The sequence below is a fragment of the Choloepus didactylus genome, chromosome 15, assembly GCF_015220235.1.
Source record: "Choloepus didactylus isolate mChoDid1 chromosome 15, mChoDid1.pri, whole genome shotgun sequence".
Taxonomy (NCBI): Eukaryota; Metazoa; Chordata; class Mammalia; order Pilosa; family Megalonychidae; genus Choloepus; species Choloepus didactylus.
In genome coordinates, this window is record NC_051321.1 from 11,809,150 (window position 1) to 11,952,825 (window position 143,676).

The 143,676-nt window shown below is 44.8% G+C and overlaps 1 protein-coding gene across 12 annotated transcripts; it reads left to right on the forward strand.

The window, feature by feature from the left end:
- Positions 1–4,884: 4,884 nt before the first annotated feature.
- On the forward strand, positions 4,885–104,985 carry FGFR2 (fibroblast growth factor receptor 2). 12 transcript variants are annotated; one of them, XM_037805430.1, is made up of 18 exons: positions 4,885–5,304; positions 9,310–9,571; positions 31,007–31,273; positions 32,152–32,226; positions 42,472–42,641; positions 52,382–52,505; positions 67,417–67,607; positions 68,745–68,892; positions 72,242–72,438; positions 82,690–82,841; positions 85,623–85,744; positions 88,683–88,793; positions 90,199–90,389; positions 96,544–96,666; positions 97,218–97,288; positions 98,871–99,008; positions 100,213–100,318; positions 103,244–104,985. In XM_037805430.1, the coding sequence occupies exons 2-18, from the start codon at positions 9,406–9,408 to the stop codon at positions 103,406–103,408; spliced, it is 2,517 nt and encodes an 838-aa protein (XP_037661358.1). In that variant the 5' UTR covers positions 4,885–5,304; positions 9,310–9,405; the 3' UTR covers positions 103,409–104,985. The 12 variants fall into 12 exon arrangements, with proteins under 12 accessions (XP_037661358.1, XP_037661362.1, XP_037661356.1 ...); XM_037805428.1 differs by having other exon boundaries at positions 4,886–5,304; positions 72,242–72,444; XM_037805431.1 differs by lacking the exon at positions 68,745–68,892 and adding an exon at positions 70,079–70,223 and having other exon boundaries at positions 4,887–5,304.
- The last annotated feature ends 38,691 nt before the right edge of the window (positions 104,986–143,676 follow it).

Below are 143,676 nucleotides of genomic sequence, written 5' to 3' on the forward strand. Positions count from 1 at the left end.
ATTATATAATAATGTAGATTACAAGGGGTGACAGTGTGATTGTGAAGACCTTGTGGATCACACCCCCTTTATCTAGTGTATGGATGAGTGGAGGAATGGGGATAAAAACTAAAGGACAAACGAGGTGGGATGGGGGGATGATTTGGGTGTTCTTTTTTCACTTTTATTTTTTATTCTTGTTCTGGTTCTTTCTGAAGTAAGGAAAATGTTCAGAGATAGATTGTGGTGATGAACGCATAACTATGTTATCATACTGTGGACAGTGGATTGTATATCATGGATGATTGGTGTGTGAATGTATTTCAATAAAACTGAATTTAATAATAAAAAAACAAACAAACAAACAAAAAAAAAACAAATACCATACAATGGGTTGGTTTACCAACAGGAATCTATTAGCTAGAAGGTATTTTCGGGCTGGCTGGCAATCTTTGGGGTTCCTTGGCTTTTCCATCACATGGCAATGCACATGGTGATGTCTTTTCCTTTCTCCTCTAGGTTCTGTTGGTGCCTGGGCTCTGGCTGCTCCCTGTGGCTTCTCGGTTCCTTTGACTTCCACAGTTTAATGTAATCCACATTAAAGCTGAACCTGATTCAGTTGGGCCACACCTTAACTGAAGTAACATCCTGAAGAGATCTTATTTATGGGTCCACACACAGCCAAATGCAGACCAAGACCAAGGACGTGTCCAAACTGGGGTACACAATTCAAACCACCACAAACTCTAACATGAATTTCTCTTGGAGCAGCTGAAGAAACAAAAGTGGGCTGAACCGACGGTTAGGTCGGGAGTTATTTTCTGCAAATATTAATATTTTGGGAGGCAATGAATTCTACTCAAAATATCTCATTTTCACACTGAGCTGAAGCCAAAAGGGCCAAATCACTCGGCATGGGTGAGGGTAGTTGGCTTGCCATGGTGGCCCCTGGAACGAATCCCAGCTTGGTCAGCAGGCCAGACTTCTGGATCTCCTGCCACTAACCAGTGGGGCAGCCTGCGGCCCCTCACTTCTTCTCTGCTTTCTTCCCTGTAAAGGGTAGGGGTCAAATCAAATGGTCTCTTTAGGATTCAACACATCTTTCCTCATTTGCGTCTGGTCTCCTTCTGAAGGCCCACCTCTGTCACTCAGGTCACTTGGGAACCTGCTGAGCATCAGGACAGGGCAACGTGGCCTTTTATATTTAGATGTTCCTTGTAGATTTAAGGAAACTCTTCGGTTCTAACTGTGCTTACCAGTGTGAAAAGCTCTGTTCCCATCGCCAGCCCCGGGACTGCTCTGGGGAGCAGAGGGTACCAGCCATGCACCGCCTTCACCGCCTTCAGCCTAGCTGCGTGGACTTTTGGTGTCACCTACTTGAACAGCCATTTGGATGGCCCAGGATGCAACCCAGGTGGCCTCTTACTGTAGGATGCAGCAGTAAATGTGACTCACTCCAGGCTATGTGAAAACCAGGTGCATAATAACAACCAGGTATTGTGGCACTAACAGGTTCTAGGCTTTTCACTTAAGCTACTTCCTTTCATCCTTCCAATAGTTCTGGGAGGTGGGGCTAATAGTAATGAGTGCCAGGCTCTGTTCTAAGGGCTTGTCACCTCCTAACTCATTTAATCCTGTCAGCAACCCTACGAGTTAAGTACCATCATTGTCCTCATTTTACAGCAGAGAAAATGGAAGGCTCAGAGGACTAAAGATCCTTGCCCAAAGTCACTGAGCTCGAGTGAAGGGCGCTGTGTAGCGTCTCTCCTTGAGGAAGCCATGCTCTCTTTACCTCAAAGCCAGAAGGTATTCCCAGAAGAAGTTTCTCTCCAGGGAAGCTTTGGCTTTGAGATTGAGATACAGTTCTAAGTTTAGGCTCATTGATGATGTGCAGTGGTGGGATCATGTTTTTGCCTCAGTTAAAATGTCCCAGGCTCCCTGGAAACGCCCTGTGCTGTCTGGGATCTGGCTGCTCTCCTCTTCCTCAGAGATCTTACCATAGTCCTGACCCCTCTATATCCCTCCTCTGGGTGCATCTTCTATGCCCAGGATGTCACTGCCGATAGTTGAGAGGTAGCTGAAAGAATGCAATTCTTTGGATCCATCTGGAAGGGCTCATTTGCACGTCAATGTCAGTAGCTTTTACTCAGCTAACTTTCCTATAGGGTGCAGGGACAGCCACCCATTAACAAACAAATTATTAAAAGAAAAATTCCGTATCATTAAGGAAGAGAGGCCCGTGGCAGCAAAGTCCCTGCCCCCTTCTTTCTTTTCTCTTCCCTTCCCCAGAGGGCTAGAAGCACAATTGGCTTCTTGAAACGTATGGGGCATTGGAGTTCTGGTGTCCTCATTTTCCTTCCTTCCCATTGATGTATCATTACTAGGGTGATAAAAAGAAGGGCGTCTCGAAGGCTTTTGGGGGAAAAAAAAAGGGTGACTACTCAAGACGTTTTGTAAAGGGGGGAAAATGGTGAAGAAAAGGGGCCTCAGGAGGGGGTGGAGGGCTGGTGAATGTGGCCTTGTCTGGCGGTTCTTTCAGCTGAAACCTGGTGCTGGCGTTCGTAGTTCAGTTCAAACTGTCACCTTTAGTTCTCGATGGTTTTCTGCCCTCGCCCCTGAACCTCAACAGATTGGGGCTTATTTACCTATTCACACTCGGCCGTGCAAGCTCATTAATAGGCTTATTAGCAACACCATTCACGGGAGGCCATTGACAAAAGGGGTTCCAGCCACTTGAAGGGGGAAGAGAAAAAAAAAACTGTAAAGAGATTATTTTCTCATTCAGAAGCCTCACTGGTGTGAAAGCTTTCCTGGACCCTCTGAGGTCACTTGAAGCTGAAATATGATGACAGACTTGATTAAAAAAAAAATTCCAAACATGCTTTAGCTTCTCTCAGAACTGAAGAGTTTGCCATTGCGAGCTTCGCACACTTAAAAATGAACACTCTCGGGGGGAATAAAGGGCTTTTGATGGATTGGTGTCTTTTCATCCCTATAAAGAATAAATTCTGAAAACTGTGCCTGGACATTAAAGAAGGTGTCCTTATTTGTCATCTTCAGCGGAAGACTTCCTTTCCATTCAGCGTACATAAAGCTAGTGATGAATGGGGGATAGGGACTAGGGCTTCCTGGGCCATTAATTTATGTGAGAATGTGTTAACAGCATTTTCAATGGCTGATGGATGTGTTGCAGGATGGGAAAAGACTCTGTCCTGAGACACTCGAGTTTCCCATTGGTGGGGAATATAAAGATGTAAGTGCCAGTTTCCAGGAAGCAGATATTCAGCCCCATGTCTTCTGTGATCCCAGGCCTGAGAACTTGAAAATGCATTGGTATGTTCAGTGACACCTGGCTGCACGGTCTTGGTGATCAAAAGCTACTACGACGGATCCAGGACAGAGAATTTTACCTAAAACATACCCCGTTCCTCAAGCATGAGTCTCAGGCATGGTCATTTTGCTTGAGAGTCAGACTGTTATTTTTGCTGTCAGATTTCCAAAATATAATTTTGTCGCTCTTTGCCTGTAGTATCTAAATGGACTTGTTATTCCTGGCTTTTAAATAATTTATGTAAAAGTTTTCTAAGAGGTATTGTGAATAAAAATGGTATTTTAATAACATGGCTCCTTGAAAAAATAGTTCATAAACGTGAAGTATGCAACGTTAGTGGCTCATGGAAAACTGCATTTTTACATGCAGGAAAAGTCAATTTTCCAGGTCAGTTTGTATTATCTATCTTTAGGCCTCAAAAACATTCTAAAACACCTCTTGGTTTAATGACCTTTTCTAAAGGAAAATAATTGAGGTTTTTATCTATAGTACGTTGAACTTTATTTAGCTCGACTGCTTAGAAGCTGGATGAGTGAGGAGGGAGGGAAAGGATAACAAAAAGTGAATTATTCTTTAGACATTGCCTAATGAAAAAGGTAAATGGAAAATATGAACTTTAATGAGTTACTGCTTGGTATCTGTTTGAAGAATCGGATTTTGCAGTTGAATCTAAGAATAGAGAGGGCATAAATTTGCTCAAGGTCATACATACAACTATTTATGGTAGAGTCTTTAGAACTTTTTAAATTTCTTTTCACTAATCCAAATATATATTACTAACTAACAAATGTTTTGTTGCAGTTTTCCATTATTTTAAGAGAGCGGGATTCAAAGTCAGACTCTGCCTGCAACCAGCTGTGTGGCCCTAGGCAAATTACTTAACCTCTCTGATCCTCGGTTTCCTCATTAGAAACTGGGAATATTACTGTGCAGGGTGGGTTGTGTGGATTAAATAAGATAACCTACCAACCTACTATGCGCCTGGCACACAGTAGGATCTCCATAAACATTAGTTTTTTTGATTGTTTTTTAGGACAGAGGAAGGCAACGTCCTGCAAACACTTGCAAGTTGTTTCCTCGCCTCCCAAAGTTCCAGTTGCACTAAATTTCTGTCCCCTCCCCCCAATAGCATGCAGTCCCATTTTCAAGTCCATTTAGGGGTAGAGCAGGCATTGTGTCATCTGTTTCCTGACTTGGAACCAGCCCCCCAACAAACCGTTGGGGACTTGAACTCCCAATGGAAGGAAGGAAGAGATGGCGCGGGGTGCGGGAGCCAGGCCTTACTAATTGGGCATATTGTTAAAGCTCTCCGTCCAGCTTGCGGCCGCATCCGTCGCCTTCCCGGCCGGAGTCTGCGGGCCGCTCGCAGGCGTGGGGAGCAGCGCGGGGCGCAGGGCTACGGGCGGCCCGGGTGCGCGGCGCTGATTGGCAGAGCGGGCGCCGCCGTCCAGGAAACGGCTCGGGTTTCAGCGGGGGGCGTGAACCGCCGGAGGAGGCGGCGGCGGCGGCGGCGGCGGGCGGCGGTGGCAGCGGAGAGCGCCGTGGAGAGCCGAGCCGGGCGGGCGAGCGAGCGCGGCGGCCGCACAAAGCTCGGGGCGCCGGGGGCTTTGCAGGCGGCGTACCTGGCCAAACGCGGAGACTCCGTTTCTGGCTGGCGGGGAGCACACGCGAGCCGCGGGGACTCGAGACCGCAGCTTTCCTGCGCGCTCTGTCTGTTCGCGAGTGGCGAGCAAAGTTTGGTCGAGAGACGCCAAGCCCAAGTCCTTTCTTCCTCTCGCTCCCCAAATCCGAGCGCAGCCGCGGGCGTCATGCCCGCGCTCTTCCGCAGCCTGGGGTGCGCGTGAAGCCTCGGAGCTTTGACGCCGGCAAGGACCCAAGGAAGACTTTGTTTTTGGAGTTTCTCCTGAGGGATCCCCGAGCTCGTCGCTTGCTCCATCCCGACCCACTCCGGCCGCGGGGACTGAGCAGATCGCGGAGGAGCGTGGCCATTCAAGGTAATCGCCGAGCCGGGCGCCTCGGGCAGTCTCGCCAGCCGGGAGAGTGGGCGCCGTGGGAGCCCTGGACGTCGGGTGCTCTGTCCCCGGGGGGGAAGACGCGGGAGAACTGGCAGTGGGGACGGTCTTCCCTGTCCTTCCTCTTTTGCTGCTTAGGTGATGGGGAAGATGGGTGCGTGCTCACGGCCGGCGTTTGCGAACTTCTGCCTCCACCACCCCCATCCCGATGGGATGGGATCTGCCTCTGGCGTTGACATCCCCCCTCCCTGTCAAACTCCCGCCGGCCCGGCGGGTTCCTCCTAGTGAGGGCGCGCGGGTAGGCGGGCGGCGGGGCTGCCTCGCCGGGGGCACAGCCCTGCAGCCCAGGGGCCGGGAGGGCATCTTCGGGGTCTCTCATCCCCGGGCCTGGGGAGCGCCCTCCCCCGTCCCATCCAGATTGTGGCGAGGAACCCCTTCACCGGGAGGGAGGCGCTGGAGTGGGGTCGCTGCACCCCGGAGGTGATGGCGATGCCGGGAGTAAGGAGCACCTCTGGAGAAGGGGGAGGAGGGGCTGCTCCAGTTCCCCGATCTCAATACGGGGTTCCCCTCGCCCGCAGCCGCCGTCCGCGCTGGAGCCTGGGGCGGGAGGTGAAGGCTGGGAGGGAGCGCAGCGCGCCTGGGGCTAGGGGGCGGACTGGACCGACTTTTTCTAGTTCGCCGCCCTGCTCTGCAGCCGCTCGGAGATGTCGAAAGCGCAGGCGAGTTCTAACTTGCGCGCTCATTCTTTCAGCGACGGGGCCGCGCTGGGGAATCCTGCCGAGGGCTCCGCGAGGCGCGGGCGGGGCGCCCTGCGCAAAGGAGTGGGGCTGGCGACAGGGACCACGAGCCTTCGCCGCTCCCCTCGCAGCCGGCTCCCTAGCAAACTCTTTTCCCGGATCTTCCTTCCTCTGCCCCAGTTCTATAAAACCCGCCCTTAAAGCCAAACCTGCTTTCAAATCCGAAGCGCTCATTATGTGTATGGTGTGAAATGCTATCAACATTTAAAACCCCATTGTCCCCTCTGGTCCCAAATCCCTGTAAACCTTCCACCAGCCTCCACTCATTTTCATCTGAAAAGCCTGTTTAGTTTGAATAGAAAAGCAATCAGGTGCCCCTTTCGCTCTCCCTGGAATGTCAATTAAAATGCAGATTTCTCTGAGCTCTTTAGCTGCGGAGAAGGGGGAGAAAAAAAAAAAACAAAAAAAAAAAAACAAAAACAACCCAGGATATTCCAGGCAAACAAATGAAAGAAATGCTATCATGAAACGGGGGGTTGGTCGTGAGCACCCCGAAGCTGCCCGCCAGTCCTCATTGGCTTGCAGGGAGGAGCTTGTCATCCTGTAGCAGCCTGTATATTTTGTCTTTTGAGAGTTCAGTGCGTTGAGGAATTCCCTCTCCCTCTTCCCCCGCCGCAGATGTAACACCTACTCGAATCTGGAGGGAAGGGAGGGCTGTGCGGAGGCTTTGAGCCTTTGAGCGTGGGAGTGGGTCAACCTCTGGGGGAGCCGAGCCCCCAGCCTTGCGTAGCAGTGTTCACTTTCACGGTGGGAAGTCTACCCCGGTACAAAGCACCCAAGTTGCTCAGCACGGGGGAGCCAGCGAAGGACAGATAATCCAGCTGCCTTCGGCGGAAGCCCGGAGAAGGCCGGCCACTAGCACTGGCCTTCCTCTTTGGAGGGTGGGGAGGCTCGGGACTGGGAAGTTGGGACCGCTCCCCAGCCTGTTTCTCTCTGCAGGTCAGTTTGTCTGTCTCGGGGGCAGGCTTGTGCCGAGGTGAAAACGGCCTAGGGGAGCGGGTGGCCGTGATGAGCCATCCATCAGAGGGAGGGTGACAACTCCTCCCGCGCAGGCTGAGAAGAGAGTTCCCTTTCAAGGGGAAAAATAAACATGCTAGGGCTTTCACTGGGGCTCAGACTCCAGGAAGGATTACGGTATTGTAGGCAGGAAGCTGGGATTGTGGCCGCCAGCGGCATGCTGGGCCTGTGTTCCCAACACCAGGCCTCGGGACCTAATTATCCTGCCTAGGAGGTCGCTCTGTACTCCTGTCCACTCCGGTGAGGGGCTGCAGGGACCTGCTGCCTGCTTCGGGGCCCAGCCTTCCCGAGATGTGGGGAGGGGCCTGTGGTGGGGCCTGGACCTGGAAATGCTGCAATTCAGGTTTTGGGTAGAAGCTAGAGGGGCGAGTGGGTGGTAGCTTGAGGTTTGGCTCCGGGCACTGTCCACTATTTCCCACCTAGAACTAGGGGGCTCTTTTGGGAAGGCACAGATTAGGGTTAGGGTGGGTTGGGGGGCAGACTGGGGTGAAATCTCCAGTTAGGAGTTAAGACTGTTCATAAAGTTGTGTTCTAAGCAGAAGATTCTCATGCATTCTACAAATGTTCAGTAAATCAATGAGAATGTGTACTTTCCTCCCACACGTATGTAGAAATAGACGTGGAATTATCTTTTGAGGCTTTTAAGAGTAAAGAAAAGCGAGGGGGAAAAATCCTTCAAGGATCTGAAAACACAGGGTGTTCTTACACTTTTCTTCCTTTTCCCGTGAATCCCAGTTTCATACGTGCTTTCTTTGAAGCAGAAGTTGTCTACCCCTCACCCTCTTTGGAAATGCAGTTCCATCCTCTTTGCCCTCACCCTGTTTTAATCCCCAGTCAAGGCTAAGAGGAGCAGTTTCTATGGTGTCACTTCGGAAAATGCTCAGGCAGTGTTGAAATTCGGTGTCGTAACTTCAAGCATCAAGTTGGCATGCAACGTGGGGTAAGGCGTGAGGTTTAGTGATTTGATGATTTAGGAATTCTATATTAAAGGCCACCCCTACCCTGATCTTATAAAATGTGGTTAATTCATGTGATTCACAGAATCTGAAGACTGAGGTTATTGTACTCTTTCTTTGTGATTGTTTTAATCAGAGTCTCTAAAGTTCGTGCATTTCGACTATACACTTAGTAATTGAGGATATCAAACAAACCCAAAGTTACTTGGAATACTTTAAGCTTGCTTTGAAATTTCTCTTTGCCTTTTAAAAACTTGGATCAAATAGGTGAACAGAATAATAAGTTGAGCGCCCCCCTTGTAACTCTACTCCAAAATTTTAGCCAGTAGTTAGCATATTGATAGATAGTGGCCCAATCACATACCATGCCAATAATTCTGCATATCATCATCATCATTATTGATAAACTCTCCCATTATTCATCTGGAAACCAGAGTTTGTATCTGCTGTTTCTTAACCGTTTGCTAGGCCTTGGCTGCCATTTACTCCCAGTGGAAGGGGGATTCGGTCTTGGAATCCCATTTTGGATCAGCAGCTTTGAATGCATTGCACTTCCCTTCATTCTTTGTAAGCGGCTGTTTGGCGAGAGATGGAAATACACTTGTATTTGAAAATGAATCCTGACAAGTGTAAACTGGTGGGAATTTTTCTGCAGCCTTCCTTGGATGATTTTTCATTTGCTGGTCTGCTTTCCTCCTCAGCCCCACAGTGAGGGGGGGCAGACCTCTCAGATGCAGCCCGGGAGGAACACGGGTCTGTAGGCAGATGCTTTCCCGGTTCTGCTTTCTAAAGCCTAGTCAGAAGTGAACGAGGCCGCGTCTGCCAACCCCAGCAGTTTTAACGTGCTTTCATAGTTGACCTTGAAACTAAGGTCACGTTGCTTCTGCGTTTTGAGGGTGATAGAGGTGGTGGTGGACAGTGAAGGAGAGCACACTTTGCCTTACTGCAGTGGCTGCACGTACCTGTCCATATCCTCTTTTATCTCTGTGTTTCTTAAAAGGATGCTTTTTAAAAGACCAGCGTAACACATATTGCCCCCAGGTCTTACAGAAACACCTTGGGGAACCTGAAGCGAGGACGGAAGGTATTTGCAGATAAAGAAAAATGGCTCTGTTTTCACGTATTGGAGAGGCTGAAAACCTGCTTTATCCCATTTGGGTTTACGTGGATTGGCTCCGGGGAAGATTTCACTGACTCGCCAAATCTCTTTCCTCTAGTGGCCGCAGCTGCAGTGGCCGCCACTGCGTGGTTCCGGAGCCCACCGCAGGCTGAAGGCTTTGCTGGCTGTCCATGCTTGTCGGAGAAGTGTGCAGATGGGATTAACGTCCACATGGAGATATGGAAGAGGACCCGGGCTTGGCACTGGCACCATGGTCAGCTGGGGGCGCTTCATCTGCCTGGCTGTGGTCACCATGGCAACCGTTTCCCTGGCCCGGCCCTCCTTCAACTTAGTTGAGGATACCACCTTCGAGCCGGAAGGTCAGTTATTTAATTTCACCTGCAGGGTACCAAGTTTGTTTGGGGTTTTGTCTGTGGAAGTGGCATTTGTGCACGAAGGCCCGTTTTAGAATCAGCTGCCCTTACGTTGTAAATGAGTCATCTAAGAGCAATGGAGAGTGGCCTCTTTACCCCTCCCAACCCCACCACCCAAGTCATAGATGACCAGAGAAGGTTCCTTGCTGCAGCAGTGCAGGCAGAATGGTGTAGTTTGGTGGTTGCTTGGTGTGTGCATTTCTCTGTTCTGGGGGAGGGAGGCAGTGCCCAGGAGAGCTGTGGAGAAGGGACTTGTCTAGCGATGAATGCCATCTATGACTTCCTGCAGTAGCCCTTCTGCTCAGGGAGATCCTTGCTCACCATGTAAAGAATTGCTCTTTTCTCACAAAAGGAACCATTAAAGGAAATTGCCAACCTCTGAAATGCTGACATTTTATTTTCATTGTCTGGAGAAAAAGAGGCTTCAGAAGTTCAGCCTGGAGATGCTTGATATTATATTAGCTGTGTTTTTTTTTTAAGCCATTACAGTTCCTAATATTTAAGCAATGGGTCACAGAGCCTCAGATTCTATTTTAGGTAAATTGGAAAGTAAAGGTCGTAGGGTATCTCCCATATCCATTAGAACTTTCAGATCTCACAGGGCATGTGGTGGTGTCCCAGGTTTGGAAACTTCTTTTTCAAGCATGAGGCCCCAGTGTGACTGAATTGTTCAACTGGGCAGATTGGGAACCTCATTCTTAGGTCCTTCTGAGACTACATTAGCCAAGTCTCTTCTTGGTGCAGCATTGAAATCTGTCATCAGTTGGGAATATTGGTAGCTGAGTTATTTCTTGAGTGGTAATCCGAGAATAAAACGGCAGATCCCAGCACTCATCGCCACTTAATGAACCTGTTTGCTGAGAGCCCACCTGGTGCCCGCTTGGCTTTGGGAGCCCGACACGGTCCTGAGTGGTCTGGGGTCAGCTTGGCTGTTGTGGGAAAGCCCCCTGTGCAGGGGTGAGTGAGCAGCAGGCTGACCCGGGAGGGCCGGCTGGGAGAGGACAGAAGATGCAGCCTCCTTAGCCACAGCCAGGACAAAGCGGTAAGGAGGGCTGTGTTCCCACGGGGGCCGTGAGTTCTGAGAGATGGGCTCCCCCAATGAGACCCCCTTGCTTGAGACATTAAAGGATGAGGACAAATCTTTTTCTGCATGGAGATGCTCATCACCCAAAGCCATCGTATGGCTGAGACTGGTGCAGTTTTATTACACAGAGGCACGGAGGCTTTATAATGAACAGGTTCCGTGGCATCGCCGCGGCTTCCATGGCTCCGGGAAGGGAGGCTGGTAGGGGTTTGTCTGAGGCTTTTACAGGCTATAGCTGCAGACCGACTTACGGAACTGCCTCCTAGAGACATGTGCTATGACGACGATGAATGTAACTTGCGGTGGTGATGGGTTTTTCTAGGACTTAATGTGAATGAGAAGGTTCCCGGTTTCTGAAAGTCATGCCTGTACTTCTTTAATTTTGCTAATAATTAAAATGGATGTTTCCTTAATTGCTGGGTCTCCCCCTGAGTGCACGGCTCAGCACAAACGGCAGTAGCTGTGCTGGGATTTCTTACATTGTGGGCTTCAGGAACAGCCCAGGTTAGGAAAAAACTGTCATTTCTCATTAGAATTTTGGGGGCAGCATCGTTGTGAGTTTATTTCAACATAAAGCCTTGGAGGATTTCTTTTACCGTATTTAATTATTGGAGAGAGTTTAAAATGCATGTGTACACGCAGGAGGAGAGAGCGGAGGCAGAGAGAAAGAGCAGTGGGAAGGGATGAAGTCCCCCAGATGGTTCTTTGGGTAAAAATTTGCCTCCAACAATGTGTGAGCATTGACTTGGGGTCTGTGGGTGCACTTGATGGGGCAGGGGACATGATCTCCCTAAAATGCTGGGTAGTATTTTGCAAGTGTCCTTTTTTGTATTTTTCTGGACCCATAGTTTCCAGGAGATTTGCATCCATGGTTGTGAGATGTTAAAAAAAGAGTTGAGAGGAAGGAGCAACACCCTGCGAAGAGGAGGCTTTGGAAAAGCATATGAGCCCTGGACCTCAGTTTTCCTTTCTGTTATCTGAGGGTTTGGTGATGAGCTTTTAGAGGGTTCCTTCCAGCTGTGACATTAAATGAGCTTTAAAACCCTCAGAAGTCTTCTGACTACCTTCTGTAGAGAGTCTAGACTGGCATACAAAAGCAATTAGTACTTAGCACAGGACCTTGCCTCTAAGAAGCACCCAACACACATGATAAATATTATCACTGTTCCCAAGTGAGCTGGGAATATGGGCCTTACCAGTCCGATGGGCTTGCATGGTCTAGAAACATCCAGTCTTTTGGAAACAGTTTAAAAGAAAGTTGTTATCTGACTTGGAGCTTCCAAGCAGCTGTGTGTCCTCCTGTAGGGTCTGTACTTTCCTTGTTTGTTAGTCCAGAATTAGCAGCTGAAGCCCAGAGATGAGTTTTGCCTTGGAAGATAGGAGGTTATTGGGAAGGTAATCTCATTACAGATGAGAAAGGGGTTTTTAAGGACTGTAAAACTGCTGACTAGGGCCTCCAGATGAGGCTCAGGCCCTGGGACTTAGGGTGTGTGTGTGTGTGTGTGTGTGTGTTCCATGCCTATTGTAACTACAGCTTCAGTTACCAGCAAGTTCAACCTTGCCCTTCTATTACTTAAGGCTTCGTCTTGGAAGACTTTGTGATTTGCTAATTTGGAAGCTCAGTTTAAATCGATGCCCATTGGGCTGGACCAGAGGAAAATGTGTCCAGAAAAAAATGGGCTCTTTTTGGAGGATCTCTGTGTTCTGGCCCCTTAGGGAAGCTTGTGTCCAGGCGTCTTGGCTTTGTACCCTGTCAGATCGTGTCATTTGTCTTCTGGACACTTTTCTGAAGTGATAACACAGTGGAGTTGAGTCTCTTCAACAGACTTAAGAAAGCAAAGTGATAATCTCTAGAAGATTTTGTGAATATTTTCAATTAGTCGTTCATTATTTTAGGGATCAGTTGAAGGGTGTAAATAGAGTTTTTGACTCAAAGAGGGGCAGTCCTCAAGGACTGTTCTGTTGATTAATATTCTAATTATTTAAAGTATCGTCGAGCTTGATTGGGGGCATGGAAAGCAGGGAAGAGAGCAACTTTTACTTTCAAATTCTTCCTGACATTGTCACCTACTCTGGTTAATTAAGTCATTGTTGACACTAACAGCATCTTTGTTTACACCAGCCCAGTAGGAGCTAAAATAAAAGGGCTCTTCCAACCCCACACCCGTAATTACTTTCCCACCCTCCACAAAGTGTGATTCAGAATCACACTGAAAAGCAGCAACCTGGGGATAAAGTAGTTTGTGTGCTACCACCCCACCCCACCCCAGTTAAAAAAAATTATTTAGGTAACGTTACTTCTCAGAGATGATTCTGTCCTGGACCAACGCGTGTTGGTCCCAAGTCAAACAGTAGAGAAGATGAGTGTGGGATCTGCATGGAGACCTCCTAAGTCAGATTTTTCCATTGTGCTTTAGTTCTTTGTTGGAAGTACTATAAAGGCCCAAATAGCAGCCATACGTATTTAATTGCAAGTTAAAAGAAAAAAGAATATGTCCGCATACCAAGAGTGAAGGACTTAAAATAATCTTCTGTTTTGTATTATCTGCATCTTTGTTTCTCAATATGAGTGTTAATATTTAAGAGTTGACTGTAACTTGATAGTTAGCTTAGGAACAAGGACTTATTCTTGGTCAATTAAACCAAATGCAGGCTTATGCAGTTAAATACACAATGAAGCACACATTCTTTATTAGTGTATAGAGCATTTCACAATTCATAGACAAAGAGCTGTGTTTAATATTACTTCTAAGAGCAAAAATCTGGCAAGCCCAGAGAATTGGCATTTGTATAATTTCTACACTGGCCCGCTCTCATCCGAATTGGAATTTTGCCTGTTTATTTTAACCGGTTTAAACATTGAGCACCTACTATGCAAAAAGTCTCCCACTAGGCGATAGTGAAAGACTCGTTCTTGCTTTCAAGTCTTTCCAACTCAGTTGAGGGTAAGAATTCAAACAACCAGAGCAATCCAATACGAGAAGTTTCCAATATCAGACTTAGTGAATAATTACATGGCCATGAAATAACTGGGGTAGTGTTTAAACAGGACAAGTTTTGTTTAATGTTCACATTCTCAATAAAATGTCTCTGGTAGCCCTTCAGCTTGCAGACTGTTATTTGTTTGGGTGTTGACTTAGCAAGGGTAATTGTTAAAAGGCTACCAACCCCCTTTAATCAGAGTCTAGCTTAATTTTATTTCCTTAGAAGTGGACTAATTGCTGTCCTTAAAGGAAAATGTAGGGAACTGATTTTGGGGTGCCGGTTTGTTAAACCAGTTAGGAAAGAACAGCTTGTGTTTTACTCTCCACTTTCATTATTTGCTTCTTAGCAGGATGACTTTCTTTGGTAGTCAACTCAGAAATTATTTATTTTTTGAAAGTTTCTCAGGCTACCCCAGAAATGATCTGATCCAGTGGATTTTCTGTGATTATGCAAAACTAAAAATGTCCAGAGTCTTCTTTTTTCTTCCTTTGAGGGATGACTGTAGCTCTGGGTTCTGTTTATCCTTTTGCAACATCTCAGGCGAGATTTAGAGATGGCCTTTCATTTTTTTTTTTCCTAAGCTTTCCTGCATTAAAATGCTTGGGTTTGCTAACCTTGCCATACCCTGGCAGCTGCCTTCTTCCTGACTTGCTTTCTTGGTGTAGTTTCTTTTAACTGATGGTGACCCTTGTTGGATGCTGCGTGTGGCTGAACAGTGAGCCAGATGTAAGGGGCTGAAAGATTGGCATTAGCTGAGGGGGTAGTTTCTGAAAAACTATGCTTCAGAATCATTATGTCCGAGATGATTTTGTCGAAGAGGAACAAAACCTTCAGAACTCAGATTTGGCTTGTTATGGGCTTTTGAAACTGAGTTTGTTTTTTTGTTAAAGCTATGTATAACTTGGGTTCCATTTTGGGGAGATGTTTATCTTTGTGGGATCTGGCAGCCTTACTATCTTCCCCACCTGGTCACTTGTTCCTGCTTACCCAGGTAGACCTGGAGTGACGTCCCAGCCAGGTGGCACTCCTGGCCTTCTTGCACTGGGGACTCTGAAGAGGAAAGGAAGAGGGCTGAGTTCTTTGAAGGAGAAGTCTGGACTCTTCACTGTGATGGACTTTCGTTAGTTTTGGAGATGTCTGTAATGAACAAAGATCACACTTTTTAAAGTTTCTTTTCCCTCTCTCGGATCCGTTACTATCCCTTTTTAGGGCATGATAGAAAATCCAAAATGGTAGAAAGGTATACTGTGATGGCAGCCTTTCCCTGGTCTCCATTTATTCCAGACTTTTACCATTTATTTATTCATTTTAACAGGGTCTTGAACCATTGGGACAAATTATGGTCATGCTTGCTTGAAAGGTGTCAAGGAAAATGGGCATAGTTTCGGTTGTCAGTAATTTTGGTTTTGGAAAACTTGCACCATGGTGGAGTTATAAGATGGATATGAGCTGTTGTCATTTATTCCATTTTGGAATATCTTAAGTAATTACACCCCATTCTGGACTAAATTGTCACATCATGCAAATATTAAAACTTCTTGATTCTTTTTGACGGTACTGAGCCAGGAGGCGAAACTGTGTCATGCTCTTTCCAACCTCCTGACAATTAAAAGTGGTAAATTCAAAGTCATTCCTGAATGGAGTACACATATATAGAATTTCAGGTTATGGTGACATGTTTTACGTGTTGGCTAAAAATAGCTTATAAGGAAAACACTTACAGATGGCAGGAATGAGGTGAAGGGATGAATTTATTTATGTAATTTATATAGCACCTTTCCTTGAAAGAACTTAATTCTGAGCTCTAACATTAGTAAATTCTATAAGTTGTCATGATTATTTTCTAACATTACTGTATGTGACCTCCTTTTATACACAATAATTTACTGTTAAGTTTTTCCATGCGTGGTCATTTAAAAGTGTCCGACTGGAAAGGCCAACTTTGTGGGTGGGTGGGTGGGTGGGGGAGGGTGTTATAAAATGAATATAAAGATTTTTGCAGTAGGCAAGTTTAGAGTTTAAACTCTGAATGCCCTTAAGCTTCAGATTAGAAGTTGATGGTGGGATTGCCCCAAAGGAGTGTGGCTGCCTTGGAGGTGCTCCTTCCCGTGCTGCTAAGCCTCCTGGATTTCCACCAAAGTCTGCTATATTCCTAGTTGACCCTGCTTGGTACACAATTGAATATATATCCTAGATGTTATAAATGTTGCAAATTTAAAATCACAGAAATATTGACAAGATCAAGAATCCCTTATATATTTAACCTGAATGCTCTGTCTGACATTTTGTACCAGAAATAGACAGGTCTTTTTGAATGCCATAGGATGCACTTTTTGGAGACTTAAACTCAGAAGGAACGTGGCCTTTGGAGTTAGGCAAGATGCCCTTGGATCTCTCCCCGTATCTACTGGTGCTGTGACCTTGGGGAAGTTAGTTAACTTCTCTGAGCCTTCGTTTCCTAATCTATCTTGAAGGTAATTGCAAAGATAAAAAGCACAGGGGATGTAAAGCTCATTGCAGTTATTGGCATATCTAGGTGCTCATTAAATGCTAGTTTCCTCCCTATCCCACCCCATTTCCTTGTCAAAACAAAAAACCTGATAGAGAGTTTAAAACCAATTCATGGAACAATAGAATGTTTACCCTACAATATAAAGTGATAAATCTTTTGAGGAGAGGCATGTACATTAATTAAAATACAAAGTGAGCCGGAGTTTCTGGATTTGTGCAATCCTTTTTATCATCTTGGCTTTTGCAAGTCCATGGACCTTAGAAATGTGATCACCTCTCTGTTTGCAGTCCAAATGGATCTGGGCTGACAATTCCCACCCCCCCCCATTGCAAAAGTCAGTTCCAAGCTCTGCAATAACAGTGGGACACATACTTCATGAGGAGCAAAGTATTTTGGCAAGAAAAGAGCTTTTGGTTTGAGGCTTCCCAAGGATTGTCATTCGGCCTTGTGAAGAATGATGGGGTGCAGAGAATGAAGGGGTTGGGGTGTGGGTAGCAAGCTCTACCCTCTTGGGGTGGGGGAGGGAGCTCCATAGCATGTTGGATCCTCACTCCGTCTTTTCCTGAGTGGCTTCCCCTGGTGTTCCTGAGGGGCCCAGGGGGCTGGGCTCCAGTCTGCTCAATAGGGAGCTCAAGGAAGTGGTTTGGGGTCCCCCAGTCCGGAAGGGGGAGGAGCTGAGCAATCATTTGCAGGTTAAACTCCCATGGGGGTTATATGAGTGTGTGATTACAGAGGGTGGGGGCGGGGTATTCATATTCCCATTTTATGGATGAGGTAACTGAGAGTCTTGGAGATGAAGTGATTCCTTCAAGACCCCACAGTTGGCTTGGACCCAGAACTTTGGTTGAGTTTGTTGGTGTAAGACAGTTAAATCCTTCTCTTTCCTGAGCAGGAATATTGTGTGTGTATGTGTTTGGGGGGTGGGGGGATGAGGGCTGTCATTTTTTCTGAAATCTGTCATTTGACCATTAAGGCTGGCGAGGAAACTGCTGGTATCTTCTGTTTCTTCCCCACATATCCACACTTCTTCCCCTCACCCACTGGAAGACAAATCTCAAGCAATAACCACATTCCAATATGTACCACTTTTTGATTCCTCTTGAATGGCCCCTGATGCAGTGTGGCGTCCAGGTGAGAAGCCACCCCTCTCTGCTGCCGGAGGAGCCTGGAGGGAGACAGCCGTAAATCCCAGTTAGAGACCCAGGCTAAGTCACTGCGGTTGAGCATAAGAAGGGCTGGCCTGGTTTTCTCAGGGACTCTCGATTCTTAATTCATTCTCCCATGTTGCCACTTCAACAGAGTAGGCCCTTCCCTAATTTTTTCCTCTCCTAAATGCCTCTGGCAGTTTGCCCTGGGTCCTGCTAAGCATTAGCCTTTCTGATCATCACTTTGATATTAGGTCAAGTTTTTCTTCCCAGCATTTCTGATTTGTGATTGGGTGGGAAATCAAGGTCCACCTGCACCGACCCTTGCACCTGGGAATCTTGCAACCTGTGGTCATGGAAACAACAAACTCCACGGCCTGTTTGGTCCTTGGAAGTGTCCCTTCCCTGCAGAGAATAGGAAAGGGGGAAAAAGTTCCAAGAATGAAAAGGCACAAATAGCAACACCTACTCTTCCTCCAGCCTTGGCCAGGAAGGGCATCCGGAGGGGAATAATGAGGTGGAGTATGGAGCCCGTTTGTTAAGCAAGCAAAGTTCGGTTTGGTGGTTTAAAAAAATAGTAAGTGAAATCTGGCTCCAGCTAGACTTGGAAGTGAATCAGGGCTCATTCGGTCGGCTGGACGTTGCACTGGTCACTTGCACAGTGGATGCACAGACACCCAGGAGTGGGGGTTCAGTCTGGCAGAGAAGCTGGAGACTCCTAACTGGAAAGAGACACAACAGCTTTCCATCAGTTGCAGTCCTGGGTGTAATAAAAACTTGCAGAGTTTATCAAAGATGAAGTCGTGTGGAAAGACATGCCCTTCAGATTGAGCAGTAATGGCTGTGGCTTCTTTGAATTTGTTCATTTATTGCCCAGATACTTTTTTGAGACCCTACTATGTGCTGGATTCTGTGGGAATAGATGGGAATAGATGGGTGAGAAAAAACCAGTGTTAAGTCTTGTTGAGTGTGGGAGAGAGGCATTCGTCATATAATCACAAAAATGAGTGTGCTCCCCCCCCCCCCGCAAGCTGAAGAAACTGAAGGAAAAATCATGGCATGTCTCAAAGGAATTTGGGGAACCCAAAGGAGGCATTGTGGCCAGAGGGTAGAGAGCAAACGGCAGAGGGGATGAGATGGACTGGGGGAGAAGGCCAGGGTTGGGCCGTGTCAGGGGGTGTGTGCCAAGGATAGGGTTTTCTGGGTGCTCAGCTCTGCAGCTTCCAGGGGGCTGGTCTTCGGAAAGAGGTGAGCACCACCTTGATTCTTCACAAACCCACCTGCCTTGGGCTCAGTCAGGACCAGCCAGCCTTACCTGCTGGGCTTGCTGTTGACTGGAACAGGGTCCAGGTCATTGTCCAGGGCCTGGCCTCTGTTGTCCACTGTCAGGTTTCACCTTTTGATGGAGGTGGGGCAGAAGCAGCTGGGTGGACGGGGGAGTTGGGTGCTCAGAGGCTGCCCACCTCCGTCCCTAAAGGGTGTCTGCCCTTAAAGATTATGGCAAGTACTGAGGTTGGGCAAGGGCATCTCCAGCAGCTCCCAGGCTGCACTTGAGCCAGTCATTTCAGCCTGCTCCTTGACCACCTCTTTTCTGGAACTGCCTCCAGTTGGCAGAGTTTCTTGCCGGTCCATCATGTAGACAGGGAGGTGGCTGGAGGGTAGGGCACCGGACGGGCATTCTGTTCACCACCCGTGCGCTTTGCCCTGCCTGGGGTCCTGGAGATTCAGGAGGACCTCCCCTTTCTCCCTCGATGGTGCACAGCCCTGTTTGAAAAGATACAGGAAGTGCTTTCTATGGGAAAGTTCTGGAGCTGTGCACAGCCCTTCCAAGGCTCACGTGCTTCTGAGGGCTTGGAAAGGGGCTCTGCAGAGAGGTAGGGACTCTTCAAAGTTTGTTTGTTTTTGTTTCACCTCTATGCAAATATGCGGCTTAGAGCAGGGGAAAAAGGTTAACCGTGGTGGCTCTGGATCTTAATTTGGAATTTCCTGAATTGACATGGGTTTCAGGTCTCCGACGCAGGATGCCGGAGGGGGGATTTTTCTTTTCTCAGAAAAACACCAGAGAAAAGTGATCCCCGTGGCACAGACCTGCCTTTCTGGTGTCCGGCGGTGCCAAACCAGCTGGGAATGTGTTCTCCCCTGGGAGCCCCCTGCCCCCTCTGCCTGAAAAGTGATTTAGGGGACCCTCTCTGAGAGGTCACGCCAATCTAGCTGCTCGCTAAAGGCTCCTCGGGCCACAAGTCCGGCCTCCAGTCTGCACACGGATTTCAGATTGCAGCCCCGGCCCGGGTTTGCTGAGCGCCGGCAGCCAGATCAAACCCATTCAAATGAGGACAGCCATCTGCCTCCCAGCCTCCAGCTGCCACCTCTTCACTTGCAGATGGCTGGGATGCTGCTGGGGACCCCTGTCCCGGACACATCTGCATCCATGGATGCGAGTTAGAACCGGGGTCCTGCTGAGAGAAGAAAGGCCGAGTCCTTTATATAAATTTGGTGAACAATATGCCCAAAAGGTCCTGAGTTGAAAAACCAGGAGGCAGCCTTGCCCTCGTGGAATAACTCTTACCCTTTGTTTTTTTCCCCCTTTTTTCCTTTTTTTTTAATAGCTGGGGGCCACTTTAAAGTATTCATTTATTCAGAAAGTAGTTACCAAGGGAGGGTCTGTTCTCCAGGCTTAGGGAAAATGTCAAATAGGATTTGGCTATCGATCTGATCTTTAAGGAACTTTGAGGGCAAATGTATCCACTTGAGTATGCACCATTTATTGGATCTTTATATCAGTATCGGGGAGGTACAATCATTTCTGCAGCAGCTTCCAGGAGCTACAGGTAGCACCAGGCATGGAAAGGTCCCTAAAAACATGCTTCTTGGAATATAGTCAAACTGCTGGCTTTGGGGACATATTCTGTGAAATGCAGCCCAGCTTGCTGGATGAGTTGTGTGGGGGCAGCTCTGTCCTAGGCCCTTTTCCCCCGGGTTTGGTATTTGTAGGGTTATTCTCCTGTGCACTGGAGTCAGGATAAGTCATTCAACCCCTGAGTCCTGCTGGGAACCTCTGCTCTAGGAGTTCTGGGGGTGTTACTGTACCCCACAGATAAGCATCAGGTACTGACAGATTTGTTGGATGGGTGACTAGTAGGTGGTATTTTGAGAAACCACAGGCCTCTTCCCTTATTAAAATAATCAAATGGGTGTTTTCCTTGGGTATTGATAGAGATGAATCTCACAAGATCCCTGGATGTTTAGTTCCTTTTGAGAACATTCCAGAAATCCCTGCATAGTCCCTTTGATATATATCTGGTATGACTGATTGGTGCATTTGAAAGAACACCCTGCTTTGAGGTCAGTGAAAAGCAAATTAAAGTTCCCATGGGGCTGGGGAAAACCACCTGCAGATCCGATAGTTTCAGACAGTGACAACCCACAAACCAGAACCCAGGCCCTCCTGGCTGGCGCTGAGCTGCAGGCAGGAGGCCCGATGAGGCGAGACTGTGCCCTGCACTCTAGAGTATACAGAGGCCTTCCCAGGCATCTTCTCCTTTTGCCCTTGTGGTGACCTTGTCTGGCAGCAGGCGGGGCTCAGGCTCAGGGATATGAAGGGGCTGCCCATGTGAACACAGGTTGGGTCTGGCAGAAATGTGTGTTCTTGGGCACTAGGCTAGAACTCCTTACAGTGTGGTCCTTGGAGCAGCAAATTCCACATCCCCTGGGAACCTGTGGGAAATACAGAACCTCAGACCCCATCTCAGGGCAATGGACCCAGCGTCTTCAGAAGTAGGGCCCAGGAGCTGTGCTTTAACAAACTCCAGGTGGTCTTCATGTACTGTCTCCATCCCCCCGCCCCCAGAAGCTCTCCATGGTGGTGGCAGGGTAGGGAAGGCAGATGCATATTTGGCTGTGAGTACACCAGCTGGATGGACAGAGGGCTGTGGTGTCTTGGAGATGTGACCCGTGCATTTTGTTTTATTGGGAATCAGAGGACCATTCAAGAAAGCAAGTGAATTTTTGAGGTGGGCTATGAAGGCTGAATAGGAGCTCCGCAGCGGAGAAGCAGGGAGGGGATAGCAAGCAGAGGGAGCAGGCAAGCCTAGGGTGTGGAGAGGGTTGAGAAGAACTGCAGCCCAGAGTAACCAAGGAGCAGCCAAGGCTTTGGTGTGGGCTCTGTCTTTGGGCTTTGCCCTGTCAGAAATGGGGAGTGGGCTCTACCTTTTTTTTTTTTAAAAAAAAAAAAAGCATTTCAGAAGATCATTCTGGTGGCCATGGGTGGATACATGGAGGCAGGACATGTTGATGATGGTTGGTGGGATAGGGGGCATTGCAGAGGGCTTTTGGAAAGATTCAAGAGGCCTGCAGTAGAGATCTTGTCGCTGCTTTCTTTTCAGAGCTGAATTCAGAGATAGGATTAATAGGCGAGGAACAAGAGGCAAGAGGGAGAAGAGGGCCTTTGAGAGCTGACTTGGATCCTGGGTGGCTGTTCCGAGCTTACTTCATTGCACAGGAGGCCAGTGGAGGAGGAGCAGGTTGAAGGCCACTTGCTTGCTTTGGATAGGACCTCAGTAGATGCCTGGGTAAGGTGCTTCTTTGGGCAGGCGGAAATGTGAGCCTGCAGGCAGGGACTTGTGTGCTGTCACTGACCTGGAAGGGGTGGGAAGAGCCACAGGGACGGAGGAGAGCAGAATGGAGGGAAAGAACTAGAAGAGTAGGGGTGCAATGCTGAGCAGGGTTCCGGTGTGGGTGGAGGGGAGTGGGAGGAGAAACTTCTGAAATGGCAGGAAGCTCCCCAGACAGGTTGCTGTTCTTAGAAAGCTTCTTCTCTACGAGGATGCTCGGCTGTCACACACGTGTACACACACACACACCAGAAAACAAGAATGATACTTTAGATAAGTAAGCACGAAACTCTGTATTAGGGGATCTAGAAATGTAGTGGAAGTTTTCCTGTCCTCTCTTCTCTAACATCCCAACCTTTTACATTGCAAAGACCTAGATAAGTGGCTTTACTTTCTTCATACTTAACTTACTTCATACTGCAGCCAAGTGGTAATGATTTCAGTTAAAAGATCTTTTTTATGGCAGATAGAGTTTGGGTTCTTACATGTGCCAGCCGTTGTGCTAGGTGCTGTCTTTGTGCTTTCCTGTTTATTATTGTTCCTGGTTTGCTGGTGAAGAGGTGAAGGATTAGAAGAACTAGGCCCTAGTCTTAACTCCCAGAGACCATGAAGGCGTGGGAACTGAAGGACACCTGACAGGGACGATGATTACCACTTTACAAGATGAAGACTATCTCAGTGCTGACATCAGGACTTGACAGGACTGAAATATTTTGGGAGTAGAGGATTAGGCTTTTGAAACCATAGATGACACATGTTCATTTTACAGGACAACACGCCTGCAAGGCTACTCTTGATCTTAAAGATTGTGTAGATAAAGTCAACGCAATCCTCCTCATTCCATCACTATTTTGCGCGTCCCAGTTGCCCTTACCGAGGAGAGAGAAACCTAGTTCCTTTCCTCTGAGAAAAAGAGAGATTTCCCTGGGGTCTTTGGGTGGCAGGGTTAGCTTTTTGATGACGTGGTTTTCCCTAAAACATTGTGACCTAAGGAACTCTCAAGTTTGGACCTGAAGATTTTAACAAGCGCCAGCTTGCTCTGCCATGGCTGGGAAGTTTTTCCCGAAGGCAGGGGCCCTGGGGCCACCAGATGTGCGGCATAGACCAACCTGACCCAGACACAGGGTCCTCATTGTATGTCCGAGCCAGAGGAGTGCAAGGTACTCGGACGTGACTTGGTGCAAGTTTCTACTTCCTGGGCATCATATAATCTAATGGCCTGTCTCTTTGTGAAATGCTTTGTGAACAAAGGGCTCAGTTTTGAAGTTCTTGCTCAAGCAAAGCTGCCAGCATCTAGGGATTTTGTATAAAGAGCACCGATTCAATTCCGGCATCCTAGCAGTCCAGCGGAAATTTTGCTCTGGCGTCTATTAGAATTTGTAAGTATTGTGGCCAGAGGGAAAACTTTTCCGCTTGTGCCTTTCCCTTTTGGAGACCGTTAATCAATAGCCTGTAATACTAGGATCAGAAGGTGAGAGGGGATGCTAATGAAATGGGGAATGAATATTTCCACTTTGGTCCAAATATTGGGGAATAATGGTGGCTGTCTCTTAAGCAAGTCCATTCGTAGGCACTTTTCTCTCTCTTCATTTTTATTTTCTCATGGGGAACAACATAATTTCTTTTTAAACTTGGAAAGCTGTTCACCCTGTTTCTCAAAGGCAGACCTAAATTATAGGAGGGGTGTGCCTAAATGTATAATTTTTAATGGTTACCACATTGGAAACATCAGCCGTCCTCCCATCAGATCACGAAGCATGTGAGCCAGTCTCGGAGCTTCTGGAACAGTTGAGCTACTGTGGCCGAGGTAGCTATTAGTGGTTGTTACCGGCCCCTGTGATACTGACAAGGAACATTTAGAGCCCTAACTTGTGTCTACAAGACTCTCCGACAATTGGTCGGAAAGAGAAAAGTGCAGCCTTTCAGCCTGTTGACTTATTTATTTTTCCTTGCTTTGACTTCTTTGGGGCCCTGTTTTCATGTTGCAGTATTTCCTGGGGTAGAGAACTTTCATCTCTATGCTGTGCAGAGTATTTGGCCTTCCTCCCCCCACCCCTTTAAAGAACAACTAGTACCTATGCCTTATAAGGCCTCCGTTTGATGTCCGGGTTTTTGTCTTCCTACAAGCCCGTTCTTGTAAAGAGGAAGCTTTACAGGTCTTTGAGGATGTCTGAGCTGAAACAGACCAGCCTGCCCGACGCCGTCCTCATCATATACACAGCCCCTCGTGGTGAGGCAGGCACGGGTGGCCATATTCTGACTTCATTTGGGGAACCCTGATGACTTTATATCTCGGTGTTGATCCATTCTGATACCAGCTAGACTAAGCTGGTGCCATCGGCAGTTGGAAGCTGCCTTCTTCCAAAGTCCCTCTGCTGTAGGAAGTGCTGGGAGCTACCAAAAGGTTGTGCTCTCGATGCCCAGTGTCCCGGATGCCCACGAATGGAGCTTGTAAAAAATACTTCCAGAGCGCTGTGTATAGGAAGGCTTGGCGTTCTTTCCTAAGGACAGGAAGTTGGGTATTGGCCAGTTAAAACTTCTTGCCAGCATGATGGCGTGGCCACTGCAGGACCATCGTAAAGACCACAAGGACCAGCAGAACCGAATGGGATGGGCAGAACTGGCCACTGCCTAACTGTCATGGGTTTCATATACTGGGACGTTGTGGTGACATTTGGAGCTCAGTGCTGTGCGTTTCTTCTGTCAAGATGCTCGGGAGTCCCACACCAGTGATGTTTGGTGTCCTTGTTCGAGGTGCCTGAGCGTCTGCGTGGGCACCAGGTAGCCACGACCATGTGACCACGCTCGCCCCAAACGCTCGTGCCCTGGTTCCCGTGGGAGCCGGAACCAAGCCAAGATGTTTAAGTTCACCCTTGCACCCACCCTGCCCTACAGCACATGTCCACTGGCTCCATCTGTGTGGACCTGCCCCTTCTATGCCCAGCCCCCCCATCTCTCTCCCTTCTCTCCCCACCCCCTTCTTTCCTCCTCCCCCCTGTTCTGTTCTCTTTTTCTTCTTTCTCCCCCTCCCTGCTTTTTCTCCCTTCCTTCTTTCCTCTCCCTCCTCCTCTTTCTTCCTTCCTCTTTCTCACCTCCCCCTCTTCCCTCTCTTCTCCTGTTCTTTCTCCCCTCCCTCTCTTCCAGAGAATCTGATTAGGGATTTCTCTCTCCATCTTTCCTCCTTTCTTCTCCTTTCCAGAGAAACCAGTTGAGGGATCGGACACTCCATACTTTCTGAGATGCACTCGATGGGTGACCCGCTGGATTCTTGAAACTGCAGCTCCTGTTTCAGAGCTGTGATGATGTACACATTTGAAAAGACGCCATCCTGTGGAAAACCCAGAAAAGACTGAATTTGTGAAATGTGACATAGTTAGGTGTCCCATTGGCATAAACTGCCTTTTTCTTTTAACAGTTTAAAAAATCTGTCGTCCATTCTCCACGAAACGATTGGCCAGGACAAGACTCGGGTTTCCCATATGTTCTCTGTTTGCATTTGGGCGCCATTTCAGAAACCACATGGGAAAAGTTTATAGGCAAACATTACAAAAAGTGACAGTCTGAAGTGCTGCTATCGCTGGTTTGGCAACACAAAGTGTTACCTGAAATAGCTCACTGTTTCCAAAGTCTCTTTAGCTAGCTCAGCTGCCTCAAGACAAGCCTCCCGAGGGCCTTGGTGAAGAATTCAGCTAGACGTGTACGATGAAGTCACATCTCTTTCTGACTTGTACAGGATTTCCCCTCCTCCTAGGCTTATATCCACACTCGAGGACTTTTCCCCTTTGTTTATTTACTGGAAGGTAAATGCATTTTGCAGCTCCGTCCTTGCCCACAGCAGTGTGATGTCACATTGAGAGGTCGTGACCTTTATCCAAATCTGCTGAGGGACTTACCAGTCAGGTAGCCCTGCCTCAGTTTCCTTCTCTCCCTCCGTTCTAAATGCCTCTTGGCTCCAAGGAATAAATGTGTGAGGAGTTTCTTAGGGCAGGGATTATACCCAAGGAATTGCTTGACTATTCATAGCCTTTGTTTTGGGACTAGCTGTGGACATACCCATCTCTTTCTTTTTTAAAGATCAGAGTAGTCAATTTATTGAAAAGAAGCTACGTGCTAACATGCTTCTGGCACTTCTCGTGTGTTTGAAACTTCTGGGAGAAGACTCAAATTGATGCTACTAGAGCTTTCCACATAGGTGTGTGGTCCCAGCAGGTTGAAACAAGCATGTCCAGCCCTCCCAGAAACTAAATGCATTACCGTGTTTGTTTAGCAATTTTAGGGAACAGTGACAAAGAATGTTCAACACCAGTGTGTTTGTTTCAGCTTGCTTGCTTTTTTTTTCAAATGTTAATTTATATTACAAAAACTATGTGGAAGCAGGTTTGCTGTCTGTGGACGCCTTCTGAAAGAGCAGTTGGTGTATAGCAAAGCAGCTTCTGGAACCCTCCCTGCTTTGTGTTTTGGCAAGAACAGCCGAGGGAAATGTTGGCCTGTGCACGCCACATGGATTCTGCATGCTTGCCCCTGCCCAGAAAGACCCCGGAAAAAAAGAAATGCAGGAAATGCTAATCTTACTATAAAAGGTATTGTTTAAATTTCCCAGGAACACTTTGCCCCTCGTCAGCTGTTGTATTTTACAGAGCAAGCCGTGCGGTGTGGCGGAGGCGGAGGGAGGGGCTGGCCCGTGTCGGCGGCAGGTGACCGGTTAGGAGGGCACGTTTGGGTAGTGCAGATGCGGCCTCGGTGATGTCAGAGAATCAGGAAATTGTGTTGGCTCCCAGCAGAACAATGTGAGGTAAATACAACTGTGGGGAGTGAATGTTTACAAGGAGTGGGCAGGAGATCCGTAAGCAGGATGGGGGATGGTCTCGAGGTGGGGGGGGGGGCAGGACAGGGTGGTCCCCACTGAGCCAGCCCTTTGGATTTGAGGCCAGGCGTGTTCTTGGCCCCCCAAGGTGCGCCGTGTGCAGGAATCTCCATGCCCGCCCAGCAGCACGGCCGGGTGGCATGGGCGGGCACCAGTTTGGCCTTCTGCCCTCCCCGCCGTGTGCCCCCACCTGCCCTCTGCTCTCTGCCTTCCTTCTCTTCTTAGTATTTTCCTCCCTGACCTCTCCCTGCCTTTCTTTCCTTTCTGTTGGTTGGTTATAGAATTCCGTTCTCCCTTCTCCCTGAGATGGGCTTGAAGTCTTTATGGGGTACCCAGCGATGTTGCTGTATTCTTCTGGGTTTACCAAAGACACTACTGACCCCCCAAGATGGGCCTTTGGTGAAATAATCACTTTGGAGAGGAGGGAGGGAGAGCACATGCTTTTTGAGGTTGGGATGTCTTAATTTTATGGCTGTGTGTCATTATCTTCTAGATGTAGTTTGGGGAGTTACTTTACTGTCCTTGAAGCTTATCATCCAACTGGAAAACTGGGAGACTGATTAGTCTTGGTTTTATTGGAAATAAAAGCTGTTTTTAGTACATTGAGTCATCTCAATTGTCCATTGAGATGAGAACCCATCACTAACATCATTTGGTATCTGGAGATGCAAATCCAAGTGCTCTCTGATTATCCTCTGAAAATAGTGGTACCCAAGGTCATAGATGAGCGTCTTTGGCCTTGAAAAGGCACAGCGACGGCAACGGGCATCAGCCCAGCACGGTCCAGTTGGAAGATCAGGTTCACGTTTGTTGGCTCATTGGGTCCCCACAAATAATACCTGTTATCTGGATACTCTTGCTTTTCCAGAGTCGAGGTTGAGAAGTGAAGCAGCAAAGGAGTGGGGTTGGGACTCAGGGCTCTCCCCTTCCAGGGCAGCATTTGTCGACCGTCTCCTGCGTAGCCAGCCCTGCACCCCCTGCACCGAGCTCCTCCCTAAACCGGGCAGCTTGGTGTTTTTCTGGTGATGTTGGGCCAGCATCGCCCCCTCAGTTCGGCAAGACTTTGTGATTTGTCTATTTCAGGTGAATAAAAGGATTCTCTGTGAAAATGGTTTCCTTTAAGAAAGGAGGAATCTTAACTCTACCTTTGGCAAGAGAGAGATTCTTCTGCATCACAATTGCAAATGCCTCATTATTTTTAAAAAGTAGTTTTAGAGCATCCCACTGTATCCATTAAATAGGGGCACGGTCTTCTTATCTGAGGGGCAGGAGAGAAGTAGGTTAGCTGGGAGGTTCCCAGGCTTTCCTTGCAGGGAGGGAAGCTTTGTGGTTTGTGCTCTGCTGCTTCCCTGCACAGTGACTTCCTGATGACCAATTCTGGCTCATAGGAGAGCAAATTCCACACCATTCTTGGTGACTTGCTGATGATGAAATGTGGCCTTAATAAATATTGATTATTTTATGACCCAGCCCAATCCCAGGTAAATTCGTTCTCACATGTGGGTGCTGTTTTGGTGATTAGTTGTTGGAGGCGTGGGAGACGGAGGACAGCTGGATCTTGGTCTCACCAGCTGAGAGGGTCGGCTCGGGTGGCCTTGGGGGCCATTGGTTCTGATGTATGAATCTGTGACTCTAGGACCCTGGAAGTGGGAGATGGGCAGAAATTTGGGGCCAAACTGAATTTCTTTTTCTTCTCCCTCTTCCTTTGCCTCTTTGCCGTATTTCTCTTTTGCTCCCTTTTCTGCTCAGGATCCAGAGTCCAAAATATTAGTAATTCCATTCAGCTGCATTTTGGCTTTAAATAGCCCTTGGAGGGCTTGGAGGCCTGACCTAAGGACCTTCCTACCAAACTCCCAGCAGTTTCTTTCGAGTATCATTCTGTTCTTCATCCACCGCTTAAATGCTTTTCTTCAGAGAGGCCTTTCCTGATCATGCTGTAGAACAGGGGTCGGCAGACTGTAAAGAGCCAGATTTTCAATATTTTAGGCCATACGATCTCTTATCACAAACTGCTCACTTCTGATGTTGCATCACAAAAGCAGCCGCAGACAGTCAGGAGAGGAAAAAGCTTGGCTGTGTTCCATTAAAACTTATGTGTGCAAAAATCAGGCAGTGGCTGGATGTGGCCCGAGGGCCACAGTTTGCCAACTCCTGCTGTGAAATGGGTGCTTGTCCTCCCTCCCTGTGTCCTGCTGTCTTGCTGTCTCCTTCATGGTGCCTCAGACACTTTGTATTTTTTGTGGCCATGCTCATGTTGTTGTCCCCACTGTAGTGGGAGTCCCACGGGTGTGGGGTCTCCGTCTTCTCCTTTTTGCTTCCCACAGCCTCCAGAGCAAAGCTCGGCCATAGTGGGTATTCAGTAGACACTTGCCGAATGAAAAAACCAAACCTGACCCCAAACCTGCCTGTTGGTTGGGGCTGTCTACCCTTGCTTTGGGGGTGTTCATCTTTGTTAGATTTGGCTTCGATTTCCTTCCTCTTGTTGTGGTTTTCTCTTTGGGTTTGTGTCTGGAGTCCTCAGCTCGTTGGAAGGCATTTCCATGCCAGGGCCCATCGCGGCCTGTTGGCCTTTGCAGGCGTCTCCTTTAGGAAGCCCTGGCCCTCCTGTGCCTTTCTATAAAGTTGGCTGCTCACAGTGGGGACGAGGACATCCCAGACCGGCCCCATGCGACCCTTGCTGTTCCTTTAACGGTGGGACCGACTCACGCAGGGACTTTGGTTCAGTCCTTTGTGGGACATTCGTCCTTGCGAGAGTGGGCTGGCAAAAACAATTGCCTTGTGATGCTGCCCGGATTTGGCGCCATCCCAGAGCTGGGAAGCTTTGTCTTTTCTGGGCTGGGGACTCTGGGTACCATTCACAGTTCTCACTGCGGGATAAAAGCCCATTTCATGGACCCTCGTGGTTGCTGGCTCGCAGCTCTGGATGCTGTCCGAGAAGGCGAGCCGTTCCGGCTCACCTCTGCCCAGATATTGCCATGGGTCAGTCCTCTTGGACTCTGTCTTGTCCTGCCCGCCAGGAGACCCTGTGATCATGTGAAATATGTGTATGTCAGGCTAGGCCCTGGGGAGGGTCGCGGAGAGCCCAGAGACTGAGCCCCTGCCCACTAGACTCTTGGTGCTTGCTGTCTCAAACGTGGGTATGTCCCAAGGAGCTGTGGACGGAGGGAGACAGGCCAGTTCCCTTCTGGCCAGGACAACTAATGTAAGGCTCATTGAGGAGGTGCTGTTTGATTTGGGCCTTGAAAGATGAATTGGATTTAACAGGGAGGAGAAGGGTAAAAGGGGTACCCCAAAGAAGACAGAGGCACACGAGGCTGAGGATCCCAGGAAGTGTAGTGGTGGGGTCTGACGAGCGTGAAGGGATCCAGCTTTGTGGGATGGAGCGAGGGGTACCCAGTGCTCAGCAGCTTCTCTGCAGCATCCGTCCAGCGCAGTGGAGACCCATACTCAGTGCTTGGTGGCTTTCCCCTCTCTTTGCTTTTGGTGTTAAAGCCTCTGGGCTGTTATCATGCTAAGAAATACAGTGTGTCCCACCAGCTCCCCCGGCACTGAATGAAGTCTCCAGCAAAATGCTGACCTGCGCCTGAGAGCTCAGGAGGCCATAGTTTTGTAGAGGGATCTGTTGATTTCCTTGAGTTTGAGACCTTTCGTTCTAAGAAGCTTGGCTCTGTGACAACAGGCAAAGTCTGGCACAACTAAATAGATCCTCAAGTATGTGTGTGTGCGTGCGTGCATATGTGCATTAGACACAGTTGTGCTGAATGAAAAAATTGTGAAATGTAATGTCCCTTGCAAAGGCAAAAAAGCCACAATAGTAGATTGTGTTACAGTACAGGCAGGCTTTGGACTGGCAATCGACTTAAAAGTTTTCAAGTAGCATATCCTTCCACGCTGGGTTTTTGGGTTTGTTTTTAAAGCTATGCAGTATGTGGAAACTGAGGCGGGGCAGCTTTTGCTTGGTGCTTCCTCTGGGTTGATGTTTTCAGATACTCAGCCTTCCTCTGCACAAGGGCTGCTTCCTGGCTTCGTGGGGTGCGGGGAGCGCGGGATGTCTGCGGGGGCCATATGCAAAAACGGGCAGCCTCTCCTGGGAATCGACGGGCCTCCACTGACTTTTGTTGGACTTTCTCTCCTTTTCCTCCTTCCCATCTGTCTCCGTCTTCTCTCCCACCTCTCTGCAGAGCCACCAACCAAATACCAAATCTCTCAACCAGAAGTTTACGTGGCCGCACCAGGGGAGTCGCTAGAATTGCGCTGCCTGTTGAAAGATGCCGCCACGATCAGTTGGACTAAGGATGGGGTACATTTGGGGCCCAACAATAGGACAGTGCTTATTGGGGAGTACTTGCAGATAAAAGGCACCACGTCTAGAGACTCCGGCCTCTATACTTGTACTGCTGCTAGGACTGTAGACAGTGAGACTTTGTACTTCATAGTCAATGTCACAGGTGAGTTGACCGGAGGGCCCTCTGCTCTCTCTTCTCTGTAGCCATTTTCTGGGTAAAAGTTTATTGCACAAGTGAATTATAGTGGGATCTGCTAATTGGCCACCAGGCACACAGCTTCAAGGTTTATTATTGATCAGCCTTTGACGTTCTTCCATGAGAAACCAGTGCGTGAGAGAGGATGGCCATTAAAAAGGACAGAATCCTCTGGCACCAGATAGCATTTTTCTTTTTTAAGACAGCGTGCTTTCCTGTGAATGAAAACACACCTTTTTCTTCCCCATGCCACCGGCATCCTTAGCATTTAGAATATAGGACTGAAATCTGGATGCTCCAGCTTTCTGATTCCTTTTTATTAAAATTTGAATTTCTCTCCTTGATTTTTTTTCCTCCACACAGTGAGGGTGAATGCGCAGGCCCCCTTCGTGGCCAAGTTTAAAGTTTTGCTTTGGGAATGTTAGTAAATGGTTGGAAGGCCACCCGGGGGACTAAGTTTTCTTAGGGACTAATTCCTTTGTGGAACGGGACCCCGAAAGCTGAAAGGTTGTGTTGGAAAGAATCTTTGGACATTACACAATCAGTCAATTTGTTGGGGACTTGGGTACTGTTTGAAGCTTAAAATCCAGTTTCAGTATATCCAATTTTATAGCCTGTTTAAATTATAGGGAAGCAGAAAACATTGAGAATCATAATCTAGACCAGCTGTCATTATGGAGAGAAAATTTAAGCCATTGAAACCATCTTAACTAAACACGGCCTCAGACTTTTTGCACGGGTTCCTGGGTTGTTGAATCCACATGATACAGAGGGTCCAAGTTGTAGTGTGTTGTGACTGTTTGCTTTGCAGAAATGCATCCATGAATGTGTTCTTTTGAATACAGATGCCATCTCCTCTGGGGACGATGAGGATGACACGGAAGGCACTGAGGAGTTTGTCAGTGAGAACAGTAACAAGAGTAAGTAACCGCAGTCTGCGACGGTCCCCGAGAGAGGACGGCCTGGCGGGACCCTGCCTCTTTCCTGTCTTCTTGTGGACTCTCCAGCTCGCCGCTGTGTCCTGCTGCCCTGCCAGCCCCCTGTTATGTCTCCTGACTTTCAAACTTGAGAATAAACCAGTGTCACTGTCCACCCTTCTCTATCATTTGTCCTTTCTTCTTGTGTCAGTGTCACTCTTTTTTTCAGGCACTTACCACTTTTCTCTCTCTGGCTTTCCTTTCCCCCTTTTGGTTTCTCACTATTTGGAGACATAAAACCAGCAGAACCATAGACTATCTTGGTTTTCTTTATAACAATTGATGGTGCCTGGGTGTGACAGTGTGTTCCCATCTCCTGGGGACATCTGGCAGTGTTTGCTTATCACAATAGGGAAAGACGGTGCTAGTGGCATTTAGTGGATGGAGACCAGGGATGCTGCTGATAAACATCCTATGACTTACAGGACAGCCCTCATAACAGAGAATTATCTGGTCCAAAATGTCAGTGGTGATGAAGTTGAGAAACCCTGGCCTTCTAAAGCATGTGCTGTGTGCTGGGTGGAAAGAAGGGATGTTGGCCTTACTTTGGAGATGGCAGCAGAAAGTAGAGCCAGTGGGTGGTGTTTGCTTATTTAAAGGCAGTTGACCTTGAGCACTAACACTTGAGAGGCAGGCAGATAAGAACCGTTTCTTAGAGCCAGGTGGCCTGGGTTCGAATGCTGTTCTACCATCTTCGAGCCCAGCAACCTTGGGCAAGCCATTTAACCTCTGTGCCTCAGTTTCTTCAACTGTACAGTGGGAATAATAATATTTTATGGGGTTGTGATGAGGATTAAATGAGTTAATATTTGAACAGTGCTCAGAAGAGTGAGTGCTGGCAAGTGTTTGTTCAGTAATGAAAACAAAATATAGAATTAGTTGCATTTTTCACTGACATGGCTGGACTTCTCCCACGGATTTGGTACTCTGGTCATTGGGATGCTATAGTTTATGTTTTCTCAAAAGGATTTTAGTCAACTTATTATATTTAAACAGGGCCTAAAATAAGATAATTAGCTATTAAAATAGGCCTGGGGCTTCTTAAAGGGAGAAGAGAAAATAGATGTTGTCAAGCACCTAGGCTAAATGTATTGCTCAAGTGGGAAGCTGGATTTGTCCCTGAATCTTCTAGCAGCGTGGGCAAGAAGGGAAATATTTTGGTTTACCTTGTTTTCACTTTTTGGCAAGAGAAAGCTCAGGGCAGTGGCTCTCCAAGTGAGGTCTCTGGCTCAGCAGCAGCATTGTCACCCGGGAACTTAGTAGAAATGACATTGTGGTCCTGCTTGGATCTAGCTTGTGCTCCTCCTGGCTCAGTCGGTGCCCCCAACACAGCCCTGTGAGGTGGGGAGAGCTGCTATCTCTATTTTACTATTTGGAGAGTGGAGACCCGGTGAGCAAAAGGCAGAGCTGTGAGTCCTTCACGGAAATCACAGTCCCCCTCTGCCAGTTTCCGGAGTCACGGTGGGGGCGGTGTGGGAAAGTCTATGCAGTTGCTTACAGCTCTAAAGTGGTACCCACATATGGGGTGCCATCGCTATTGATGGGGATGTTAGAATCCATCACGCCTGGAAACTGCACCCTGCCTAAGAGCATGTTACCCTGAATACACGTGTAGTGATAAAATACAACAGCAAGATACAGGTTACGTAACAACTAGGCTCAGTGAACTGAAGCTCTCTCTGATGATTCAGAACGATTACCTACCAAGGCCTCTGGGTTATCCTTGTGAAGACTAGTCCCAGCCACCCAGTACCTGAGTAAAACGGCCGGGTAGTGGAGGGTGGAGGTGCACTATTTGATCGAATGCCAGCTGACAGTGGGCTTGCCATGCCTTCACTACACAAACAGGGGTCTTGGTAATGAGCTCTCAAATGACAATTGACTCGGCTCTGAAGTGGGTGCTCTGCAGTGATTAAGGTCTGGTGTTAGCTGTCCCAGGGAGACGCTGCTGTCGGGCACTGCCTCTGTTTGGTGCCTGTGAAACATTAGACGCTATTTCAAGTGATAGCAGTTCTTAGCTGACTACTTGGCTGCTGCCATCTGTTAGTGTGATTAGGCTGGTCTGATTCACAGGTGCGGCCCCGGGCAGCTGAGCTTAAGCAGCTGTGGCCTGTGCGGACAGAGGAATGCCATGGCCAGAGTAATTGGCAAGACAGGAGAGGGGATGTTGCCATTAAAACAATTTTTTTGCCACCTCAAGTGTCAAATGCCTGACCTGATTAATAGGGAAAATTGCAGAAGGACTGAATTCTTTGCATTTTTAGCCACCTGGAAAACACCCGTGTTTCCAAATGGATTCCTTCAGTGCCCCTTGATTGACTGGAAATGCCACTGGGGTGTGTTTGAATGTTCCCCTTCAGTGAAGTTGACAAACGATGCTCCAGTGACCCTGTGCTGTCAGTGACATTTTGTGGCTTTTCTGAGAACGTTTTTTTTCTCTTTTTGGACTGAGACATTGAACATTTAGTTCTATGTCTTCTGGCTTGAAAAATATATTTAGTCCTCTCTGTTGATAGGCCAGATTATTGTTTCTCTGATTTTGATGGTTAAATATAAGCAGGCAAGCTCATCTTCCTGGTAGAGTTCTATTTAGATTCTGTACAAAACACAAAAAGCATGGCTACTAAATACAATGATAAATATAACAATAAAAGACTAAGGCAGGGCTGTTGAATTTTGGCCATGAAACTGGCATCCACTGATATCAAGGTGTTTCTTGATGTCTATAGGAATGTTCTGCAGTAGTTAGGTTGATTTTAACTTTTACTGATTATTTCAAACCCAGCTCAAAAGTGGGCTCCTCTGTAGAGGATTTCCTCATTCCCACATGCAGACTGAGTGGTTCATTTTGGGTGTTCTTGTATTCTGTTTTTATTGCATATCACATAGTATCTCAAGCCTGCTTTTCCCTGTAGACTGTTTGCTTCTGCAAAGCAAGGACCGGCCTAGATGTTGACTGATTATCTTGTTGAATTACAGTCCTCACATGTGTCTTTTATGGAACAGAGTTAGTGTTTATGGCTCTCATAGCAAACAGATCAATGTTCAGGTTTGGTCTATAAATGAAGAAACTAAGCTGGTGTTTCCCAAAGCATATTCCTTGGAACCTTCCTAGTCCAGGTAGTTCCCTGCCGAAAGTGTGTTGTGTTTTGAAATAACTTTGGAAAATGCTGCCTGCCATGGCCCTTTCTGGAGACTTTCAGTTTCCACCGACATAATAAAAGCTCTAGAAGTTCTGTCATAAAACATCTGCTTAATTTTGTCTTTACCCAGAGATTTCCACGCTTACTGACCATAGGACCCTTTTAAAATCATATCATCTGTTAATATCCTGTTGCAAATACATTGAAAAACCCTGCAATGGGCTGATTTGATTGATCTGACCAGATCAACAGCCCCCCACCCCACCCCCCTTTTAAATCAAGTTCTTCAATCACATATGTGAAGAGTATTTTCTGGTCTTATTTTAGCAGCTGATTAGCTGATGACCTCACACCTTACCAGCGTGCTAGATGTTTCCCTAGCGGACAGTCCTGTGATGTCATTACAAGTCCAGCTGCCAGGAAATAATGTTGCTACATATGCCCTCCCGTGAAACACATTTTCTCCGGCAGAAAGTCGCAATTGCAAATGCTAATTTTTGAAATGCATCCAGCTTGAGGGTTTTGAAAGGTTCACAATTTATGCCTTAGCATAGGAAAGTGTAATTTTAACTAGTCCTTGCCTTTCTTAGGTCCCTAGGTATCTTAATGTACTGTCTGGCAGCAGATACATACACATTTATGCCCGTTTGTTCAAGTAATTTTTATGACCTCCAGTTTTGTGTGTAAGTGAGGGCTACAGGCTTAGTTCTTGGGAATATCATGATTGACAAAAATTCAAGTCTGGTTGCTTCACTAGAGGGAATTGATAGCAAGGGAGCTGTGTCGAGATTACTGTTGCTGAAGTGGTTCTTTCTGTTGAGTGAGGATGGAGACAAGGTAATGTTCTGTTTTGGTTTCATTCCCATTGAGATCTGCAGATATCCACAGTATGTGCCATGGAGAAGGGCTAATTTTTTTTGGAAGTAACTATGGAAAACCCAGGCACTTGGCCTGAGATTCCAAACTCATCTCATTGATCAGCTTGCTGATAATGGTTCATTAGTCCCCTTTGCTCGAATTGGGATTTTTCCTTGTAGAAATAGTGTCAAAGTCAGTAGCTTTGGGTTTCTTAGTTGTGTTGAAGTTTGCAAGAATTGGGAGAAAAGAAAGCACACGGGCTTCTTAAATTTTTTGAAATTCCTTTGCAGTGAAAACCTCATCATAAGGTGGTTAGGGCGTTTTATCACAGAGGCCGACAATGGTGTTTTCATGAAGTGAGCTGGATTTCACAGCTTTTCCTTCTCAACTTTCCCACCGATCAGACAGCACAGCTGATAACTGGAGGGTTCTCCTTTGGGGGCAGATAAAGGGAACTCACATGGGCAAATTGGTGTCTCAGTGAACTCAGTCATTGCGTGTGTGGGTAACTTGCCAGGTTTGTTGCAATGTATTTTTCATTGGATGTCTCGCTGGTCAACAAATTGGTGTTTTAATGAGGTTTCTCAAATGACAGCATCCTTCTCCCCCCACCCCATACTCACACACTCACTCACATCTCCACGTTTCGTTAGATTTCTTTTCTCTTATTTACACAAAACCGAAAACAGATGAACTGCAGTCTATTGCAAGGATATGGGTTAACTCTGAGACTTTTTCCCCCCCCAGCCAAGGGTCAAAGCATTCAAATGCCATGATTAGTGATATTTTTAAAAGCCCTAATTATAGACTTAAGACTGAGGCCTTAGTGGAGCTTTAGGGAGTTTGCAAGACTTAATCTAGGAGCTGAAACGGGCTGTTTTTTTTTTTATTTTTGCATCAATAAAAATACAGTTGGCAGTCATCAGCGTCCATAGCTCACATAAATCTTGAACTTCTGACTTAATTACCATGGGAGAGTTCAAAGGGCACCCTGGAGTGGTTGAAAGAGCAGTGTTCAGGGAGCCAGGGACTTGGTCTAGCCTTGGCTGACCTCTGGCTGTGTGAGCTTGAGCAGATCACTTAACCTTTTGGGTGACATTGATCACATCAGCCGTTGGGCCAGATGGTTGCCCAGGTCTCTCGATGCTGATGTAATATGAGCCACGTTTTCCCTTTAAGCGATTGGGCCATGTTCTTTCTGTTTGGTTCCAGAGGGAAATAGGCCATAAACCTTAGATGTCAGTATTGGGATATGTAAGGTTTTTGCTTCTTGTCAAGTTCAAATTGCAGGGCCAAGAGAAACCCTATAATCCTACCAATTGTTGACACAAGCAATACTTGCCTAAAACCCAGATGCCTGAAAAGAATGTTAGACTGGGATGGACCTTATCAGACCATTCAGTTCAGCTCCTTCGTTTTATAGCTAAAACTTTCACCTGTCATCCACCCATCCATCCATCCATCCATCTATACATCCATCCATCTGCCCATCTGTCCATCCGTCCGTCCATCCATCCATCCATCCATCCATCCATCCATCTGCCCATCCGTCCATCCATCCATCCATCCATCCATCCATCCATCCATCTGCCCATCCGTCCATCCATCCAACTATCCAATAAATACTCCGGCACCTAATCCATAAGCTTGAAGATCACTTATTGATCAGCAGACATTGAAAGGAATATATTTCAGTACAAGGACACCCATGTTGATTGGAATACACGTGAATAACCCAGAGAAGGAATACTGAATCCTCATGTGGGATGAGGAAAAGTTTGTGTGGCAGTATTTTGAGGTTACAAATCTCATTTAACCAGCCATGTCTTAAGAGACTTCTGTATGAAAATAAAATTATAGTTCTTTCAGATGATCACTAATATACAATAACTGGTTCAGTGTGAAAGTGTTACTGAGCAGATTGTATACCACGATGATGGACTTTTGTTTTTTTTTATTATTTATTTTGGCTGGGTCTTACTGTTTCTTTAACCTGTTCATTATTAGTATTTAATGATTAAGAAAGCATCGTTCTTTTGATACATACTAAGTCAGAAGATTCAAAGGTGTCAGAGCAGAAGGGCCCGTGCCTTTATCATCTAAGTCAACTCACTTTACAGATAGAATTCGTTTTCCAGGCCATTGGAGGTTTATACTACGATCCCCCCTCCATCAATTAAATGACTTTAAACCCACTCTTCATAAGGTTATGCCAGGGCAGGTAAATAAACCTCACTAGCTTCCTTTAAAACAGTCTGTTGTATTCTTGGCATGCAGATTCATTTTAAATAAAAGTGTTGAGTAAATACCTGTATTGAGGACCAACTGTGTGCAAGGATCATCTCTGATTTCAAAATCATGAGTTTGTTAAACGAATTCCTTGTAATGAAAGTTGTGAATGGTTTCATGACTCTTGGTATGAAAGAGGCCCCTTGTGGTAGAGGGGCTAGTTCAAGGAGCTTCTTGCAAGTTTCTCTCTGGCTGCAGTTTGGTACTTTGGGGTCCTGGGATTTCCATGTGCCCAGACTGCAAAAATGGCAGTAAATATTAAAGAAGAGTGTACAGAGGACATGAGGCTGCTGCAGAAGGAGATGGTGCAGGGCTAATCTTAAAGTGGAATTATTTTTCTAGACTTTATAGACCTTCAGGCTTCACATAAAACTGGTTTATTTCAGGAAGAGCCATTGTAATACAATAAAAAAGTTCCTCTCCTTCAGCATCCAGCCTATTAAAAAGTTTTGTAACCTTGACATCTAAAAGGAGACCTTGTCCCAGACGAATGCCATTTGGTGCAGTGGGATTGGGCAGGCAGACGGGATCTGGGGCAGGGGGTTGGGGTAGTCAATCCCTGCCACACAGGGAACCCAAATAACTCGGCTCGATGGCTTTTTTCTTTTGAGTGACTGATTTCCAGTTACTCAGAGAAAGGGGATGTGAAATTCGGGTTTCAAGCTGTAGCCGTGAAGGTGATCTGGTTCTGCTATGTGGATTGTATTTTGTGGTGCTTGCGTTCACCTTGGGTTTCTGAGATTTTCGATGAGATGCATCACGCCCATATGCTGCATGGCTGTGTGTTTTGTGCAAGCAGATTTTATAGATGCAAGTTGTAGGATTGAGATGTTGCCCCAGGGAAGTGGCTACTTGCCAGAAATTCCAACAAAATTCTTGCACCCTAGCCCTTAAATCATTCCTTCGGCGCCAGAACGGTACTGGTTGCCATTGTGCTGTTGCCTCAGATCAGGCAGAACAAGCTGGTGTGTCTGAGGTGACTCGTGTGTTGGTTGCACTCTCACTGGTATCTTAGCCCAGTGACAGAGGAATGGAACGCCATTCCTAATCCCTTAAGCAAAATCCTATTTCCTGACGTTTTAGGGAACATAAAAATCGTTCCTAATGGTCTTTAAGCACATTTCTGTTGGTTTCTTTTATGTGAAAAAGAAAAGACATTCCTAAGGATTAGCTCAGCTATAATCGATGCTATCTGAAAGAGTTACCACATTAATATTTAGCTAATTCATGTGAATAGGCTATTGTGTTTACTTAAACAAATGACACGAGGAAAGACACCTGACAACATGAGGTATGCTTTTCATTTAGGTCAGATTTGTAAAAGGCTTTGTTTAGCGACAAAGATCATTATTTATTTTTGCTTTCAATGGTTTCTTTTTATTGGCTCTGGATGTAGATGGATTTTTCTAAGTAGAAGCTCTTAAAATGAAAGATTACCGAGATTGTTTCAGCATATTCCAGGTCCCGGGAGTCTTGTGATAAATAGGAATCCAGTACTCCCTGGGGAACACTCACAAGAAGAAGTAGGTTTACCAGCATTGGAGGCCAAAGTCGGACAGGCACGCAAGCTGCCCGCTCATTGCAAATGCAACAAGAATCACAGGAGAAAGTGCAGCCCACTGCTCTTGTCCCTCCGTCCCCCGTCCCTCCTGCTTGCCGTTCTCTCTCTCTCTGGAGTACATAATGACCCACAATGGTTTTGCCTTTCTGTTCTCGTATCACATAGGCACTACCTGTACCCACCACCTTGACCCCTAAAGTCACACAAGGATCAAGAAGACACAGCGTGCCCTTGTCAAGTAGTCCCAGCTCCTCCTTTCATAGTGAGTTTCAAGAGCAAGGGTGAGGCAGGTAGGGGAAGGAGCTTAGGAGGCAGTTATTCCCCTTCCTGATGGAATGTACCATGAAGGTCTGGCTACTAAGCTAAGGGGATCGTTACCACCTGAGAGCAAACCGGCCAGAAACTGGGGAAGGAGACTTCGAACTCTCCATCAGAGACAGATCCTCTCTCCAGGGACATTTGCCTCTGGCTTGAGAGTGTATGCGTGCTGTTGGTTAGTCTATGCGTGCTGTTGGTTAGTCTAACCCGCATCAGAAGCCAGCACCGTTAGGAGTCTGCCTTCTGGGATGCTCAAGGCCCCGTTGATGGGATTTTGGTTACCGGTTTGGTAAGATGGAAACACTTGAAAGGTTCGATTACTGTGCACAATGTCTGTGGAAGTTCTAGATGGGAATAGAGGACAGGCAGTGTGACTTTGGCCCAGGCTGGCTGTCCTGGACTCTAGTCTTGAATGCAAATCGTTGATGGAGGCCATCAAGAGCTATTGGAGAGATGGATTGCAATCCTCTGGAGAAGCTGCTTCCTGCTAGCAGTGGAGAGGAGGAGGGGTGAAGACGGTGGGCTCTGGGATCAAACAGCCTTAGTTCAAATCCTGGCTGTACCTCTTCCCAGCTGTGTGGCTTTGGATAGATTACTTAACTTCTCTGTTCTCCAGATTCCCCATCAGTAAAATAGGAATTATAATAGTACCTTTCTCATCAGATTGTTGTGACAACTACTGTGTGAGGCATTATGTAAAAGCTTTTAGAACAGTGCTTGGCAAAGTAGCTCTCAGTAAATAGAAAGCTATTTGCCATGATCAGCAGTGCTCTGGTTTGATGTTGTGGGTCTTACTTAGATAAAATGTCCTTCACTTGATGATTTAAAAGCTTAACTCTTTTCTTGAATAAAAAAAAAAAATCACTTGTGTTTATGGCTTTGTATTCTTTAGAGGAGGCAACTTTTAGCATTTAATTGGCAGCCTCCTGTTAAGTTTTCAGCTTAGGCCTGGTGGTAGAATTACAGTGTTTACAATTACCAATGGAGAGAAAAAAATGTTTCTTCTTTCTTTTCATTTTAAAAATTGCACAAAATTAAGAAAATTAATTCATACAGAGTTTCAGATTGGGATGATGGAAAAGTTTTGGTGATGGATGGTGGTGATGGTAGCACAACATTGTGAATGTAATTAACACCACCAAATTACATATTTGAATGTGACTAAAAGGGGGAATTTTAGATTTTCTATATGTTGCTAGAATAAAAATTTAAAAACAAACAACATAGGGTTGTATAATACAAACAGCTAACCCTAATGGAAACTATGGACTGCAGTTAATAGCACAATTATAATAATATTCTTTCATCAATTGTAACAAAGATACCACACTAATGCAAAGTGTTAATAATGGGGCTAGGTATATGGGAGCCCTGTATTTTCTGCATGATTTTTCTGTAAACCTACAACTTCTCTAATAAAAGAATTATAAAAAAATAAAGAATTTAAGTATATTTAGTGATGAGGTATTTTGGTTTGTCTTTAAAGTATTGGGAAATTTATGATGCTCCCCTAGGATTATTTTATCATATTTTGATGATAATTTATACTGTTGGTTGTCATTTAAAGTAAAGCTCCAATGGGTAAGTGATGTGGTTGTTGAGGGTAACTTATTTTGACTGGTGCATATGTGATCACTGAGTAAGTGTGATGATCTAAAACACTTTGTTTTGGTGTGTGTTGTTACTGTGTGTATAAAATAGTATTTTAAAACATGCTTCAACATGAAAGTATTTTCTGGCACTGAGTGCAAGAGAGAATGCCTCAAAATCTTTTCCCCCTTAATTGACATAACCCAATAAGCAGCCCACATCTAGGGATTTTCTGCCAGGACAGCTGGATTAGACTTTCGAAAATATTTTCCTAATGTAGATATAACCTAATGGTCTTTCATTTAAAAAAAGAGTTTGTAAATATCAGATCCTTTACACACACAATAAAATGATCTTACCTGTGTGAAATGTGATAATAGAGGCGAAGATATCCATCTATGTAAATTTTAATGTCGATTTCCAAAACAGGAGCGCCATACTGGACCAACACAGAAAAGATGGAGAAGCGACTGCATGCTGTCCCTGCGGCCAATACTGTGAAGTTTCGTTGTCCTGCTGGGGGACATCCAACACCAACTATGAGGTGGCTGAAAAACGGAAAGGAATTCAAGCAGGAGCATCGCATCGGAGGCTATAAGGTAGAGCTGAGCTTTGAAATTATTATTTCCTAAATTTTTATTCATTCATTTTTTGAAGTACCCTGAAGTTAGCAGCATCTAGAAGGAATTTTTTTCATTATCATAATTGATCATTTCAGGGTTTGATGTTTTTTTTAAAAATTACCCTGGACTTACATGTAATTTTAAAGTACGATCCCCACTTGCATTGTTCTTTACATGGGGAGAGTTTAATAACGGAAGGGTCAAAAGTTGAGAGTCTGTTTTCTATATGCTTTATAGTCTGTAAAACTTAAAACTGGAGCAGAATTTGAGAAGTGTAAGTACAATTGCCCTGCTTGAGCCGGATTGTGTTAACAGGGAATGGGCTTGGATTTAGAGTCTGGAGTATGAAATGTTTTTTATTAAAAAAGAGGGCTTTTGAAATGACAGAGGCAGTGCCCCAGTCCTCTATCTTCAGGGATTCTGAAGAACTATCACAGAGTGTCCCGAGATACAGTCTCATGGCTCACTGGGGAGGTTGAGTCAGAAATCCCCTCCCTGAAGATGCTGCCATGGAGATCAGATGCTCTTTCATGCCTGTGTTTGTCCATTCAGCCAATGCTGATTGGGTACCCTCTGTGGCAGGCACCATTCTAGGCTCTGGGGAAAGAAAAGACGGTAAGGCACATCCCAGCTCGGGGCTCCTGTGAGCCGGGCAGGCAGGTAAGAAAGCCTGCAACTGGGGGACACTGCGACGTGTGTGTTGATTCCTATGGACGCCCAAAGAGAGGGGGGCTGGCTCTTTGGAAGGGTGAAGGAGTATAGAGAAGGCTGTGGGGTTGAGCTTGAAGCAAAGTGTCCCAGAAAGAGAGATGTAATTTTCCAATTATTTGGTATGGATGGAAAGGACTTTAAGAATTTAGTGTATGGGTGGGACTTAAGGAAACCTCACTATGAAATTCTTTGGTGCGTTTGGAACATGAATGGGTGTGTTAGTTATCTATTGCAGGATAACTATTTACCCCCAAAAGTAGTGGCTTCAAATGACAACGTGTATTATCTCACAGTTTGTGTTGTTGGGGAGCCCAGATGAGGCTTGGCTCGGTTCTCTGTCTCAGGGTTTCTCACAGAGCTGCTGTTCAGGATTTAGCTGAGACTGTGCAGGGTAGGAGCCACTTCCAGACTCACTTGTGGTCGTTGTCAGGATTCACGTCGTCGCATGTTGGACTGAGAGCCTCAGGTTCTCATGGCTGTCAGCTGTCTGCCGCCCTGTGAGGAGGAAAGAAGTGAAGGTCATTTGAAGTGTAGTTATGGAAGTGACATCCATTCCTTTTGCCGTGTTCCATTGTCAGGAGCAAGCCGCTAGTCCAGCCCACGCTCAAGGGGAGGAAATGACCCAAGGGCCCGAATACCAGGGCGCCATCTTGGAAACCTGCTCTTCCACCTCTGACCCCAGCAGTGTCCCCAGATGGCAGCAGTGGAATTCCCGGAAGGGCTTTCCTCAGGGGCCCTCCCCTGCGTTTAGAGGGCTGGCAAGCCCCCCCCCCCCGACCCTTCATCTCTGTGGTTAAGTGAGCTTTCTCTGAAACACTATACACAATAATTCATCTTTAAAGGATTATTTGCTTCTGGAAAAAAAAAAAAAAGACTTATTTGCTTAATTTAAAAATTAACATCTAGAAGCCAAAACTCAGAGGAAACTAGGTCTGGCCTATGAGTCAGTTTCTAAGAGCATTTGTGGGACGGTTTACGTGTGAAACAGTTGAGAGGCACATTTGCTGGAAGGTGAGTGCCTTCGAAGCTGTGGATGTAGAAATCCTTCAGCTGTCCCCCACGGCTCAGGCTCCTTGGGTGAAGGAGGAGGGTGATGGTAGTGATTTGTCTCTGTTCTTTTAGGTACAATGGAATTGGAAGGTTGGCCTTTTTTTTTTTTTTTTAAATAATGACTAGCAAAGATTTCGTTAGGTGGTGCTGGTTGGAAGGAAAGAGTTAAACCACTAAAATTGTGGCCCCTGGGATTGTTCTAACCACCAGATGCTCTCTGAAAACTCAAATAATTGATACAGTTCCAATGATTTATGTAAATACAATTTAAGTAGAAGAATGGTGATCAGAATCCTGGTGGTTAACTAATTTCGTCAATGAAGACAGGCCTGTAAATAAGCGCAAAGAGTTGATGAGCCTCCTGGGACTCTTGGTGGCACATACATGGAACTAACATCATCATCCTGGGTGAGGAGCTTTCTGCAAGTCTGAATCGGTGATTACAAACCTGCTGGAAAACTGAGATGCCTAATGAGAAAATACAGCCTGATTTTTAACAGGTGCAGTTCAGTTTTAATTATTTATGACAACATCTGGCTAAATGAAGAACACCTATGTTCCTAAAGCAAAACAGTAGCCCTCGGCAGAATGCCCTTAGCCTGTCCCTGCTGAGGCACTAGCTAATTTGAGTGTGTGAGAACAAAAACCTAAGATGTATTTTGCTTAGGAAAAAAAAAAAGGCAAAATGGGGAGGGGCTCTGGAATGCGGTGTGCTGGCCCTGGCCAGGGGCTTGTCCCTTGCTCTGCTGGTCTGGAGGAGAAAGAGGATCCTTGCAGGGCTGTGACCCCAGGCAGGGTGGCCTGAGGGGGTGGCCTGTTGAAGTGCAGAGGTGGTCAGACTGGATTGAGCAAGGGGTTTTCGCAACAGTGGTGGCATTTGACGTCTGTTTTGGGGACACTGGGAACTCTTAGAAATTCTGTGGACCCCTGTGGGCTTCTGGAAGTTTAAAAGGAGAGAAAGACCGCTCATCTCATGGGATGACTTAGTTACCTACAGATTAATCCTCCCTAACGAGGTGTTAAAGAAACCCCAGGTACCGAGGTCATGAAGTCATTGGTGGTCAGAGAGCAGTGCCCGACTGCTGCACCAAGCTCCCCGGCTGGCGTGGCCCTGCCCGCTTCAACCCCTCGGGTCGCTTGTCAGAGCTGAGCAGGGCAGAGCTTGGAGAGCAGGGGCACTGACAGCATGTTTTCCCTTGGTTATTTTCTTTGTTACTTATATACACTCTTAGAGACATGTGCCTCCAAACATTTGGCCTGAGGGAACTGTCTTGGACAATTTGTAGTTTTCATTCCTCAGCACTTCCTCAAAAGGAAGAGGCCTAATTTAAACGCAGAAGGCCTAATGTCTAAATTGCCCTCACCCCTGACTTGCTTTTCTTTTCAACTCGCTTGTCTTTGCCACTTCATTTAATGAAGGATGTCCCCCCCCCCCCAGAAAGCAAAGACTGAAAAGTTCCTGCAAACATTTGTTATTTCTGCAATTTTTTTCCCCCATAAATGATGCTGAACTCTGATGACCCATCTGTCCAGCTCCTTTTACCTGTTCACAGGTTGGTCGGACACCTTGACCTTCACCTCCTGCTTTACAGCTCATTTTGAAATGGTACACATGTTTAGCCAGGGAAGGGACAAGGAAAGAGAATTAGGAAATGGGACAGAAAGCTCATTTTAATTAAAATGACCGGCAGAACTATTTGGTATTCTGTGGTTTAGTCTTATTTATCAAAGAATTCCCACTGAGCCATTCTTAAGTGATTAAGAGTCAAATTATTATTTTTTCTCAGTATGTGGGCAAAGGCTGGGTGGGTATTATTTATTTGTAATAGTAAAGTTTGATTTAAAGTATAACTCTGTCTCCCTAATTGTACTTATGCCCCAGATTCTTGCATCAGTCTGAATGCTGGGCAAGTTGTTTAAGCCCTCTTGTTGCTCAGACCTTAAAATGAGAAGATTGAAATAGATGATCTTAAAGGTCTGATGTCTTCCAGCTCTAAGAACTGTGATTTAATAGCATAACTATAATACAGCAGCAGCCATTTTTTTCATCCTAAACAACAGCACAGGATTTTTGTTTTATTTTTTTAAAGAGGTTGTCTTTCTGGCTAGATAACTCATAGGGCTCTGAACAGTTATTGCAATTTAATGCCAAAACCCAGAAGATGATTGAAGTAATTAATAGACCACCTCAATTTAGGCATAGAGAAGAGGATTCTTAAAAACAGTCTTTCGTGCTGCTTGCTAATGACACAAGAACAAAGACCAAGAGAAATCACAGAATAAAGCATCCCCCTCAGCACCAGCCATCCTAGGGGTTAAAATTCCTACGGAGCACTCAGCAGAGAAGGAAGCATTATATAGAGGAGGACTGATATTTTCCACGTATGTTTCAGATCCAAGAAAGGGCAATGGAAAAAAATTTTTTTCTTATAATTGTTACTAAACTGGTTGTTTTGGTGGTAGATTGGAGTTACGTCTTCTCGTTTACTTAGATGTCATTCTAAAGACTTTCCATGTAATTTTATGCTTAATCCTAAAGTGTATTTAGGGTGAGACTCTGTCCTAATGTCCTTATTAAAGCAGTTATACTTTGTGGCAATTATTCTCAGCCCAGACATTTCGGCTTTAATCCCAGACCCAGCAGCTTGCAATGCGGAAGCAGGTGTGTTTTATCAGTCAACCTTTACTGACCACTTACCTGCCACCTGCCAACCACTGATCATGTCACTTAGTCCCCTCTGCAGCTTGAAGATGGTGGCCCTGCTACTTCCCTCCTTCTACAGAGGAAGGCTAGTCACATGACAGAGCCCCGGCAGTTTTGTCCCAAAGTTCATGCTCTTTCCAAACTTTAATTCAAATGTGATTTGTAAAAACACTGCTTCCAGCAGATGAAACATGATGAAAGTAATGGCTTCCCCAAACCATGTAAATATCAGGGTATGCTACTGAGAGCAACGCTGTAGAGTTTGATGCTGTTCTTCGAACTTAAAATAGTGCCCTGTGGCTCCAAACCAGGTGGGTGTCCTGTTGGCAGCTGTGCCCCAGGGCCTTGGTGAGCGCCTTCTGGGGCTCAACTGAGAGGACAGCTTTGCCTTTGTAAATCACTTTTCACCCCCCACTGCAGAGAACCATTGGTTGTTTACTGAGTGGAGGCAAGGGTGTCTGCCACTGGTCCTGGAGACAGAGATCCCCCAGCCCTGTTCTCTGGACGCCTCTGGCAAAGCAAACTTCTTGTGTGGACATAGGAGTTTAAGCATTAACAGGTGTTTGCTTCCACATCTGGTGATAACAGTAGCAAGTGCCAGGGCCCTTGACACATGTGAGGCCTGGTTGTGCAAACACATCCAAAGGGGTGGTTCTGAGTCCTCCAGGAACCTGCTGGAAAGTGGGGGTTGGGGTTTATGTATCTTCATGACAACTGCTCTGTGTTGAATCGTCCTTCCTTGGGAGTCTTTATGAAGGTCAGGGGCAAAGGGGATTACTGTTCTTCCCGGAAAGTCGGGCCCTGAGCCTGGTGAAAGGAAGTGTCGGGAGTGTCCATTATCACACAGACACAGCATTTCACGGACTTGGCACAAAGTAAAACTTTCCATCCAGCTTCTGGGTGTTTATTCCTCTTGTTCTCGAACACTCGGGTATTTGGAAATGTCTGGACTATTTTGCAATGTGGAAACCAAACATCCAGGTGACACCCTGAGTCTTTGACCTTTCACCTTTCACCTAGGTGTTTTGGTATCATGCAGGCTACAGACTAATCTGCATTCCCACTTGTCACCCGAAGGTAACTGGGGATTTAACACGTCTCTTGGGAGATTTAATGTCAGGCAACAGAGGAATTCTGAAAAAACCTGTCTGGGCTACCTTTTGTCTTTGCACTGACAGGGAGTGGAATGTTTGTGGAATCCACTGTTTGTGCTACAAGTAGGAGAATTTAGGCCATTAGCTTCAAGGGGCTTTGTTTCAGTATTCAAATGTTATTTTAAAAAGCTTTAGTGAGCATCATTTTGAAGCCCCATCTCTCTAATTTTGTTACTTGGCTGATGAAAAATAATGATGAATTCCACAAGGATTTGGCCAGGGAAAGGAATGAAAGTAAAGAACTGTGCCTGTGTTGGTTCATGCAGGATTTCTCCTTGCTCTGGCTTTCATGCTTGGTCTGCCAGAGAATAATGAATGCAGTGGCTCTGCTGCAGGACACTCACTACCGATGGATGACTATGCAGCTGTTTCACTTTACTTTTTTTGTCATGTGTATGAATTCTGTTTAGATTTGAAAAGTGAAAATGAGAAAAAAGTAAGCAACGTTGATAATCCCACTTCTTGCACATTGTTAACAGTTTGGCACATTTTTATTTCAGCTATGTTTATACAGTCACTTGTATAGATCCAGGTGTACATGCATCTATAGGGACACGTGTGTGTATTTTTTACAAAATGGAATCATATGTGTGTGTGTGTATATATATATATATATATATATATGTCTTTAAATATTTTTTTTTCCAAGCAATAACTATTTAATGATATCAGGTCTGAACATAAGAATCTATCCCATTGTTTTTAATGACTTTATACCATTCTGTTGTAAGGGCAAACTATCCATGATCAATGGTTTTCTTCATGATGGATTCTGTTTTTTTACTGTTACTCAGGTAGTGCTTGAAACAACCCTGATCTTGTGTCTTAAAGTAATGGTGCTCTTTCCTTTGGGCTGAATTTCTTGAAGTGAAATTGACTGGCTCAATAAAAATATGGGTGTTGTTCATTTTAATAGGTCCCACCAAATTATTTTACAAAAAGGTTTATCTCAATTTACGTTCCCGTCCTCAATTTGAGCCTCTATTTCTCTACACTCTCAGGGCGGACTGAATGTCATTGATCTTTTTGATTTTTGTTAATCAGCCGGTGAAAACAATGTCTCATGATTGTTTGCATTTGCATTTCCCTGAAGTTAATGAGGTTAAGTGTCTTTTCATATGTTTATTGGATATTTGCATTCCCTCTCCTCTGAAAGCAAAAGTGATTTGGGTACATTGGTCCTAAAATGCTCAGGAATTTAGAAAAACATGCTGAAGGTGCATCTTACATTTTTATTGGATGAATGGTTTCTTTGGCTATCTACTGAATCTTGGTATGAAAATAGGTTCATTAAAAAAAAAAATACTTGTGGAGTTGTTCCCCATCTTTGTAGAGTTCCTGTTTATAGTCTCTTAGCTAGCCATTAAGCAATCACCAAAGGGTAAGATATCCCCTACAAGAGTGTCAAACAAGCCCACTCTTGGTGGCTTCTGAGGACATCCATTTGGAAAATGCCACAGCTCAGCAAATTTGGGATTGGTCGTATGTCAAGGAATCAAATACTGGAGCAATGGTGTAAGAAAATAAATATTAACAGCACTGCATGGGGCAGTATTGATTGAGAACCAAGGTCTCTCGAAGGACAATAACATCCTGTTGGCTAAATGTGCTTCGCATTATAAAAGCATATTATAAATGTTAACTTATTAATATTTGTCATGCATCTCCAGGAAGTAAATATTTGGAGAGCATGTGCCCTCTAAGAGAGGGGTCTTGCTTGGAACGCAGTAGCCCCAACTCAAGCTGACCATATGCCATGGGGTTAAACAAAGGTGGCGGCATGCTGAGCTGCATATGCCAAAATTTAATATCTTGGGTCGAGGCAGCCGATGTCCTCTCCATGTGCAGTTCAGGTTCAGCTCCATTTGGAATATGCCATGTGCCAAATCTGGATCCAGGCGCAAGAAAGACATTGACAGTTTGGACGGGGTCCAGAGACAAGCAGTGGCCATGCTTAAGGGCTTACGGGCATGACATTTGAGCGGGGGCTCAAAAGAACTGAGTATTTACAGCAGGGCTAAATGCTGGATTACATGGCTGGGTGACGTCGGGGCCAGTGGCTTCATCACTAAGTTACCTTCCATGTGACTGGTTCCCCCAAGGCCGGGAGAGTCCCAGGTGAGGGACGGGAATCCTGGCCCTGTGCCCCATTTCAGAAAGCCCTGGGAGCTTGGGGTGGGATCGGGGAGTCTCTGTGTGGACCCATCTGCCTCAACTTAAATCGAGGAGCCAGGACCTTCCTCTCCTGCATTCTTAGCACACAGCTCCACTGTGGCACCCACAGGCCAGGACTTAGATAGGGACTTCTCTTTGTGCTGGAAAATTTAGCTTGTAGTTCAAAGTACCCCTCTGTGCATTCTACACGGAAAGTACATATCTCTTAAGAGGCAACTTGGCCTCTTGTTTGGTTCTCCTACAGGTCCGTGGCCAAGCCAAGAGTAAAGAGTAAGTCTCCTCCGACGTAGACTACATACTCTTTCCATTGTAGATGTGATACCTTCAGGTTCACTTTTCTGCCAGACACTTCGCCTCTAACAGTGAGAATCAGTTTCTCATCACCAGCTTTGGGATGTTAAGACTGAAAACCACCTCATGGTTGTTGAGGAGAGCTGGAGACAGGCAGCAGCTGACGCGATGACTGCCTGCCCCAAACCCAGACCCCCTGCACACGCTCTGTTGAGAAGAGATGGGAAACCCTCTCTGTGCATCGACCTGGTGGGCTCACACGGCAATTGTTGTGCGTGTAGCATGCTCCTCTGTTCTAGTACCTCTGTTGGCAGAGGAATCACTGACGCTGCTTTTCCAAGCAGACAGCTGCCCTTGCCTCTTTTTATAATGGTGTATTCATGACACGGTTTTCACTATTCTTTAATTTGGTTCCTTGAATCCCTCATGTGCTTGCTAAGGCTCTGTGTGTATTATCGGTTTTTATGTGATTAAGGCAGAAAACGTGTAATGCTCCGGACGTCATTCAGAAGGTCAGTTGAAATTTCTGAAATGATAGTTAAGATTAGTGGGTCCCGGCTTCTTTTTTATTTTTTCTTTCAAATTTTCCATGGCGCCTCACCCAGAGTGCCTTTAAAGAATGATTTGGATTCCAATGGAAACCTGAAAGCCTTGAACCCTAAAGATGAACTTTGCGTTTTGTCCTAGTAAGGAAAAAAAAGTCACGCCTGTTGGAAAATTTGAGTCCACTGAGAGATTTTAAAAACAAAGTGGGGAAGATAGAATCTAGTCTGCTTGCATATTGGCAGGACTCTGGGTAGGCAGCAAAGTAACTTGTTTTCACGTGTGCTGCTTATCTTCAAACCATCTCAAGGAGTTTGTCAACAGAGTGATATACAACTTAAGCTTCATAAAGATTCATTTCTCCCATATTTGGAATTCTGAGTGTATCTCTCAAGGATATGTAGCATCTATTCAGTCACCACGGGGATGGGAGGAGTAGATGTACTTTCCCGGAGGAAACTTCTTGAGAGTTGTAGATGGCATCTGAAAGAAAATTTGGGGGGTGGGGGTGGGGAGAAGAAACCAAAGGCTCTCGAGGTGGAAGGCTCCAAGAACAATAACAACACCTACCTCCGGGGCTTCTTGGGAGGATTCAGTTAGCTAAGACTGGAAGGAGGGGTCAGAACTGTACCTGGCAGGTAATAAGACTCCACTGCTGTTTGCTCTGGATGGTCCCGGGAGGAAGGGTGGAAAACGGGGGGCTTGGTTCTGTGGGGACTGAGGGTTCCCAGTGCATGAGCGACCTGTGGACGATGCTCACCTGCCAGAGCATCAGCCTTGTGCCAGGCTGGCATTGAGGCTCTCTGTCGCTGGACCTCTCCTGGACAAACCCCCAACTCCATCACAGTGACAGGCACCCCTGCATCTGAACATGTCAGTATCTGAATTGCTAGGCATTCACCATGGTGATAATCATTGTTCTAATTTGTCACCATTCTGAGTACTTATTAGGAGGGAAATTTAGAATTCAAGTGATTCTTCTCTACCTTTCTCCCCTCTCTCCAACTTCTTTTTAAATCAAGAAAGCAAAGTACTTCCTGTTCTGTGCTAAGATTGAGAAATAACCACCTTTACTTTGATCTTGTCAGGTACGAAATCAGCATTGGAGCCTTATTATGGAGAGTGTGGTCCCATCAGACAAAGGAAATTATACGTGCGTGGTGGAGAATGAGTACGGCTCCATCAATCACACCTACCACCTTGATGTTGTCGGTGAGTTTGCTTCTCCCGGTGTGGTAGCCATCAACCCGCCGGTTCTAGCTTGACTCATCTGAGATTGTGAAAGCGAGCCTTGTTTTTCCCAAAAGTTCAAGGATAGGTGGTTCGTTTTCATTCTTTCTAAACACAAGCTGTCATTCGAGAAAGTTGTCTTCTGTCATTTGACAGCGTTCGGTTTCTTGATCAGCAAGGCTTTATGTGTTTTGCATGACCCTCTTGGCCCCCGAGCACCATCTCTATAAGGTGAACATGGAATGAAATGGGCTGGCTTTCTGGAAGCTGAGATTACTCTGCCAAATGCTAGCAGGTGCAGGGAAAGGGTAGAGATGTGCTGTAGGACAGTTTTGTTTTTAAAAGAGAGGCAACATTGTTGAAAGAACAGGAACTAGATAATGCGGGCTGCAGAGTAAAGGAACAGGGGTGACAATGACCCAGCCCAGAGCTGGCTGGAGAAAGGTTAATGCCAAGGGGCTCTGTACTTCCACCAGAAGCAAGTCATTAAGTGCTAAAAGTTTAGTGTCTGTTCCTGTAGGCTGTTTCCTGTGTGAAAAGGGAACTGTGCATATAAGCTCACAAACACACCTTTTATCAGAGTGCGCAGACAAGTAGGCTATTTTAATGAAGCATCTTAAGACCACATAGTCTACTGGCCTGGAAACTCAAATTTTTCTCCAAGCCTTGTCTGTCATGATGAGGAAAGGGATTTTCTCTGAATGTTGGATTGGTGACAGATGGAGCTACACCCAGGAAATGTCTAGCTGCAGATCATCTTATTTTTGCAGGGATGGTGGGTCAAGACCTGTTTCTATGTAGGAACCATCTTTTCTCCCTCTTACCATGCTTCATGATTCCCAACCTCACTACATGCCCTTGAGCCCGTGCTTCCAGATAACCCAATCAGTTTGCCCTTCTCTACATTCAGTTTGTTGACTCCTGCTTAAGACTCAACTCAAAGCTCACCCTGATTCCTTTGCCTTAATGTGACGATTTGGAATGTGACCCACCCATCATGCATCTGTAAGCCATGTCTCTCCCACGTCATTCCATGTGTGTGTGTCCCTAATAGTGTTACACATGTCGATGTTTCTTCTCTCCCAAATAAAACAGAAACTCTTTGGAGAGATCCCGTAGATACTTGAATTGCCCAAAGAGCCATTATTTTAAATAATGGCTTTCCACAAGTTTAATTAACCAAACTGCCTGATGTGGTTAATTAAAATTTTAGGTTAACTGAAAATTAAGCAGAAAACCATTTTGGTTTTCTATCAAGTTAAATTATATTAAGTCCCTCAATGTGGTGCAGTCTTTACTTAGTTGTATGTAAGTACTCATTGAAAAAACTGCTACTGTTATGTGTAGCATTTTATTTTTGTTATTCAGAAGCCTTAATGTGAAATATGATAGGTCTTTGTATACTAGCGCAGTACAATGGATATTCATAAAAGAGCAAGTGTTAAAACCTATTTGTTCATAGAGTTATTTGTGGTATGTTTCTTAGTGAGAATTCCTATGTACAGATAGTTTACAAAACACAAAGGGAACTAACACCCAAATATGAGAACTAAAGAGTTGACATTTATTTTGACCTTGATGCGCTCACTGTAAATCCGTTGATTGCCGAGCACGTGACCTGGATTTCACTTTGGGCCTCATGTATGCTGAATTTGCCATGAAAGTGTTTCTATTTAAAGAAAGAAAGTTGTGTCTTTGGCCAGAATGCTAAAAACCTAATTTTGAAATTAAATAATTTATTGCAGGAATAAAGTAATTGTGCTGTAGCAGTCTTCTGGGATTTTGGCTTCTCATAGGTCTACCGATAAGTTTATTAAGGTTGTTTGGGATCATTCCAAGGAACCACCAAATCACAGTTCTGCCACTTCAGCCATCAGCTATTGCTTACAGCAGGTTTTAGGTTGAGTGGTTATGTAAAACATTCAGAAAACCCTCACTCCACCTCCCCTTTCAGCTTTCTGGCAGCTCAACTCGGCGAAGCCCTGAAATCTCTGTTAGAGTTTAGGGTTGGGATTTGAATTGGGCTGCTGAATAATGGAATTGTGCTGTCTAATGTTAATCCCCTGGCAATCAGTATTGTTGAAAAGAGTGTATGATTCAGTGGTGTACGAAGAGGGAGCTTGGCGTGTATGGAGTAAAGCAGAGAAAGGTCTGATTATGTCACAAATTTGGGAGATCGCCCAGCTAAACATGGGCCAATAATGACACAATGCTGTTTGGGAATATCCATTAAAGCTCAACTCCAATAATTTTCCAAGCCTTGAGCCTTCCTTATAAATAGAAGGCAAAAATCAGTGGAGTATAAGACATTTTCAGTAAAGATGGAGGTGTGAAATACTCTCGTCTTTGCTCAAAACTCGAGTAAATGCTTTGAGAAGGACTAATGAAATAAGAATTGAGTCAGCTCAAAAATCTCCTGTAGACTTGCAGTGTTGGCAGATGATCCTTCTGAACATGTCAGCAAGTGGAAACAGAAAGGATTCAGGCTTAAACAAGAAATTTCTGGTGGTCCTCAGGTCCAAACTTACTATCTTCCTGTGTGATACCGGCATCTCTCCATTTCACAGAAAATCAGAAACTCTTTCCCAGTGAAAATGCAGTCCTACTGTCATTCACATTCTCTGAGATTTATTTGTGTTGCTATGATACATAGATCTGTGGTTCAGATATTAGGAAGCATCAAAATGGATGAGATCTTTTTATTGAAATTCTTCCTTGGAAAGGCATTCCCAGAAGCACTTTAACGTAAAGGCCGTGTAATTTAAGTGGCATCCTTGTGTTCTGGAATTAAGCAGCAAGCCTTTGTCGTGTGTGTGAGGAAAACACTTTCATTTATGAGAGCCCTTTAGGAGGCTTACTTGATCCTTATGAAAATTGACACCATTACTTTTCAGCTATTTACTCATAATGGAAAATTAGTGTGAAGCTCCATGTTTCGGTAATTGAGGCAATAATAAAATGGGCTCCCCTACAATCGCTGGCTCAGTGATGAGTCTTTCCCATGGTTCGTCATGAATGGGACTGAAACACTGGGCCGACTGGGGTCCTGCCTCCAACAAACTACAACCTAGGATGAGTCATTTAACTTTTTGTTCTGCTTTCCTTGTGTCTGAAAATGAAGGAGCGGAGACACACGAGGGTGAGAAGAAGGCAGCCTGGAATTGTGGAGAAAGTAGCTGGTCTCTCAGTTGACAAACCTGGATCTCAAGTGAATTTGGGCAAGTGACATTCTATGATGGCTGTCGTTGCTTCCTCAGGCGGCCATAATGAATTAAGATAAACTGGGTGGCTTCAAACAACGGAGATATATTCTGTTACAGTTCTAGAAGCTAGAAGTCTGGAATCAAGGCATTGGCAGGATAGATTGGGTCCTTCTGGGGACTCTGGGAGAGAATCTGTTCTGAGCCTATCTTGTAGCTGTCGGTGATCCTCGGTGTTCCTTGGCTTGTAGGCGCATCACTCCAGTTTTACAGTTGAGGGAATTCGGGCTCAGGAGGGATAAGTGATTTTCATGCAGACTTGGAGAAAGAACTCCAGAGCTGAAGCCCCTGTGTGGGTCTTCTGAACTCCTAGTTTAGCACTCCTTGCACCGTACGCTTATGTCTTCCATTCTATGTTTACTGCTGTGTAAACAGCAGGGTCTGCAGCAACAAGACTCTGAAGAGTCAACATTCAGCAATTTGGTGCTCCCCCTGCCCCCCCCCCCAAAAAAAAAAAAACGAGAGAGAGAGAGAGATCAAAGCATTCAAAGGATAAATTGCTCTGCCCCATTCTTCTAGACACTTTGGCTTTAAAATTGTGAGCTTTTCCTCCTTTGGAGTGTTCACTTCTGCATTCCCAGAGACCACCAGGTGATTTTTGAGCTTTTCACCTGGCATTTGATATTTGAGGGAGCGAAGTGTGATGGAGGTGAAAACGGTGCCTCTGGATTTGCAGAGGCTAGCCATGCCTGTTCCTGGATCCCTTTAACTTTCCAGAAATCCGTCCTCCCCTGGAGCGAGAGCTGCAAGCAGCAGGTATTGTCAGCGCGGCTTCACCTCTGGCTGGGCGGAGACCACTCAGGCGTCACCACCAGCCCTGACTTGCTCGGCAACGGACCAGAACGGCGTTGTCGACTTGGCCTTGACATAAACACGCTCTAGGTCTACGTGCTTCCCTGCGCACTGAGGGCCCCTGACATGATGGGACATGGCCCGAGAGCACGAAGGAATCCGACCCGGCGCGCACTCACCCTCAGGTGTGCGTTCTGGGAGCAATGAAGAGTTTTTTATTCCAAGCACTGACTGATAAGCCTGACTGTGGAGTTGACACCTGGCCCTGAGCTTTTGGCAGCCCGTCCCCAGTGGGAGAAGGAGAAATTGCGTAAATTGTTTACTGCTTGGGGCAGCCGCTGTTCTGGGAAGACAAAGGCTCCAGTGTGATCGAGGCGCAGGGGGCGAGCGCAGGGGCTGGAGCAAGTCAGAGCCCCTCGAACTAGACTTTCTGAGTGTGACTTTTGGACCTCTTTTTGGGATTGGGACAAAGTAGCATTAGGTAAACGGAGAGACGGTGGTCTAGTTAATTTATTAAGCAGCTAGTTTACTGTCAAGATTAGGCGCATTCCTGCTCACTTGCTCCTGGTGGGAAACCAGATCTCCGTCCTAGATTTCCTCATTCCACGGCCTCTGGACAGAACTTCTGTTTTTTGGGGTAATGCTGCCTATGATAGGGGTTTCGGTAATGGTAGCGTTTGAGCTCCCCAGTACCACCCTGCAGAGGTCGGAACACATTGAACCCTTGACTCGTGCACTCGAGATTGCAGTACTTGTGCATTTCCCCAGTGCTCATGGGGTCCCAGTGGGGTTCTGAACTTGAAGCATCTCTGATCTAGAGGCTCCCTGACCAGGTCTCATTTGTGTTTTCCATATTCATGTTCTTGCTGCCAACTTACTCTATTCCATTTTCTTTTTTTTTTTTTTTTTTGCTCTGAGTTTAAGACTTGGTGTTTATGCTGATTCTGGTTCTATGTGCCAGCTCTGGAATTGTGAAATCTAGCAGGAGGAGGCAGAAAATCCCTTTATTGAGAATGGATTGTGGGGAGGTATGGCTGGTGATAGGTCTCAGTGAATGCCAGGGGCTTGCCTAGTTGACATAGAATCGCGGAAGTGGGGCAGAAATTGAGTAGGAAGTAAATTCCTTATTTTTCTTTTGCTGCTCCGGGAATCATTCCTTTTTCTTCCAAAATATCCGTGCCTCAGTCAACCCTAAGGATGTCTACTTCGTGCTGGATAGTGCCTCTGGAGGGTCTGGTGGGAATTGCGTGTGGGTGGGGGCGGAATTCAAATTTTGTTTCCTTTTTAGCTAGCTCTATGGCCTTGGAAAAGTCATGGAACTTCTGAGCACCAGTTTCCTTGTCTGTAAAATGGAGACAATGACCTGCTTTCCTCATAGCACCATTGTGAGGGTGGGGTGGTAGGAGGGGCAGTGCTTTTTTTAAGAAATGGTACCATGTGGATGTTAGTTGCTAATGTTAGGTGGTCATATAGCCCCTCTGCTACCTCCAGGCCAAGACAAGCACTCAGCCCACCCCTGATTAAAGGGATGGTCAGTTCCCTCCTTTCTTCCAGAACAGAGATTTCATAACTTCCTTGGGTAGCTACTGGTTAATGAGCTTTGGTTTGCCGTGGAGGAAGGTAGCTTTGCATGTCTGTTTCACAAGGGGGATTCCAGGGAGCAAACGCTGGTCCTTGGGCAGCCATGTCGCCCCAAATGTGCCTGACCGGCAAATAAATACGTTGCTGCAGCCCTGAAAGTTGCTCCTTCCAGGCACCAGGAGCAGCTGGTATCTGAGTGGGTTGGGGCAGGCACAAGCCAGCATGGATGGGGCACGGTAGAACTTTGCGACATCAGCGCTTTTGTCGTGTTGTCTGCAAGCCATCAGTTGCTCTTTGCCCCCACAGTTAAGGGATGTTTCGATTCTGGCAGGGAGCCTGGCCAAGGTGGCAGGGAAGAGGGCAAATATTTGATCTCTTGTCTCATCTTTGGCATTGAATCTACCCTGTGCGCAAAGAGGATATAGAAGTGAGACAGCCGAGTTAATATCTTACAGCTTTTTGTAAGGTGAGGGTCTCCTTCCTATACCTGGAGATGACTGAGCTGGGGAGCAGGGGACAGTGAGAAGCTGCTGCTACCAGAGAGTAGGCGAGCAAGCTTGGCACGAAGATGTAAATTCAGTGGTGGTAGTCGGAGTGCCCAGTAATGTGCTGGGACTTAGTAAGATTTCTATCAGTATGTGCTGAGTTTAATGAGTTGCACTATTTGGAGTTTTGTGGTTCTTAATGTACTGCAAGTTCTGAAGCAAGATATCTGCAGCGTCTCTGTCTAAACTTAGTCACACAGTTTCAGTAATGGTTGTGTTTACAAACAAAGACCCCGTTTGGGAAGGATAATGCTGTGACTGGTTAAGATGTGAGTATAAAATGCCAATGTTGTCTTCCCCTTTTAAATGATACACCCACTGGTTTGCCTCTGTCCATCCCCCATCCCCTAGAACACCCTGCTGTCGTCATCACTGTCTTCCTGTTCAGTTTATTTTCAGTCAAGGAGAAGGTTGGGCAGAAACAACCTCACATTGTCACAGGGATGTGCTCCCAACTTGGAGAGCAGGTTTGATTTGGAACAGTGGCTTTGGGAGATACTCTCACCACTTTCTCCACCTTGAGGTCAAATGCAGGTGGGACGTGGGTTCGGGATAGCTGAGGTTGTTGTGTCACTATGGGGTGTTTTTTCCCATTTCTCCTCCCGAGAAGAGAGAGATGGGGCAGGCGGTGAGGTTCTTGGCCTCGGTCTGGGTGGAGAAGACGGGAGGCAGGACAGTCTGCATTTGTTGTTCTGTATTGACAGAACCTCTGTCCCCTGAGGACATAAAATGTCAGGGTAGCCTGTATAGGCCGACAGGGTGAGGTTCAGGCTTTGTCCCCTTGGGATTTTCAGGGCAAAATAACCCCCATTCCACAGAGCAAAAAACTACAGTCTGCCATGGTGAGTAGATAATGAGTGGGGATAGAGAATCTTAGCTTCTGATGGAAGTTTAACCTCTTCTTTCTCCCAGAACCTCCCCACGTGTAGGATTCTCTCAAACAGGCCTGTAGGAGCTCTGTCCACCCCAAATAAGCTTACAGATCAGCGGGTCAGACTGGCCCCAGGAAGAAAGTGCTCTTTTAAGAGACAAGCATTCAATTGTATTCTGAAACGATCTCTTGGAAGTTGTGCTTTATTTAAATGAAATCCTTGTTTTACTGGGTTGAGTATACATTCTGGCTTGGGACTGAATGGTGAGAGATATTAGTTCTTTAAATTTACATTCTGGTCCAGAGGAAGGAAACCGTCCTGTATGTGGGAACATCAGTGAACACTCAGTAGGGAGGGAGGTGGGGCTGGCTCGAGGCGTCCCATCCCTCTTGGGCAGTGGGGAGGGAGGTAGGGTGCCGAGTGAAGCCTTTTGGGATCTGGCTGATTATTTTGAAGCTTCTCTTTTTTAGGTGATGTTTATACCTAGGAGTATCCAGGACCCACTTATTTTCAGTGTCTGAGTTTTGTGTCTGAGAAGACAGGGTTTATTGTTCAGGTTCCCATCTTGCTTGTACCAAAGGGAGGAGGTATTTCTTGTTTGTCAGATGGGCTGAAAGCTTTTACTTCTGCTTGAACTATCCCAGGAGCAAAACAAGTCATCTGGGAGATTAGCGTGACAGATTTTTCTAGACTTCTTCAGAAGAAAGACTTTTGAAATGGTGCAAGTTGATGAAACCTGTCAATGTTATGACCACGGACATCCTTCTATGTCAGTGCATATCGATCTGTTTCCTTCTTGTTAGCAGCTTACGCTGTTCTGTCATGGATATAGGGTAATTTATTTAATCATTCCCCTTTTGGTGGGCAGTTAGGTTGTGTGCATCTTTTTTTTTTTTTTTTTTTTTTTTACCCAGTTGCATAAAAGTGCTACGATGTCAAGCTCTGGACACACTACTTATTGGGCAGATGCGTAAATGTTTTTCTAGGACAGGTTTCTTGAAAAGCACTTGCTGAATCCCTGTTGATAGACATCAGCAGAAACATTTTAAACCTAGAAACTTCCTTAAGAGTTGTGCTGTCTATAACCGGGGCCTGGTTTTTAGCTTTGTCTTTTAAAAAAAAATCATTTGAGAGAAAAGACTTTCTAATTCAGCCCTCAGCCTTTATAATGAGGTTATGTTTAATTTCTAGACTTTAAAAAAAGAAAAAAAAACATTTTTCCATGATGGGAGTCTAGCTGGGCAGACACCAGCTGATAATCTTACATTCCTAAAAAAAAATGTTGCATCCCTTTAGCAAATCCTGGGCCCTGTGATGTAGCTCCCCGTTGTGATTGCTCTCAGCTGTGTTTACCTCATCTCCTCGGGAGGGAACCTGGGGGACTGACGTCTGACTTTTACATCAGCGTCAAAACCGAAGCATAAAGTGGGGAGGGACATTGGGCAAAGCCTTTGTGTTAGGACAGAGAAAAGCTCTCATTTAGTAAACTGGACAAAATAAATATACTCAGCGGATTGAGAAGGTAGGTTTTCTGTGACCCTAGAAAGACATCTTTACCTGTGCACCCGTGATACAGTGACCTCTGCAATGTCTTCTTTTAACAAAAGAAAAGGCATTTTGAAACCTAAATTGGGCATAACTTTGTGGTCACTCAAGAGTCCTCAGTTCCGGTTTAGCTTTTTGAAGGCTCAGCGCTCAGGGCATCTTCCACGTTTGGGGTGTAAATGACACACAGCTCCCCTCCTGTAATTCTCCCAAGAAGACCCAAATTGACACCCAGCTGGTGGAAACCTCTCAGCCCCAAGCCAAATAATACAGTCTGTGACATTAATTAGGGAAGGCACTTCGCCTCCACCTGCTTTGGTCTTTCAAGGCCCCTGAGCTTGAGCCGGCTCTTTACTCTGCTCGTCCACATCATTGAGCAAGCACAAGGGAATTAGTGGTGTTTTGCTTCTAGCATTTCACATGGTGCAGCCTCCATAAGTCATTTTGTGACTTCGGTGCTGGAGGGAAGACGCTTCAGCTTTCCCAAAACAAGCTTGCTCCTCAGAACTTGCTGTCTCTGCAAATAAACTGGTATGCTTTTTGGAGGAAGATGGAATCCCACCCCAATTTGGTAAGACTTTCCGGAGTCAAATTTCCAGGCAGAAGGTGCCGACACCTGGGTGACCACACAGCACAGGGAAAAGAACAAAGTCAGGAGAGGTGAATGAGGCTAAGTTTAATGGGAGAAAAGGCAGCGAACCAGTCACCTTCTACCAAAAGGCGATTTTTATTTTTAATCTGAATAGGGGAATTGATTCATAGTTGAAGATTCAATTAAAAATATGTAATGCCATGAGAAAGGCACTTTGATGGGGGGTGGGTTAGGTTTTAAAAAAATACAACTCTATTGTGGCAACATACATTTTTATATATATATCTGTACACACACAAATTCCCATTTTTAAATGTACAATTAATTGGCATTGATTACATTTACAGTGTTGTACAGTCATTGTCGTCAGCTACTTTCAAAACTTTTTGATCACTCCGGACAGAAACTCACCCTCTAGCAGCGGGTACCCTCTTAATTTACTTTGTCTCTATGAACTTCCTTATTCTAGGTATTTCATGTAAGTGAAATCATACAGTATTTGACCTTTTGCATCTGGTTTCTTTCACTTAGCATGATGTCTTCAAGGTTCATCCATGTTGTCTCAGCTATCAGCTCTTCATTCCTTTTTACGGCCAAATCACATTGCATTGTATGAATATCCCACATTTTGTTTATCCATTCATCTGTCATTGGACACTTGAGTTGTTTCGCCTTTAGGCTATTTGGATAATGTTGCTATGGACGTGGGTGTACAAGTATCTGAATTCCTATGATTTTTAAAAAATGGTAATTCCCCACTGCCTGGCATCCCAGGCCATCGATCTGTCCATTCTAGAAGATTCCAAGCCAGGGCACCATGACACTTTCTGAAAGAGTAGTCCTCCTTCCCAGCCCAACTGTACCTTTTTCACTGATCATTTTTTGTTCTGACCCTATTTGGTGCCAATCTCCAGGGTCTAAGGAAAGCTTAGGGGAAAACAAAACAAAATTCAGAACTCAACTTGATTTAGCCTGTCTGGTTTGAACGCATTAGGCAGAGCCTTGGCCAGGCAGTGAACTCATTCTACTAATTGTAATTAGCGTGAGGTCTTTAGCTGGTTATTGGGCTCCTCAAACTTCAGAGGGCTCTGATCGTCCTTCTAATAACCATGCCTCATGCTAACTGGTTTAGTATGTTTTTTAGGCAACAAAAGCAACCACCGCCTACTCTTTAGAAAAGAGCTGGGCTCGGCTTTAGAAAAAAGAATTCTTAGTTGTTCTCACTTGTCCTCCAAATCTCAGAATGTTCTTTCCCTATTCAGCCTCTTGGAGTTGCTAAGAAACTGCCATTTTAGACGAAGGGTAATTAAATTTTGATTTTAATTTAAAGACAGAGCAGGCAGGGTTATCCACGCTCCTTAAATGAACGGGTGCCTGAGAGCTGGAGGCTTGCTGTTTTCCGATCACTACTGGGAAACGCAACGTTCTTCTAGTCTCTTGGTATTTTGCTGTCAGAGAGAGCGGCTTTTGAAATGGTTCTTTGTGGCAAGTGCTGCTTAACTTTTGGGGGGAGAAATTCTTAGGAGAGCAGTGTGTGCTGGGAAACCGGCGACTCAGGCTTGACTAATTTATAGGTGTAATTTAAGAACCTGGTTCTCCTCTGATCCCCGAGATGCGTGTTTACGGAGCCTGTGGTCATGAGGCTGCGCTGCTCGGTGGATGTTTTTTATGGCCTTTGCGATATCAGAGCAAGAGGTGTAGATCTGTTATTGAGCAAACATATTATTAGGTCCAGAAGAGGACTGGCATGTTACCAAGTTTCAGTGGTCAATTAGCAGAGATTTATTCTTTGTCACTCAGGTATTTTCTTGCGCGCAGTAATCACCTCTTGGAATGAAGCAGGCTGTGTTTTCCTCCTGCTGTTTGTAGTGGGGCCATGACACTTAGCTACAGATCAAGCCAGCCCTGAGAAAGCAAGGCCCAGCATTTAGACTCTCAGCAGCTGGGCCTTCTGCTTTAGTAACATGGACTCACTTGGAGCATTGAAAAAAAGGGGGGACACAAGCAAGAGTGCATGAGAGAAGATGAGAGGGAGAGAATGGGTTTTTTAAGCACTCCAGTCTGTGTTGACTACACATTTATTTGGTGGAATCTCATTCCGGCTGTGCAGCCAAGTGTCCCTTCAGTAACAGCTCACCCTTTTGGGCTACTTTCCCTTCCGTATTACTTCGGAATTCACAAAGGGGACCTTTAGGATCACCATTTTAAAGATGCGCGTCCCATTTCATGCAGCATGTACTGTACATTTGCAACCTGCTGAACCCCAGATGTATAGTTTTAAAAATGGCATTTAAAACACAGGGGTGAGCTGCATGTCAGCTCTCCTGTTTTCTACATATTTATTTCACACCCTGTGTAAAAATCTGTTTTATTTAATATCTGAGAGTTAAATATGCTATATGAGAGCCTAGCCTAAAGCTGTAAATCCTTCCTGGTGGAGAAGATGTGATTTTTGTTATCACATAGAAGAACAGGAGATGAGCCAACGCTGGACTTCATTCTTTCATCCAGAGATAATCCACTGACTAGTTCTCTTTCTATCAGTTCACTGCCAAGAAGTTACAAACCCGAGTGGATTGGTTTGCCCGCAGCCTGGTGGAAGGTTCTGGAGAGTGCGTGTTAGCCACTTGGCGCTGTGGGTTCCCTCCACTCCTGCCCTCCTGGGCACTGCCCTCTGGGCCCAGCCACAGAGAGGTTGCCTGCCCTGCCCGGCTCCCCAGGAGCTGCTGCCCTGGCTCTTGGCTCAGCAGCATCTCCGTCTGCTTTCATCTGGTTTCTTCAGAAGTTAGGACAGGAGTCGAAGCCTACCGTCCACATACTGGTCACCTCCTGGTCACTGTTCTTAAGGGGAGGTGGATCCCTGCAGGCTGTGAGCTGGGGGGCATGCTACCCCACAGGTGCTGGCATCCCAGGACCTTTCCAAGATGTTTCGGGCCTCGCTCTCCGACGTGTTTAAAGGCAGAGAATAAGGTTGCGAAGGAAATCAAAGCCTCATGTGGAGAAACGAAACATGAGGCCTACTGACTTTTTAAAAACATTTTAAATAACATTCTCTAAGGCTTCCTTTTATACTGAAGGCAGCTGTAATAAGTTTTGGAAGATGGTGTAAGGTTTCTATTACGAGGAGATCCTGCTTGCAGTTTCTGTACCAGAAGTGAGAAAGAAATGAGGGGGAAGGGTGCTGGCAGCAAAGAGGTTGTTTTGTATATAAGGTGAGAAATTTTGAAAAGATGAATTCAAGACTGTAACCGGGTAGCATTTGGTATGCTGTAATTTGCAAATGTAATAACGTTAAACTGTTGCAAAGGTTTTGGGTTTTTTTTTTAAAACAGTCTGGATTGCAGTGGAATCACTTAATAACTCGAGCTCAGCCGTACTTTGACCACAAGTAAGACAAGACTGCAGCTCTGTAGCGGGCCTGCCAGGGTTGCCCCAGTGACTAAATTCCCCGTCGAAGGCTGGCGCGGGCCAGAGATGTTGGGCTGTATGAAAGCACTCATTGTTCACAGGCTGTCATTATTTGGTATTACACGCACAGTGTTTGCTTGTGAAGCAATTTATGAGAAACAAGTATGTTTAAGAAAGAGGACTTGGTTTGAAATTCAGTTGATCTGGCTTATGACATTTAAGATTTTATAGTACCTTTGTTTCCAAGAATAAATATTTAGGTCCACTGTAAATACTTATCTTAAAACATACACACACACACGCACCCACACACACACGTGCGTGCCGAACAGGAAAACTGAGCCAGGGAATGAACTGATACCTAAAGTTCACTTCTCTGTGGAAAGGAGTAGAACAATATTTGATAGATATAAACTAGCATATTTTGTGAGCAGGGCTGGCAGTCTGTAGTCTTGGGGGCAGGTTCCCTCTGCAAGCTTCACTCGATTAAATCTCTGGTGAGGAGGGAGGAGGACTAGTATTTGTGGACTTAGGTAACTCTTCCCACATGGATGAGGCCAGTGGGGTCAAAACAGACCTGGCCACTCCTAGCTGCAAGCAATGCCCGTGACATGTGGCTGGTCCATCCCTAGGATGACGGCACATGAGCTAAAGAGTGAGGATTTCGGATGATATTTGAAAGGGAATCACAGCCTCTGGGTTCTTTGCTCAGCCTACGTGGGTGATATTGGACCAAATGAATTACCTCTTTGGGGCTCTGAAATCCTTATCTTTATAATGTGAAAATGTAGGCGTTTGTGAACTGATGGGAGATTCTGGAATGAAATGTGCTAAGGGTAACCACTGCCACTTTTTTCTTTCTGTTTAAGGATTTTAAAGGCCAGCAACAGGCTTATGCAGTAAAATCAATTTGCACATGGTCTGGCTCTTGTCCAACAAATTCCGCTAAATGACATTTTAATCTGAAAGGCCCAAATATGGAAAGGCTTAGATATCTTTCATTCTAGTGATAGATATCTGTCTCCAGCGCTGTATATGCAGACACTCAGGTGCAGTGTGGGGACGGACGGGCTATGTTGGGATGGTGAGGTTCTCATATCCCTCAGGCAGTGGCACCCACAGTGTGGGGAGGGAGATGGGAAGAGTGGCTGGTGTGTGCAAACATGTGGGGACAGAGGAGTTCTGTTTGTGAAGGGACCCCCATGGTTGGGTTTTGTGTGGCTCTTGACAGAGTTGCCATGTAGGAAGGTTCTGGCAAGTTTGTAACTGTGGTGCCATTGTGTGCAGGATGACACGTAGGCTGGTCCGTTACTTAATTCTTTAAGGAACTTGGCGTGTACTTGCTAGCACACCTTGACTCAGTTGCTTCTACAGGGTTTTCTGCAGAGACTGTCACCTTTTATTTGTAGAGGAGCCTTTTCAGACGTGAGATGAGGGACGTCCTTTTTTGGGAACTTTCTCCCTGCAGTGGGAGGCAAGACAAGTGGGAGCTGGGGAGTAATCTCTAGAATGTGGTCCATGGGGCCTCCTTTAAGACTGACCAGGACATCTCCAGGGTTTAGGAACTGCTGTTTCCCTATGTTTCTTTCAGGGCTATATCCGAATACGCTAAGGAACGTCTGTCTCTGTATCTAGTAGCTGGTGTACAGTGGCACTTAATAAATACCAAATAAATGAATGGATGAGTAAAAAGTGAATGAGTGCAGTAAATCACACAGTAAAGAGATGAATCCAGTTGTTCGTTTGATCCATTCATAACTTTGGTCTTTAGCTTTTAGTCTATTTACTTACTTAAACAAGGGACAGAAGTCTTCTCAGAGCATCTTAAACACGTATCAATCAATAAGCACTGTGATTGCAGGAGTCATTTTTGTTATTCAGGGTGAGCTTAGTTAGTTGTGTCAGATTCCCAGGTGTTAAGCTTAAGATCAAGAAGAGTTTTCATTATCATCCTAAATGGAATCAGTTAAGAATCCCACCCTCCACCCCCCCACCTCGACTATTTGTCTTTTAGATTGTCAAAATGAAATCTTTTCCCTTATTCATTAGGTGGCCATGGACAGCCAATAACTTGGGAAATAGTAAGTTCTTTTCTCAATTTTCTAAATAAATCCTTTTACAAGTGTCGTACTCCAGTGGTCTCCTTTGAAGTCATCTTTGTTATGCGGTGGGCTGCAGTGTTATTTCAAAGGAGTCGGCCAGCAGAATCCTTTTTGGCTTGAGTTCACTGACAGCCTTCTGGACAACTCAATTTGCTTATCCTCTCACCTCCCCCCGCCCCTTCCCTCTCTCCTCCAGAGCGATCCCCACACCGGCCCATCCTCCAGGCGGGACTGCCCGCGAATGCCTCCACGGTGGTGGGAGGCGACGTGGAGTTTGTCTGCAAGGTTTACAGCGATGCGCAGCCCCACATCCAGTGGATCAAGCACATAGAAAAGAATGGAAGCAAATACGGTCCAGATGGGCTGCCTTACCTCAAGGTCCTAAAGGTGAGGACTTTCTGAACCTGAAGGGATCAGTGGTTGGGGTCTCCCGAATGGGCTTGGCCACAGGTTCTTTGATTTCCCGTTGAGTTGGAGAGGGGCTTCTCCTATTTGACCAGTAGAGAGTATGGTGAAGAATTTGCAGGTTACTGTGATTGGTGATAAAATTTATTTCAGAAGGGAATTACTGGGGGGTAAGGGAAGGAGCATTACTTGCTGTCAGAGTAGTTCAGCTATGTATCAGCCCCGAGATCGTAGGTGAGCCATGTAAGCTTAGCTGCACATCTGTGAAAGCAAGGAAAGAGATAATATCTTCCTTACAGGGCAGTTATGTGGAATAAATAGGAAAGAGTACATGAAAGAGCTTTGCCAACTCGAGATATTCTACGAGTGTTTATTGTTGCTTCCATGTTGTTTTTCCGTTAAAATGACATTAGGTTTAGATTTTAGTAGCCAGCCCTTTAGAAACTATTTAGATTTTCCTTTTTACAAAAAATCCCTTAACCTTTGAAATGGATTCACACTAGATTTAAATGTTAAAATTCACACTTGAATAAACTTTAGAAATGGTTTCTGTGCTAGTGAAGTTTAGAACAAGGACATTTTCTTTCTCTTTGTATTTCTTGTTTGGTTTCTTGGAAGCCCCATTTTAATTAGCACCAGTCTCTTTGTTTTTCAGATCTGTCTTGTTCTTCAAGATGGTGACATCAGGCAGAAGCTAAGTCTATACAGCTAGTTTTTTTAACCCATTGCCCATCTGTCTCCCACATTTAATTGCACGAAGAGAAAATTCTTAGAAAGAACACTCTTCCAGTAGAACCATAAGTAGCTCAACTAAGAACTCCAACCAGTGAGGTGTTCTCTCCAGCTAACAATACCATAGACCAAAAGAGCTGGGAAAAGCTGCACCAACATGGGAAGTCTAGCCCATTCTGCTAGGAACCGATACCCCTTTCAGCCTCCTCCACCGGTCACATCCATCTCCCACCAGTTTCCTGTTTTGTTCTTTCTAAACCCACAACCTTTTAATGCTGCTGTTTAGATGTAATAGAGGTTTTCTTACGGTGTGTTGGTGGTGGGGCCATAGGCAGTGCGAAGACCTTCCTGGTTGGCCGTTATATTGTTCTCCTGTGTCTGTTCTAGCACTCGGGGATAAATAGTTCCAATGCAGAAGTGCTGGCTCTATTCAATGTGACTGAGGCGGACGCTGGGGAGTATATATGTAAGGTCTCCAATTATATAGGGCAGGCCAACCAGTCTGCCTGGCTCACTGTCCTGCCCAAACAGCAAGGTAACAATGCTTTTGTTTTTGTTTTTGTTTTTGTTTTTTGTTTTTTAAAGAAAGCTGGATAATAGAAGCTGAAAAGACTTGGTGCTTTGGGAGACTGCAGGCAGCTTGTAGGATAACTCTGGTGGCCTTGATATATTTATAATAATCTTTCTTTGGTGATGCAGCTGGTATGATGCCAGCAGCCATGGAAAAATGCCCACAATGTTCAAAGTGCTTGCTCTAATCTTTCCTAAAGATTTTCCTTCACCCACGCCCGGTTTGGAAGTCATTCCTTCTGGTTCATCTTGTTGGGACTGCACATTTCGCATCATTACTGCACAAAAACACCTCCATGCCTATTGAATTCGTTGTGTTTGCATATCACCATAGTTCAAACCAGCTTGTACCCCCAAATTTTTAGAGAAATACCGGCATAATGTAAAATGTCGAACAAAGTATCATTTCCTTGTTAATGTAACCGATACGGATGAGATGCTGTCCTTGACCGTGGCTATTCCAAATCGGAGGGCAGTTCATCTGAAATGAATGAATGAACTGCTGGATGCTGTTGAAAGCAGAAGGTTGACTTTCTTAGTTTGTCATGACCCACATTCAAATGTTTATAGGTAAAAAAAAAAAAAGCCTGGTTGCATTGCTGCCAACATCATGCTTGCTTCCATTTTCCTTTGATGCGGTGTAGTTCAAGATGGTTATGCAGAAGTAGAAATAACCAGAGCCTGGTGAGCCAAACCTTTTCCATCTTGGTTGGGTCTTGCCAACCTTATCTTCAGTGTTTTGTTTTATAACAAAACAATTTAAGGAACTGCCCTTTTCTCAAGGTGGGAATCTGCAGCCAACAGGACCGGAACCCAACAAAGCCTCTTGGGCTCTACACTTTCGGAAAACCACCCCAAATCCAAAATAAAGAAAGAACAAAGAAAACGGATGTCTGTGGGCTGATTTTTCCATGCACTTGATTGTGTGCATGTCTAGGCGGTGACGTCGGTGTGGTGGCGGGTCTGTGGACGTGCGCTGGTCACTGTCGGTCCATGTCTCTTGGTTGTGGGCTTTGTGGATGGGCTGCAGTCGGAATCTCCGGGTGGCCCAGGACCTGCCGAAGCCCCTGGTGCGACGCCTCGTGGTTCCCTGGCCCCCTCCACAACCACTCCTGTGTCTAGCCTTTTCTCTTGCTTCCCTTGTTTTCTAGGCCGCCGGTGTTAATACCACGGACAAAGAGATTGAGGTTCTCTATATTCGGAATGTAACTTTTGAGGATGCTGGGGAATATACGTGCTTGGCGGGTAATTCTATTGGGATATCCTTTCACTCTGCATGGTTGACAGTTCTGCCAGGTATATACTACTCTTTCCGTGGTTTTTTCCCTTTTCTTGGTTGATTGCTATGACATTAACACAGCTTCTGTTCTTAAAATGGCCCTTTTATCCCTGCATAATGATAAGAAAATGTTTAAAATGATCCCCCAGGAGTAAGAAAGCTGCCTTGGGACTTCAGTGACAGTGAGATCCCACACACACAGTTGGAGTAAAATTTCACCCTTAAAACCTAAAGGGATCTTCTTGTATTTCCAAGTGAGTCACTGAGTCAGTGCGCAAATTAGCACATACCCTTTCTCTTAAGGAAGAAGTTGAAATTACTTTGTAAAATTCAAAGTAATTTTGTTCTCAGTTCCTCCACTTTGCTAAAATTTTAAGCCCTCACCTGTGTTTATTACTTCCATTCTACTTTCTATCTTTAACAGGAAGTAAATAGATGACAGATGTTGAGGTGCCTGGTGAGAAGTACCTCTGAACACAGGGTATACAGAAGCAGTGTGTGACTTACCTTGGGAATAAGTGGCTTGTTGCATGTTGCAATAGAATGGCCTGCAATTTGCTTTTACTGCAAAGCATGCTCCTGCCGTCTTGGGCTTGATGTTATTTCTGTCCTACAGAGAAATCAACATCACTGATACTCTGTTGCCTAAACATTGCTACTGTCTAATCTTTAATTGATATCTCTGTCCCAGGCAAACTTTCTTATTAATCACTGTCTACTCTAATGCATCTGCTTCTTCGTCATTTCCTTTGTGAAACTGCATAGACTATGGTTTGTTAGCTCACGATGTTCCACTCCAGTTATTAATTCCTTGTTTATAGACTACAGTGCCTACCTGCATGCTTATTTTTTATATCTAGTAAAAATTGAGCATTTTATTTTGTGCTGTGCTGCTGAGAGTTTTGACTATCTTGCAAATATTTTTCTGATTAAAATGTATAAGCTTGAAGTAATTCCATTGCATCCATTTTTCCTTTTGTCGTGAATTTGCGCTGTGAATATTTGCATTGAAACAACTAGATGCCTTTTAGGTGAAATTTGCTTTTACTTGCAGTACTGCATTTGCTGAGTGCCTAATTGGCCCTTCTTAACCAATTTGCCTGACAGTACTGGCATGTTAACTAAGAATGCAATCTGAGAAAACTATTACTTTAGAAATACGCTGCTGGTAGACTGACCACTGAAGGGTAAGGAGAGAGGGAACATTCTCCAGAGTTTATGTAGGAACACACTGAATTAATTAATCATGTATATACACATATGCAATACCATTTACATTTTTTTCCTTGAAAAGTTACAATGGCATGTCAGTATAGCCAGATACACAAAAATTTAAGCAATCATTGATTAAGGAACCTTATAAAATTTTTATATTATGGACATAATGATTCTATATTCTTAGCAATTCAGTTTTTAAATTGAATGCATTTGTTTAGTTGAATAATATGCTGGATTCTATTAAGGAATTCAAAATGTTTTTGGTCAGCCTGCTAGATGATTATTTATTTCATTTCATATGGAACTGTGTTCATCTGGGGTACATGTCATATTTTCCATGAGAAAAGCCTGTCCAGATAAGACAGAAGCATTGCCCCTGTGTCTTCAGAATTAAAAATGGGCATTGTTTATATTTAAATGCTTTAAATTTGGTTTGCATCTTAGACACCCACGAAAGGGAATTGCTTTGCTGTGGGTGCAGCTGGTTGCGCTGTGGTGCCCATATTCCTGGCAGGATCTGGCCTTGTAGCCTGCCGTTTGTTAGCTGATGGTAGATGTCACTGGTTTGCAGAGGCCTGCTGACGCTAGATATAGTGACGACCTGGGCCCTGTTGGTAAAGTGAGAACTGCTAGGTTAGTCACCTGCATTTGGTAGAGACCCTTGGCAGGCTACCGGCCCAGGCCACTCTGCATTGCACTGAGTTATTTGGGAACGGTTGTCTTCTTTTGACTCCTTTAGTTGCAGTATGATACATCAGCCTGATGTCTAACTCTGTGGCCTGCTTATCTATTCCTCTCCCTGTGATCTGCAATCTAGCTCCCATAAGAGAAAAGGAGATCACAGCTTCCCCAGACTACCTGGAGATAGCCATTTACTGCATAGGGGTCTTCTTAATCGCCTGTATGGTGGTGACAGTCATCCTGTGCCGTATGAAGACCACGACCAAGAAGCCGGACTTTGGCAGCCAGCCAGCTGTACACAAGCTGACCAAGCGCATCCCCCTGCGGAGACAGGTAACAGAAAGTAGATAAAGAGTTTGAAGAAATTTATCCCTCCCTCATGACCCAGCCAGATCTTGGATCTTTCCCTCTGCTTTGATTTGATCTCCTTCTTTGAGCGCTGATATGCACGTGGTTCTAACAAGCCGCTTGGTGGCAGTCCAGTTTGCATTGGAGGGGTGCAGACTCAAGTCGCCAGGCATCGCTGTCACCTACCGGAGTCCCATCCCAATGGCAAGAAAGGACAGGGGTGTGCAAGTCAGAGTTAATCGGCAGGAATGGAAACAACACTGGGGGAGGAAGTGCCCTCTGAGCACGTTTGATGACACTTAACTCTTTGTGGCATAGGCCACTTTTGTCCCCTGAGATCTAGTGCTTTTTTTTGAGACGGGCATGAATATTCACATGGAGCTCTTGCCACTATTTGGGAAGGGGCTATGGTTCTCTCTGACTGACTTTTTAAAATCAAGGTCAGAAACCTATGCCGCAGAGACAAATCCGAATTACTGCTTAATTTAAATTAGCCCTTGGTGAATTTTGGCTCAACCTCTAATTCTTGGAATAGAATTTTATACATATATTAAGTAGTTGTTAGTGTTTCACAGGTGTGGCTGTTGATGGTGGTGGGGAGTAGAAAGAATTTTATATGAAACTGGCAATAGATTGTTTCTAACCTCATGCTTGGTCTTCGGTGGTTGATTTTTGCTTGGATGTGGCTCCTGATGGGTTTAGTTTTCCTTTGGGGAGATGAGGCAAGATAGAGCTCTGGCCTCTGCCTTTAACCAAAGCCCTGCCCAGGTGGCTTGGAGAGGAAATGCTTTGAGTCTTTCCTCTTCAGAAGGGCTTTCAGAGCAGTGGCATGGGAAGGTAAATGAGGGCCAAGCTACAAAAGCAGTTGGAACTTAGTTCCCATAAAAGCATTTTTTTGTTTCGTTTTTGAAACAGCCAGTAAAATGCCTAATTTGCTGGTTCTATTTCAGTTGTGTATTTAGGTAGAATTTACTAGGTGCTTGTTCAAGTTGTAGTTTCCTTAGTCCTAATCCCAGTGACTTGGGTTCTGTGGGTGGGGTCAGGAATCTGCATTTTAAACAAGTCTCTGGTTGATTCTAAAAGGCACTTTGAGAAACACTGGGTTAATCCCAGGGCCTCGGGTGGCCAGCATTTTCTGGACCGGGCGTTAGGAAGGCTCGGGAGCCAGGTGGTCAGCGGTGGTTTTGGCGTGGAACTGGCTCTTCTCAATCCAGCTCCAAGCCTCGGTCTGAATGGGTCCTTGTTACTTTCTTTGAGGCCATGTTTCAAGCAGGTCTTTTTTCATGAATGGTGAGGATAGAATTTGGAGTGTATGTCAAGGGCAGGCCGTTGACCAAATGGTGCCGAGAGCAAGGAAAAATAGGGGCCCATTGGGTCACTCCTGCCACTGGGAATGCTGTTGTCTTGTAAAATGACCCCACTATCATCCCTGGAGCCAGAGAAGCAGAAGCCGAGTACAGTCGATCAGATTGAAATTCTTCGAGCCAGCTGCTGCTGTGACTTTGAGCTGGCATTGCCCCCCTCCCTCCACACCTTTCTTACCAGTTGCTTCTGGGGAGCATTCTTAGAGCCCCCATCCCTGTGAATCTTGCCTTTGGGGGCTGAAAAAAGGAATGGCATTCCATCGCTATTATTTTTTTCTAGGAGGGGAAAATCCTCCTCTTGGAGCAAACCTGTAATTTGACTTGGCCAAGCCGTTGTCCCTTTATCATTTTGTCATCTTTTTTTATCTGCAACATTAACACTGTTCTTTTTCCTCTTCTTTTTCCTAATACAAAAGAGGCAGCACCCTTAAAATTCCCTTGACTTGACCGTGGTCATTTGTGCTTTCTTTTCTCTCTGCCCACTGGCCTTTCTTCATCATCGTAGGTGGTTATTCCTTCTAAACTCACCTGTACCTGAAGGAGGCATTGGGGACCCTGCTCCTTTCCTTCCTCCCTCTCTCCCTTCCTCCTCCTTTTCATCATCAGAATTGGCTGACTCCTTGGTCTGAGCCAGGTTCCATGTAAGACATGACCTGTCACATTCTCCAGTGACACCAGGGTTATTGGGGGCCTTTATTTGAAATATAATTGCTTTAGATTTCTTGTGGGTCAAGAGTATAAGAGAGAAGCAGAGGAGGATTGACAGTCCCAGTCGCTCAGGAAAAATAAATCTCTGGAAGATGAATGTAGTTGGGGGAAGGGTGGGCCACCTCCGCTTGTCATGTGTGTCAAAATGGGAGATGCACTATTTGTTCTTCACGAAGAGCGCTGCACCAGTAAGCCTGGCTCCTTTGATGGAGAAGGGGATGCCTATTGGACACCTGGATAAAAGAGGTTTAGTGGCCTGTGGCTGGAATGAAAAGCCCTAGAAAGGCCTGCAGATATGCTGATGACAGAGAAAATACCATAGGGAGGCCAAGCTGCCTTTACCTGGCGACAGGTGAACCTGTAATCAGCCGTCTCAAGGATGGGTTGTTCCTAGGCATTTGTGAGGCCACTTGTCATTCTGCATTGGCCCAATCTCCTAAATCCCATGGGTCGAAACTCAAGTGTCTTCAGGATGAAGCCTGAATTTTATCTTCTTGTCCCCGCCCCTAACCCTCCCTGCCTCCCCCCCCAAGGACCTCACTCACTCACTCAAGTCAACCATTGTTCTCTTTTTAGAATGAGAAAAGCTGTTTTTTGATCCTGTTGTGCGTTTTTCTTCCCTGACATTTACCAACCTGCATTGGATTTACTGTTGTAAGACGAGCATTTCTGTTTATAGATATATTTTAATCAAATAGTTTATTATAATCAAGTCAACATAATCATAATATGTGTGTATATTCTTTATCCTTATATATTTTTTGCTTTTTCTTTTTTTTAAAAATTGAGGTAAAATTCACAGAACATAAAATTACCCATTTTAAAGTGTACAATTCAGTGACATTTAGTACATTCACAGTGTTGTACAACTTTGGTATTTCATTTTTTGAAACAAAAATATTTTTCTCCAGTACCAAAGAAGAAATTTGTTGTGAACATTTCCCAATAACCATAAATTATTTTAGGCTTTGTATGTGCTTTGATGCTTGGGGAAAGAGAAACGCCTTTTTGGTCGGGAGAGACAGGGGGTGCTTGGTGTGTCTGTCTCTCCTTTGACATGGTTCTTTCCATGTCAGATACATGCGAGGCGTTTGCTCACCTTCTCTTACTCCTTTGGCACCCGTGTGAAATGGGACCATAGCAGCCAACCCAGAGAGAAGGTTCTTAGTGCGTGTATTAGTTCTTGTACAAATCTCCAGGGCTGCGGCTGGACAGCCAGTGGTCACTGTTGAACAGCCTTTGCACATCTGTGAGTTTAAAAGAGGGCTTAACTTTCTGTGTTTCCCACACATCAATTATTGGGGGGTCAGGGGGAGGGAAAGAAAACGGAGGATGTGTGTCAAGGAGGCATGTAGTGTTGCTGGGTTTACTGAATGGGCTTTTCAATGAGCATGTCAAGTTCTTTGAAGCTTCCCTAGGCCAGCTGGAGAGTTCAACTGTCTCATGTGTTGCGTGGGAGACCCCCACGTGCACACACGCTCACACTCTCACCTTCTCCCACCCCCATCAACGTCTCAGAAGGTGTTGCAGAGTGTTTCCCTTCCCCATGCCGACCGCTGATGCAGGTAGATGAAAACCCAGAGAAAAATCAAGGGAGACCAAGGTCGTCTATTATAACAGTAGCCTTTGAGGTAAAAGACATGTTTTTGAGGACTTTATGAGCAGGACAAAGATGAGGGGCTCTTGTGTGACTCACGAGCCAGGCCTTGGGGCTTTTGTATTAATGATCATTAAACACAGTGAATTCCAGGAAAGGAAGTTCCACTTTCTAGAAGCTCATTTACTACCCAGCAGCTGAACATCATGATCTCGGAACATTCTCTTTATTTTGGTCAATCAGATGGTGTAACGAAACCCACTGATTCCAGAAAATAACTGGGTAATTAGTGTGGTCACGGATGGCTGAGCTGGAATCTGCCCTCCGTGGGGTGCCCCACCTCCTCCCCTGCTCCCATTTGCTCTCCTCTCCTCCCAGCCTCTGACAGACTCACCAGTTCGACTAAGATCTGACCTGGATTTGGGCGGACATGATCTAACTAAAGCCAGCCTGCCCAGGGCTGGTCTGTCCTTGCTCTAACAGTTTTATTCCTGGAGTCCTAGGAGGGGTTTAGGGAAGGCTAAGGGAGAACAGGAGTGTCTGATCAACCTTCTTGCCTAATTATCTGAATTTTGTTGTGGAGCCAAAAACACCCCGAAACCCAAACTCAGAAACCTCTTGAACCTCAGTCACCCGCCTGAAGGTGGGGAAAGCATTTTGTCTGCCCATGGGAGTGTGGGCAGTGCTTGGGCAGAAGGATGGTTAACTCCAGAGCCTTCTTTTCTGGTTGGGACTGGGAATGTGGCTCCAAGGCTTCCGAGACAAACGGTTTCTCTGGTAGACTGTGGCCCGAGACCATGTACCAGTCCTCGGGAATGAACCCAAATCCTCACTCCTCTCCCAGGACATCTTTGTGTCTGTCTGCTCTGTTCTCTGCAAGGCTGCCTCTAGCTGTTCAATCTAATCTCTTCTAAAGAGAGACCACTATTTCTTGGTGGCCCTTTAAAAAGGAAAGAAAAAAAACCACTTCCTTGCTTAATCTCCCATATGTACTGTGAAAGAGACGAAAAGCACATTTAGTTAAAAGCTTGATTTATGGCACATGGTAAAGAGATTCCGGAAAGTGAGGAAGCTGAATTAGAGATTGAAATAAATGCGAAAAGAAAAAAAAAACTGCCAGGATTTGGGAATGGAAAAACAGTTGAATAGAGAGTTAGCTTTTATTATTTTTAAAAATGTATCACTAGCAATAAAATATTTTGATATTAGTTAAAAACAGAAACCAAGACTTTGCAGAACGATATCTGATAGGGAAGCTTATGGCTGCGCAAAAGGAAAAAAAGGAGGCAGGGGGATAATCTAACATTGCCAGAGAAGTAGGATTTGAGAGATGGGCAGCGGGAATTACTTGAAAATTGAGTTGAAACATGGCATTCCATGGAGGAATTGCCTGCAAGAGATCGAGCAAAGCCCTTTAAACATGTTAGCTCTCTGAGTAAAACGGTGAAGGGAAAGCCAGTCGTATTTTACAGCCCCAGAGGGGATTTAAAAAGCATAGTAAAAATGCATGGAGGTAAAATTAAGATATACCTCACTAGATAGAGAGAGAGAATTCTGTAGTTTCTTATACTTTTGGCATTTTCTTACCTTTTTTCCCTTTGTGTTTTTACAAAAGTATTTTTCAGATTGCTGCATTTCATCTGAGCCTATTTAATAGTAACAACATTTCCATAATTCTTTCTGTAAATGCTTTTTTTTTTTTTTTTTTTGTAAATAATAATCACAGCAACAACAAAGTTTGCAAAGGTTTTCAATTTTCAAAGCTTTCCCATTGAAACCTTGTTGAGACTTTCTGGCTGAGGGAAGGTGTGTTCATGTGAACTTTTGCCAGGGATTTGTGGCTGAAGATTCCTTTTGGGTCAGAGGTTAGCTGCAGAGCAGTTAACTTCAGACTGGATATTAAGTTTTTCTGTTCCTAAACAGCCCCTAAGCCACGCTCATTGTTAGGAATGGCTATCTCCCGCTTTCTTCCTGGATTTTAATTTCTTGGGCAAAGCAGTTTGCTCTCTGGCTCTCTGGAGCCTCAGCCCCTCCTGGGTGTGAGCAGAGGGCCTCATCTTCCAAATCAAATGCTACCCATTAAGGCATATCCTAAACAAAGACATTTCCCTCGGAGAGAAGTCCACAGTCAGTCCCGAACATCCGCAGGTTTCCTTTCTTCCCAGTTTTACACAGTATGCCAGTTTCTTAGGCTCGGAATAGCTCCAGGCTCCAAACCCTCCAAGGTTACCCACATGGTCCCTTGGTCTGGGCAGCAGATGATTGTAAAGCCGCTAAAACGATACCATCGTGTTGGTAGCAAATATTAACTGAGCTTTTACCATGTACCAGGTATATATATAGCACCACCGCTTTCTGGGTGTCACTTCATCTCACCCTCCCATTACTCTGAGGCGGGAACCGTTCCTGTCTCTTTCTTACAGAGAAGGAAACGCAGCCTCAGGAGGTTAAGTGATTTCCTGAAGCTCAAGCCATTAGTCAGCGTTGGAGCTGGGATGTGGCCCCAGGTGGTCTTACCACACAGCCCCACGTGGCTGCAGCTGGTCAGGGTACAGCCTGTCCACTAGAGGGTCTGACCGGGACACCTGCATCGAATGATGCCGAGATGCCACCAGACCCAGGCTGGCAGCAGAAGGAGGGGAGGAAGCAACACTTGTCATTTTTAACTCATTTTAGAAGTTAGTGTATTTCACTTCCAGTAAGACTCAAGTGTATGTCCTCTGTTTTCTTTTCCCTCTAAGATCCTTATTTCAAAAAATATTTTTAGTATTTAAGAAAGTACTTTTTAAAAAAACATTAAAGGAATACATAGACATGGTAATAAAATTCAAATGGCCTAGAAAGTTGTGATATAAATATTTTCTAACCCTTTCCCCAACTCCTAAACTCCCTCCCCAAAGGTAACCACTGCTAAGTCCTTTAAGTATCCTTCCAGAAACTTTAAAAAAAAGAAAGCATGTTTTCACTCCTGACTGTGGGAAGGCTTCTTTCCCACATCACACTCTGTAAGTTTCAGTGATGAGAGCAGAGGATTTGCAGAGACAACACACAGAAGCTCAGGCATGCCTCTGCTTTCCAATTGTTAACTTCACCCCAAGCTGTCTCCCACAGTGATTTTCCAGTTCGGTTCCCCTCATCTCCATTGAGCACAGTATACTGTGCACGCAGAGTGCAATTCTGTGACTCTCCGGGTCCAGTGGTTACGGTCTACACTGCTGGCCAGACGGAGGGTGTTCTCGGCTGTGTCATCTGCCCGACCTCAGCTGTTGGAGGCCTGAATTGTCTCACCTCACTGCTAAGTCTGTTTTTCCTAGTGTGGTTGGATCTTCTTGCTTGTGATCTTCAAGCACAAGTTCTCACCACAGTGAGTGGTGATTTTTTGCCTGGACACATGGAAGAACTTTCCAGAAGACCTTTTTTCTTTGAAAACACCAGCCTCCCAGTGTCCTTTTGTGTCCACGGCACATGGCCTTGATGCAGAATGAGTTAGGTGTGCCTTAGGATTTGGGGAAGTTCTTTGGCCAAGTCCATTTCCTGTGGAAATCTTGATGATGCTTCTGAAAGTTCCTGGAGCTGATGTGTCCTGAGGATGAGGTTGGCTGTCTGCTGTGAGGTTCGATACCATGGGAGTCTGTGGTCACCTCGAATAGAGAGTTGGAGAAAATGGATCAGCCAGCTCCCTGTACTCATTGGCATCTGGCCTAGGAGGAGTCCTCTCTGGTCCTTGTGATCAGTGGGCAGCAGGGGTGGATTCCAGAGGTGTGTACACATTTACCTTCTTGTCCTCTCCTGCTTGCTTCTGTCATTTGTGGTGCAACGGGACACTTGGGTGTGAGGCCTGAATCTATCCATGAGGCCCCTTGAGACTCTCAAATTAATGGTTCTTCATTTCCTTTTTTTTAATTAAACAATTTTTTTTCATCCAAAGTACCAGCAACTAAAGAAAAAATAGATAAATGGGACCTCATCAAAATAAAAAAAACCTTTTGTTCCTCAAAGGACTTTATCATGAAAGTAAAAAGATATCCTACACAATGGGAGAAAATATTTGCAAACCGCATATCTGATAAAGGATATCCTATATATATGAAGAAATTCTTCAACATAACAAATACAGAACCCAATTTAAAAATGGGCAAAAGACTTGAACAGACATCTCTCCAAAGAAGATATACAGATGGCCAGAAAGCACATGAAAAGATGCTCAACATCATTAGCCATCAGGAAAATGCAAATCAAAAGCAGTTCCTCAGAAAGCTAAACATAGAATTACCATATGACCCGGCAATCCCACTACTAGGTATATACCCAAAAGAATTGAAAGCAGGGCTCAAACAGATATTTACACACCCGTGTCCATAGCGGCATTATCCACAATCAGTTGCCAAAAGATGGAAACATCCCAAGTGTCCATCAACTAATGAATGGATAAATAAAATGTGGTATAGCCATACAGTGGAATATTATTCAGCCATCAAAAGGAATGAAGTCCTGATACATGTGACCACAAGGCTGAACCCTGAAGATACCATGTTGGGTGAAAAAAGCCAGACACAAAACAATTAGAATAAGCAAACTCATGAAGTCAGAATCTAGACTACAGGTTACCAGGGGACGGGAAGGGGTTAGGGAATGGGAAGTTAAGGGTTAAAATGTACGGGGCTCCTGTTTGGAATGATGGAAGTGTTTTGGTGATGGGTGGTGGCGATGGAAGTGCAACATTATGAACGCAGTTAACAGCACTGCGATTAAATGTGATTAAAGGGGAAGTGTTGGCTTGTATATGTGGTAACAGAATGACAGAAAATCCACAGAAATGCACTGCACAGGCAATGAACCCCAGGTTAAACCTTGGACTTTAATTCATAATACAGTTAGAAAAATGGGCTGTCATTGACTGTGGCAGATGTTCACACCAATGCAAGGTGGTGGTGGTGGGGTGGTATATGGGAGTCCAGTATTTTATGAAAGATTGCTAATAAAGGGGAAAGTTTTTTTTTAAACTATGCTCACAGTGGCAAACATTGCTGATAATACCTGCACAGTAAAACTTAGGAATAATTTCTCCTGTTGAAAGAGTGCTCGGAAGGCTCAGAAATGTGTGCATGTAAAAAGACAATAGAAATTCTGCTTTAAAAGCTGCCTACTTCTTGATTTTGATACAGAAACCAACTTCCTAAGATTATTTCTTTCCAGTTCATTCCTGGGTGTCTTCTCGGCTTCCTCCCTACGGTAAGGGCAATCTGGGCTTGTACAAAGGAGAAGACCAGGGTTTTCTTAATAAGAAGTGCCCAGGGAAATGCAGGCCATCTGATTCTCCTGGGAGAGGGGTCGAGGTCCCCCTCATGAACGTCCATCCCAACTAAATTTGTTCACCTGGACCCGACCTTTGCCATCTCAATGTAAATGTGTTTGTAAGCACAGCTGGGAAGTACCAGTGAGCTGAGCAGTTGTGCAGGAGACAGAACCAAAGGTGGGCTGGTGGGCTGCTTTGATGGGTCGTGTTGATTGTGTGCTCCAGCCCTCTTGGGATAAAGCCCTGCTCATGGCTCAGAATAAGGTGTTGTCCCAGCATCCCGCAATCTGGCCAAATTTGTGTAATAAGCCTCAGACATGACCTTCCCATGGGCACCTCATGTGTTTTTCATTCCCTGACACCAGCAAAGGGAAGACAATATATTTAAGAACCATTTTGTCAGATGCAGAACCAAAGTGGATCAGGGAGGATGAAAAAATAAACTTGAGGAAGCCCCACCTGCTGCTGGGTGGGAGAGGAGCTCTCCCCTCGGATTGAATAAACGTGTATTTTTCTTTCTCTTCACCTTTCATCGTGCATGTACAACCCACTGGTATCTGAAACGGAAGTTGACAAGTGGTAGCCTGTTTCCACCTACTGGTGTGGACATCGGCAAGTTCCTAGAAGGACTGGGGAGGAGGAACAAAAGTTGTGCTTCTGGATTGGAAGCATCAGTTAATCAGGAGAGTGGCCCCAGTGCTTGGGTCTCCATTACCTTGGATAAAGGGATTTGGAGAAAACAGATCAGTTTGCTACCTGACTATCACATTCAAATCCTGGATCTGTTTACTTGGGTTATTCTGCTTTATGTTCCAAAAGACAGAAGGAACACTAAAGAGCTGATTTCCCAAATGTTTTATTCGAATTGCATAAGCGCAGCACGGATGAATGATCTGCGTAGATCTGAAGATGCTCGTTTGTGTGCAGGTAAAAAGGCAGCCATAAAGCGCCCAGTTGTGCTCAAGGGGCTGTCTGGAGGAACTATGAAGACAGGAGTTATAACTTGCTTTTGATCAGGAGCTGTATAATATTACTGTTTCAAAACCTAATCGTAGGTACACATTACTTGGATGAAATCTAGTCCTGCATAGGAGGGAGAAGAGAGGAACTAGAATCCAGTGGTTTTCATTTTGGTCCCTAAGTTCCTGGCCTTGGCCACTCCCATCACCCCTTCCTTTCTAAGCATTGCTACTCTGGCTGGGCTCTGGCGGGTTTCCAGGCTGCTCAGGTGGAGCCAGGATTACATCTGTGTCTTTGCATTTTGTATCCAGGTGTCTGCTGAGTCCAGCTCCTCCATGAACTCCAACACCCCGCTGGTGAGGATAACAACACGCCTCTCCTCCACAGCAGACACCCCCATGCTGGCAGGGGTGTCTGAGTACGAATTGCCAGAGGACCCCAAATGGGAGTTTCCAAGAGATAAGTGAGTACTTCTATTGGGAACTTCCCTACTGGAGTCGTGGATAGAATTGGGTAGAGTGGATGGACATTTCCACAGTGAAGGGCATGCTGTGGTGATGTCCGCAGGAGTACGTGGGATTGGGTTTCTTTCTAACCAACTCCTGGAAAAATAAGAGACTTGATTTTTTTTTTTTCTTTTGCAACTTTCAGAACAGAGCTGCTAAGCCATGGCTCATACCCAAACAAGAAGGTATCTGATTACCATTTTTGTAATTCCAAGTAATTCACATCCAGTCAAATAGAATCAAACAGGTGAAATCCAATTTATAAAACCAGATCTGACATTCCAACTCCTGGTGACTAGAGCATGACCATTGTGTCGTTCATTTCTTTGGAGAAATGAAGTGCTGTGTATGAATTGCCTCAAGAATCTTTGCCCACTGTTGCTGTTTTCCATGGTCATTAATGCGACAGCAGGTGGACTAGCCTCCTGCGTGGGACCTGACATCTGATTTCCTGTGTTCTGTGATATTTTCCTTAGTGGATGTCAAAGAGGTGCTACATCTAGGTGTTTAGTCAGAGTGTGACCGCCAGGGCTCCGAGGAAAGGCATTGCTGGGAGCTGTGTATCTGTTGATCTGGCTTGGAGTCCATGCTCTTTGGGCTCTTATCAGTCTGGGTTTGATTGTCACTCCTGAAAGTGAGGGTCATGGTCCAGTCCTCCCAGGGTGGAGCACAATTCTTGGCCCCTATGAGTTTCCCATTGCCCTCTCTTCATGTGTGGGTAACCCGGGAGCTCTGAACTGCAAACCACCTGAAGACGGGAATGTCAGCGGGACAGATCTTGGGCTCCTGGCCTGAGGTCCTCAAGGCAGGGACCAACCCCAGACCCACCTGGAATGAAGTGGGATGGTCCTTGAAGGGTTGGCAGCTCACTTCTGGGATACCTCTGGAAGTGATTAGAGTCTGAGTATTTGAGAGTACTGGGATGTGGAAAGGCTGGCCATATTTCTGCACCAAATAAACTGGAATAAATTTTGACTTGCTTATATGTAGCTCCCCTCTTTGCCTTGATATTTGAGGCATCTCCCAGAGATAATCTGTCAAAGAAACATTTAGTTACCACCAAAGGGGTTCATAAACAAATTTCGAAATAAAAAAGATAAGCATTTCCAGAGACTCTATTGGACAAACTCTATTGGGAAGGAGAGGTAGCTTACGCGGCACTTGTAATTTTGCTTCGGGTGACACCATGCCAGTATTGTTTCCTGACAGCCAATTTAGAGATATTAATGTACACCATAAGCTAGATCCAAATAGTTATGCGAGTATCACTCAAAGTGCTAATGGAAGTAAGTTTCAGTTTATTTGTATACTTTACAGCTTATTGGGTACTCGTACTAGTGATGCCCCAGAGAAAATACAAAGAATGATTTCTTTACTGTAAAGTGTGGAAAAAGGGGTGTTTCTCACAAATGCTCCTAGCTCCTCAGTTGGTGGGTGATTTTGCCAGTGAGCAGGTTCATATGTACATTCCTCTCTGTAAATGACCTGGGGCGTTGTGGTCATATTTTAAGAAATTGCAGTTCCTGGGTTCAGGCTGTAGTTCTTGCCACCTGTGATGCCTCAGTCAACAGTGGGAGTCTGTGTGAGCCAACCTGTTCACTCCCACCCGAGGGATACCCCGAGCATGGAAACTCTGAGTGCTTGACATTTCAAAACAGTGTTTCCCACAAATGTAGGTGGAGCAGATTTCCAATGAATGAAATCTATTTAGAGGCCGTTTATTAGATCAGGGGCAGAAGTTATACAAAGAAAGTGTTGTTACACTTGTCGTGGGCAAGGCAATAGGACATAAATTAGCCATTTTTCCAATGCAAATGTTTATTTTCTGCCAAGATGTAAAATTAAATTTTACTTCTGGCTAGAAACACAGTGACCTCGGTATAGTATACGCTGCCCTTGGTTTTTATGTTGAACCTTTTCAAACCAATGTGTACTTACTGTAAATACTGTTTACTGATGGTAGCTCAATGCCATGCTGCATCATGCCTAAGTTACAAAACCACATTCATAAGTATTCCAAAGACTTCTTCATTCCATTGGTTTTCTGGAATGCCTAAGGACAATATATGGCTATTACTGTGACGTACATAGAGTTTCCAAGCTTGGCAATTGAGTTTGTTGTGTACAGTTTGGATTTCCTCCATTATTAATTTTGGGTGGTCATAAGGATTTTTGAACTGTTGTGTCAGAAAAATATTACTTCCCATTTTCTAGCATTTTCTTTTTCCTTTAGTGAAAAATTAGCGATTCCTTGCAAATGTGTTTAAGATTCTTGTCATGTATCTTGGCAAGGAACGTGACCGTAGATCCGCTATTTAAATAATAGCGATTTTAAAGCCATCCCTTTGCAGGGACAAAAAGCTTTAAAAAAGCTTTTAACTTTTTTCTTTTGAGACATTCTAAATTCCAAATATTTAATTGGCTCAAGATCCAAAAACTCCTCATCGTTGGCCCTTAAAAAGCCAACCACCACCTTGCTAGCAAGGATACCATGAAGAAAATAAATCGAGAATACAAATGTCAAATATAATCACTGTTCCACCAGTAATTGACATTCTCTAAAACGTCACTAAGAAAATAATCAAAACGTGTGTGCGCCTTAAGTCTCACTAGTTCCATGTGATAAATGCTCCATGCTTTAGCAAGCTGCTGACAGGTTTTTATATTTAGTTCTGGCGTTTCACTCGCCACACCCCTTCACCAGATGCCTTGTGTTAATCCCCTGTTTACACATTTAGGCTGACGCTGGGCAAACCCCTGGGGGAAGGTTGCTTTGGGCAAGTGGTCATGGCTGAAGCAGTGGGAATCGACAAGGATAAGCCCAAGGAAGCAGTCACGGTGGCTGTGAAGATGCTGAAAGGTGAGTGGGGAGGAGGTGGGGGAAGGAGTGGGGGTTTCTCAGCAAAAATGTGCCTTTTGTGGCGTCTGAATTCAATCATGGCGGGACGTCTGGAGCCCCTAGTTACCCAGGGCTTGAGAAGTTTTCAGTACCAATCAGTGTCCTGGACAGACTTTATCTTGAGCTGAATGTACTTTTAAAAGAGAAAATTCACTTTTGTTAGAAAGTGGTCACTTCCTAGGTTGTGTGATTCTTCAGCGCCTTGTGAATGACCATGTTCTGTTTCCTTTAATTGAGGAGAAATTGACATAACATAAAATTAACCATTTAGAAGTGAATAATTCAATGGCATTTGGTACATTGACAGTGTTGTGTGATAACCACCTCTGTCTAGTTCCAAACATTTTCATCCCCTCAAAAATGACCATGACTTTTCATTCCGTTTGTGCTCCCATGTTGGATTCAGGACCCAGACCTTCATTTAATTCTCTAAATTGGTAAGTTGGCATTTGGAAGTCTCAGCGGAGTGGAGGCCGTGTCTTCACTTTTGCTAAAGGAACAAAGCAGATGTTTCGGTTTGCTAAAACTGCCAGAATGCAATACACCAGAAATGCACTGGTTCTTAACAATGGAGAGTTATTTAGCTTACAAGGTGCAATTCTAAAGCTGTGAAAATGTCCAAATTAAAGCATCAACAGGAGGATACTTTGCTGAAGAAAGGTTGCCGGCATCTGGGACACCTCTGTCACATGGGAAGGCACATGGCTGGTATCTGCTGGTCCTTCTCTACCGGGTTGCGTTGCTTTCAGCTTCTGGCTTCAGTGGCTTTCTCAGCTTCTTTCTTTGGGTCCTTGATTGCTTCTCCAGGGCTTTTTCTCTCTAAGCTCTCTGGGCTTTTTCTGTTTTTTACCCTCTCATAAAGGACTCCAGTGAAAGGATTAAGACCCACCTTGAATGGAGTGGGTCACATCTCAGTTCAAACAACCTAACCAAAAGGTCCCACTCACAGCAGTCTGCCCCCACAGGAATGGATTAAAAGAACAGGGCCTCTTCTGGGGTACATAACAGCTCCCAACCAGCACAGCAGATGCGACACTGGTCTGGGAGAGCCACTTAGAAAGCTAAAAAGGAAGTAATAGGATCAGTGCTGATGCAAAACCTTCTGGGACATGTAAACTGTCACCTCGAGATGTAAATATGTCTGTGTTAACCTTCAACCCTGCTTCATGTCCACATCCAAGGAACTTGAAAAACTTTTAACCATGATCTTAGTCCTCCTGCGTATTCTTGTATTCTTGTATGAGATGAGTTACAGGGCACACTCACATTATAAATGCTATGGTAGGGATTACAGGAAAGGAGATGGCAGCCCCAAGCAGGCTTTTTCCCCACCCTTCCTGGCACCTAACAGAGAGGCTGTCCTGGGGATGTGGGGTGCCTGACACGTTGGGAGTTAGATGTTTTCCCTTCCTTCGTGGGTCCTCATGGGAAAAATCATCATGTGCCTCCGAAGGGGAAGTAGCAGGCTGGAGATGGTCAAGAAATTAATTTTCCAGCTCTTGATCTGTAACAGTTTTCAAGGAAAGCTAGGATGTTTTGAGGTATTCCTGACCTTGGGACTTGATGCCTAGGAGCAGATGCATCTCTCTGATGGAGGCAGCCTCCTGGTCCCTGCCCTGTGCAGCCTGGGCCTTCCTGTGTTCCCTTACCGATGGGGCAGGTGCCCCTCATAGTTTCATTAAGCAGAACCAGCCAGCCACAGAGCCCCTGGCTACACACCAGGGTGTGAGAAGGCCTGGGCGTCACATCTGTGTTGGCAGAACTTCTGATTTTGTTTAGGGGCCCCCGAGTTACCTTGATATATAGCAGAGAGGAGGTTCTGGGGGTTCTGTTTCCCCCCACCATGCGAAGGCCAGCCTTCCCCTCTAGGATGTAGAAAGACACTGGCCCCAGAGCCTTGTGGCGTGCCCTTCGTTGCAGCCTAGAGAGGAGTACATCCCGGGAGTGTGCGTGTAGGTGCATCTCCCTCCATGTGGCAGGATGTTCACTCCTCTAGGTGTATCAGGGTATATTTTGCACACACAGAGGAAGGTTCCTCCTTTAGGCACTTGTGTTTCTCTTATTTTGTGTGATGCTAAAATGCTTTTTGCAACCTGGTTCCTATCCGTATCCCTATTTCATTTTTTTAGTAAGCCCAGATTTTCCATATTGATTCAGCTCAAAGGAGAAGAATCTTGCCACTTATTAAAAGCTCACTTTGAGCCCGTGTATGTAGGACCTGAACCACTCTTTCTTGAAATTATAGAGCAGAGGTTTATAAAACTGTTTTTAGGTTGGGAACCACAGCCTTGTTTGAGAAGCCAGTGGAAGCCGTGGATTTTCACCACCTAGAAATGCACATGAACACACAATTTTGTGGACAGTCATGGGGGTGTCACCCCTCCCCATCTGTGAATTGTCCGAGGCTCCTGGGCCTTGGGTTAGGCACCCTCGGTCTGGAGATGCTCTGTAGTGACTGAGATGCTCTCTCCCCTCCACCCTTGCTCTCTTCTCTGGATATCCTCGTGGTGGTTTCAGGCATTCCACAGTGTGATGTGGTTTCCTGAGGGACCTTAGACAAGCCAGGGGACAGGATTATTTTATGATAGAGGACAACACTGTCACCCCTGTGAGGTTGCTGGAAAAGGACTGGCCTTAGCACCAGAGGCCCATGTTCCAGGCCTGACTCTGGACCCCACTGAACCAAAATTCGCTGTGTGACATCGTACATAGTAGTTTCCTGTCTGGGTCTTTCTCCCCTTACTAGTAAAATGAAGAAGGTCAGAAAAATAACTAGGAACATCTTTCCTGCTTCTAAAATTCAATTCCACAGCATTTCAACCAAGTTTTTGGAAACTATAGTGACCTGGCAGAGGAGTTAGAGGAAACTGACTGACCTGTGATTACCTGGTGTTTGTAGATGATGCCACAGAGAAAGACCTTTCTGATCTGGTGTCAGAGATGGAGATGATGAAGATGATCGGAAAACACAAAAACATCATCAATCTTCTTGGGGCCTGTACACAGGATGGTGAGTAGGAGGGGGAAGTGCTTTCATCTACATACTCCACCGTTTAATGTTAGAATCATTTTAGAAACAATTAGGCTTTGCCACCTGCTTCCGGGGCATCTTGAGTGCAAGTTCCTTTTAGAGTGCCCTGAGGAAGATGTTTCCAGCCATGAACACAAAGGGGGCTCTGTGACCGTACCTGGGGTACGACTGGATCCAGAGGCGGCTGTTGGGATCCTGCCATGTCCAGGTCATAACCTGGTGTGTGTGTTGGAAAAGGCCACCTCCAGACTTGTTCTTGTACTTTGTAAGTTCCAAGAGAGATTTCTACAAGTAAGATCCCATGTTTTGGTTGAGAAGGTCTTTGCTAAAAATGAGGCTAGTGGAATCCGCCTCTCGCTATGGGCAAAAGATGGCCATGCGTCCACGAGTTGCATAAGAGAAGAGAAGCTGGCGTGAAGGAGTGCATTCTCTTCCTTAGGGGAGAGAGACTCCCCACCTTCCCTCATTGAAAGCTTACGGGCATTTTGAGAAACGTGTTGACAGTAATGAAAATGCCAGTCTTTGACTTAGCAGTTTCTCTTTGAGGTCTATGCAAGGAGCTGGCAAACATCTTCTGGAAAGGGCCGGGCAGTAAGTGTTTGGGGGTTTGTGGGCCTCAGCAGTCTTGTTGCAAATACTCATATTTGCCATTGTAGCGAGGACGCAGCCACAGACGATGCGTAAGTGAATGGGTCTGGATGTGTTCCAATAGGGTGTATTTACAGAAACAGGCAGTGGCCAGATTTGTCTGCGGGCTGTAGTTTGCCAACCCTGGCCTGTACCATGGGGATATCCGTACATGCATGTATCAGGAAACACGTACCAGGAATGTTTATTGTGCACTGTTTGTTATGGCTCCAGCAAGTAGGGGAATGGATAACTAAAGAGTGGTGTGTTTATGGAATGGATTATATATAGCTCTTACAAGGAATGTTCTAGAGTTATTTTCATCAACCTAATTTGGCTCCATGAAGATAACGTATGGGGGGACATGTTGCACATCTCTGTCTTTATTATTCATTTATGCGATTAAAAATAATATATTGTATATTGATACACATGTATGTAAAAATATTTAAAATGAACCAGAAGAATATGCTGAAGGGATCAAATTTATGGTACCGGTTGCTTTGAGGAGGGCGCAAGTGAGAGAAAGCTGAAGGGAAACTGCAACAGTATTTTCTATTTCTTAAAGAGCTGAGGCTGTCTTGACGAATTATTGATGATGATTTTGTTTATCATTTTCATTAGAAATGTGTGTGCCTTTCCGAATGTTAAAATTTTTAAAAAGCAGCGTTGTTCGATAATAACTGAGAAGCGCTGGCAGAGCCGCCCGACGCCCGTCCTGGGTGCAGGGCCTGAGGTGTGTCTTCTCCACCTGCAGGGCCACTCTACGTCATCGTCGAGTATGCCTCCAAAGGCAATCTCCGAGAATACCTGCGGGCCCGGAGGCCGCCCGGGATGGAGTACTCCTACGACATCAACCGTGTCCCCGAGGAGCAGATGACCTTCAAGGACCTGGTGTCGTGCACCTACCAGCTGGCCAGGGGCATGGAGTACTTGGCTTCCCAAAAAGTGAGTCGAGTCCTTCCCCTTCCACTTGGTTGGGTGCAATCCAGCAAAAAGCGTCTGAAGGAAAAACAGGCAGTTTGGCTGTGCTCATTTGCTTGCTCAAGCCCTTGCATGTCTCGGACAGCCTGGGAAATATTTATTGCGTTATTCACGTTAGGGTTCAATGAACACTTTAAAAGCCAAAACAGCCTCATAAACTTATAGCGAGAACTGCAGAGATGAGCAGACAAGGTGACTCTTCTGAGCACGGTGCTGGGCCTGACTCTCCTCAGCCTCAACTCTCCCCATGTGGGGCAGGACTGGTTTAGGGGGCCTTTCCGTTGGTTCTGATGATTTCTTGGCTTCCTTTGATTTGTGTTTATTGAGTTTTTGGACATAGGCTTTGGATGTTTGTTTGGGGTTCTGAGTTTGAAATGGCGGGAACTATTCTAGGATGAGGGAAATTTTCACAGCGTTGTGTCTTGGATGCTCGAGCTGGCTCTGTCTCCTTCTGCGGGGTCACCTTCTAAGGTTAGAAGTTGGTTTGGTCCGCTGAGGTGCATCGCTTGCATTCCAAGCATTCCAATGGCCGTGGAACTTTAAACATTCAAGTTATTCTGAAAGCAGTTAGACAGGTGCCCAGATGCCCTCTGGGGTGTTTAGGGTGATCCAAGGGACCCTCCCTTAGCCCCACTTTTGGGGTGGGGGTGGTGCAGGACTACCTCGCTGGGCAGAGGTAAGGTCTGCTTCTACCTGCAGTCCAGGTGGAGGCTGCATCCAGGATCCCTCAGGTCCCTGGAGAGGTGGGTGTGGCCCCTCCCTCACCTGGGCTCCCTGGATCTGGGGCAGTGTCACACGCTCGGGTTCCCCCTGGGGCCGTGCCAGGCAGCCCCCGCTGGACCAGGCGGAGTGTGGGGACTCGAGGGGCAGCCGTGCCCCAGCCCCTGCTGTCTGTGGGCCCAGAGTTAACACATTTTCTGTTTTGTTTTTCCCCAGGAGGGTACAGAGTTTAAGATTTTTCTAGATTCTTATTAAAATCTCCTAAATTTGGGAAACTAACTAAAAACAGTTTTGTGTTCCGTGATTGTGTGTAGATACAGACGGGTTTAGCTAATCCAGAAAATCTTTGATACAAGGAAAGAATCAGACAGATTCACAGTGTGGGGCATTTGACAAGGTACTATTTCAAAATGTCAGTGTCATGAAGGACAAAAGATGGTCAAGAGATTGTTCCAGATTAGAGACTAAAAAGACACAATAACTAAATGTAATATGTGATCCTGGATGGGAGTGGGGGTTTTGGGGGAGGATGATTTTCGTAGATGTCATTTATGGAATGATGGAAGTTGAATATGGACTGTAATTAGATTATATTACTGTACTGATGATAATTGGGGGTGGTGGTGAGGATAATGATACTGTGTTACAGTTGAAGTATCAGTGACATCCATAACTTACTTTCAAAGGTTTTGGCCTTAAAGAGTGTGGGAGGGTGGGTGTAGAAAGTGGAAGAAAGAAAGAAAGGAAGCATAAAAAGCAAATCTGGCAAGCATGGATTTCCATTGCACTGTTTCATCTCCTCTGTAGCTTAGAAATATCCCTAAATAAACGTGAGGAGGGCAGTCTGTTTGCAGGCTGCCTGTTTAGAGCCTCTGACCCTGGACGCTCCATCCCTCCCTGGGTGGGAGGTGGGGAAGAACTTTCTGCACCCAGCAGGGCACTGCTACTGACACAAAACCTCTGGGAGGGCTGGCCTGGCCGTGCCCTCCATTCACGGACACGTCCTCCTCGAGCACCGCTGCGCCTCGGGCCTGGGGTTGGGCCCTCCGAGGAGCTGGACTGAATGAGTGGAGTCCTTGACATTTGGAGCAGGAACTGTGGGATGATAGTAAGAGAGATGGATGGCAATCGTGAAACAGAAAATACGTATGTGAAACACTTGAGAAAGGGGCTGTGGAGGAAACAAAGGGGGAAGTGTCAGGGGTGGTCAGGGAAGCTGAAGGGGGTGAATGTTCCCGAAAGAGGGGCCGGCATGTGCAGACTCTAAGGAGGGGCGTGGAGAGAGGGGGAGAGAGAGGTGACTGGAGGTGGGGCGGGGGCTGCTCGTGCAGGCCTGTAACTACCCAGCCAGGGAATCTGGACTTGGCCGTCAGGGCCAGGGGGAGCCACCAGGATACAATCTAATCCAGGGTGGGGGTGAGGGGATGAGTAATGTGCTTGGGTTTCCGCTTCTGCAAGACCTTTCTTACAGCTGCTTGCATGTGGATTGGAAGTAATCGAGCCCACATGAAAGGTGATGCTGAGCTAGGCTAGGGTGATTGTGTCAGAACACTTGGGGAGAAGCAGATCAATCAGAGATGTATTAGGAATGTTAAGGGATTGGTTAGACATGGGGGAGAGAGGAATGGAGATCAGGGATGACTCCTGGATTCCCAGCTTGAGAAATTGGATGATGGTGCAGTTCCCACCGGTGAGGAAGACCAATCCGCGGAGAAGCAGATTTTGGTGGGAAACGAAGAGCTCATTTTGAACATGTCTGAGAGATTCAAGGGGTGTTGGAGCTGCAGGCTGAAGCTTAGTCTGGGCTAGAGTTAGACAGTTGGGAGGCAGCAAATGCAGGTGTCATCTACAGCCCTGAGAGTGGAAGAGGGCCTCTGGGGAGAGACCAAGAAGAGAGAGAACAGAAGCTTGGAGTTAAACCTGAGACAATGCTGAAATCTAGAGATTGGCCAAAATAGCAGGTCATGACAGTGGAGACAGCTGGAGAGGCAGGAGCAACCCGGAATGCAGCTCACAGGGGCCTAAAAGGGAGCTGCAGAAGGAGGGGAGGTCAGCTGGGTGCCGTTCTGTGCACAGTGTGGGGCATTTGACAAGGTGCTGTTTCAAAATGTCAGTGTCATGAAGGACAAAAGATGGTCAGGAGGTCATTTCAAATTAGAGACGAAAAAGACACAACTATGTAATGCGTGATCCTGGATGGGAGTGGGGGGTTTGGAGAGGATGACTCTCTTAGATGTCATTTATGGAATGACGGAAGTTGAATGTGGACTGTACATTAGGTTATATTACGATACTGATGCACAGAACAAGGGGAGAGCGATGTGCACCCTACCTGCTGCAAGCACGTGGAGGCCAGGCTGAGCTCACCGTTGCACCCTGGCCTGAGGACTCGACGATCCTGCCACTTTAGGGGGCAGCTCGGTGTGATGGAAAGAGAACTAAGAGTCAGGAGAACTTTGCAAGATGGGGCAAGCGAGTCCCTTTAGAAGGACAGAGTGGCAGAGAATGGCAGTAGCTCTAGTGCTCATCCCTGCCGCTGTCAGGGTGCCTCGTGCCAGCACGGGGACTAGCGATTGACCCAGGATCTTACATGGCTCAGAACGACTCAGAGGTGTGATTAGAGCCCCGATTTTGTGGATGAGGATTCCGAGGACTGTTAGGAGGGGAGAGGAAAGACAGGAGCCCAGGGCTGTCTGAATCACTGTACTGGCCTCCCCACACCCAGACCCTCAAAGTGGAGAGCGATTGAGGACCTGCTTCCAGGAGGGAAAGAGGAAAAGCAACTTTTGAGTGGGATCTCGGGCTAGTTACTGATGCAGTGAGATGATGAATTCAGCTCAGTCAACATTTTCTGAGTCAGGCTCTGAACTGAGTGCTGCGAGTTTAGAGATGAGCATACAGGTTTTCAAGCAGCTCTCGGGCTTGTTGGGGAGACAGGCAAGTAAAAGAACACCGTGATGTCCCCAAGTCCAGTTACACCTCTAAGGTGTTAGACCCAAGCAGGTTTTTATGGCAAGCCCTAGCTTCCCCACCTGTAAAATGGGTATAATAATATCTGGTCTCTGCAGGTTGTCATGGGAACTAAATGCCTTCAGCCAAGCAAAGGCACCCAGCACAACTGGTGATACAACTGTTCATTTTCCTTCTCTTAACAACTCAATGACCTTCCCCTAGTAGAAAAATAGAACACCAAACAGTCCCAGGGGCCCCAATTATGGAAGAGGGTCGGTTCTCTCTGCTGGAGAACAACTCTGATTTCTGCAGATGATGGGAAGTTGGCTTGGCTTTAATTCTTTTCTTTCTTTGGATACTGGTTCCAAGTTTCTTCTTGTCCAGCCCAGGAGGTGGCTTTGGGGTTTCCTAGCACCCGGGGCTGGGGGATGTCTGTGCTAGATCCTGGCTCTTGGGGAGAAGGTAGTTGAGGGGAGATGTCGCACAGTCTCCGCCCGAGCTGATGTGTGGTCGGAGTGTGGGAAGCCAGATTCTTCTGACCACACAGCTTGCCAAACGCACAGAGCTCGTGTCTGCAGGGAGTACACCACAGGGAACGTTTGGCCCAGGGCTTGGAAGCTCAACTGGAAGAGGCCTCCAAAACCAGGAACACAGCTCCAGCCCCGGCCAGATCTCGGGGAACAGGCCGGCTTCTGGGAGTTCTCACATTTCCCGCTTCCAGTCTGGCCGGAGACGGGCATCCTTGTGCAGCTTTCCTGCTTTCCCATTTCTAATCTTAGCCTTTCGGGGCAGGGGAGGGGGAGCGTGGCAGCGGATGGAAAGAAGGGATAGTTGGGGGAGGGCTGGAAAGAAAGAATTCCTCTTTTATACTTCTGAGGTTGGCTTGCTCCTTTTGTGGTGTGCCCATTTAGACTCAGCCCCATTTCAGCCTTGTCGAATGGATTGAAAAGCTCTCCCTCGTGTGTGAGTTAACCTTTGCACATAACCCATTAAAAGTGTTTGATGGTGATGTGTCTGCGCCTTTGTCCCTTACCTCTTTTAGAAGTAGGAGGTGATGATTTTGGACCTATTGACCATTGTCATCCTATCATGACGAAATCTTGGTGTATTGACAGTGCAACTAAAACACTTCCAACCATTTACAAATGCATATTATTTGTAGAAAGGGAGAAGAGCAGTTAAAGGAACTGAACCTTTATAAGACCATAGAGTAAGAGCCAGAGCCACCAATCGGCTGCCCTGTGGTGAGTTCAGCAGCGACCCCTGCTGGGGTCAGAGTGGGCCGACATTGAGCCCTTTGTGTGGGTCAGGGGTCATGCTGGAAGTGGGCTGAGGATGGCAATAAACTCGCTGTGGAGTGGACATGCGTTAGCCTTGATAAAAGCCAGGAAAGGAAACACACGATCAGTACTTTCAAAAATCCAGTTTGTGGGAAGTGTGGAAGATGAAACGGGGCTGAGTTTGGAAGCTTGGAGGCCGGTGAGGCAGGGGTGGAAGCCACTGTGGGAGGATGAGAATCTGGAGTTACGGAGTTAGCAGTGGGGATGGGAACAGGGAGGACAAATCGAAGAGTGGCATTTTGAAGCCGAAATCAACAGGACAGGGGAGCCGTGTGTAGAGAATTCCCGTTGCATACCTCTGTAATCAACAGAGATGAAGAGGAGGAGAACTGGGGGAGTAGAAACCTGGAATTTGAGGTGCCAAGGGGACATCGATGTGGAAATGTCCCAGAGCCAATCGGAAAAGAGAGTGTGAGTTTGCAGGTCTTGTGAATGTATCTGAGAGTCGAAACCATGGAAATATATGGAAATACAGAAAATTAAGGGGGCAATTCCTCTATTTTAAGGGAGAAGGAGAGGAGCCAGCGAAAGACTAAGAGGGTGGGGAGGGAGGAAGAGAGTGGACTCAGCAGAGGGACAGTTTTTAGAAACGAGCACAGAAATCAACCATGTCCAAAGCTGCAGAAAGGGAAAATTATTAGAATTTAGAAGAGGCCACTGGGGTCTGACAGTGAGGGGGTCGGCCCTTCATACGCTTCAGGAGAGGCAGGGGTGGGAAACAGGTGGGAATGTTGGAGGAGCCAGTAGGAAGTAAAGAGGACGTAATGGTTGAGTTTAACCAACTTTTCTGAAAAGCTTATCCATGGAGGAGAGCAAGAGCTGAGATCAAAGATTCCAGGGTGATCTAACACAGATCTTGCATGCAGCTGAAGGAGATGCCAGTGTTGTTGGGCAGCTCTGCTAGTAAAAGGGTGTGTGGTGATTTTTGTCTGCCTTTGCCCTTTGAAATGGCCTTGGGTTTTTATTTATTTATTTTTATTAGAAAGTAAATACCACTTTCTGACTTAAGTTGTTTTTCTGTCTGTATTCTAAGAAATTTAGTGTATTTCCTCTTTATTCATGAAGCGTTTTGTAATGAGTTCTTTTTTCCTCTTTCTTGATTTCAGTGTATTCACCGGGACTTAGCAGCTAGAAACGTTTTGGTAACAGAAAACAATGTGATGAAAATAGCAGACTTTGGACTGGCCAGAGATATCAACAATATAGACTATTACAAAAAGACCACAAATGTAAGTCTTCGGACAAAGATATGGGGGGGTAAAGGGGGTGCAGAATGTTCCAGAATGAAAGATCATAGATTTTTAGAGCTAGAAAGGACCAAAAAGGTATCTGCCTCTCCACTTTATTCTTGTTTGCTTGACTCTTGACAAGCTTCTCAATAAGCAAATTGAAGCTGAGCTTAGGGTACTTGTAGTAAATCACAGATGGTATCAGCAGCCTCTGTGATTTTCATGTGTTTGTTCCTTGAGGGCTTTCATAGCAAAGACTGAGAGCTTGGGACTTACTTGGTCATTAATTTTGCCTGGAAGTTGGTCAGGGTGAGCCTGTGTGCTGGGGAAATAAATGATAACGAGGAAGCAAGGACATAGCATTTCACTAACGGGTCCAAATCTGTGCATCTGACACATTATATAGAGTCCTCGTCAGAGCTTTTTCTAAAGTAGGACCAATAAAAGGCTTAACTAAACACTGAAATAAACACCGCACAGCCCTGTTGAGCCTTCTTTAAGTAAACTCGTTTTTAATACGTTGGTTTCTGTGTCTTCTTTCGCGTTGGCAGGGGCGACTTCCGGTCAAGTGGATGGCTCCGGAAGCCCTTTTTGACAGAGTGTACACGCATCAGAGTGATGTGTAAGTGACGCTCTTTTCTCTGGTTTCTTCATGGGGTGGAACTGCAAAAATACTGCCCAGTTCTTCACCTTTCTTCATTCTTTGGTGCCTGCTGCATTTCCTAGTTTCGTGGAAGGTAGGAGTCAGCCCTAGAAAGGATGGTTTTGGGGGCAGGCTGGTCTCCAAGGCTGTTACTAACTGGCCTGACTTTTCAGAGCTCACCTCCACCTGCCAGAGTGGAAGCTCCTCCTTGAACTGATTCACGAATGTGCACTACAAAGCCCCAGTTTAATTTGCCAAGCTCTTGGCATGTTCTTCACTCTCTTAAAGAAGCAATCCTGAGACTTTTCCTACTTGTTAGTGATTTGCTTTATTTCCCTCTATCCTAACTTTGTCCTTAAATAAGGGCAAAATTGGGTGAAATCTGGACAGCTTAGATGACTCCTCTGGGGCCTGTTTGTTGTATTCATCCGTAGCATCCTTGATAACATTATAGAAATTATATAATATTTCTATTATGAAATACTTAAAAATACTTTTAGGGTCAGGCTCCAACTGATGTTTTGGGATTTTAGATTTGGAAATTCAGTTGAAAGATGTTGTCACTGGGGGAGCCTAGGTAAAGATGCATGGTACTGCTCTAGTTTTGCAACTTTCTTTGAGCCTGTAATTATTCCAAAATACAAAGTTAAAAAAACAACACAGTTGAGCCATTTTTTATTTGGAGCGGGAGCATTTCTGAGGCAAGCATTGATTCCCTATCATCTCAGTCCTCTCAAAAAGCCTAGAAAGGAAGGCATTAGGATTCTAATTTTGCAGTGGAGAAACTGAGGCATAGTGGCTGTTCCTGCTTGGGTTGTGCCGCTTCTCTTGCTCTGCAGAAAGTGGGGGACAGTTTCACTTCTGCTCACCAGAATAGAATAAATAAGGGTGAGTTTCTAGAGGTAAATCCAGGATTTTCTGCTGATGATCCTAGAGTGTGAATCTCCTGTACTAGACTCAAAAAATCCAACCTTGGTATAAATTTTGTCCCATGAGACATTTTCTGTTTCTTTTGTATCAGACTTGTCCTCCTGGGGGCACAGGACACCTCCACCCCAGTCCCAGCACTGAGCCAACTCTCTTTGTGAGCTTTGTCCACAAAACCTTTGTGCCTTGGAGGCTCCATCGCTGAAGAGGGCAGCCGTAGTCACCTAGAATTAGGGGGCTGGTCTTAACTCTGTCAGTGGCCGCACTGGCAGATCACAGCCCTTGGGTCTGGCACATTGGGGAATGGAAGAATTGGACAAGAGAGCAAAAGGGCTTTGAAGGTTAAGAGTTAAGAGCCTCACACTAGTATCAGCGCAGGCGAGAACAACTTTATCTAAGAATGATGGGGTTTGCCTTTTTAGTATAATGATGGAAAATTCCATTGCAGCAGCCTCATGCCATCATCATTTGGGGATGCTCCTTGCAGGCAGAGGGCATGTAGGAAGAATTGCACCAGGGCTCATATCATCTGTCTTTGAACCTAAGAAGTGAGTGGGTGTTTGTTTCTTAGCCGGGCGTGTTTAGGTCTCTGCTTCGAATAGGCAGGTAATGCTGTTTCCTCCCTTCTTTGCAGCTGGTCCTTTGGGGTGTTGATGTGGGAGATCTTCACTTTAGGGGGCTCGCCCTACCCCGGGATTCCCGTGGAAGAACTTTTTAAGCTGCTCAAGGAAGGGCACAGGATGGATAAGCCGGCCAACTGCACCAATGAACTGTAAGGGCCGCGGTGGATTCACCACGCCGGCAGCACTTCTCCCAGCTTCTCCCGCTTCTCTAAGGCCCCGACTGTCTGTAAACACGCTCCAAGAAGAATTGCTGAAGCTTTCTGGGCTCCATCCCAGAACCGAGATAGATAGCCACACTGACAGCCATTCCTTGTCCAAAAGCAAGAACATGGGTTTGAGGTGTATGGAGTCGGGCTTTAAATCACAGGGGGAGGCAGGCTGCTCGCCAGAGGGGTCCCAGCTCAGCAGCCGGAGCCGAGGGAGCTTCCAGGGCCGCCGGGCTGTGCTTTGCTGTTGTCTCTCCTTGGAAAGTCAGGAAGACAGATCTGGCCGTCCCTCATAAAACAAGCTAGAAAGCCGTGGCGCTGCCCCTCTAGGAGTGGGATTAAAGAACCAGGAAACCTCTCCATGCTGGTTGGCTGTGGCACGGCCAGCGGAGAATGGCATTTCCAGAGCTGCTTAGTGGTGATGGAAAATCACTGTTTGACTGTCGTCAGCTGCCTCTCCTCAGAGGCAGAGGTTACCTGCATTTTATCAGTTATGTTAGGGCAGAGAATTAAAAATTAGTTCATTTGCTTTCCATAGTGTACCAGATGTGACTATAAAATCATAAGGTGATTTCTAGAAAAGCATAACCCGCACCTTAAGTGAAATTATCTTGTGTTCGTGATGTGTGTTTTGGGCAAGTAAAATTGATGCTTTGAAAAGAAGAGCCCCCACCCCCCCGGATTAACTAAGAAGAGTGATTGTCCCAGGGACCATGGACTGTTAGGTATCGTTTTATGGGGGATTTTTTATCCCATGAGGGCTTTTTGGTGCACAGGGGAAGAAGACTGCAGAGCAGCTTGCTCAAATGTGACTCTTCCTATGACCTCCAAAATTGCCTTAAAAGGGTGGGTTCACTGACACCCTTGTGATAGGGCCCACAGAAGGGGTTTTCTTGGGGGTACAGAGGCGTTCCTAAAACACATTTGTGTAAAGTGATGTTTTTGAAAATCAAAGCACCTTTTGAGAGGAAACTACCAGTGAGTCTTTTGGGAAAGTGAATAACCGCTGCTTGATTTATCTGCTTGGGAAAGTTCTGATATATTTTCATGTTTTAGAGCTTATCTATGTATTACCTACTAAAACTGGCTATAGTCAAGTACCCTGGCCTCGTGAAATTAATTCACCAAGGATATTAACTTTTTCCAGGTATATGATGATGAGGGACTGTTGGCATGCTGTGCCCTCACAGAGACCAACGTTTAAGCAGTTGGTAGAAGACTTGGATCGAATCCTCACTCTCACAACCAATGAGGTAAGAACATTCCAGAAGCCCGTTGTCCTTGCCTGGCTTGGGGGGGCCAGCGCAGCTTTTTAAACACAGCCTTCCCCGCTGGAGTCTGTGGTATAGTTTTACCACTTTACCAGGGGTCAGACAGAGTAAAAATAACGGGTTCCTATCAAACCATGATTTTTCACAGAACTGCATTTTGGGAGATCTGACTCACAAAACCAAAGACGGGGGACAAGGCTGAGTGTGCACCTCACTGTGGCTTGAGTTGGGGGGGGGCCAGGGTGTGTGTGTGTTTAGGAGAGTTGGGGGAGGAAGGAGAGAAGTTCAGTCACAGCGTTTTGGCTTGCTTAGGAAGGAGTGGGGTCGACGTGCTGGTTTGCTCTGTGCCTTGGTTGAGGGGCGAGACCTGCTGATGTCCCAGTACGGATGAGCTTGGCCGGGTGCCACGAGGCTCGGTCATCCCGGCTCTCCCACATGACAGTGGCTCACACGGTCCTGAGTGGCCAGGGTGTGGCTGGTGGTCTCTCTCCGTGCTGTATGTATGTGAACACATGGTTTTCTCTCATGAGTGGCTTGAATGTACTTCAAGTGAAAACATGCTCCTTCTGTTAAAATAAGGCATTTACAGTGTATACCCATAAAAGAAGCCCTCTTTTGCCATTTTAGTGGCTGCTTCAGCATGTGGGTATGGAAAGAACGTGCCATGAAGGACACTGAAGATATTTGCTCTTATCAAGAAAGATGATCAACTGATCACGTCCAGTAAAACCCCGTGGTCCAGAGCAACTGTTAGTGAATGGATTTAAAGAGGATGTGGCAGGAAAAAAATACCAAATTTGTCTTCACAGCAACAAAAACAGTTAAAATCTGATCCCCAGTGTTTTAGAAGGCAAATAATACATTTAATTTATGATTTAGGAAATAGTTGTCGAGTGATTTTGAAAAAAAATATTTAAGTGTAGTGATGCGAAGCCTCAGCCCAGCAGCTTTCTTCTGGGAGCCTGACTGGCTGTGCTGGATGAAAGGAGAGGTTGCCTGTAAGTGAGCACAGCCGACCTTCAGAAGTTGAAAGGAAACGAACGGTTCAAGGAAGGGAAAACAACTTTCTTCTCGTGCCAAAACTGGTGTTTCTAGTATAAGTTCCTTTGACCCTAGTCTTGGAATCCACTGATACCCCTGTTTTTCCCTATCAGATTTGAAAGCTTATGGCTTCATTTAGAAACTGGGAAAAGCACTGAAGTTCCGTTTTAATGATCCTCTGTCCGTGTTCAATGAAATTTATTTATGTATTTACATTTAAAGTGGGTTCATTCATACTGAAATTTATATCTAGTGTCCTAAAACTCAAAAACCGAGTGGCATCTTGTCCAACGGATATAAAATCCTTCTGAAAATCATTACCATATGCTCAAGAAAAATGGCTCCACATAGGACAGAATTTCATTTTTATCACTGTAAGCAAAAAGTTCTCTTTTGATGTGGTGGGTGTGTTTGTTTCCAGTCGTGCGGTTATTGCTGATATTGTTGGAACTGACACATCCCCCGTCTCGGACGGGGAGGCTTTCTCTTGCCAACCCTGGTGATGAATTATAGTGCTTTTTGTCTTTTAAAATGTCTAGTCGCCAACATTCTGTGGGCTCTTTTCTGATAACACGGGCTCTGTTTGTGCTGTGGTCTGCACTTTCTACCCCTCTCAGCAAAACCACGTGTCACAGAATAGGTGTCGGTTACTGGGTGTGGGAGCCGAACCTCCCCGGGGTGCCAGCTCAATGAAGGCAGGGAGACTCCAGAATTCCCCCAGTTTAGAAACCTTATCATAGCCCTCGGGCCGGGGTTAGCACATTTTTCCTGTAAAAGGCCAGCTCTGCAGGCCAGACAGTCTCTGTCACAGCTGCTCAGCTCCGCTGCAGTGTCATGAAAGCAGCTGCAGACGATGTGTAAATGAACAAGCTTGTCTCTGTTTGGTAAAATTGAATTTATGGATCCTGAAATTTGGATTATCTGTGCATTTGTATTTTTATGTAATATTATTTAATTTTAATGTCACAAGCTATTCTTCTGATTTTGTTTTCCCAGCCAGTTAAAAACGTCTGCACCATTCTTAGCTCATGGGCTGTACAAAGCCAGGCAGTGGGCAGAATTTGACCTCTGGCCCCTGATTGCCAACTCTCCTCTAGAGTGGCCACGTAGTCTCACGACCTTGTCTTAAGTCGGAGGAGGTCATGTCCTGGGCTATCCTATGGTCTCTTTCCCAGTGCCAAACCGTGGATGCTTTGGAGAGCAGAATCACAGTTTCTGAATCTCAGGCCTTCAAAACTTTGAAACGTAACCTCTATTTTCCTAACCTTTCCTTTAAGAGCCCATTGTAATGGGGTGTAATATCCTTAGTGTCTATCCAAACCTTTTTTTTTTTTTGAACCTATTTACATTTTCAAATTGAAGCATTTCTGAGTGTAGTGAAGGACATCTGTTAAATTACCTCTGAATGAAGACGTATTTCCCTTAAGTTATCCTAGAAGTGACAAGACTACAATGCAATTCATAAAATAAATACTCATGGTCTTAACTATTTAAGGAGGTCCTGGAAATTCACAATGTGTTAGTGCTTTTCATTTTGCTGGGACTCGAATTTGAACCAAGTGTTCTTGCGGGGGAGTTTGGAGAGAGCCGGTCCTTGAGCTCTGAGCAGGTCCGGCCGGCCGCCTGCCACCCACCATCCGACAAAGTTGTATTGACCTCCGCTTGCCAACAGTTTATTCGTAATGGGTTATAAAAGAAAAGGACAGCCTAGCATGGATAAAGTTTGGGTCTCTGAGAGGTCTTTGAAAGCCAGTGTGGCCCGGGTCTCAGTTACGCCTCCAGGGGTGTCCCCGTCCCGTCCCAGCTCCCACGTCGGTGTCTCAAGAGCCCGTGTTGAAATAAGACGTCTGTCTTCTCTTCTTTCAGGAGTACTTGGACCTCAGTCAGCCCCTTGAACAGTACTCACCTAGCTTCCCTGACACAAGGAGCTCGTGTTCCTCAGGAGATGACTCTGTTTTCTCTCCGGACCCCATGCCTTACGAGCCCTGCCTTCCCCAGTACCCACACATGAACGGTAGTGTGAAGACATGAATGCACGTGTGCTCCTGTCTCCAGTCGGACGGCACAGGAAACCCACCTACAGGGAGCAGGGAGGCCGCATCTCCAGGAGCTGGTTGTCTCCGCTTGTATATATGGGTCAGAGGAGTGAATACTTGGAAAAGTCATTGGCACACGTGTAAAGATTCATCCAGCTGAGAACTTGTCATCTCCACCAGGAAGAGGAGAATGTGGATGGCATCGTGGATGGCTCAATCCCAGGGTGTGAGCCTCTGACCCGCCACGAGCCGGCGACGCCATGGTCACTGGCTGCGGACCCAGGGGGACTCGAGGCAAACGCACGTTCTGCCTTCCTTGTTAATTTTGTAATAATTGGAGAAAATATATGTCAGCACACACTTACAGAGCACAAATGCAGTATATAGGTGCTGGATGTATGTAAATATATTCAAATTATGTATAAATATATATTATATATTTACAATGAATTATTTTTTTGTATTGATTTTAAATGGCAGTCCCAGTGCACCTGGAAAATTGGTCTCTCTTTTTTTGTTTTTTAAGTAGCTGTTTGCTAATTGCTGTTTCGTAGACAGAATTTCTTCATTTTCACCGAGCAGAGGTGGAAAAATACTTTTGCTTTCAGGGAAAATGGTATAACATTAATTTATTAATGGATTGGTAATATACAAAATGACTAATCATTTATAGGTTTTTTTTATTTGTTTGTTTGGTTTGGTTTTGTAATTTAAGTGGCATTTCTATGCAGGCAGTGTGGCCAACTAGTTAATCTATTGATCAGACTTAGCTAGTTATCAGATTCTTTGAAAAGAGAAATATTTACAGTCTATGACTAATTTGGGGAAAATAAAGATTTGATTTATTTGTGTTTAAATTCTGTCAGAAGATTGTTCTTAAACCACCTAAATGCCCGTATTAAAAGAAGATCCCTTTAGTAAGAAGGTGTTTTGTTTCCGTATATGGCTTCTCGTTGGTCCTGAATAACATTTAACTGAACTTCCCCGGATAAACAGCACCAGCGTCCTCATAAGAAGTTGCCTTAATCCATTCCTCGAGGACGGAGTTTAGTTGAGATGATAGCCAAATGTACTTCTCTCTGGCAGCTGGCCTTCTGCCCCCAAGTTGCACGTTAATCAGATTAGCCTGTATTCTCTTCGGTGCATTTTGATAATGGTTTCCAGATTCTTTGGCCTTAGAGAAGCCTTTTAGTATCTTCAAGTCTCACAGTTGAAAATTGAAACACAGAGTTGTTCTGCTGATAGTTTGGGGGATACTTCGATCTTTTTAAGGGATTCCTTCCATCTAATTCTGGAAGGTCCCCACCAAAAGATCCAGCCTGACACCAGTGTCAGATAAAAAATATTGCCGTATTGTTTGTTCTGTATTAAAGTATTGTGTTTTGCTTTCAGAACACCCACTCACTTTGCTATAGCCATGCAACATGAATGCAGATTACACTGATTTTACGTGTTAAGAAATTGGAGAAAGTATTTAATAAAGACTGTTAATTTTTATACTGACAATAAAATGTTTCTACAGATATTAATGTTAACAAGACAAAATAAATGTCATGCAGCTTATTTTTTTAATCCTCGTGTCTTACCAGATGGTTTCCTGTGCTTGGAGGACTCGACCCAGTCCTGTTTGGTGGGATTGCGTGAAAGCTAGAGCTGGGAAGGTTCTTTGTGGTGTACAAATAAGGGTGACTTGTTAGAGGGGTTGGCTGGGACCCGGTGTACTGGGACAATTGGGACAGGTTAATATGATGGGAAATCAGAAGAGGTTGGTTCAAGCCCTGGATCTCTGGTTTACTGGGGACTTTCTGGCCCCTAGCTGCTCACCAGAGGAGTAAATGAGAAAGGAATGGGAGAGAGCTCTGCAAATGAAATGAGGAGGTGGCATCAGGACATTAAGGATGGGAGATTTAAAGAGGGGAGAGGTTCAGAAGATCTGGAACTTGAAACCTTTAAGGCTGGCTTCCTCATGATCTACAGAGGATAGAATTTGCTTCCAAATTTCAAAAAGAGAACTTGGACAAATTTCAAAATAATTTACTCATTTATTTTCATACCACCCAGAATCTGTAGAGGGAAGTGGAGTTTTGTGTGTTTCGTTATATCTTCTTGCCAGTCTGATCAGCACCAGAAAGGGAGAAGGCAGACTAATTTCTGGACTTCAGCCATGCCCTTGGAATCTTCTGGGGCCCTCAGTGGTTCTAAAATGGTGTCCTTGGGGTCTTTGTTTGGTTTGAGGCTGTTAGCGGTGGAGTGAGGGTCTCACCAGGCATCAGGGGAGTGGGCTACAGCCCTGGTTCTGCATTTGCCAATGTCATGTGTTTCCATTTATCAGGGGAGCAGGGATATAATCCCACCCAAAAGGAGGTGATTCCAAAATATCAGGTCTTCTGACATAAGGGTCACCCATTAAGCATGTGCATACAAGGGATTTTTCTGCAGTGTCCCCTGGCCAGGGTGGAGGATGGACTTGCTGGGACAATGAGTGTGTTCCAAGCAGGGTTTCAGTATTCGTGCCAGGACTTCTCCGTGAAGAACAATAATGTGCATTCGATACTTTTGAGACTGCTGAGGCAGTTTATGGTCTTTTATTAGACAATACAAATTATAATGTAAGTTAGAACTGCTCTGTTTGTTGCCATTGCAGGGAGCTGGTAGGCAAGAATCCTAAGCCAGCTGATTGCCATTTTAGCTTAGCATTATTTTGCAAGCACCATTTGTCATCAAGGGAAAGAAGGCAACATGGTCCATGAGAAAGGTGGGAAATACCTTCCTGTGTTGGTGGTGGTGAGAACTGCTCCAAACACACATACACCAGCAGGGCTTGGTAAGAATCTTGGAGCTTGTGACCTTTTCTTCCCCCTAGACCCAAGGAAAGCAATGGGAGTTAGTTGGACCACAAGGTGATTGCCATTAGTCATGAGATGAGTTCATTTGGAAAGAACCAAGAGGTTGCAGGCTTCTTAGGAAGGGGCAGTGCCTCGGTTGCCAACTAGGAAGGGTGTATTCAGGAGGCTACCTCGGAAAGTCCAGCTGGTGGCCTCTTTGAGGTGTGGAGGATGGAGAAGTAGCACTTTCATCATGAGAGTTCTGTGGAGTCCTGTGGTACTGGGTAAGCCCTTCTCTACCACACAGCACTCCCTCCCTTCTCACCCTGGGGAGTATCTCTCCACCCCATCTTGGGTGAAGTTCTTGACCTCCTGCTGGCCAATACAGTAAATTACTACAGTAAGGTGGCCAAAAGACTTGTACTGGGTCATTGAGGCTCTAAAAGGGCTGGGGTTCAGAGGCCTCAGCTCTTACAGATTAGGAAGTTGAGGCTTGGCCTAGGGTTCCTGAAGGGCACAAGGCTGGGGAGGGTCTGAATAGACAAGACTATGGCCTTGTGCAGTACAGGAGAAAGATGATGGGTGTTGGGGTTGGCAGACTTGGGCTGATTGATAGCTTAAAGCTGGATGTGGTTGGGTAATCATGGATCCTGTCTGGACATTCAGCTCCTCAACTGTAAAACCGGTTCATCACCAGCCTCATCGTCTTGCAAGGAGGGTTACCTGTAGCTTAGCCCAGCCTTTGGCAGATGGTACTCAATATATGGTAGTTTTCCTCTTCCTGAGAATTTTTTTTTTCTTTTTACCTTTCAGTGGTTTCTTTAGTACATTTGCAAGTTTGCACAATCATCACTGTTTCTAACTCCAGAATATTTTCATCACTCCACCTCAAAAAAACCCTGTATCCATTAAGCAGTCACTTCCCAATTCTCCCCGCCCCCCCAAGCCTTGGCAACCACTAATGGATTTGCTTGTTATGGTCATTCCATGTGCATTCACTTAGCATAATGTAGCATGTATGTATCAGTACTTCATTTCTTTTTATGGCCGAATAATATTCCATTGTATGGATATACTGCATATTGCTTATACCTTCATTAATTGAAGAGCATTTGGGTTTTTTCCATTGGTTGGCTTTTGTGAACAATATTGCTATGAACAATCATGTTCAAGTTTTTGTGTGGACATATGTTTTCAATTCTCTTGGGTATATATTTAAGAGTGGAATTGCTGGGTCACATGGTAACTCTATGTTTAACGGTCTAAGAAACTGCCAGATTGTTTTCCACAGGGACTGCCCCATTTTATATTCCCAGCAGTAATGGATGAGGGTTCTCATTTCTCCACAACCTCACCCATACTTGTTATTGTCCATATTTTTAAAATTATAGCCACCCTAGCGGGTGTGAAGTGTCTTTGTGAGGATTTAATAGCTGAGGAGAAAGCATTCAGATCATGGATCAATGATACATAATACTCTACTGGGTTTTCTAGAAGATACTTCAATTAATCAGGCTGCCATCTCCACTTATAAAATGGCTGAGAAAGCTAAGAGGTCTCTGTGGAATCCTCACTACACAGAAGGATTCAGTAGCAGATCCTTCCCAGCTTTTTCCTCCTAGTTGAGCAAGGAAAGATGCACTCCCACTTGCATCTGGCTGAAATCCTTGAATGCATCTCTACCCCCACCCCCAGTTTTATGCCAAATCAAGTCTAGCAAGCTTGAGCAATCCATCGGGACTGACGAATGCAGCATTACTTATGTATGCACGATGGAGTCCTTAGCCAGCCTGCGTTTTGATGTTATTTATTTTTTGATGTTTTTCTAGATGAAAGCAGAGTTTATCTTCTCTCACATTTCATCCCCAGGAAGCCTTGAAATGACTTGGCTGTCTACCCAGGGCAGGGACAGCAGAAGCCTTCCACGTCTTAAGTGACATTCTGGAACTGGGCCCTTCTTGTGCCCTTTTTTTTTTTACCTTGGGATTTCTGGGGGTTTTGTTTGGCTCTTCAAAACTGTCTCCAAGTTCTGAGTCAGAGGGTCATGGTGGGCACGAGAGAAGGCAGTGGGTGCAAATGCAGTCAATGCCAAGCAAGTAGACCCTCCAGTGGGCCTTGCCATCCTTCAGAGACCTTGGAAATCAAAGATGGTGGATTCCTGCCAATTTGCAAAGCTGAACCCCAGGGTGTGTGGCAGTTTAGTGACTTAATTTTTTAAAATACATGTGTAGGGAAGTGATTTTTCTTTCTGTGGCTCAATACACTGCCTCCTTTTTGGTTGTTTATTTTTACTGTTTTTTTTTTTTTTCTCCCCTCTAATTCTTTAGATGAGGACACATAACTTGACTGTACCCCTTGCAAGTCAAAATCCACAGCATGGTATACTTGGAAAAGGTTAGAAAACATTTCTGGACTTATAAATTAAGAATAAAGTAGGAAAAGTTTTCTTGATGTGTAAAATGGGTACAAATATTTGCTGCTATCTATGTTATATATATCATATGCTTACCGCTAAATATTACATGTTTAGATACAGAGGCAAAATATTATATATGTATTTATATATTTATAATTGTTATTATTAGTGAAGAAATTTATTTATAAAATTGTTAATCCATTGTGATAACCTCAAAGTCCCTAATATCACCTTTTTAAAACAGAGAAACATTTAATAGTTTTAAATCAATGAAAAGAATGATCATAAATTTAAATAGCATGTCCTGAAATTATATTTACAGCATTTGACCAGTTATGTTCCCCTTTTTAAATAAACACTGTCTAGCCAGATAATAGTCTGTATGATCTTTAAGGGACCATTAAAAGCTTTTAGAACTGTACAGACCAAGCTGGTGAATGGATCACGTTTTGTGGTCAAAAAGGCAGAACAGAATGGGAGCGGAATTTCGGGCAGTTTCTGCAAAGGAGGATCCTCTTTGGCTCTGCGTATAAGCAAGTCAAACTCAGTACCATGACGAAAGGAAATAGTACATGGGAAAAAAAAGAGGAAGCTTGATCCAGTGCTCTCCAAGTTTATGATTGGGTGGTAAACTGTGAAATCAGCACACCCCATAGAGACAGGCCAGAGAGGCTGAAATCGCCTCTGCCTGTTTGTGGGGAAGTTCATCTGGACTTCCGGGAATCTTTGGGTGTAGGTAATTCCTGCCAGCGTGTCCTGCAGACGTTTACATGGGAGAAGATGGCTGAAGAGTTGTCAGACTTGCGGCCACCCTTTAAAGTTGTTCTGTGACTTGACTTGCTGCCTTTTCTGGCTACGTGTCTCTTTGCATACATCATCACAGCAAGAGAAGAAACCTGTAAAGCTACCTCCTCTCCTGAAATCTTTACTCCCCAGGAGACTAGCTCTTTGGTTGCCTGATGCTGGATTTAGGTTTAACCAAAACACACATTTCCTTGTTCAGTGCTGACCATCAACCGGTGGCATCCAGAGCTGTCAAGGGAAAAGATGAAGTCAGAACGTTAGACCAAAAAATGGGCGGTGATATTTCTGGAGCTAGGGGGTTGCTTAGGTTAGGGGTCTGTCTGCAAACTATGATCCACAAGCCAAATCTGACCCATGCCTGCTTTTGTACTGCCTGCAAGCTAAGAATGCTTTTTACCTTTTTAAATGGTTGAAAAATATCAAAAGAAAAAGAGCGTTTGGTGACATGTGAACATTCTATGAAATTCAAATTTCAAGGTCCATAAATAAAGTTTTATTGGAACACAGCCGTGCTCATTCATTTATGTATTGTCTGTGGCTGCTTTTTGCTTTGCAACAGAGATGGCAAGGCCTGTGAAGCTGAAAATATTTACTATCTGTTGCCATTTACAGAGAAGTTTACTGGTCCCTGGCTTAGACAGTGATGTACCAGGCAGATGTCAGGCCCATGCAGGTGGCCTGTGGGCAGGGGCAGCAGCAGGTAACAAGGTCCTGAAAGTGGGCAACGCTTTCAGGAGTGGGGTCCACTTGAACGAGAGACCCGGGGTGGGGATGAAAGTCATGAAAACTCCCTGTGGCCAACGGGATGTTTTAAGATCCTTTGGAGATGGTAAGTGGCCAAAGTAATCTGTCTAAAAGAGCTTCTTGGCACCGTCTCGCCCCTGGTGCTCCTTGTAGCAACATGCCCAGGGCCCTTCCAAACAAGCTCGCCACAGATATCCACAAACCAAAGGCTAAATAAATAAGGTGGTTCTTGCAGAAGGAGGGAAGGTGAGAGGTTGACATTCAGATTTGAATGATGGTTGTTTGGCAGGAAGTAAATGTGATCTTCCCATGAAGCAACCTCTTTGTCCATAACGTTTTGTCTTCCTCGGTCGGGCTGGAACACTGAGTCTGGGGCAGGATGGCCCTCTTCCTGGTAAACTTTTTGGCTGTTTTTGTTGTTTGATTGTTTTTACCAATCCCTCTGTTGTTCTTGCATGCGTTATGATTTTCATGGAAGAGATGGGAGGCACACATCCTCTTCCTAGATACTCTGAACTCAAAGGCAATCCCAGGATGGAACTGTGTTGAAGACACTTGTGTTTGCCTGGACACAACCAAGTGCAACTTCTGTCTGCTTCCCAATAGCTGGAGTTAAAAATGTCTCTAAACTCTGACTGCCAAAGGCTTGAAATGACAGAGCGACTTGCCTCATAAATCAGCTCAGAACTCCCCTGCGTAAACAGATCCGGGAAAAGAGTCTACATATGCAATAAATGTGTACAGGTAGTGGAGACCGGTCATAAAAACGCCTGGATCTGGTTTCAGCTTTTCCCTTGTCTTCTAAATGAAGTTTAAAGCATATCAAGCACTAAGCCCTTATTTTTCTGACTGAAAGCAAGTGAGCTTAGTCAAGTGCAGGAGATGTGAGATGAAGGGGACCCCTGAAAAAGGAAACCCCAGGCGTGTGTAGCAGCTTTGGGGAAGCTGAACCTTGGGCAGATCCCCGGGGTGAAAGCTTAGACTCTTTTCAAAGGCCGGGGCGGGTGCGAGGGAGAAGGGACGGATGTAACTGGTGCCCCCTGAATGGCACACATTGTTGGGCTGCCCTGATTTACATGGCACCGTAGACCTGGGAGAACCTGAGAAGGGCTCCTGGGCCGGTGGCCAGGGGGCTGTGGGTAGATGTATGCGTGTGCACTCACACACCATTGTGGACTGGGCTTTCACAGCTTTTCAGAATAATAAAACATTCTGAATTCCTCTGATGGCCCCTGGGTTGGGCCTTCTGGTTATTTATGATCTCCAGCAAGACCCAAGGGTATCTTAGAAGGAGCAATCAGAACGTCCCAATGTCTAGAACAGCATGCCAGCTACTCCAGAAAAGGGGGTAGGGTGGGGCATGGGTGGCTCCAGAATTTCTTTATAGGGTGAGCTGAGGGTCTGTAGTCTGTGTGGAAGGGGGTTTGGAGAATTGACATGGAGCTGCTTTTGCATAGCACACACACTGCTTTAGGTAAATCCAGTGGATTTTTGTTGTTGTTCTTGTTGAGTTTGGGGGGCTGCAGATTGGTCAAAGAGCATCAGCAGCACCCAGAACCCCCCAGCCCTGGCCTGCTGCTACCCAAAAGTCTAATTAGTCTGAGCAGTTTTGTTTCTAAGCCCTTCCTCCAAGCAGTCCTCCTGACCGAAGTTCTAATCATCCCTGACCACCCTTGAGGACCTATCCACCCTCCCTTTAAGAAGTCTTGTCTTATTTGTTGTGCTGCCTGGAGTGCTTAGCTGATCTATTGAATCCAGGTGATGAACACAGAGTGCTGTCTGTTTGGCAAAGCTGAAACACGGTCCGAATTTGCACAAAAAAAGGAGCAGGTGGGGTGTGTAGCTTTGATCCGCTGAGGCAGGTGCAGAGCCCAGGGTCACGTGGGATTCTATAGTGTGTGGCCACACCCTGTTTCTAGAGGAGTAAAGGCTGTCTGGGTAGAGCTGACATTGGGTAAGGAGAAAGAGGGGATGGTGCCTTTGGAGATGGATCTTTTAGCCTGTCCCAAAGCAACATTCCAAGGTTGCTTTGTCAGGGGAAGACCTCTGGGCTCGTTGCACTACTGCCCACCAAGCCAGCCAGTTAGGAGTTATTTACTGAGTTAGTAGTATGGGTTCAACATATTTCCAGGAAATACGTCTTATGCACTGAATCATTTCTGTCAGTTGAGAGCACAGGTTGTACGTGGATTGAGCCCTTAAAAGTCACCTTGCCCTACCCTCTGTTTCGGTTTGCTAAAGCTGCCGGAATGCAATATACCAGAAATGGGTTGGCTTTTACAACTACAGTTCTTAGGTCATGAAAATGTCCAACTCAAGGCATCAACAGAACGATATCTGGACTCTGAAGAAAGGCTGACAGCATCTGGGACACCTCTGTCACACGGGAAGGCACAGGGATGGCTTCTGCTGGTCCTTCTTTCCCAGGTTTCATTGCTTTCAGCTTCTGGCATCAGTGGCTCCCTTTGTCAGCTCCTCTGGGGGCTTTCTCTCCAAGCCCTCTGAGTGATTCTCTGTCTGAGCTCTCTGGCTTTTTTCTGTCCTTTATCTTTTCATAAAGGACTCCAGTAAAGGATTAAGACTCACCTTGAATAGGGTGGGTCACATCTCAATTGAAACAACCTAATCAAGTTCCCACCCATAATAGATCTGCACCCACAAGTATGGATTAAAAGAACATGGCCTCTTCTGGGCTACGTAACAGCTCCAAACCAGCACACTCTCTTTTCAAAGATGGAGGAATTGAGACCAGAGGAGAGTCACCACAGTCTGGTGGGCACGACACAGATAGGAGTTGGAAATGGAGCTGGGACGCGTACCCAAATCTCCTGACCGCCAGTGTCATGATGCTGAATAATGAACGAGTCCCCTCTGTTCTCTTTTTCCTCTTGCTGTGCTGAACTTCTGTCTTGCTGATGTTTGAACATAATGGAGCCCAGATCTGAAATGGTGTACTTTGTTTGGCCTATGCTGTGTTTAAACATTTGTGGAATTGATTCTTGATGTTAAAATTCAGGGGAGTTCACAAAACGGGTAGATTTCAAGCTTCTCTTAAAAATTCAGATGTTGGTGACATGGACCACATCCCATCTGACCACAAATCAGCTGGAGCCGATTAGCCTCATTCCCTTTGGAGGAAGCACATGTGCTCCACCTGGTCAAAACCTCTGAGCAGCCTCACTTCTCGATGCCCCTGCTGGGCCTCTGTGCGCACTCGAGCCTGTGATTCCTGAGCAGAGTGTGGTTGTGCAGAATCATTCATTCTCCCCAGCAATGTGACTGCACAACAGATGATTCTTGTTTTGCTGCCTCTTTTTGTTGTGTCAACCAGTTAACTGGGCTTCAGGTGAAAGTGAAGTCAGTAAGACAACCCATTCCATAATGGAGTTATTTTCCTCATGTCCATTTGAAAACCCCAAACTTTCTAGAAGAAACTCTTGCTCTCTTTCCTGGTTGACTTATTTGCAAGTTAAAGTCTTCTTTCTGTCAAGAGCCAAGATCTTGCTGGTGTGGTATGGGGGTGGGGTGGGGTGGTTAGCCTTTCCATTAGGAACACTTTCCGGGGCTTGATGTCCCAGTCATAAAGATGTTTGGGGAATGAAAACTGGTCCTTCCTCAGCTGGACCTGGGAATCTTTATTTCAAGGATGATTTCAAAACATCTTTCACTCTTGAAGTGCAAATATATGTGGTTTGAGGCTTGCTAGACCATGTTTGGGGTTTTGGGTTTTGCTGCATGACATTTGTCCAACCTGTAATTTTAAAGCTGTCATCTCCTATATTTATTTTCATGGTTAAAATTGGTATTTTCTGCTTTTTTTTTTCCTATGACGGAGGGTTGCATAAAAAGGGACTTTGTCCATCATTCCCATTTGGGGTATAGATTGACATGGGGCCTTGGCAGAATCCTAAAGTGGATGCCTCGTAAGTGTGTTAATTTATTTTAACCAACCAAAGTCAGTGGACATGTTTCAGTTATAAATTAAGAAGGGTTTGCATTCCTAACAGTGTTTTGCTTCTTAACTCTTGTTCAATTCTTGCCTGAACTTCACAGGTATTTATGCTTATTTTGACTGTTCTAATCATTAGGACAGACAGCTTCAGGCCTGATATGATTGATATCAGGGAAAATTTTGAAGTCCATCTATATAATCCATCCCATTTCTTTTCCTCAAAAATGGCCGGGCATTTTAAGTGTAGAGAGATGGCCTATAGGAACTGCAAGGTTGACTCACTCAATATGGAACTCATTTGCTGCTCCCTTAGGCTTACTCAAGCCTGCTCCTCTTCCTATGTTCTCTAACTTGGTCAATATCTTTCACCCAATCTCCCAAGCTAGAGACTCCAGAGTTGGCCTTGCCTCCTCCCTCCTCCTCTCCAGTATCCAATTGGCCACCACTTCCTGTCCACTGTCCTGACAAATGTATTCCGAACCTGTCTCCTCTCTCCCGTCTCCACTGCTGTGACCTTGGTCTGTCTTTACCCTTTCTTGCCTGGACTCACCCTCCTGCCTGGCCTGGCTGGACTCGTCTTTCCCCATCCAGGCCATCCTCCATCCTACTATCAATTTTAGTTCTAAAAAAGGCACAGCTCATTCCAGTCCACTCTCTTCCTTCAAAACTTCTGCTGACTCCTGCTGCCTCGGTGTGTAAGGTCTACCGCTTGACCTACTAACCAACTTTCCAGGCCTGTTATATACCACTTCCCACTTAGGAACCTTGGGTTTCTGTCACCCTGAACCCATTATTCTATGATAACCAGGTTCTTTCATAAGATCAATATTCTTTTCTCTATACAGGGATACCTCATTTTATTGCACTTCGCTTTATTGCACTTCATAGATAACATGTTCTGTGCAAAGTGAAGGTTTGTGGCAACCCTGCATTGAGCAAGTCTTATTGGCGCCATGTTTCCAACAGCATTTGCTCACTTTGTGTCTCTGTCACATTTTAATTAAGGTATGCACATTGTTTTTTAAGACACAATGCTATTGCACACTTCAATCGACTACAGTATAGTGTAAATATGCACTGGGAAACCAAAAAATTTGATTCCAAATTTTCCAAATATTCCAATATTTGCTTTATTGCGGTGGTCTAAAACCCAAACCCTCCATATCTCTGAGGGACACCTGTACTTAGAAGGGCTTCCAACAGATGCCTTTCTTTTGGCAAACTCATTTCAGGCCCAGTTGAAATGCCAAATCACTTGGAAGGCTTTCTTGATCTCTTCCAGATAGAGTTAGTATTTTGTTCAAATATTGTGGTTTATCTTCCTTTGTGATGATGAGCTCTTTGAAGATAAGTTCTGGATCTTTATTGATCTCTAAATTCCTTTCACCTAATACCATGACTAACCCATACATCAATGTCTTAGCAGTTGAATAATCAGAGCTAACATTTATAAAGTGCTTGTCATATACCAGGCACTTCCGAGTACTTTATACATTTTAATTTTCATGATGACATTTGAGGTGTAAGCACTCTTAGAATTATCTTTGCTGATGAGAAAACAGAAGCACAGTGAGGCTATGTGAATTGCCCAAGGCCACACAGCCTGGATTTGATTCATATTGCCTGAGTCTAGAGCCTGCCTGATGAATCGTCACATTATTCTGTTTTCCAGTGAATGAGTCCCAAGTCAAGTACCTAATTAGCTCTGGATAGATATAAGATTAAGTTCATAGTAGGGACCCAAAGCCCAGGAGCTGTTCCTGGCCTTGAGATTTGCATCATCTCTGGACCAAAAGCTTCATCTCTGTGGTCCTCACCTTCTCAGCTACTAGACTTGGGTGAGCCACACGGGCATAGGAGAATCGTGTAGGAAGGCTGATAAATTGCTAGCCTGCCTTTGTCTGCAGATCATCTAAAACCTGCGTTCCTGATACTCCAGGAACAGACACTTCATGGGAGATATTGAAGCCTCAAGAACAAAGACAGGGATACACTCTCCTCTTCTTCTCCTCCTCCTTCTTCCCCTCCTCTCCCCCTCCTCTCCCCCCTCCCCCTTCCCTTCCCCCCCCTCCTTCTTCCTCATTATTTGGGGGTATCTGTGAAGAAAAAAATATATCCATCCCGCAATTTGGCATGCCTGAGAATGTGGTGTAGTTCTCCGTACATTTCTGACAGAGCACAGACTTATATCTGAGTGATCTAGCACAAGTAGAATGTGCTGCTAAAATTCCCCCAGAACCCTGGTCAGGAAAACTGAGGTAATTGCCTCCTCCCCTGAAGGATTTGGATGGAATGCATTTGTCTGAATTAGTTCTTTTCCAGGGTTCCCCTTGGCCAGAGGAGTCTGGGTCAAGTAAACAACATCAAGAGTTGACCTTCTAAACTAGAGGGTCTAAACAGGGAAAGCACAGGGACAGAGGCCCCAGGGTTCCAGGGCTGGCTCTGCTCCCATGGGAGACATGCATTGCTTGTTTCCCCAGCATAATCCCTCCCATGACCCTTCCTAACAATATCCTGTGTATTGATGATCCATGCGGTTCTGGGGCAGCTGACTTTCCTCCTGGCTCTAGGGATGGAGCACATGACCTAGACCAGGCCAATCAGCACATTCCGCCATGCTCCCTGGCTGTAGGCATTGGTGGGCAGGTGACCCAAGTCGTCCAATCAGAGGACTTTCACGGGAAAGCAGGCCAGTGAGACTCTTTTTTCCCCCTCTGAATGTAGATGAAAATCCTGTAGCCTGGGGACTTGTTAGAAATAGAGTTCCTTGGACACTGCCCCAGGGCTACAGAATCAGAATCTCTGGACCAGGTCCCAGGAATAAGTCCTCCAGGTGATTCTGAGGAATACCTCAAGTTCACTTCATTTAATTTACGGATGATTAAAAAAAAAAAAAAGGCACAGAGTAGTAAGGTGACTTGCCCCAAATCACAGAGCTAGTTAGTAGCCAAGCCAGACCTAGAACTTGGCTTCTCTTCCTAACCTAAAATCACCCACGCCATTTTAAGAGTCCTCTTATTTGTGCTTGCACTAGGTTGTAAAACTATTCTAGCAACAGAAATTGCTGCTTACCTTTTGAAGTTCCTCCTCTGCCCAGGTCTTTTTCTCCAGGGTTGAAAATAAATTTCATACCCTCTGAGGTTATATGGGGTGAAGCCTCTCTATCACTCACATGTTTATGTGCCATGTCACAGACCCAATGTCGGCTGCATTTAGGAGACCTTAGGGTCAGCAAGAACCACGTAATACCTGACGAGACAGGCCCCCATTGGGAGAGAGGTGGGTTGCCATCATTTCTGGGGCCAAGCTGCTCATCTCTCAGGGGACTCCTTCCAACTGCATCTGAGCCCCTAGTTTTGGTTTGCCACCCCAAGGCTCTGCTCTTGTTGGGGGAAAGGGGAAGTGGGGGAGGCACAGCTGGTCCCGGGCCAGAGCCGTGGCTCCAGTCTGAAAGTCCAGGCATACCTAAGTCTTCTCTCGTGGCTCCCCAAGGCCATATTAGGCTGCCCCCTCTGAAGCGTGGAATCTCTGACTCATCCTCCCCCTCCCCCATAGCCCCTTACTCCTGCCAGTTTTAGCCAAGATTAGAATTCGCTTAAATCTGTGGGTTCTAAGGTTTATGTGCTATTTCAGTTTGGCAAGCGAGTCCTTCTTGTTTCAAGTCAGAAAAAGAAACCCTTTCCTGAAAGGGGTTCTGGAAGGCTTCTCTTGGTGACCTAGTATTTTGTATAACCAGAAAGCAATGTAATTTCAGGGCACATGAATCAGAAAGAAGCTGACTGTGTTTATATGATGCATCCTGAGTTCAGTGGTTGAGGAGCAGGAGGAGAGTTTTTCATAATAATGACAACAATAATAGCGACAATCACAATATCTACTGTCCCTGAGTGTCCTGCAGGTGCCTAGCTTGGGCACTTGCATTTTAACCCACCCCCAGTCCTGCTAGGTAGGCAAGCCTTCCCATTTTCAAGCTGAGGGAACTGAGGTCCAGGGGAGTCAATTCAAGTGCCGAGTCCACACAGCTGAGAGATGGTGTCAGGACTGGAGCTCAGGCCTTGTTCATGGTTTTGCCACATGGTTTGCTCTGCTACCCCAAGCTAACTGGAGGGGCGAGGTCTGTACATCTTTGTCCTGGTACTTGGAAGCTGTACTGGGCTGAGTTGTGTGCTCCAAAATTCATATCCACTGGAGCCTCAGAATGTGGCCTTATTTGGAAAAAGGGTCTTTGCAGATATAATTAGTTGAGAAGGGGTCATATCGATTAGGGTGGGGCCTAAGTCCAGTGTGGCTGGTGCCGTTATCCAAAGAGGCAAATTTGGAAACAGAGACACAGACACAGAGGGAAGACAGCCACGTGAAGCCAGAGGTAGAGATTGGAGTCAGGCTGTCACAAGCCAGGGAATGTCTGGGGCCACCAGAAGCTGCAAGAGGCAAAGAAGCATTCTCCCTCCGAGTCTTAGGAGGGTGTATGGCCCTGTCGACACTTTGATTTTGAACTTTTGGTCTCCAGAACTGTGGGAGAATACATTTCTGTTGTTTTAAGCCACACAGTTTGTGGTCCTCTATTACAGCAGCCTAGAAAACTAACAGAGAGAGTGAATTAGTTAGGGCTTTTTGGGTGTGAGCAACAGAAGAGTAAGTTGAAAATGAGGAGGCAGCTCAAAGAATCAGAGTTTGGACAAAAAGGACCAGGGCCCCAGCTGCTCTGAGGGTCTCTTGGCAGAACTGGGAGGCCTGTCCTGGGTGCTGCCACTGACACAAGGAGCTCCGACCAATTCCTGATTTGTTATTTCTCTGCTCATGATTTGGATTCCAGGGAGACCCTCTGCAGCTGGCCCAGCTGGGTTCAGCTGCCCACCTCTTGGCCTGGGGAGGGTAGGACATCTAGAACAGTCCCAGAAGACTGCATCCAAGAGGAAAAGACATCATTTTCCCAAAGTCAGGGTGCTGTTTCTAAAAGGAAGGGGAAAGAGAGGGTATGTTGGGTTGGCCAAAAAGGCAGACACACCTGCCACAAAGGGTATTTGGGTGGGGAACCCAGAAGGCCGCAGATCTTCTGGCTGTGAAGTGAGCCTTTTTTCCCCTCCCGCTAACATCTGTGAGCCAGGGACACATTTTTACAAGCATTGTAAACATTGCTCTGTTCCTGGGTGACCGGTCATTCTGAAAGGTGGCTTAGAGAGACGCCTCGGCTGTGATAATGACAGTGAAAAATGACAATGGCATGAGTTCAGGCCAAGGCTGCCGGCCAGGGCTGATGACGGCCTGTGAAACTCCTAACCCTGCTAACCTGCAGCCTGCTGGGTCTGTGGGGCCAGCCAGGGGTCTGTCATTCACACCAACTATCTCATCTCTGAAGCTCCGGGCAGAAAAGGCCGGGAGATAATGAGTGGGAGATGAGAAAAATTACTCTTTCTCAGCCTGCCAAAGAGATGTGCCTTGGATAAAGAGGGATGAAGAGAACCATAGATTTCCCGAGTCGGGACTGAGCTACATCTTAGAGATGACCAAAGCTCACCCTTTTACTCTACAGAGGGAAACTGAGGCAGGAGAGGGGAAGGCACCGAAGGCCCCACGAGGCTGCTCCTCTGGACAGCCGCCTTCCACGTGATCAGCCAGCCACCATTTATTCCATACCTACTATGTGCTCGGCTCTATGGGCCAATTAGTACAAAGAAAATTGGTCCCTATTCTTAGGGAACAAACGAGAAAACAACCAACCACAACCAAACACTGCATGGGAAGGTTTTACCTTGGAGAATCAGGCAGGTGCCTCTTCTCACTCTTTGGCTTCTAAGACCTGATGGATCAAAGGGCTGTTGTCTGCATCCGGATAAAAAGGGAATGGAGGAGAAGGGGTTCAAGCTAGAATATTTAAAAGAGACAGAAGCTGCAAAAGTGGGCTGAGCTGTTTGTTGCTCAGATGTGGCCCTCTCTCTCTACCTAAGCCAACTTGAAAGGTGAAATCACTGCCCTCCCCACTACGTGGGATCAGACACCCAGGGGAGTGAATCTCCCTGGCAACGTGGAATATGACTCCCAGGGAGGAATGTAGACCTGGCATCGTGGGACGGAGAACATCTTCTTGACCAAAAGGGGGATGTGAAAGGAAATGAAATAAGCTTCAGTGGCAGAGAGATTCCAAAAGGAGCCGAGAGGTCACTCTGGTGGGCACTCTTACGCACACTTTAGACAACCCTTTTTAGGTTCCAAAGAATTGGGGTAGCTGGTGGTGGATACCTGAAACTATCAAACTACAACCCAGAACCCATGAATCTCGAAGACAGTTGTATAAAAATGTAGCTTATGAGGGGTGACAATGGGTTTGGGAAAGCCATAAGGACCACACTCCACTTTGTCTAGTTTATGGATGGATGAGTAGAAAAATAGGGGAAGGAAACAAACAAACAAACAGACAAAGGTACCCAGTGTTCTTTTTTACTTCAATTGCTCTTTTTCACTTTAATTATTATTCTTGTTATTTTTGTGTGTGTGCTAATGAAGGTGTCAGGGATTGATTTAGGTGATGAATGTACAACTATGTAATGGTGCTGTGAACAATCGAATGTAAGATTTGTTTTGTATGACTGCGTGGTATGTGAATATATCTCAATAAAAAGAAGATTTAAAAAAAATACAGTTAACAAACTTATACTAAAAATTAAAACCAAAGCTTTAAACATGCAAAAAAAAAAAAAAAAAAAAAAAAGTGGGCTGAGGACATGTGAGAGGTTTCAGTATGCGCGAGAGTGGATGACGTCTCAGATCCCCTTACTCTTTTCCTGGCCAGAAGGTGTTGCTGGGAGCTGGGTTTATTAGTGGAGTGCCTGCTGGGGACAGTGGGGGAGGGACTGGTACTTACGGTGCTTTCTGGGGTCACGTGTGTCCTCCTGTTCTTGGCTTGGCTGAAGGTTTTAAGAATGAAGAATTTAAAAATCCCCCTGGCAAGGACATTCCCACCTGGACCTTGGCTGCCTCCCCTGCCTGGCAGCTCAATTACCTCCTTCACACCTGTCCCAGCCCTCGTCCTGTCCTCCGAGTTCCAGCTCAAAAGGCCTGCCTACCCCTCTCCTTTCCTGAGCACCCCTGTCTCAGGGGCTCTCTTGCTGCAGATAAAGAAAAGTGTCCAGGACCTGACTCAGGAGTTAGGCTCTTCAGTGGGGATTCAGATACATAAGGATCTTGCAAGCTCTTGAAACGTGATGACTGTCTCCCCTTCTCCATAGAACCCCTGGGGTTTGGCAATTGCTGAGTGAGCATCCTTGGCTCCATTCTGGAGTCCCAAGATCATTAAAAGAGGAAATTATGCTTCTTTGAAGTGGAATTTAGCAAGCACCTAGAGACTATGGCAGCATGGTGGTTTTGAACTTGAAGTTCAAGCTTCAGCTCCCCCATTTAATGGCTGTGTGACTTTGAGCCAGCTGCTTACCTTCTCTAAGCCTCAGTTTACTGATCTGTAAAATGGATAGAATACTGATGCCTATGTCGCTTGAAGGTTGTGGGAATGAAATAAAACAGTGTATATGTAAACTTGCTTGCTAAGTCTTAAAGTACTGGGCAAGTACTAGCCACCATGATTACATGGCACATTGATATGGTCCATTTGAACAACATAGAAAAATTCAAATCATAGTGCCTGGGTCTTTTATGATAAAAAGAAAAAAGGAAAAGAAAAAAAATTCTAGTCATCTGTGGTCCTTGGTTGTTTTCTTTTAAAAATGAAGTAGCAACCCCAGAAGACAAGGGAAACTTCAACTGATGAGCTAATTCTCTGGGGGTTCTCTTGTCCCTTTCCAGGAGGGTGGGCATAATTTATCACAGGTCTCAGACAAAGCCTGTGTAGACCTTTCTAAGTGAGTATTCCCCCACCCACAGAAAATCCTGGCCCCAGTGGTTGCCTGGCTGATGTTATCTCCCAGGCGTGCCTGCTGCAAAAATGGGGATGGCGTCCAGAACACACGGGCAGAAACTGCATGGGCAGACATGTCCAGGCTGGGCAGGCGAAGTGCCGAGAACTTTGCCTTCCTTTAAAGAAACTTGCACGTTCCAGGAGCTCTGACCTGATTCTTCTCCAGAGAACATGATGACATTTTCAAAAGTGTGCAAGGGGAGTGGCACAAGGGAGGGTGGGGAGGTCAAGGGCCAGCCCTCATGAAGACACTGGGGTGGGCAGAGCTCTCCTCAGAGGATGGGCACCCCTGGGGGTGGTGAGTGAAGTGTAGACAAGAGGCCAGAAGGCCACCTGAGGGGGGTTGCTGCAGAGAGATTTGCTCATTAAGTGGAGGGAAGGTGGGGTGTGGCATTTAGACGTGGGTTCTTTAGTTTCTTCCATCTTTGAGATGTGGGGTTAAAATCTTAACAGCACCTTATAAAGATGTAGGCATCAGAATGCATAGTTCTCTGCGATGTAGACCTACCTTGGCAGAGACCTTGGCCTTGGACTTCCATTGGGCCCTTGATACCTCCCATAGGCCCTGCACCATTAATTACTTGTTGAATGGTCAATAATTGATCGAAGTCTGGAGACTGAACGTGTTGGATCTGTGATCAGACTTCTTGGATTCAAATCGTGGCTCTGCTACCTACTACTTGTATGACCTTGGGCGGATTGCTTAACCTTTTTGTGCCTTGGAGCCCTCACTTGTAAAGGGGGGATATAAATAGACTGTATCTCATGGGGTTGTTGGGAGGTTCAAATGAGATACATGCAAACTGCTTAGTATGATGCCTGTGTAGAGTAAGTGCCCAAATAAAGTTAATCCTGAGGGCATCAGGGCATGGCCATGGGATGATCACTCTTCCCCACAGCTTTGAAGTTAGGCAAGGCCATATAACTGGTTCTAGACCATAAAATGTGAGCAGAAGGGTTATGTGGAACCTTCCAGGTGGTCTTTACTGTGGCATCCAGGGTTCCCAAGTGACTGTGATGAGCAGATACCCCCTGCTTCTCTGCCCTGGACATGCAACATGAATGAGAAATAAACTTTTGGGGGGTTAAACATTTAAAATACTTGGTTTGTTTGTTACTGCAGCATAACCTACCCTCTCCTGACTAATACAATCACTTATAATTATTTGTTTTAGGATGCAGATACCCAAGGAAAACCTACTTATCCCAGACTCAACACACCTTTTCTGGGAAGAGGCAGCATGACTGAATGGCCAGAGCTCAGGTCTTCATTTGATAGACCTGGGTTTGACTCCTGCCTGGCCGCTTTCTAGCTCTGCATCCTCTGGCCCCTTTTCCAAGTCACAGTGTGCACAAGTAATAATACCTAGTTTCTTGGGTTGTGAGATCCTGTAGGAGAAGTGCCTGGCAGCTCCTGTTCAGTCTTGAGTGTTCAGTTCATACTGGTTGTGATCAGGGTTGCTACTAAATGCTTCTACTTGTGGGCAGCTGCACATCACCACCTCCAAGGTGAGGTAGAGATGTCATAACTGCTCAAAATCATTCTCCCACCATCTCAGCTGAGCTGGACATCTCCCATTTTCCGCTCTGGAACCACTACCCACACTTCTCCACCTTTCTCAGTCCTGGAGGCTGACCCGTATGGACATACAGCAGCCCACCAGCTGTGATTGGGCTTGGGGCCAGAGGAAGGGAAGAGAGAGTTTGGGACGTGCATTCCCTCACCTCTATCCACAGCTTCTCTCCTGTGTAGTCATCTCTGGCAGGCTTTGCCACTTGACAAAAGGTCCCTGCATCTCTCAAGATTGTCCCCCAACACGAGGCTCTCCTTCTGAGGTTTAGTAGCTGCTGCCTCACACACCCTGGAGGTGGTCATGGCTTTGCCACTGTTAACCCTGCATGCTCCTGTGTCCCCCTCATGCCTCCACGTCCCTTCATGAATCACCCCTTTTTAAGTAAGAATCTGGTTCTTGCCGGAATCCCGATGATGCCTCAGTTCACTGCCCTCCCTCCTTCTTTTTCACACCTCCTGTGATACCTCTTGTCTGTCTTGCATCCCTTGGCCCTTGGCCTTCTCCACCCCTAGCAGAGGGGCTTTGCATCTTTCCAGGCCTTGTCTTCCCAGGTAGGTTGCAGGTGAGCTCCTAAAGGCAGGGGCTCTCAGTTTGTTTGTTTGTTTTGGGGGTGCCTGCCAAGAGTGGGCTGGAGGACCCTCCTCTGGATGCAAATGCCTGGGTTCCGGATCTCTGGGTGGTGCCTGGGATTTTGGAAGGGCAGACAAGGGTTGAGAAGCAGCAGAGAAGATGGTTGGTAACTGGGCATTCGTGATGTGATGCGTGATGATTGCCTGAAAAGCTTGATTTAGCATGTGGTCACTTTTTTGGATATATGCTCATCCCTTGTGGACAAGTGTGCGTGGATGGGCAGGCATGCGAGTGTGTGCAGGGGCGGGCTGGCTGGTCTGCTCACCATCCCATGAAAAATCCTCTGCTCTCTTCTCCTGCTGAGCCGTCATGCATGCTGTTTGCTCACAAAACCGGAAGAGGAATGCCCTCTTTCCAGGATTGAGTAGTGTCCTCCCCAAATCCATGCCCACCCAGAACCTCAGAATATGATCTTTTCTGGAAATAGGGTTTTTGCAGATGTCATCAAGTTAAGATGAGGTCAGACTGGAGGAGGATGGGCCCTAAATTCACTGACTGGGGTTCTTATAAGAAGGCCATGTGAAGACACACCGGGACACACAGAAGGAAGACGGCCAAGTGAGGACAAAGGCAGAGATTGCAGTGAGGCAGCTCCAAGCCAAGGAACACTAAAGAAGGAAGAGGCAAGGAGGATCCTCTCCTTGGTCCTTCAGTGAGCACATGACTCTGTCAGCACCTTGATTTTGGACTTCTAGCCTCCAGAACTGAGACAATTAATTTTCTTTGCTTTTAAGAACGCAGTCAGTGGTTCTTTATTATGGCAGCTTTAAGAAACTAATACACCTTCCCTTCTGTTTTTGTAAATTCCCCCACCTTTCAAGGTCCAGCAAGTTCGACCCTCACCCATTGCCTGTAGCAGACAGAGAAGAGTATGGGCAGCTCTCAATCAAAGGCCCTTGGGTTTTGTTTGCTGTTGTTTCATGCACAGCAGAATAACCCCCTATTGTATACACTTTTAAGAATAGGGACTCTCTCCACTTCCTTCTCCTCCTTCTTCTACTGTCTCATCCACATCAGGGACCATGCAGGGTGTTTTTGTATGTGTCAGATCATTAATCTTTGCAAACACTCAGAAGGTACGCATTACTTATCACCATTTTACAGATAAAAAAGCAGAGGCTCTGGGGAGTGAAGTAACCCATCCAAATAGCAGAGTTGGGTTTCCAACCCAGGTCTTTCTGACACCAAATCCTTTGCTTTAAATCAGGGGTTCTCAACTCTTTTGTCTCAGGACCCCTTTACACTCTAAAAAATTATTGAGGATCCTCAAAAGCTTTTGTTTCTGTGGGTTATATCTGTCAGTATTTAACATATTATAATTTAAAACTGAGAAAAAATTTATTTACTTCCTGTAAAATAACAATAATAGACTCATCACATACTAATACATATAACCCCCTTTTTTAATGAAAATTAACTATATTTTCCAAAACAAAACAAAGCAAAATAGTGAAGCATGGCATTATTTTACATCTTGCAAAATTCTTTACTGTCTGGCTTAATAGATAACAGCTTGATTCTCAGATCTGCTTCTGCATTCACTGTGTGGTGATATCACATATCATACAGCTCTGGAAAACTCCACTGTACACTTTTGAGAAAAATGAGAAGAAAAAAGGCCGATGGAATCTTAGTATTGTTGTGAAAATAATTTTGACCTCCAGAACTCCTGAGTAGGTCTTGGGGACCCCCGGGGGAGCATAGTCCATAGTTTGAGAAATGCTGACATAAGCTGATAAACTCTGTCTTCTCTTTGCATTCTCACAGTCCCCCAGGAATTCCTGCTTGTCCTCTTCAACACAGCCTAGATTTCATGTATGTACATCCATTGTTGGATAACATATGAGTATTGGAAGAGGACCTCTGGGCGTGTTGAGCCCATCCTTTTCTTTCAGAAGAGAGCAGCCAATGAGCTTGGCTCTGCCACTGAGATCCTGGAGAGAGGCTGCTTTATGGTCCAGTGAATCTTCCACATTCTCCATGCTATTCAGGGGACGTAGGAATACTGTGTGCTCTTTTTTATTTATTTATTTATTTTTTGGTACGTGTGCTCTCGACCAGGCTTCATGGGAATTTGCTAGCTCATCTTTATGATGATCCTAGGACCCCAATGAGTCACCTCCATTTATTGTCAAGGGAAAAAAAGAGAAAACATATAAATGTCTCTAGCATATTGGAAATCAAAATGTATTCCTGCTGATCTGGGCCTCAGCCAGAAGCCTTTTGTGGTTTGGGGGCTGGGATGGTCCAGCAGAAATCCGTGAGCCACCAGCCCATCTGGGCTGCTACTCTGGGGAAGTGGACCTGCTCACACATCATTATCCCAGATGAGATGTTTTCTTGGAATCTTTCTCCCACCATCTTTAGCTCCCCAAAGTCTACAGTAGCAAAAACTAGGATTTGGAGGGTATAATTCCAGCACTGAGACTAGTAATTAGAGGATTGTTTAAAAGACTCCTGGCGTTGTTTAATTACTTGAGAACTATCAGCCATCATCACAGGGATAATAGCTCCTCTAAAGCACAATGAAGCAAAAACAATGTCACTTTCAAAGACTGGATAATCTACTCCAGTAAGGCCTGTGAGGAAGCCCCACCTCTCTGTCCAGGCCACTTGGGACTTCCTTTGGTTGGTGTGCTGGTTTGAGTGTATTGTGTCCCCCAAATGCCATTATCTTTGTGGTCTTGTGTGGGGCAGGCGTTTTGGTGATGGTTGGATTTGCTTGGAATGTGCCCCACCCAGCTGTGGGCAATGATTTTGATGAGATGTTCTCATGGAGGTGTGGCCCCGCCCATTCAGGGTGGGCCCTTATCAGTGGAGCTATATAAATGAGCTGACTCGGGGGGAAGAAAGGGAGTGCAGCTGTGAGTGACGCTTTGAAGAAGAGCAAGCTTGCTAGAGAGGAATGTCCTGCGAGAAAGCCATTTTGAAACCAGAACTTTGGAGCAGACGCCAGCCATGTGCCTTCCCAGCTAACAGAGGTTTTCCAGACGCCATTTGCCATCCTCCAGTGAAGGTACCTGACTACTGATGTGTTACCTTGGACACTTTATGGCCTTAAGACTGTAACTGTATAGCCAAATAAACCCCCTTTTTATAAAAGCCAGTCCATCTCTGGTGTTTTGCATTCTGCAGCATTAGCAAACTAAGACAGTTGGCAATTCAACAGGAAGATGTTTGATGATTGTGAGACGGATCAGAAAACATGGCTAGCTGAGGTGTGTGAACTGTTTGTGGCTTATCAACTCAGGCAGACAAGCTTCAGCTTGCTCTAATGCCTTCCCCTAATAAGTTGTATTTTAAAACAGCCAAGCAGGGGGAGCAGTACCTGTCATTGCCATCCTTGGGACTCTATGGGACACAGAGCCAGGCAAGTTAAGGCAAGAGAGGTACCTAGAGCATAAACTTAAGGGGGAGCTCACTCTTAGATTCGTGCGAATGCAGGGTCGGCACTGAGGGTAAAGGCCTCCCTACATTTTGCTGCCTAGGTATCTCACCCCCACAGCCTAGATGCCTCAATTTTCTTAGCCTAGTCTTGGCCCTGTTGAATAATATGCCTTACTTTATTGATAGCTGCTATACTCTTCGAGGTATTACCTGTTTTCACCACACCTGAGTTCTAAACCCTATAAATAATTTTCAGTGTAGTTCACTGGATTTCTTCACCCAGTGTGCATCTTCCCCAGCTCCCTTGGGGCTGGCAGGCTCAAGAAATGTGCTTGCCCAGGCAGAGGAGAAGATTAAAACATTAGGAACCATCAATAAGGAGGATCAGACCTGGGACGTACCAGACAAAGACTTTTAAGCATGGTCCTAAATACACTCAAAGATCTAAAGGAAAACATAGACAAAGAATCAAAGTAAATCAGGAAAATGACAGATGAAACCAGGGAATATCCATAGAGAGATGAAAATTATGAAAAGGAACCAAACAGAGCTGAAGATTACTGTAACAAAAGTTACAAATTCCCTAGAGGGGTTCAATAGCAGATTGGAACTGGCAGAAGAAAAAGTCAGTGAACTTGAAGATAAGAAAATGGAAATCAGCCAGTTTGAGGAGCAGAAAGAGGAAAGAATGAAGAAAAGTGAGTAGAGCCTGAGGAACCTGTGGGACACTATCAAAGGCACCAATATATGTATTGTGGGAGTTGCAGAAGGAGAAGAAAGAAAGAAAGGGGCAGAGGGAATATTAAAAGAAATAATGGCTGAACACTTATCAAATTTAATGAAAGACATAAATGTATATATCCAAGTTGCTCAACAAACTCAAACAGGATAAACCCAAATATACCCCTTCTGTGCCATGTTATAATCAAATTATTGAGTGCTAAAAATAGCGAATTCTGAAATCTGCAAGAGAGAGGCTATGTGTCACATGCAAGAGAGCCGCAATAAGATTAAGTGCCAATTTTTCATCAGAAACCACAGAGGCAAGAAGGCAGTGGGAAGACGTATTTAAAGTGCTGAAAGCAAAAGATTGCCAACCAACAATTCTGTACCTGGCAAAACTGTCTTTCAAAAATGAGAGAGGGATTAAGACATTCCCAAAGAAATAAAATCTGAAGGACTTCGTTACCACTAGACTGGCCCTATAAGAAATGCTAAATCAAGTTCTGTGGATTGAAAGGAAAGGACACTAGACAATTGACAGAAGCCACATGAAGAAATAAATATCCCTAGTAAAGATAATGACATGGGTAAATATAAATACCAGTACTATGGTACTTTTGACTTGAAACTCCGCTTTTTACTTCCTACAGGTTCTAAAAGGAAAGTGCATAAAATGTAATGGTAAATCAATGGTTTTGGACTTATAATGTATGAATATGTAATTTGTGACAAGAACTACATAAATGTTGGGGGACAAAGGTGTATAGGAACATAATTTATGTATGCTATTGGCATAATAACATACCATCTTATTGATATTAATGTTAAGTTGGTATCAAAGCAAACAAGATTGTTATAGATTTAGGATGTTAAATTTAAGCCCCATGGTAACCACAAAGAAAATACCAGCGAATATGCAAACTCATAGAGACAGGAAGTTACCAAGGGCGGGGTGCAGGGGTAGTGGGGGAGTTAATGAGCACAAAATAAGTGTGGGGTTTCTAGTTGTGCTATTAATGGATAGTGGTGAGGGTACAGCACATTATGAACGTGATTAATCCCAATGAATGATATACTTGGGAGGGGTTGGAATGGGAAGGTTTGTGTCACATGTGTTTCCACAATTAAAAAAAGTGAGAAAGAAAGAGAAACTAAAGAGATAATCACATGTCTTTCAATAATGATGGAGAGATTAAGACATTCCCAGATAAAGAAAAGTTCAGGGAATTCCTCATCACCAGACCTGCTCTAAAAGCAATGCCAAAGGGAGATCTTCAGACTGAAAGGAAAGTTCACCAGACAGTGGATTGAAGTGGAATAAAGCAATAAGGACTGCTGAGAAAGATAATCATATGAGAAATTATAAATGCTATTGTATTGTACTTTTTGGAATGCAACTCCACTTTTTACTTCTTATAAGTTCCAAAATGTAAGTGCATAAAATGTAATGAGAAATTATGGTTTAGGACATTCAATGTATAAAGATATAATTTGTAACAAAAGAGGTGGGAACGGAAGGGTATGGAACACTGTAGGTGTATGCTATTGAAGTTGAGTTGGTATCAAATCAAACGTGATTGTCATAGATTTAGGATGTTAAATTTAAGCTCCATTGTAACCATAAAAAAATATGGAAAATATATGCAGAAAGAAATGAGCTGGGACTCAAAATTGTACAATTAAAAAAATCAAATAAATATGGAAGTAGGTGATGACAGAAGAATTGAGAGACAAACAGGGTATAAGACTTACAAAGATCAAAGAGCAAAATGGCAGCAGAGGGTCCTACGTTAACAGTAGTTACTTTAAATGTAAATGGAATACTCCCAGGGATGAAAATCTCCCTGGCAATGTGGAACATGACTCCCTGGAATGAGCCTGGACCCAGCATCGTGGGATTGAGAAAGACTTCCTGACCAAAAGGGGGAAGAGAAATTAAACAAAATAAAGTTTTAGTGGCTGAGAGATCTCAAATGGAGTCAAGAGGTCATTCTGGAGGTTATTCTTATGCATTATATAGACATCCCTTTTTAGTTTTTAGTGTACTACAATAACTAGAAGGAAATAACTGAAACTGTTGAATTGTAATCCAGTATCCTTGATTCTTGAAGATGATCATATAACTATATAGCTTATACGATGTGACAGTGTGATTGTGAAAACCTTGTGGCTCACATTCCCTTTATCCAGTGTATGGACAAATGAGTAGAAAAAAGGGAGACAAAAAATAAATGACTAAGAGGGAGGAAAAGAGGTATGAGATGTTTTGGGTGTTCCTTTTTACTTTTATTTTTATTCTTATTCTTATTTTTTGGAGTAATGAAAATGTTCAAAAAATTGATTGTGGTGATGAATGCATGACTGTGATGATACTGTGAATTGTACACTTTGGATGATTGTATGGTATGTGAATATATCTCAGTAAAATTGCATTTGGGGAGAAAAAGGTAAATGGATTAACCTCTGCAGTCAAAATGCAGATATTGGCAGGATGGTTTAAAAAGCATGACCCAATGTATGCTGTTTACAAGAGACTGAACTTAAATTCAAAGATGCAAGTAGGTTGAAAGTGAAAGGATGGAAAAAAATATGCCAAGCAATTAGTAATCAAGAGAGAGTTGGGGGAGCTATACTAATATATAAAATAGACTTTAAGTTTAAAAGCTGTTAGAAGGGACAAAGAAGATCACTATATACTGATAAAGGGGTCAATTCAACAAAATGACATAGTAATTATAAATACATGTGCACCTAATGGTAGAGCCCCAAAATATATGAAGGGAGAAATAGACAGTTCTACATTAATAGTAGGAGACTTCAATATACCACTTTCAGTAATGAATAGAACATCTAGACAGAGGATCAATAAGGAAATAGTAGTCTTGAACAATACTTTAAACCTGGTAGACCCAACAGACATATATAGAACACTTCACCTGATAGCAGCAGAATAAACATTCTTCTCTAGTGCACACAGATCATTCTCCAGGATAGACAGTATGTCAGGTCACAAAACAAGTCTCAATAAATTAAAAAATATTGAAATCATACAATGTAACACACATCTCTGACAACGATGGAATGAAGCTGGAAATCAATAACAGAGGGAGAAACTGGAAAATTCTCACATACATAGAACTTAAATAATGTACTCTTAAACAGCAAGTGGATCAAAGAAGAAATCACAAGGGAAACTAGGAGATATCTTGTGGAAAATGAAAATGAAAGCACAACAGACAAAACTTATGAGATGAAGCAGAGGCAGTGCTGAGAGGGAAATTTTAGCTTTAAATACTTACATTAAAAAAGGAAAAGATCTCAGATCAGAAACATAACCTCATAGCTGGAAGATCAGAAAGAGAAAATCAAACAAAAACCAAAATGAGCAAAAGGAAAGAAATAAAAAAGATTAGAGTGGAGATAAATGAAATAGAGAATTAAACAAAACAAAACAAACCCAAAGTTGGTTCTTTGAAAAGATCAACAAAATTGACAAACTTTTAGCTAGACTGATGGAAAAAATGAGTGAGAATACAAATAACTAAAATCAGAAATGAAAGAGAGAAGATTACTATCAACCCCACAGGGGAAAAAAAGGATTATTAAAAGATTTTATGAACAACTATATGCCAACAAATTAAACTAGATAAAGTGAACAAATTCCTAGAAACACATAAGCTCTCTACACTGACTCAAGAAGAAATAGGACTTCAACAGACCAATACCAAGTAAAGAGATTGAATCAGTAATCAAAACCCTCCCACAAAGAAAAGTTCAGGACCAGATGGCTTCAATGGTGAATTTTACCCAAAATTTCAGGAGGAATTAACATCAGTACTGCTCAAACTCTTCCAAAAAGTTGAAGATGAGGGAAACTCCCTAATTCATCCTGAGGCTAACATCACTGTAATACCAAAGCCAGAAAAAGATACCAAAAGAAAAGAAATTATAGACCAATATCCCTTATGAATATAGAGGTAAAAATCTTCAATAAAATACTCACAAACCAAATCCAATACTGAAAGAATGATACACCATGATCAAGTGGGACTTAACCCCTGTATGCAAATGTGGTTCAATATAAGAAATTAAGTTAATGTAATACTCCATATTAACAGAACGAAGGAAAAAAAATGCATGATCATCTCAATTGACACAGAAAAGGCATTTGACACAATCTAGCACCCCTTATTCATAAAAACACTTAGAAAACTAGAAATAGAAGGAAATTTCCTCAAAATGATAAAGGGCATATATGAAAAATCCATGTGCTTATATTCAACATCATAATCAATGCTGATAAACTGAAAGCTTTCCCTTTAAGATCAGGAGCAAGACAAGGATGCCCGCTGTTACCTGTTATTCAACATTGTACTGGAAGTTCTGGCCAAAGAAATTAGGCAGGAAAAAGAAACAAAGGCATCCAAATTGGAAAGGAAGAAGCAAAACTTTCCCTATGTGCAGATGACCTGAACCCAAAGACAGAAAATCCGGAAAAATAAAAAACAAAGATACTGGAGCTAAAAAATGAATTCAGCAAAATGGCAGGGTAGATGATAAACTTGCAAAAGTCAGTGTTTCTATAACTAGTAATGAACAATTTCAAGAGGAAATCAAGAAAAAAATCCATTTATAATAGCAATTAAAAAATCAAATATCTCAGAATAAGTTTAACTAAGGATGTAAAGAACTTATTCATGAAAAACCAGAAAATGTTGATAAAATCAAAGAAGAACTGAATAAATGGAAGGACATTCATGTTCATGGGTTGGAAGACTAAATATTGTTAAGATTTCAACTCTACCTAAAATCATCTACAGATTCAATGCAATCCCAATGAAAATTCCAACAACCTTCTTTGCAGAAATGGAAAAGCCAATCATCAAATTTCTATGGAAGTTTAAGTGGCCCCAAGGAAACAAAACCATTTTGAAAAGGAAGAATGTGTTGGAGGACCCACACTTCCTAATTTTAAAATTTATTACAAAGCTACGGTAAACAAAACAGCATAGTACTGGCACAAAGACAGATGTATCGACTAACGGAATAGAATTAAGAATTCAGAAATAAACCCTCACATCCATGGCCAGTTGGTTTTGAGAAGAGTTCCAAGTCCACTCAATGGGGAAAGAATACTCTTTTCAACAAATGTTGCTGGAAAAACTGGACATCCATATGCAAAAGAATCAAGGTGTACCCCTACCTCACACCATGTACAATAATTAATTCAGAATGTATCAAAGACCTAAATATAAGTAGCAAAACTAGAAGAAAATATAAGGAAGCATCTTCAGGACCTTGTGTTAGGTAGGACTTTACATCCAAAGCACAAGAAACAATAGGAAAAAATAAACAAATGGGACTTAATAAAAATTAACAACATTTGTGCATTAAAGAATTTCATCATGAAAGAAAAAAGACAACCTAGAGAATGGGAGAAAGATTTGGAGACCACATATCTGATAAGGGCATAATATCGGAATATATTAATTACTCCTACAACTCAACAAAAAGAAGACAAACAACTGATTTAAAAATGGGCTAAAGACTTGAACAGACATTTCTCTAAAGAAGATACAGAAATGACAATAAGCATGTAAAAAGATGCTCAACATCACTTGGTATTAGGGAAATGCAAATCAAAACCACAATGAAATACCGTTTCACACCAACTAGAATGTCTACTATTGAAAAAAAAGAAAAGAAAACGAGCATTGGAGAGGATGTAATGGAAATATAAAATGGGGGCACCTGCTGTGAAAAACAGTTCAGCAATTCCTCAGAATATTAAGTATAGAATTACCATTAGACTTTGGTGACCCAACTTTTAGGTATAAACCCAAAAGAACTGAAGGCAGGTAATCAAACAGATATTTTGTACACTGATGTTAATCACAGCATTATTCACAATTGCCAAAAGATGGAAGCAATCCACATGTCCATCAACTAAAAATGGATAAAGAAAATGTGGTATAGGCATATAGACATACAATGGAGTATTATTTGACAGTGAAAAGGAATGAAGCTCTGATACATGCGACATCTTGAAGATATCATGTTGAGTAAAATAAGTCAGACACAAAAGTATAAACATTGTATGATCTCAGTGATATAAAATAATTCAAATAAGCAGATTCATAGAGTCAGCAACTAGAATAAAGGCTACCAAGGGATGTGGTGGAGCTAGGGAGTGGGGACTTGATGCTAAATTGGTACAGAATTTTTGTTTGGAGTGATGGAAAAAATTTGGTGATGGTGGTGACGGTAACACAATGTTGTGAATGTAATCACCACCACTTAATTACATATTTGAATATGGCTGAAAGTGGGAAATTTTAGCTTGTATATATGTTGCTAGAATAAAAATGTTAAGAAACCAGCTCTGTACAACACAAACACTGGCCCTAGTGTAAACTATGGGCCATAGTTAATAGTTCAATTATGATAATATTCTTTCATCGATTGTAACAAAGGTACTACACTAATGCAAAGTGTGGTAACAGATAAAACTGTGTATGTGTGGGCGGGTGGTATTGGAACTGTATTTTCTGCATGATTTTTCTGTAAACCTACAAGTTTTCTAATAAAAGATTACTTTAAAAAAAGAGACAATGACAATTACATACAATGTATGATACTGGATGGGACCTAATAAGGGAGGAGAAAAGACTCAAAAGGACATTATTGAGACATAAGCAAAAATCGGAATGTGGACTGGAGGCTTTATTTCAACATTAAATTTCTTGAACTTGATAAATGTATTTTATGGTGATTGCATTAAGTGAATATCCTTGTTTGTAAGGAAATGTGGATGGAATTATTATGTGTTTAGGATGTATGATGCATGCAACCTACTTGCAAATGTTCAGAAAAATGACAGACAAATAATAGATAGAATGATGTGGCAAAAGCAGCAAAATGTTAAAATTGGTGGATCTGGGTTTCTGGGGAGGGGTGGAGGTTTGTTGAAGTTCTCTGTATGGTGTTTGTATTATTTTTGCAATTGTCCTGTAAGTTTGAAGTTATTTGAAAATAAAAAGTTGAGAGAGAGAGAGAGAGGGAAACATGCTTGATTCTGGAAGGTTTCTTCCACAGCCCAATAAGCACACAGACTCTCAGATAAAAAATGTGCTTAGGAGACAATAAGTAGTTGTTCTGGGATTGAAAGCGGAGACTTTAGTGACAAGGTGGGGGAGGTTTTCTCCAGTGCTTTCATAAGACTTCCCAATTTTCTGGTGGGGGGTGGCGGTTGGGTTATTGGGGAGCGCAGGCATCACAGTGACCACCACCCCCCCCCCCAAAGAATTCAAGGTGCCTTTTTTTTCCCTTTGGTTCTCTCTTTGCTCACACTTAATTGGTAATATTACAACTTTCAATTTAATCATTGACTTAAATGAGTTGCATTTTTATCTCAGCAGGAGGCTGGCTGGGTTGAGAGAACCAGCTGTGGCAGCTGAGTGAGAGGGAGAATACTGGGACTGGCAAGTGACACCACTTCTGCTCTGAGATAAGATGGAGACTTTTTCAAGCTGTGTTTTAAAATCATAAAATATGGAGTCTCCTGCTGGAGATAAGCTATACGTTGGTTTGGAGCATCTGGGAGCTGTAAAAGGAGGGTTATACCAGCCTTACTGAGATTATGGCTGAAACCAAGATTATAAGTAATTAAGGTTTTGATAGTTTTCTCCAGGTGCACAATGGACTACTCAGTATCCTGGATTCTTGAGCCGGAGTCAGGTTAACTATTAAAAGAGGACAAAAAGTATTTCTAACAAAACCTGAAGTTTATTTAAAGCATACAACATTCCAGCTCTTGCTTAAGCCTTAGCTCTCTTTCGCTGGCTTTCAGGAGATCTAATGTTGATGCACCTCCATGCCTGGATTAATGGTGTTTTGCTTCATTGTGATGTTAAATTAGCTCACTCCTTTCCCACCCCAGGGAAGGACGCCTTCAGGACAATGTCCAGGGCAGCAAATAGGCTCACAGCCACAGGGTAAATGAAGACCAACAGCCATTGCACTTTTTCTCCCTCTGCCAGGACCAAATGCTGGGCTTGCACAAAAGATTCTCGCTCTTTTTCTTGCTCAGGAAGGACAGATTGCTTTCTGTACTGAATGCCTGTCATAACTTTCGTGTGCCTAAAAAGTCATTTTTTTTTTTTTTGACAGGTGCCTCTTCTCAGTATCTTGATCTGGAGGATGCAATCACGTTTCCTTGAAGACACAGATCACCTAGAAAAACACAGAGGAGGGGAACATGCCTTTAAATAGCTCCTCATACCAAATTTAAAACATAAATGAATTATTTTGAATTATCCCCTAATTCTCCTTCCCTTATCTCCTGTTCTCGTCTCTGAATGGGAGGATTCTGGGACCCGAAAGGGGTTATCATCATGTATTTTGACCACCCTGTTTCCCAGATGAGACACTTTGTTCACAAAGGGAAACCTTTCATTTGGCCAAATTGTATGAAGCGAGTTTCTTAGAATCAGAGAGATTAAAAAAATGAGAGAAAAAAATTTAAGTCAGAAGAAACCTTAGCAATCGTTTAATCGAACTTGCTCAGGAGTGGTCAGGTCTCTTTCTGTTGCAAGTGCCAGAAACTCATCTCAAGGAAAAGAGACATCATCGAGGGGTTGGAGGGTGACTCCCGGAACTGAAGGGCAGCTCTCAGGGCCAGGCAGGTCCAGAAATTCAGAAGCAGGTGCTGGAACGGGGGCTCCTGGCGTTTCCTCCTTGGGGGGCCAAGGCTGCTGACACTTTCGGGTTTGCATCCTTGGAGCTTGCAGCCAGAGAAAAGGGAGGATCTTTCTAACCGGTAGAGATAACAAAACAAACAAACAATCCAGGGGAAGGGTTCCACTTGGGTCATGGGCTCAAACTAGCACAGCAATGCTACTGGAAAAGAAGCGACATGGTGGCAAACCCAGCAGCCTCACTCTTCCAGGTGAGGAAACGCGTGTCCAACCTGCTTGCAGCTGTCCCTCAGGGAATATCTCCTAATGCCCCAGGCAAGTGTGTTCCCCCAACCCCCAAGAATCACTTCATCACTTACATCCCAGACACTCCCCTTCATTCTTCCTCTTCGAGGAAATGAGCTAACAATAAAATACAGTGAAGCCTTGCCTAACCGGGAGCCTCAATTAACCAGAAATCTGTTTTTATTCAACTTCAGGAGAAAGGGTAAAGTGGACGTCCCAGGGATTTACTTCACAAGCTTGGGGCATGTCGCAGGAGGCAGGTCTATTTGGCTTTATCTCCCACTGCTTCCTAATGTCTTTGGATAGAGCTGGGCAATAAGTATTCATTTTCATAAAAATGACCCTGAGTTGTCTTCAATTACCAAGAAAAAGATTGGTTCTCCATCAAAACAGAGGCTCTGTGGGATTATGGAGAAAGCGTGGGCTCCTGAATCTACATATCTGTCTTTAGTGCCGGGTTTACAAAGTTTTGTGGTCTGTGACATTGGGCAAATTATTTAAATTTTCTGAGCCTTAGTTTCCTCATCTGGCAAATGGCTAATGAAACAGGCTGAAATTGACACTTCTGGGCTGTTTTGAGGAATCAGTGGTTCCCAGATCACTTGTAATCAGAAGAGTTCTTTGTGCGGCTTCAAGAAAGCACAGGTTCCTGAGCCCCACCCCAAAACTACTGTCTTGGAATATCTAAGGAGTGAAATCCAAAAGCCTGCCTTTCAATCCAAATTTCCAGGTGATGGCGATGAAGCCAGGTTTAAAACTCATGACTGAAATTAAGTATATGAAGCTAACCCCTACCTCAGACTCAATACACAGTTGGAGCTTAGTAAAAGCTAATTTTTCCTCCTTCCCCATTCCACTTCTTTATACTGTACCTACGAAAGGACGGAGAATGATTGCATTTTAGGAAGGCTCGCAGCAGTGACCCTTTTATGTAACGACAACAGAAATTTTAGTAACAGGCTATTTTCTATTCTGTACCACTAATTAGTCACCTTTTACTGTAAACACTGTTGGCATTTTGGGTTATAGAATCAACCATTATTAATTTTGGGGGGCTATGAGTTTGGGTACAATTGCATTTTGTGCAACACAAATCTGCTAATGAGGGTGATGAGGTAAAGGGTAGCTGGAAGAGGGCATCATGTCATGTTATGTAGAGGAGAGAAATCCTTGTAGACAATTATGTAAACTCAAGACTTAAGTGCAGAGAAAGAACCAATGAATCTATATCAAACAAACCAGATTGATCTTCTTCTTCTTCCCCCCCTTTTTTTTTATTCCCTTCAAATTATAAAAGGAGTGGACAGAGGGAATGCAGTAGATGTAATTTGTTTTGGGTTGAATACAGTATATTTGTGTCTTATCAAATCTTACGAGGAAAATGTAATTCAAATTGGCTTGGAGATGAGAACTGTCAAAAAGATTGAAAGCTGGATTATAAACCAAGACTAATGAGAGCCTGCAATGTGCACAAAGTTAGGGATGGAGTCCAAGAGAACTGCTGCAAGGTCTTACAGGGGAGGTAAACAGCCTATTAATTAAGGTAGCAGATGGTAGTAAATTGGGGGATGTTTCAGATTCCAAGGACAGAAAAAGAAATGAAAGCATGGGATCTGTATTGGGTAGTTAGAAACCCCAGCATGAAATCAATGACAGGAAAGTAATAAGAACTGCAGAGAGTCTAGGAAGTGGTGGTATTTGGAACACCATGGGGTTAGAAAGAGACTGGAAACATTCCTGGAGTGGTTGAGACACTTCTGGAGAAAGCAATCCACGATGTGATGGCATAGATTCAGGGACCCAGCACGTCGGCTTGGGCATGTGTGACACATCTCTGGGTAGGTATAGTCTTAAGAAGTGCTCCCCAGTGGGAATTGCAGGCAAGGAAGCTGCCTAAGCAGAAGGGACTAAGTTGGATGTAAATTGAAGAAGCAAATCAGCACGGGGGTAGAAAAGCAGGTGAGATGAGCTAATCAATATGATTTAGCCAGAGCTGTAAAGTCAATATGACATGGGTTTTGAATTGCTCAGATAAGGTGCTGGCACTTGTCTGAGCCTCAGTTTTCCCACAGATAAAATGAGGATATGATTTCTTACCTTCTATAGATATTGTCAAGTTTGGATGAGATCTGTGTGTAGCTCACAGGCATACGGTAAATTTTGAACACATAGCAGGTTTTTCCTTGTGCCACCTGCATGGCAAATGTGATTAGTATGTTCTTGAAGGATGGTGGGGAGTGCTTGGTGCAGCCGTGGGCAGCATCTTTTAACTGTCCCCATCTCCCCTTCCTCATTTTGCACAGAGAGAAGTTGGTTGTTACCTGTTGCCATGACAGCGGAGTCACATCTAACTCAGGGGTTCGGTTCTAAAGCCATCACCCAAAGCGAGAACATATGGGCAAAATTACCCTTGAAATCGCCCATAAAATACAGGACTGTGCTGTCTCTCAGAAAGTTCTTTTCAGCCAGCTTTTCCCCCAGTGTTGAAACTCATCACAGTTTTTTTTTTTTTTTTTTTTCAGTTGAGCACCAGATGAAGTAGTTGGCTGACATTTACAGGTCACGTTTATATGAAAACTGCGTGTCTTTTAACACTAAAATGGCACTCGGCATGGTGAGATGCTCCCACCCCATGGGCATCCAGGAACGGAGGGCAAAGCTGGCCTCCCAGTTCACTGGCTCCACTCCACACCTGTGCTCGCTGTGGCCGGGCAGGTGAAACTGCGAACTTTTTTTGTTCTCTCTCTGGGTGACTCTTGAGAGTCGAACTTGCAATTCCTCTGAGCTGAAGAAACAGCAGTGGACCAGACTAGCTGTCTGGAGCTCTGTTTGGGTTGTGGAGAAAATGCACTCAACTGGTCAGTTGCATGAGGCTCCCCTGCTCAGTTGCTTAGAACAGGGCACAAACGACTTGGCCATGCCAGAGGTCATTACCCCCAGCCAGCAGCTGCCTGCAGTTGGCCCAGCAGATTCTGCACCCTCAACAGTTACATCCCCCTTGGAGGAGGGCATGTTCCCCAACACCGGGAAGATGGCTCAGGTCTGGGTGTTTCTCTGCTTCTCCTCACGTGGAGGTAAGTTATATGAAAATTAGGTCAATATGTGCATTTTTAGAAAATGTAAATGATAGTGCATATACCCATTGTTTTGCAGAAGTATACTTGATTATTTTTCCTTAACAATATGTCTTGAGAATTATTTCTTATTGGTACATAAAAAAATGATCTCATCCTTTTTTTTCCAACTGAGGTAAAATTTACATAAATTTCATCATTGTAACCCTTTTAAAAAATGTACAACTCACTGGTTTCCAGTACATTCAAAATGTTGTGCAACCCTCTAGCCTTAACATCTTTTTTATCCCAGCCACTGGAATCAGATAATGTAAAGTTGCTACTCTGCAAATACTGTAAGCTTGTCCTGGCTTGCATAAAATTCTGTTGCTTTTGTGGATTTTCTAAATATGACACTGTTTTTGTATTGCTTAGAGGCTTGTCAAGAATTTAGACTTTTTAAAAACTTGTCAAAAAGTATAAATCAGTTTACTTTCATCATCAAACTGAAAAGGTTAAAAAACAAATACCCTAAAGAATGGTAAACGTATTTATATATGCTTTTTGTTCCTTATGAAAATGTTCATACTGTAACACTTCATGGCTTTTCTTAAAAAAGAAAACAAAAATATATGAAAAATCATTAAAATATCAACCTGTAAACACTTAAAAAAAAAAAAAAAAGTTATGCAACTCTCACCACTACCTAATTCTGGAACATTTGCATCACCTGATGTATGTATGAGTACTTAGCTCCTTCTTATAGCCAAATAATATTCCATATTATGGATATGTCGTATTTTGTTTTCATCAGCTGATGGACATTTGAGTTGCTTCCACTTTTTGGCTATTATGAATAATGCTACTCTGAACATTTGTCTATGAGTTTTTGTTTGAAAACCTGTTTTCAATTCTCTTGCATATATGTCTAGGTGTAGAATTGCTGGATCATGTGGTAAATCTATATTTAATTTTTTGAGGAGCCACCAAACAGTTTTACACAGTGGCTGCACCATTTTACATTTTTATTAGAATTGCATGAGCATTCCAATCTCTCCACATCTTCACCAACACTTGTTATTTTCTATCTTTTTAATTACAGCCATCCTAGTGGGTATGAAGTGGCATGTCATTCTGGTTTTGATTTGCATTTCCCCAAAGGCTAATGATGTTGAGCATGTCTTTATGTGCTTATGGGCCATTTGTATATCTTCTTTGGAGAAATGTCTGTTCAAGTGTGTTGCCCATTTTAAATTGGGTTGTCTTTTTGTTATTGAGTTGTAATAGTTGTTTACATATTCTGGACACTAGTCCCTTATCAAATATATGATTTGCAAATATTTTCTCCCCTTCTGTGAGTTGTTTTCATTCTGTCAGTGTCCTTTGATGCACAATTTCAAAAATGTTTGACAAAGTCCAATTTAACTGATTTTTCTTTTGTTTTTTTTGTGCTCTTGGCATCGTATCTTAGAATTCATTGACGATGGTTTAGTGCTGTGTTTTCTTCTGAGAGTTTTATAGTTTTAGCTCTTACATTTAGGTATTTGATCCATTTTGAATTAATTGTGCATATGGCATAAGGTGAGAAGCCAACGTCATTCTTTTGCATGTGGCTCATCCTTCTTTATATCTCCATAGCATTCTATTCCATAATTTATTTAACCAGTTTTCCACTCAGATATTTAGGTTAATTCTAAAATTTTACTACTAAAAACAATGACAATAAATATTCTTGTATAGAATCATTTCCTACACATATAGGCATATTTGTAGGGTAAATTCCTAAAGGTAGAATTGCTGGATTAAAGTGCTCCTCATGGAGGCCAAGTGGATGTGTACAGCCCCACTTGAAAGTGTTTCCCCGCTTCCTTGCTGGTCCTTGTAGATCTCTGCCAATTGGATGTATTGTTTTAATTTGGAATTCTCTTATTGTGAGCAAGATTTAACACCTTTTGATATATTTAAGAGCCTTTTATAATTCTTTGGCTAGGAACTGTTTGCTTATAGCCTTTCCCCACATTTTCTATTGAATTCTTGGTTTTTGTTTGGTAGGATATTTTGTGAAGCAAATTAGACCGATGTCTGTTATATGTTTGACATTTACCTTTTAGCTTTACTAATGATGTGGGTTTTCTCCACAAACACACAATAAACAAAAGCAACTTTACGTAGTTAGATGTTTCAGTCTTTTAAGACTTTTGGGTTAAGTGGCTACTTAGATAGTCTTCCTATTCCAATATTATAATACTATTTCATCTTTTTTTTCTTGTTTTTTGATTTTAATTTATTAAATTTGTTTGGTTATAAGGTATGAGGTAAGGATCCATTTTCCCCTCTTAAACAGTCGAGGTGGTTGCTTTTGAGGTCAGATACCTTCAGTTTTCCACAGCACCCAAGGCAGCAGGTGCACAGTCTTGACCCAGGGGAAGCACAAATTGCTTCAGTGCTTGGTCCAGGCTGGGAAGGGTGTCTCTATGCGTGGGGACCCAAGGGTGGCCCCTTCTTGGCTTTACCTGCCTGAGGAATATGGAGCAGTGGTTAAGAACAAGATCTGGAGACAGGCACTCAGACAGGGTGAACATTCAGCTCCCTCAATATCCGGTCAAATTTTCTAACATCTCTAATGTTTTCCTCATCTGCAGTGTCGGGGAGACAGCAGCAAACACGTCATAGAGTGATGACGAGAAGTAGACAAAGCCCCGGATGTGAACTCCTCAGTGAACTCAGTGCTGGGCAAGTGGCAAACACAGGCGAGCCGCTGCCTTCCTCGCTGCCGGCACCCAGGAGCTGCTGCAGCATCGTTACCTGGGCAGGTGGGGATGGCTCCAGCCTCAGGGCATCTCCTGCTGTGGTAAAGCGACTTGATTCTGGAAAGTGCTTGCCTCCTTCCTCCCCTCCCAGGGTTTGGGCTCCTCCTCCTGGATTGACTCCAGCCTTTGGCCAGTCTTCTTCCAGGACTGCCAGGGAGCCTCGGGGGTCTGCCCTCGGCCCCCACCCAGGGGGATTCTGAGCATATTTTGTGCCCCACTCATTTCTCAGTACTTTTAATTAGGAGAAAACAAATAAAAACACAAAAAAAGTGTAGTCCTGAAGGGAGATGAGCTCTTGCAAAGGGCTGGAACTGGGCAGTCCTGGAAATTAGAACTGGACTAGCTTTGCAATCAAGCTAACCCCCCTCATGGGCATACCTGTTCAGAGAGAGAAAGAGAATAACCCCAAATGAGCAATTTGGTGGTAGAGCCAGAACCTTGGCCCTGACTCCGTG

Excerpts from the sequence above, each read along its gene's own strand:
- FGFR2 (XM_037805428.1), top strand. The coding sequence starts at position 9,406 with ATGGGATTAACGTCCACATGGAGATATGGAAGAGGACCCGGGCTTGGC. Across the intron at positions 67,608-68,744 it reads CTTACCTCAAGGTCCTAAAG|CACTCGGGGATAAATAGTTC; the intron begins GTGAGGACTTTC and ends TGTCTGTTCTAG. Across the intron at positions 90,390-96,543 it reads AGTACTTGGCTTCCCAAAAA|TGTATTCACCGGGACTTAGC; the intron begins GTGAGTCGAGTC and ends TCTTGATTTCAG.